Below are 103471 nucleotides of genomic sequence, written 5' to 3' on the forward strand. Positions count from 1 at the left end.
GCCCTGAGGTTGTACTGCAAAGGTCAAAACCTTTATGATCTAGTTGACTTCAGGCTCAGGCTTGCTTGCTTGATTGAAGCAGTTCAATTCAGGCTCAAACCAGGTTTCACATTAGAAGCAGTACTCAAGCTAGGATTTCCAGGCATCAGCTTGACTACATTTCACCATGCTTCTCAGAGTAATTTCCAGTGGACTGCTCTTACAATTTTATTTTTCAGCACTATGTTCTACATAGCTATGGTTGCCGCGTTATGTGTTTTTCTTCTTGCATTGAAAGCTTTTTCTTTACATTTAGTTCTAATAGTGAATGTATATTAACCACAAATTGTTGTGAAAATCTCATGCTCTGTTACCAAAATGAAGTGGACATGTGGTTTAGAAGAACAGAGAGGAAGAAGGAAATGTGAAAATCACCTTCAAAGCTTGAAGTTTTTATTAAACCAAATATTTACTTATCTCTATGAATTAAAGTTTGCGGGGCATACCATACTAGTACTAAACTGGTACGTGATACTGTACTATATCGACACTTGATAATGCCAAATTTTACTACATCATACTGCGTACCGATATTGTAGTAGGATGGTACTGGTATCGAGACGGTTAACCGTAATATGAAGTAAAATTTCAAGAGAACCTCAAATTAATCTTGGCTCATCGAGGACTTTGAAGAGGTTCTAAAACCTCCTTCTGACCATCACCAACATAGCAATGTTATTAACCAATTTAGAACTGGTTGACAAACTGCGGGATCTAAAAATAGAAAGAAAATCATGTATGTTGCCCACTATAAACTGCTTTAATGAGAGCCTAATCATCATGAGAGCTCATCTAAATTTAGATTCTTGATGCATTGTTGTTCAGTGGCATCGATCTTGGCTATTCGTTTATCATGCATATTATTCGGTCAAGATTATGGTTGCTGCTGTTAGGAGAGGTTGCATAATTTAAAACTTCTTATCTTAAATTAATATTCTTGCCCTAGAACATACTTTGGATTTATGATTTGGCATCCTGCATCTCTCTATGTTTTTTAATTTACCGTTTAACACACCTTGGAATCACCAAAAAACTGGCCACAGGCTTAAAATAAAGACAATACTTGCAGAAGAAAGTCCAAAATAAGGAAAACCATTAACTACTTAAATTATGAGAAACTTCTACTAAAAGGGATGAGTCGGGCAACTCCATCGATCATACCAAACACATTTCTTATAGTTCATTTGATTCTGACATGAATAATATGAAGAATATCCCACTATACTTCTGTTGCGTCTTTATCACTGCTTTGACTCGCTTGCCATTTGTTAGTGAAACATGAGGGGGTTGAGATATTTTCCTGCTCCTAATAAAAAATAAGAGGAGTATCTTGGCAAGTTGGAATTCATGTATCTTGAGATTTTGGCAACGTAAAAATTCCTAATTAATTGCAATTAAAGGAATCTCATCAATGAATAGGAAATTTGGAAGAATTTCTTCATTTGCAAAATGATACAGGTGTAGTTCCTTGATAAACTCACAAGGTCTTTAAACTCTTCGACGACTTAGAAAAGCACATCATTTGTGCACGAATCAGTAGATTTTCTTTCATACTGAAGCTGTCCATGACTTTGGTCTTGCCTTCTGAAACACAACGTTTCCTCCCTGACAAAACAATCTTTTGGTTCCTAATGCCGTTCACTGTTATATTATTGTTTTCAACCATGATTATTGCTCTTGATCACATCTGCATGTACCATTCAGTAATAAGAATAATAATAAAAAGCATAAGTAAATTTGTACTAGTACTAGTTGGAAATAATTTCCTGACACATGGAAGGTGCCAGCTTAGCAAGCTGGAAAAGTCTCTTGGTGGGTTGCATTAGAGACCCGAATTCAGGCCTCTCCTCCATCAGGGTTGGCAGGGAGTCTTATCTCCCATGCGCTTATTTTGGATTGACTAGTTGCTTGCAATGTGATTCACTTGGGTGTCAGTGGTGCTTGCTGCACATAACCTTCTCTATTGTTCATAGTTCCTAGCAAGTTGGCAGATCGGGGATTGATCTTTATGAATACAGGTATGATCTTGAACTTAAGTTCTTGTGTGTCACTCGGTCTGGATTCGCTACTCTTAATATATCGCTTGGCCAATGCTGCTTCGTGCTCGATATGTTTCTTCATTTAAGTAATTGTTAGCTTTTGTTTGTTGGCTTTTTGATATTTCTGTCATGTTTTACATATTATCTAATTATAAGCTAACAACTGATCATGTCTATTTTATTTCCTCAAAAAAAAAAAAAAACACTTATGTCTATTTTATTACCATTTTGCTGCCTCCATTAGGTCCAATCTAGAGGTGAACGAGACCGGGTTGGACAAAAAAACTACTGCCTCCTCGTTGGGGTGTCCTTGTCTTTGTTGAGGGGTGCTCTACGGTCACTTTTCCTCCCCTACCTTGTTTGAAGGCAAAGGAACCACCACAAATTTTTATTTCAAAACACAGATAGCAGCTTCCCATCTATTCTCATTTTATGAACATATATATACCTCTCTCCTATACTTCAAAGTTAAGGCAAAAGACTGAGAAGAACTAATACATTGCTCATCAGAGTTTTCTAATAAGAAAATTCTCACCAGACTACTCTCCAGAGTACCTGAAGCTTGAGTCCCTTTCTCAAACAACCCCCCACCCCACCCCCCTGAATACTCTTTACCTTTGTTCCCTACAGCAACACAAGCGTTAGCTCAAGTGCTAAGGGAAGTTAGGTGGTGGATAGCAATCTCAGCACCTGAACCGGGCCCCTATTACAATCTCGGGAGCCATCACCTCTTGTTCTACCTTATGGGTCTCCAGGTCCTTGGAGGTTCCAAAGAAGAATCTGAGTCAGGGTGACTGGTTTTGGCCTTCTTGTGCTCACTTCTTCGGACTTGCAATGCAGCTTCAGATATCGCCAAGTATGAGACATGTCACGGTGCTCCCAGGGAAGGGGGTGAGGGATTTCATCAAGGTTAAGGGCACGTCGAGGAAGCTTTCTTATAAGATGGTGTTCTACTCACTGCTCTTTGTCACATTCTTGCTCCGGTTTGTGTTCGTGTTGATGGCAATGGATACAATCGAGGGAGAGACCGAGTGCTCTTCTTTAGGTATGGGATCCTCGTGAACTCCTTTTTCTTTGAATTATATGTGCATGCATGAAGTTTTCAAAGGGAGTTCGAAGTTTCTCCATGACGAGTTTGCCAACTTGCATTCCCCAATTTAATCTTTGTGGGTGAAATTCTAACTGTGATACTGTAGTTTATGCTCGTAGCAAAAAACTATTGTATTACATGGAACAAATCCATGCAATTGAATCTGTACTAGGTTTCTCGCATTCCAACTCTTGACAAAATTTGGATGCATTTTTTATTTTTTGAGAAATATGAACTTTGAATACGTTGAAACCCTCTATGTCATTTAACCAAAAGACATTTTTGTGTATAAACTTTGACCTAGTTCAAGATTACATACATAATTCCACTTAACAAATACTAAAAGAAATATATAATTCTCAAGTTTCAGAATGAGTTTTGATCTCTTTACATGAACTATATGGGAATTATAGCCAGTTTCTAGAGACTGATATTATCAAGTAGACCAGCATTTAAGCAGGTGCACTCTAGTGTTTGTATCAAAAAATATGTGATGAATCCTGACATGTCCATGGTTTATGGAAGATTTATTGGATTTAAGGGAGGCTAACTTCCATTATGTACCCCTTTGCGCTTACATCATGCCTCTTTTTTTATCTTCTTTTTTTTTGTGGAGAAGAAGGGGGGGTGGTTTACGTCATGCCCCTTTCTACCAACAGTAACAATGATGGTAATACGCAAACTTTCCTTCCATAGCCTTGACCTGATCAATGAACATGCAGTACATGTTCCCAAAATCAGTCAACTAGAAATCTTAAAAAGATGAAATGGAGATTTTATCTAGATTCAGACTCTTTGATGAAATCCCTTTAATAGGTTACTGACTGACTTGCTAGCTACATGGTTGGTCTAATCTAAACAAGAAAAGAAGTGAACAAAACTGATGCGAAATAAGATAGACAGTCATGACCTTGTATCCCTGATACCTTGTACTTTTAACTGGTGCAAGGTCTTGCCTAAGACAGCGATAGTGGACTCGCCATGTCCAAATTTTAAGCAAGCATTAAACTTTTGGTATAAATAATATGGTGGTCACCAAAAAATTGACGGATTACTATTGAAGTCTGCTGGCCTGTCACAAGATGAATAGCATTAGATCTTAAAAAGACTTTTTGAGTCAACACGGTTCTAACAGTGATCAGAAAAGCTGATGCTTCAATATGCATAAAGTTATATCAGGTTTAAGGTCTTTATCTTAGTTGGTGAGGACCTGAAAAAAATTGGTGTTCAAAATAATTCCACAAGCGGGGTAGCTCATCAGCATTTCCCTTTCTCTGTTTTCTTTCTGTCTTTGACCAGAAGAGACCTCATGCTCTACACTGCTAGTTAGGATATCTCATAATGTAAGTTTGGGTAATATGCAAGTTCTTTTCCCCATGCAACCGATTAAATTGATACTTTCTAAAAGCCCGAGGCGTTATTTTTCTTGCTAAAAAAAAAATCTTCCATTCTTTACCAAGAATAAGATTTAATCTCTTTACTTTCTCTTTCAGAGAAAATCTCATTCCTACCTTTGTCTAATGTCAAGTGGCTACCTAAAGTATTTTATTTATTTGTTTTGCATGGCAGGATGTGTAGGGAAAAAGCTAGGGCCAAGAATATGGGGAAGGAGGCTAGAATCGACGGTAACTAATCATCAAAACTTGAGCATCAAAATTTACTCTCTTCAGATAAGCTTCTAATTTTAACGTCAAAACTTAAAAAAAAAAAAAAATTGTCGCAGAAGGTTCCTGAAGAAATATATCGAGTACTTGAAGAAGGAAAGATTGAGGAACCTGAGCGAGGATCTGATATTCCACAAACACTCGAAGACTTCATTGCAGAGATGAAGAGCAACAGATCGGATGCCAAAACCTTTGCCTTAAGGCTCAAAGCCATGGTGCCAATCCAAACCAAACCTAATGGCTAATGCTTAATTCGAAATTATAGAAAAATAAATGTTGATCGTTGACCGGTGCAGGTATCGCTACTAGAGCAGAGGACGAGGACGGCAAAGATCCAGGAGTATCTCTACCGCCATGTGGCATCCACCAGCATTCCCAAGCAGCTATACTGCTTGGCCCTGAAGCTGGCCCAGGAGCACTCCACCAATTCCGGCGCCCGCCTCCGGCTCCCCGCCCCGGAGCGGGTCCCGGCACTCGTCGACCCATCCCTCCACCACTTCGTCCTCGCCACCGACAATGTCCTCGCCGCTGCCGTCGTCGCCGCCTCCCTTGTCGCCAATTCCGTCCAACCGAGCTCGGTCGTGCTCCATGTCATCACCGATCGCAAGACGCATGCGCCCATGCAGGCTTGGTTTTCGCTGCACCCGTTGGAACCGGCGGTCGTCGAGGTCAAGGGGCTCCACCATTTTGATTGGTTCACGAGGGGGAGGGTCCCCGTAATGGAGGCCATGGAGAAGGACCGGGCGGCACGGTCGCAGTTCCGAGGAGGCTCATCGGCGATCATCGCCGATGGTAGCGAGAAACCTGTTGTGGTGGCGGCCAAGCTGCAGGCTTTGAGTCCAAAGTATCAGTCAGTCATGAACCATATTCGCATCCATTTGCCCGAGGTCGGTAAGAAGCAGCAACTATCTCCTTTCCTTGTTTCGAGTATTTGGTTGCAAGCCCAAATACCTCATGAGTTACATAGATACATAGTCTGAGAAGGTGAATGATGTCCGTGCTAGATGGAAGAGTACTAGTTTAGCCCATGGGACCGGACCTAAGTATGAAGTTAAATCTACAGAAATCATGGCCTTCAGGGCCCAAAGAATATCGAATCTCAGAGAATATTCTTTCAACATCAAAGGATGCCTAGAAAGTAGTTTAGGCTTGGAATGGCAGTATCCAGATCATGAGATCTGGCCTACTGATTAGGTATATACAAGCGTTCAGAGACAGAAAATCTTCAACTGTTACATTTGGTGCTGTTCACATTGTTGGCAAGAGAGTTGTAGTAGGTCATCTCTCTTATATTCCTTTTGTTGGTAATACTTCACCCTTTGGTGAAAGGGCTGGAAGTTTCACCATCATTTTACTTAAAAATTAAATTAAAGTTGGTGAGGGAAGTTGAGCAAAGTAAATCAATTTCCTGATTGGTATATAAATCTTTGGATGTGACAACTATCGCGCATTCAACCATCTTTTACTTAAACCAAAAATCACATAATAAATCTGTTGGAAAAAAATGTTCTATGTTACACATGGAACCTGCTCCCTTTTGCAAAAGGGATCCCAAGCATCTGTTGAAGAACATGGGTTATTAGATCATAGTTTGATGGTTAAGAGTTGATTAATGTACAGAGCCTATCCTCTTCCAGACTAGTTTTGAATAAAATTTATACCAAAAGTCAGTTATCACTTCGTTATAATTAAAACGAGGATGAGTAATCACATAGGACTTTTTATAAAAATATGATTTGCACTTTGATGGTTCCACTTCTTTGACTTATGATGTGTAAATATTAGATGTTTTCTTAAACATTGCAGTTGTTTCCACGCCTTAATAAGGTTGTGTTTCTCGATGATGATGTTGTCATCCAATCCAATCTTTCGCCCCTTTGGGACATTGATCTGCAAGGCAAAGTAAATGGTGCAGTCGAAACATGCAGAGGATCCGATAAATTTGTGATGTCAAAGAGATTCAAGAACTACTTAAACTTCTCCCACCCTTTAATTTCAGAAAGTTTTGACCCTAATGAGTGTGCTTGGGCATATGGCATGAATATCTTCGACCTTGATGCATGGAGGAAGACAAACATTAGTCTAACTTACCACCACTGGCTTCGAAAGGTAATTACAGCCTATAAGCAACTTCTTCTTCATATTTTTCTTTTCCTACTTGCATCTTTATCTCTAATTAATTTCTATTTTGCTCTTTTAGAACTTAAAATCAGACTTAAGTCTATGGCAGCTAGGAACTCTACCACCTGGTTTAATAGCATTTCATGGCCATGTTCATATCATTGATCCCTATTGGCACATGTTGGGGCTTGGATACCAAGAAAACACCACCATAGCAGATGCAGAAAAGGCAGCGGTCATCCACTTCAATGGCAGAGCTAAACCTTGGTTGGATATAGCATTTCCTCAAGTCCGGCCTCTCTGGACAAAGTATTTGAATTTTTCAGACAAGTTCATTAGAGGTTGTAATATCAGAGCATAATAAGATGGATATGTGAGAGAAAGGGGGCGTCAAGCAATACAATGACACGAAGGAAATGACCACGATGAAAAGCTGAAATGTGGATACAAGCAAGAGAATAGATATCAAGACAGCTTGAGGTCATGGAGTGAGATGATGTAAGATTTATAGAGAGGAGTAGGAGGTCCTAGCTTTCTGATGTTTCAGCAATGAAGCAACTTCTTACATCCTTCTGTTTTTGCTCAAGGAAAGATTAGATTTCTTCGGATGACCTGCTTCCAGTTCTGTACATCAATGGATGCAATCATATTTTCCAAACAAGAATGATCAAAAAATTAATAAAATGATGTTATTATCATTTCATTGATGCACCCAAAGTATTACAAAACAAGATCTGAATTTCTACTTAGAATGTAAATCTTTTCAACAAAAAACAATGTTATGTGGCAGGGACGTTTCTTATTTCCTAAATCTTATCTATTAAATATCAAAAGAAAAATATTTACTTAAATTTGGGATAAGCTCCAATAGGTTGTGCTTATTTATTTTCAGTTGCTCAAGTATGGGGTGGGATGCAGTTTACCTAGCATTTGCTGATTAGTATTCTGAAGTCTAAAAATTTTCCTTAACAGCCCCAAAAGTAAATTGCCGACTTTACTAAAGCCTACTCGCTGTCAATTACTAAAGCTTTGTCCTTTTTCCAGGAAGACCAATTATGTCACCAGGCAGTAATTCTTGTAAAACGTGTTGAACTAATACAGTTTCAGAGATATAAGAAAAGTTTCTTATCAACCGCATCAAGTGAGAGGCCACAAATATCTAACATTACTTTCACAACTGACTGGTAAACTTAAATTCCAAGGACCAAGCCATAAAAGCTATCTCCTTTATATGCACTGATACAATCCCATGAAACATCAAACCACAAGAATGATTGGTATTCTTAGAACATTGCTTTGTATCTCATTGTTTCATTCATTTATGAAATCAGACAAATATAGAACACAAGAAAATAGATGCCCAAGCATAGAGAACTTATTAGATAGCCACTAAATAGAAAATTGAAATATATGACATGATTCTCCAAATAATTTGCTAAACCTCAAAATAATATTCTGTATGTGTTAGACTAAAAATCTTATCTGTCGTCCAGATACTCACACGACTATGTTGGCTCGAAGAGATGTCTTTGTTATTGATGACAGTTGACCATGAAGAGTTGTGAAATCTGAAACTAAATACTCTGTTCCTCATTGATGGTTTCCTTCTGACCAAGTTTTGAAGGTGTGACTAATATCATGGACTCTATGACACCAGCCTTTACTAGAAGAAATCTAACCAATATCATCTCCATTTTGCATCCTTTAAAATGGCTCATCTTGACCACCTTGAGTTGGTTAAAAGCCAAATCTAACGGCCCTTGCACATCCTTCATCGCATAGCTTATCTGATTGGGATCTCGGTGCTGATGGATGCTGCAAATCAAATGATATGGTGGAAGAAAGTCTTTGAAAGAAAACAGGAATGAGATGGCAGTGACCAATGATACAAGATCACATAGTGAAAGGAGACTGACTTGAATAAAGAGCTTCTCAAGAAATGGGGAAGGAAAGAGCTGAGAGAAGCCATAGATGCATGCAAGATCAACTGCTCAGAGTTCATAAGGAGCTGCAATTCCTTAAGGTTTTGCATTGAAATTTGTAGATATTCGGCACCGGCCTCTTCATATAGAGTTACCCTCTGATGGAAAACAGAGTAGTAGTTATATCAAATTTGAGAACTGAATTCATCAGAGATTATAGGCAAAATTTTAGATTTGCAAGACAACCCATAATTGCCTTTCACAAGATAAGAATCTTATGAGAGACCAGATAGCAGCTTCATGTATTTGTGTTCAGGTTCCAGGCACTCCAGATGAATCGGAGAGATAAATGCATCCTCTAATGATGATATGTCAATGAAAGAGTTTTGACAAATGCATTCACCATAGTAAATGAAAGAGTGGAGCTTTGGAGCAACTATAATAATTCCATGGGTAGGCCGGCAATCTATGTGATAGCCAATCTCTGAAGTTGGATGTTGTGAGTTAAGACCTTGATTGAGATAAGAAATGGGCAGGTCTTGAGGCTCAAGCTTTCAAAGAGTGAGCAATTTGCTAGTGTAAATGGAGCATTTCTACATCAAAATCTACATATGTAAGAGAGAGAGAGAGAGAGAGAGAGAGAGAGAGAGAGAGAGAGGTTAATGGAAACCAGTCAAGTTCAAAGGGAGGGACAAGTCACAATGACTCAAAACTTAGATGGTCAGTGATTCACAAAAATATATGTAGTTGGGCAATTCAAGCAAGCATACTCCATTGGTAAATTCACAAGTCCAATGGTCAAATCCATAGATAGGTCCAAATTTAGCTCTTTGACTCCCTTTTCTGCTGCAAGGGCAATCCGAATCTCTATGTCAAGTAGGAACATCCTGATTGAACAGAAGAACAGGCAAGGTCGGCGAAACTGTCCTGAACCGGGTGATTCCGATCGTACCAAGTCGTCTCGACGGCGGACTGAGATGGTTCCAACAATGAAAACGAAATCCGTTGCCAGAGGAGGAAAAGGAGAAGGAAAAAGAAAAAAAAAAGAGAGCGAGCGAGGGAGGGAGAGAGAAAGGAAGGAAGAGAAAGGGAGGTCGAGGCCAGCAAGCCGCACGGAGGATGCTCCTCCGGGCTCCGTGGCTGGAAAATAGGTCGGGTCTCCTATTTCGTTCAAAACAGGAGTCCGACCCCTTTTTTATTTCGTGATTTTTAAGTAAAGTTGGCAAATCACTTGCCATACCCCTGTTTCGAACGAAATAGGAGACCCGGTTGTGGAGCCTTCTTCTGCCTTCTATCTGGGTCGCCGACCTCCAATGGCCCTCTGCGGGCCCTCCCTTAGTCTCCAACGGCCCTCCTTCTCTCTCCCTCCCTCTCTCCCCCTTCTCTCTCTCTCTTTTCCTCTCTCTCGTTCGTCTTCTCCCCCGCCTCATCTACTGTGTTGGTACAGGCCTAGCACGGTGTGGGCCCATACTGAATTGTGCCGCCGGGCAACCGGTCTGAGGCCTAGTACCTGCACAACAGACTATGAAAATAGGTGAAATCTCTTAACCTTGTTGTCGTTGTAGAATTGTAGGTAGCGGTCGACAATTGCCACAATTTTTTTTGGTGTTTAGCTCTTGGTGAATTCAACGCTGAAGTTGATGGTGATGGCTGAAATTGAAAGGGATTGGAAGGTTTGAAGAATGGTATCAGGTAAGAGACTGATCCTTCCATGACCTCTCTCTCCATGGTTTCTCTCCTATCAAATAACCGAGGGGTGCACTCCTTTTGCAGAAATGGCCTCTCTATTTATTAGTTTTGCTTTCCACGTAATGATGACTTTGTCAAGGGATGACCTCTAGGATGAAACTGATTTTCTTTCTATGAGAGGGAGATTAAGATTTTAAATGACAGTAGTAAGTATGAAGTATGCTCCAAGTCTTCATCCTATTGTACTCCATTGACCTGGGGTTCAGTATGTTTTTTTCTATGCTTATGGGTTTGACATATCAACATCATTAGAAAAGATAAAAGGTGATCTAGAATCTGGGGCAGATCTTTGCTGATGGTCGACACATAATCTTCCAGGAAAAGCTTTTGCAGTGTGGGAAATGTCTGAAGAATTCAAAATTATCAACCCACAAGTCCTCAACTAATACAGAATTGTTTGTAAAAACATTGAAGCATGTCAGAAAATCAAATGCTCTCAGATGGATACTTGTGATCTCCAAACTGCATTTTGGAAATAAGCATCATTCTTGGAAAAGGCCTTGGGCATAAGCTATATTGGCGCGGATAGCACAACCTACCAGTTTAGAATTTGGTGCAAATAATTGTCTATTAGAGGTAAGATCAGAAAGCCTGTAAGTGGCCAAATGGTTGTATCTCTGAAGAACTCAATAGAAAGGGTTTTAATGTCTTCCATTTTTGTAGCATTACATGGGAACATCATTCTCCACAGTCTTTAAAGGCCTTATCTGAGTTTGCATAACCATTTCTTCAGAAAAGAAATAATTACACCCTTATCTCTTCTCTTGCAAAACTATCTATAATTAATCAACTCAATTTTCTTGTTCCTTCAATTATACCCTCTCTCAGGATAATGTGCAAAGTGTAAAATTTGAAGGATGTCTCCAAGATCCAGATTGTAGTAAGGGCTTCTCCTGTCTCAACTAGATCACAATGATTCTTAAGCAGAAGATCATGACTTCAGATAAACTTAATGGTAACAGCAATGAACTAAAATTAAAATTAGCCGTTCCCTCAAAAGCTATGATTAGCTGGGAAGAGGGGAAGAAGGAACCAAAACTTACAACATAAACCACTGTTGATCTACGAACTAATATGATCTGCAACAACATCTAAAAGGAAGCAGAGGTCAGAAGACCGCACCCAGCGCGAACCCTAAGCCCTAGCACTTATCTCTGATATCAAGACTATCTTCTGAAAGAGGGAATTTTTATACCCATTTCAAACCCCAACATATTACTCCCACAAATTCACCACCATTTTGGCCATAAAAAAGAGGATAATATATGGGGGAGAAGACAAACATTGGAGGTCCCGGCGTTCGATGAGACGGAGGGGATGCCGCACGGCGGCACGGAGGCATCCGGCGTCGGGTTCGAGCTCTCTGCGTTTGGGGAGATCGGGGAAAACGACAATGTCGCCGCTGTCGCCGTCGCGGGAGGACGAGGACGAGGACCAGGAGGGGTGAAGGGTGAGGGACCTAACTATAAAGAGGATTTATGATTAATTTCTCCTTTGAGTTCTATTTGAGGTTTGAACTAGTCCCGGCACCCCGCTTGCTGAGATCAGTTCAAATATTTGTCCAAGATGACCCGCAGTGAAAGGAAAAGCCAGTGAGATGGGGTAAAATACCATTGAAAAAAGGACCTATAAGTAATTATTTATTGAGAAATACTTGAATTGGTCTCGTCACGCCGCGTGCTGGGACTAGTTCAAATGTAACTTAAAGGAAAATTGACACCGGAGTCCTTTCCTTTCAGACATTTATGATTTGAATACACAAATCCAGAATAATGCTGGAAGGCCGTCTATGGTGCACATCCTAACATAGAATTTCTATCACATTGTGCTGAGATTTGGATACTTGAGGATTAGGAACTTTTTGAAGTAACCATGATTAATGTGAACAGGGTTACGAACTGGGTTGCCTTCTATGCTGCCCACCACTCCCGAGAAATTCTCTGGACCCGACATTCTACCGTTCCTTCTCCACCGAATTGTCTTCTTTCTTTTGACTCTGTTGCTTATACGAAATTAGCGCGAGCGGCCGGTTTACCAAAAAAAAAAAAAGTACCCTTGATTTTTTTTTAGACTCAAGCTATTGAAATTATGATCTTAGATTCCAGTTACACGACGTCTTATTATTTATTTAGTCACCGGCTAGTTCATAAAATTTTACTCTTCATTTGAATAAGATCATTTTATTTGCTATCATAATGAAAATATTTAGCAGGCAGCTTTTATACAAAGTTATGCACTGACATATAATGAGTAGAACATACTTGAGATATGCTATATGATAGCTTATGATGCACACGCATTAACAACTAACAGATATTAGAACTCCTCTCAACTGCTAGAAGTCTGTGAAGTATTCTGTATGCTTTGGAGTTAAAGCCTTATCATCCTCCAAATATCCACATAGCACTACATTGGCTCTTGATGTCTTTGGCAGCAATGACAGCTGCCCACGTAGAAAAATCGAGTCTACGTTGTTTTGAGATGTGGTTTCTGATGCTGAATGATTTTGCTCATGATTGATGCTTCCCTTTAGATCAACCTTCGGAGGGGTGACCAATACCATAGTCTCTAAAGCAACCGCCCTCTCCAGTAGAAACCTCACCAATCTCATTTCGCTCATGCCCCCTTTAAAGTTGCTTAGTTTGATAGCCTTGAGATGGTTAAAAGTAACATCTGATGGCTCCTGCACAGATCTTGTATCTTTGGGATCTTCAGGTCTTTTGGGGAGCTGCGAAGATGAACAAGATAGTTGTTGAGGACTATAAGATGGTAACCGTACAATACTAAGAGAGAACTTACTTGAATGAAGAGTTTCTCAATGAACGGAGTTTGGCAGAGCTGGAAAAATCCATAGATGTAAGCAAGCTCTTCGCTCCTGAATAAATCTATTAGCAGCTGCAATTCTCGCAGGTTTGGTAAGAGGACTGGTAGGTCTTCGGGTATATATTCATACATTATGGTGAAACACTGTTGGAAGACACAACCAATGTAGAATCAACATCAATTCAGAGAATGGAAGCTACTAATTGTTCCTTGTATGTGGTGAAATGCTGTTGGAAGACAGAACTAATGAAGAATTCAACACCAAATGACACGAGCGCCTTATCAAAAAATTAGGTTCATAAGAAAATTACCATTAGTGTTGCTGTGCAGACAGTAAGGATCTTAACGTGTGAGAGATCAGATAACAACTTTATGTAGTCATGTTCAGGTTCTGAGCTTTCCATATCGATTGAACTGATGAAGGCGTCCTCCAGAGATGGGACGTTAGGGGATGAATCTCCAAAGATATGTTCCCCATAGTAAACGAAAGATCGAAGCCTTGGAGCACAGATCTCCATTTCCCATGCATTCCAGCATCCTGTAACAGTTAACCTCTGAATTTGGATGTCTTGACCGGAGACCTTGATCGATTTGAGATTCAGGCAGCTTTTGAGACTCAAGCTGTCAAGTAGAGGGCAATTGGCTACCATGAAATGGAGCATATCATCTGTGATGCTTACATACGAAAGGGACAGAGACTGGAGGCCATTAAGACCACGGAAGTCCGGAGGTGGACAGAAGTCACAGTGGCTCAACCTCAGATTGGTAAGCGATTTGCATTTAAATAGAAACTCTGGCAATTTAAGGGGGTGACCTCCATTGGTAAATTCACCAGTCGAAGGGTCATATCCCATGGATAAGTCCAGCTCTAGTTCTTCGACTCCCTTTGATACAGCAAATGCAATCCAGTTCTCAATATCAGGTAGAAACATATCGAATGGGCAGAAGAAGAGACGGAACCTATTGAGCTTTTTGCCTCTATGGTTTTGAAGAACATGGTTGATGGTCGCCACAAATTCTTCGGGAGTTCTACTGCTTGCCAATTCGGGGCCAAAGTCTATGTTGGTGGCAGAGATCCAAAGAGACTGGAAGGATTGGAGAATAGGATCAGGCAAGTTGCTCGTCATGTTGTCACTTCCTCTTGATGGTCTCTCTGTATCCAGTAAGTAGTGGTTGCTCTTCTTGGGACATGATAGCTTCTATATATATAGAGACTCAGATGCTGACTTTGGCAAAGAGTAACCTTCTAAGAAGATACTGTTCTTCTTTCTTTCATGGGAAGATTGGGCTCAAAAGAAGAATACTGAAGGACTTGAAGAAGTCTTTATTCTTTATAACCCTCTGTTCAATTCCAGGGTCTTGGTCTCCGCTATAATTGTCTCTGTATGCTTAAGGTCCATATATATTAGTTAATTCATTGGAAAAAGTGAGGATGGTGGGTATGGGCACAGGTCTTGTTCCAGAAGATATAGTTGGACTCCTAACAACCTTGCAAGGGAAGCTATAGCAAGATGAACTCAGCGGAGTTATCCCGGACCCAATATGCTGCACTTAGACGATAGCTTAATATCATGGTTGTTGTTGCTCTGATTCCGTGAACCTGAAATGTGAAAATAATTTATAATATCAGAAGGAGAAATTAGAAAAGGGTCAAGTTTACTCACAAAAATTTTAATCCTGCAGATTCACATAAGCTCACCTTTTTTCTGTTTTTAATTAAACTGGTTAACCCCGATTCTTCGTATAATATCCACTAAGATCATGGTACCAATATTCAATTAAAGTATTAGCCAACTGGAGTTAGCTTAGTTGGTTGGTGTCTGATTTTTTTTAAAAAAAAAATCCTTGAACTAGTTGAATTTCTTTATTTTTTTCCTTCTCTGAAAGAATGGTTGGGAAACTCCCCCCTAAAAATACAGAAAATTTCTTTAAAAAATCAGAATTTTCCTTGGTTGAATAACTCTCCAAATTATTCCATTGTAATTGAATTATTGAGGAATTATATGATTACTCATGAATTCTATGACTTATTTATATCCATTACTTTTTCAAAGAAGAGTCATGCATTAAACATCAGTGACTATATACTTTTCACCAAGAAAAATCATGACCACTCAAATTAACCCCCATTGCAATTTCAATAACGAAGCTCGATAAAAAGAGAGTTTCTTTGGATAAAGTTATCTGATGGGTAGGCCTTGATGGAGGAAGAATCAGGTAACCCCATTTTTTGTAGTGTCCAACCTGAGATTCATTTTATCATGTCAGAGTTTCGCCATACTAGAAGATCTACCTATGATCGAAAATGCATGTGACCGGAGATTTGTGCATGTCCTCCACATACAATTAGTTTTTTTTTTTTTTTTGGCCAGTTTGTTGATATTTTCTTATCTTTTGCACTGAAATTTCAGTCTTCCCCCACTTTGTTGGAGTTATAAATATTACATGTTTATGTTAAAAATCTTATTTTACGTGTACGAAGATGGTAATAATATGGCCATATGCATGAGCTCCAACTATTTGCACTTTGAGATGTTGCCTGCTGAAGCACATGGTTCAATGCAGTATTTCTGCCTGATCTCTGCTGATTAAACACTGCAGCTATGCTGTATCAATATATCCAGAGAAATTTTTTTATTTGAATGAAAAGAAGGGGCGTGGAACCCCTCCGTTTCCAAAACGTATCCAGAGAACTTATTCTACATTCATGCATCAATTTTTTGGTTGTACTTCACCAAGTGATCAAGCGCTACTCTAAATGCCAACCATTTCGTTGGTTCAGAGTGTAAATGCATTAACTACTTCAATATTTTTTTTCTTTTTTTGATGAAAATGGGAGGTGGACCCACCATAATTTATTTCTATAGGTTATTTACAATAATGATCCAAGTAAGCTGACAATGGCCCACAAAGGTAGCAGGCCAGAGCTCTGCTTCATGCGACGGAGTTTATCAGTAGTGCACTATCCTATTCCCATGAGGCTAGGAATATCTGGGTCTCCTGTCCAACTGTATCAACAGCCAAGTTTGCATTTGTTGCCTGGGAGCCCCCACCCTTTTACTTTTTTAAGGTGAATTTTGATGGCAGTGTTGTGACCAGGGCGAGAGGGTGGGAGTGGGCTTTATCATCATTAATCGTCACTCCAGGTTTGTGGCGGCTGGCGGTCAACGGGTCTACGACACCTCTATCATTGGTGCAGAGTTGCGAGCGGTATGGGAGGGTCTATCCTATGCGAGGCATGCTCTGGGTGCGGAGTATGTCTACCTAGAAGGTGACTCAGCCTCGGTGATCGAGGACATCCATGGGTGACTCGCCGAGTCAGATGAGCAGTCCTTGCTCCGCGACATACGACGGGTGGCAGGGGATTGCGGCTCGTTTAGGGCCACTCATATATACCGGAAGGCCAACATAGCTGTAGATTGAGTGGCCTCCTACACAGTGCATCACTCGGGGGCTTTCCTCTGGGTGACCCAGGCGGATGTTCTCCACCCGCTGGGCCAGCTTCTTTCTTCTGATTTCTTTGGTTGTACACATATGCGTGGGGTGTCATGAGAGGCTGGTGTACAAAAAAAAAAAAAAAAAAACAATAGGCCAGAATTTATTTGCATTGCTTGTACGGCCTATTGGTACTCCTGTTAGAAGGATATTGCAGAGATCTTTTAGAACTAGGCAATTAAAGCCATTATTTTGGACGCTAGATTTGCAATGCATGATTATAACTAATAAAGGCAGAACAGACGCAAGTGGAAGTCATTTTGGAGTGGTAGGGGCACCAAAGTATAAATGGAGTACTTGATTCCACCTAATATTTGGTTTATGGTATCACAACTAAAGCTGATCTAAGGTATACACTAAACTATCTATCAAGATATGAGGTGTTTTAGTCTCTCCCCTGGTCTAAAATTTTTAATTTAGAAGGATCATCGGACTCGATGTAGACCACTATGACCATCACAGAAGAACTAGATAGAGTCTAGGAGCGAGATTTGCCATATCAAGAAACCGAATCAAGTGTTAAACCTTTGGGTACCATAACTTACTCATACAACATTAGATCTACATGTTTTAATTTTAAAATCAGGTAATTTTTTGGGTTCTATGATGTGGTGCCACTCCTTAAGAGTGTGGCGCACTAAGCGATCAAGGCTCAATTCCATCCTTGTGAGCCCCAAAATGAGTTAGTTAAAGCATTTTTTTTTCTTCGAAAAAGATTATGACCAAGTATATCTCCTAATCCGAGAAGAGTTAGGGAGAACAGCTGAAAACAAAGTCAATATAAAAAGTTAGAATTTATCTCTTATAGCATTTTAGATTTTAATGATTATTTCCACTTGTCATTTCTATTTCGGCAAAGCTGTATCCTCTTTTAACTAGAAGGGAAATTTGATCAGAATTGTGTAAAAACAAACCTTACTAGTATAAATAGAGATTATATAACTCAGTTTATTATTTATGAATCAGAGAAAAAGAAACTTGGACCCTTCACCAATTGTTCTACTTTTTTTCTAAATATTTCTTAAAAGATTCAAGTTGAACAGGTTGAAAAAATATTTCCTTCTTCCTAATCGGATTTACTTCCTTATATATTGATGGACATGCTTTTATCAATTACAAAGTAGAGCATCCACAATTTGAACATTTGAACTGCACTTTGCCCTAAAAATTTATCATGCCTTAAAAAGTACCCCAAGCCAACAATTTTAGTACTTGAGTTGCTTGACATGCTTTTATCAATTGCAAATTAGAGTTTCCACAAGTTAAAACTTTTTAATTATACTTTGTTCCAACAATTTTATGTCTGAGAAGTACTATACATGGTATTCTGAAAGTAGAACCTCTTGCTACCCAAGAATGACTGGGGACAACTGCTTCACAATCATACAATATTTTAGTGCTGAAAACTTCGCTGGCTGTGACATCATAACAAGTATCTATTGTAAAATAATCTTGAAGTAGCGGTATCGGATTTAAACTACTGTCATCTTGCCAAAATTCAGATAGCACAACACGAGCTTCAGAAGATGCCTCTGTAGCAGTTATAGCATAGGCAGGTGCCTGCAAAGGATTTTCATGTCCGTCCTCTAGGCTCTGCTTGTGATGTTATTCGTTAGCATACCATTAATTCTGATCAGATATTGGGGCAACTAAAGTGAGAGATTCTACAGCAACAGCCACCCTCCCTGGTAGAAACTTCACCAATATGATTGGAAAAAGCATTCAATGATCTGGAGTAAAACATGTTCTAGTCCATTTCTCAGAAAAAAGAAATATGTTCCAGTATGGGGGCTTACAGTTGGTTTTCCATGAGGTTCTAACGACTCCAAAACAGTGTCCAGGGGACTAGTTCAAATATAATTTAAGAAAAAAAATATTTAACATCTGTATTATATGATTTATTGTAGGAGATCTTTGGAAAGATCAAACATCCTCTTCCTTCCCCAGGACGGTATTTTGGGAGAAGCCCCCCTTGGAATGTCATTCTCTCTTCCTCGCCTTCCCATTCCCCAAGCAAAAATCATATGGGGCGGGCTTCCTTATTTGCCACATTTTTTCTAGTGCTCATTTGAAATAAGAAACCTGAAAGTCAAAGGCTTGAAGTCATCAGTCTCATGATTACAAAAAAAATGCAGCATCCTCTTTCTTCCTCATTTTCAAAATATGCTTTTTATCGGTGCATATTAAATGGTCAGATTAATACACACCAAGCAAATTAATTATCTATCGAGTTTATACACATGTCTAGATAAATTGATAAATATTTCTCAAAATATGGTGTTCACTAGTACACAATATACAATCAGATAATACACTCTTAGCAAATTAGTTATCTAGTAACTCAATACGCATCTCCAAACAAATTAATACATAGTTTTTAAAACATTATATTCATCAGTACACACTACATAGCCAAGTGATATATATTAATTGACCTTTTGATATATATTGCAAGTCTCTTTGATATACACCTAGTAGTGATCCAATGCACACCTAGCAGTGATCTAGCACACACATCGAGGTAAATCAATATATAGTTTTCAAAATATGTTTTTTATCAGTATACACTACATAGCTAGATGATACATATCAAGTATATTAGTCATCTAGAAAGCCATTATATACTTCTAAGTAAATCAATACAGATTTTTCAGAATGTAATTTTTGTTAATACCAGTATACAATATACAATGTTCTAGTTTTATTTATATACTATGAGCCGGTAAACATCATATTCTGAAAACTATATATCGACTTATTTAAAAATATATATCGACTTGCTAGATGATTAACTTGCTTAGTGTATCACTTGGCCATATATCGTATATTGATAAAAAATATGTTCTGAAAACGATGAAGAAAGATAAATGCAGCTCCTTAAGCCTACCGAATTCTTCTTGTGCTTCATGACAGGTTTGTCTTACCTTTAGAACATGATTCGCCTACTTTTGCCTGTGACTCTGCTTGCTTCGCCAATTATGGGGATTGGGTTTAGTTTCAATTCCCAATCCAACATATGAAAAATCAAAAGCTTAAGCTGAATCTGCAGCAATCAGAGAATCAGTTGATGAAGCATATGAATCAGCTAGCACAACTTATCCGCCACCAACCGGTCAACCAACATTAATGTCCACCCTTTTAAACCTATGTCCGCTGCCTCCTCCCCCCTTGAAACCTCACCCATTTTCTTCAAACCTGGTGCATGCTTCCAGTGCGGTGAAGTCGGGCACCTCAAGAAGGAATGCCACAATGGATTGATTTGTTTCCTATGTAAAGGAATTGGACGCTCCTCAAAGCGGCGCAACTGAAGACAGACAAGTATTCAAAGTTTGTTCTTCCGTAGCAAACCGAGGAGTCTTTGTGTTTTCATTCCAGTGGAGGGGACTAATATCCAAAGATATGAAGAGTTGGAGCTGGAGTCATTCAATTTAATCGCATTAGAATCGGCGAGCCGCCTTTGACTATGTACATGGTGAAAGAAGGCTTTGAATCGCTTTGTCTCCTATGCTGATTGAGACCCTTTGGAGCTTGAATTTAATTCCTTTATGGTGTTCTTCTCTTCACGAGCAAGCTTGCTTCTCATTCACTGACAAGGAATCAAAAACACAAAGAACTTCAGTTTCATCATTCAACCCTAATCGGTGAGGGGTGGCGGTGCTCCTCATCACCTCCAAATACAGAGTTTTGCTAGAATTGTTTGGTGTCCCTCTCCAAGCAAGAGATCCCGACATGGTGAGGCGTATGCTCGACATGGTGAGCCCATCCCAAACTCTGTGCCGGTCACTCTCAGTCATGCAACGTATAGTGTCCTAGAGGAAGCAGAGCAAGCACATGAAGTTGACCATCGCATTCCTGATCATTTTGCTGCTCTGTTGGATTCTCAGATGATCTCTTCTGCGATCAAAGCCAGAGGTAGTTCCCATTCTCCTCAGATGTTCTCTGCGCCTAGTGGCTTTCCGGCGTGCAATTCCTTGGCCAACTGCCCTCATGGTGGCAGTGTGGCACAGAGTTCCGGTCCAAGTGCTGAACTGATCCAAAAAAAGTAGCCCTTGAGGCACTTCTCGAACCGGTGCTGAACCGAGAGGTGAACTAAAGGGTTCGAATTTGGATCTCCCTCCATTATTTTAACTAGAGAGCACAGAAGATGCTGGGCTTAGGATGCTTGAGAAGTCTAACCTCATTTCCTTTTGAATGCCTCATAATCCTGTCACCGAAAAGGAACCCTTGACTCCCTCTCTATCCTCTCTCTTCCACCCCTGCTTAAGGAGCCGTACGTTGACAGAAGGCCTACCGCTCCTAGCTTAGAGAGTACCTGTTGCATCCACCATTTGAGCGGCCGGAGGGAGAGTGAGAGAGAGAGAGAGAGAGGGAAAGGAGGGATCGGTGGATGCGTGCAGTCGTCGGCACCCACCTGCGAGTCGACCTAGAGGGAGAAGGAAACAGGGGAGGGCTTATGTTTCCATATCTGAGGGAAGAGAGGGAGGGAGAGAGGAGGGCCAGTTTTTACTTTATTTTTAAAAACCAAAATCATCCATGATCACCATCATCTCTACCGCGTCGACCACCATCCGTTAATAATTGGCACCATTCTGACCACCGTCAGTCATTGATACTATCACCACCTACGATACCACTAACCGTTGGCACTATTGTCATTGCCAAAGCCACCATTGCCAGCACCAATACCATTGCTAGATATCACCATGGTTGCGGTTATTACCGCTACCACCGTAGCCAAATGTAACTTGTAAATACCAACCAAGTTTTGGATTTTTTTTTTTTTTATATATATAGAACGGACGGATCATACATACCTAAAATAAATACATTCTATAAAGTCAAAAAATAAAATATTGTTTAACACGGTCGGAATAGCTAAAGTGTTGGTTAAAAGAACTCCTTCAGTGTAACAACTCAGGACCGCACCCAAAATAGCTAGTCAGAAGGTATTATTTGAGTTTCTTGATTTTGTATAAGTACTCAAGATCTACATAGCAAATAATTGATGTAAGACTAAACATACTCCTCCATTCAAGCCCTGACATTCTCATCAGGCTAAGGATTCAAATCCATTCAAATCTATTTACAAACATCAAGATCGGCTCGTGATCAGCCCCAATGAATTTGTGCTGCAGTATCCCCTAGTCCACATAGGTTATGGGTCGAGGTCTGCTTTGATACGATTTTTAATAACCTAGGATCTTATCCAAAATGGCTAGCTAGAAGGTATTATGTGGATTTCTTGATCTTGTATAAGTACCCAAGATCTACCCAGCAAATAATTGATGTGGGACTAAACACACGCATGCACGGGTTCTTACATTCAAAGTACTTTGGCACAAATGAGGCAACCTAGTTTGGCGTACTATTTGCTTCGCGATGAGTAACATCGAGCACTGTCTGATTGCAAATCTAGCTGATCATCGTTGCTGAATCCTTGTCGATCATCAAGTGGTCAGTCCTTAAGACCTGCCTCACATAGCTGATCCCCATTGAGACCGCTCTCAGCTTAGCTTCCGAAACTAAGGTATTGAAGATTGGCAACTTGCTCGCTGCAATCAGCTTGGAGTTCGGACCGTGGATCACAAAATCTGTGCCGCCACTATTATCGTCACCCGTTACATTGCTATTGAAGTTGATCTTAAAGAAGCTCGATGGTGGGGACTCCAAGTAATATAAACCAACCAATTCGTTGCATGAGCTGAAAGGGAGTTCTAAATGTCCCAAGCTATTAAGGTCTTTCCAGTTGTGGAGAGAGAAAAGATCTCAGTAGCCTGCAACATCGTCCTTTCCAAAACAAACCTCGCTGCATGTGTCTTGCTATCGAAGAGGTGATGTTTCTAGTGACCCCGGTACCCTTCGCTGCATGTCATAGGCAATATAAGCAGCCTCGGTACCCTTCGACATGGACAACTCACTGTTAGAGCTCCCCTAAAGGGACTCCAGGAAGATTCGGGTGGGAGTCATCGACTAGAAAAAAGACGAGGAGAGACTGACAAGGCTGCACACACGCGCCACCCGCCGGCACTAAATAAAGCATGATCTACTAACTCCTCTAAATCACAAAAGGGGCAGGTTGAGAGGATGCTCAAATATTAGTCACTCAGAACGCTCTTAGTAGGCAAACCTCTAATCGTTGCAGGCCACCGGCTGAGGGGGGAGATTTGCTAACCACACATCATCTATCACATCCATAAAATGGTCGTCCCCAATCAGCCATCCGACATTGGCCATCACTTTTGGGGCATGGGAGCAGATCCCCCTCCACAAGTAGAAGTATCTCTGGCTGGCTCCCATCTGAGCACTAAAGAAAAAAAACTAATTTTAATTTTCATGAAAAGTGAAAACGGAACGACGGAAGTGATGCTAAGGCCACTAATGGTCCAGGCTTGGGCGAGCCTATCAAAAGCCCAACGAACAACAAATAAAAAAATAAAAGAAGGGCCCGGCAACTCCAGACTGCGTTTCACATTTCAATTTCAAAACTAAGTTTGGTCCGACCCAAAACAACAAGAACCAGGCTCAGCCCCTCTTTGGCCTCAACCCACTAGGGTCAAATCTTGATTCTTCACATTAAAGAAAATAAAAAACAACAATTGATAGGCTCTAAACGACATCCGGTCCTCTCTCACCGATCTCGTCTGCCGCCACCGATCTTCTCGTCTCCTCTCCCACTCATCGCCCACCGCTCCTACCCTCATTCACTTGCCACCTTTCATGTCTCCAATGGGAATGAAAGCAGCGACAGTGCCGAATGGCAATGCCAGAGGTTGCTGGTGATTGGCAGTGACAGATCCGAGGGGATGACTGATGAGTGCTCGGGGGAGGGGAAGCTTAGAACCCATATAAGGCTCGAAAGTTATGATGACCTCATATTCGAGGCCCAGCCTCAGGCCCATCTCCCATTAGGTGGCCCGCCAGCCTCAAGTCGGGTCAGGACCATCAGCCTCAAGGGGTAAGACTGTTGGTCGTTTCTCGTCTGAATACAAACATGACATGGCATTTCACTGGACTCCTTGATGCTAGAAAGCGAGGTTGATGGCTTTCACGAAAGGATACGACGAAGGAACACTGACATGTTGAGCACCACCGCTAGTGCGGGCCACTCCATTATCCTGAGACTCTTGGCTTTCTTGTCTCCAATATCTTGATGCGTTTAGCAATTACTGGCATAAATGAGGTCGCTCCATGAGCCATTCAAGCTTTTGTTATCCTCGGTGCTCCGTTACCAAGCGATATACGATTGGCTCTGTCATGGCCCTCCTTTCTTTCTCAACAGCTAGCACGAGGTTGGACAAATTGTACCTATCATTTTCGAACGCCCACGAACATTGACCGACAGTCTTTACAGTACATCTCAAAGGGTAAGGATCTACTCACTAGGAAATTGTTGGTTTGTCCACCCGCCAACATTGACATCTAAAAGATCCGGTGGATCTGGCCCAACTAATGACGTGTAGGCAATAATTTCTCTATAAAAAATGGTATTATAGGCCAATATGGACGGTCTATATTTGGGATTCTATGGTCATAGAGTTTTTTGAATTTTCAAGGTTGCCTTTCCATCCTTGGGTTCAGGCATGGCTGGTACCTAACTCTTGGAAGAGCAGTGCGATATCCTAGGGGAACTTAATTCTGCCTTGCTCTTGCGAGAGCCAAACCCCAGAAATTGCGATACTCTCTAATCTCCCGATTGAATTAGAGAGGACTGGTTCACAATCACAAGTCATTTGTGTATCGAATGATGGCCTGTGATTGAACAAAGTGGCAGGTTGCTTTGTGTATTATCTTTATGTAACATATAGACCTCACCCAATCAAGGGTTATCTTGTGATACACAAATAGCCTGTGATTGCAACTTAGATTTATCTACTTCAATGATGGATTGGAGAGAATCCAAACTCATGGCTCATACATGGGTAGCCATCCACTTTGAGATCCATCATGGAGGCTGACGTACTCTCGACCAAGATATATTAACAAACAAAAATGTACACATCTAGAGCGAAAACATCATCTCCACGAAAATCTCATATGCAATAAAATACTTCTCTCATATAAGACACCTCCTAAGGGTAGGATTGCAACCGCTTGTCTGGTACTGTTGAATAATGGGTGTCACATCGAAGCATCCAAATGCCTTGCAAACAATTACAAGTTCTTCCCCCCATGTATTGTCCTGTATAGCGAATCTAGGCACCTATGGAGGTGGCACACTAAAAAATTATATCTTACTGCATGGAGGGTATAATTTCTGTAGCTCTTCGTCATCCAACAGAGGCTTCCTTTGGGGATCGAATGGATTTTTTTTTTCCTTTCTTTAGTTATTTATTTGCAGCTCCATATGGGTGGCTGCTAGGGTGTATCACCGAGCTCGTACATCGGGTGTAGAGTCTAATTTCTCGTGGGCCCATGAAATGGACAACATAACAGCCGTCTATCTTCCTAGGCCGCTACCCCATCCTCCAGCTTTCCATTTTAACGCGCGACTTCAGGGTGCCTTCCGTGGAATGCCATCTACTTTCCGTAGTTCGAACGCAATAACCATCTCTGCTACCTTACACAACTGGTCCCCAAACTCACACCACAGCCATCGTATCAAATACCGCCATGTTTTCACCTCTCCTCTCTTCCTCCGCTCTCTTCCTCCTGTCCCTTCTCCTCTTCCTTGCCCCTCCTACCGCCGCCGAACTCCTCGAACAAGACTGCAGCACCACAGGCAACTATACCGCCAACAGCACCTACGATTCCAACCTCCACCGCCTCCTCTCCAACCTCACCACCAGAACCTTCCTTGCAGGTGGCTTCTCGACTGCCACCATCGGTCAGAGCCCTGACCAAATCTTTGGTCTGGCCCAGTGCCGTGGCGATATCAACACCTCCTCATGCCGCTCCTGCCTGAACACCGCCTCCGTCGACATCCTCCGGTTATGTCCCAACTACAAAGCCGCCGTCATCTGGTACGATCTGTGCCACCTTCGCTACGCCAACCAGGACTTCCTCTCGATGACCGACAACAACCCGCAGGACTTCCTGAAGGGCGTCGAGGGCATACCGGACGGCCAACTGTTCGACGAGCTGGTGAACAAGCTTGTGAATGCTGTAACCGACTGGGCGGCATTCAACTCGACAGGGATGTTTGCCACTGGGGAGGTGAACTTCACGACGGCCTTTCCGAAGATATACGGGCTGGCGCAGTGCACTTTGGACTTGACAGGGTCGCAGTGCCAGCAGTGCCTGCAGTGGCTCATCAACCAGATCCAGTACTGGTTCCCGGGGGAGCGGGGGGGCACGATGCTCGGGGTGAGGTGCAATTTGAGGTATAATGTATCCAAGTTCTACCAGGGAGCGTCGACTCTAAGGCTTGCATCGCAGTTGGTGAACGGAACAGCACCAGCTGCACCGCATGTAGTGCCTTCGTACTTGTCAGGTATGATCCATCCATCATAGCAAAAAAAATAAAAATAAAAATAAAAAATAAAAAAAAACATCGGTGTCCGTTCTGCACCTCTCACAATACCCAGTAATCATAACGCTGGGCTCGAGTTTCTCTGGATGCCCCATCTACCCTTTGATCATATATCCGCTCCCTGCGTCCATGCCTCTCGTACTGGCGTTTCGTCGAGCATCTGGCATGCGCTATGAGGAGCTGCCTAAGTTAATGACCAAAGAAAAACTGAACTCGAGGAGATCGAGGATGGGGCCTTTCACCTGACATTTTAGTGACCGGCCTGTGTTTTGTTTTAAAATCTTTTATAAATTAAAAGAATATATATATATATATATATATATATATATATATATATATATATATATATATATCAAACATATATTATAAAACTAAAAAAGCAAAAATCCTGCAACCAAATTTTTGCTTTTAAAGAAACATAAGAAACAGTTTTTAGGAAAATGAAAACAAAACATTTCTTTTTCTTTTTCCCTGAGGAAAGAAAAAGAAAGCAAAATATAGTATCTTCAAGCATGCCTTACAGAATTTGTTATTCTTTTATTCTCCAATATAAGTTTTTTGATGCCCGTTAAAGTGTTCCTACGGTGATGAGTGGAGATAGGTAACAGCGGCTAACTAGAACCATATATGTATTTAAGTAAAACATTGATAAATCCTTTGAGAGGGCCATGCAGTTATTGTCATTATGCAACATATGAATGGTTCCGACCATAGAATTGGATGACCACAATCGACAGTTATGATTGTAGGACTGGACTTTTCCAGTTCTGCCTGGAGTACGAGAGGTCTTCAATTTGAAGCCTTTTCCACTAATGTCAATTTCCAAGTGGTGCTAATGGACTCATAACGCAATAAAAATGCTTTGATGTAATATATTTGTCTCAAATGAATGAGTTCATGTTTTTTGATATAATAGATGCATCATGTTGAGATGAAAATCAAATGAAAATGGTAATTTATGGATGCAGGAAACAAGAAGAATATGACAGGGTTAGTTCTTGCAATCATCATACCTCTAGTGATTGCATTCATGCTCATCTGCATCATCTGTAGTTGCTTCTGGAGAAGGAGGAGGAAGTCAACAATAAAATTACCACGTAAGTAACCCATGTACTAAATGCTTCAACTGTTACTTCGAATATCCAGCTCTTTCATTTATAGTATGGCTAGAGCTTTAAAGAGGTCTAGGTCTATCGGGCTTTTTAAGAAAAAGTCATGAAATTCTTGGTTTTCTTAAGAAAGAAGATCATCTTGCTAACATTATTGACTATGGAGTATGACTATAAATTTACTGAGAGTAATTATTAAGTTACCACTAGAATCCAAAAGCTTAAACTGTAAATGCTAACTTATCCATTAGACCTGAAAAGCTTAAGCTAATAGGAGCATGCACATGAAGATACAATCAAGTCACAAACAACTCGAGATAGCAAGTCAAGAAATTCAAGTAATAACTAGCTAGGAATGAGTCAAAAAATAAAAAGGACAAATAACAGAGGTGCTCCTAACGAATTTTTTTTGGCTTAAGCTATAAAAAGGTCTATGCCTAGTAGATTTTTTAAGAAAAAGGTCATAGAATGAAATCTTAGGTTTTTCTAAAGAGAAAAAATAAAATAAAATCCTAGGCGACGTTACTAGCAATGAAGGCATAAATTTATTGAGAACAAATGTAGATTTATCACTACTACATTCCAAAAGCTTAAACTGCAATTGTTAATTTATCGCCTAGACCCCAAGAGTTTAAGTTACGCAGATCATACATGTGAGGACATAAATGAGTCACAAATGACTGAACATAACAAGTCAAGAAAGACTCAAAAGAAAAATGACTAAAATAAGAACCCATGAACTCAAGCTGCGATAACATGTTAAGTAACCACCAGATACCCAAAAGCTTTAGTTATTAGCGAGGGAGTCAGCATTATATATCAGGCATTTTACAGGGTAGAACGTTATATGTTAGATCTTAGCCGCATCATGCATTATTTGATTACTGATTTTATTGGCTAACAATTTGCCTGTTAAGCTACATCAATTGGTCCACTGGTCACCTCCTGGAAGAGCAATAATCTACGTTCCCATGTTAATGTACAGGCCGAGTCAGTGAGATAACAAATGCTAATAAAGGAGTCGTTCTTGCATTCTTTCATCTTGTCATACTTTGCTAATGTTCAGCAGGAAAGCCATTCATTAAACTTTGTGCTCTTTCAATAGATGAGTATAACTCTATCCCAGAGGGGATCACATGTGTGAAGTCGCTGGTGCTTGACCTATCAATACTAAGAGTTGCAACAGCCAACTTCTCTGAAGCAAATAAACTTGGACGAGGTGGCTTCGGTACAGTTTACCAGGTATCATGGTAGTCTACTGAGTGAAGAGAATGCGCTCTTTTTCTAATTTATTCTTAATAGAGTTATTCTTCAAAACAAACATTTGTTCTACCTGATCTTCATTTTTCTTATGATCCAAATCGATTTTATTTGTGTTTATTTTCTTTTGATAAGGGAATATTACCTGATGGACAACAAATAGCAGTGAAGAGATTGGCAGCTAGTTCAAGGCAAGGACTAGAAGAAATGAAAAATGAGCTAGCTTTGCTTGCTAAGCTTCAGCACAGAAATCTTGTGAGACTTTTGGGAGTTTGCCTAGAAGAACAAGAGAAGCTGCTTGTCTATGAATATGTGCCCAACAGAAGCTTGGACACATTTTTATTTGGTACTTCTTCCACACAAACCATTTTAATCTTATAGGAATTTGCACCGTGAACACAGTATGGTCACTTACAATTGCTCTTTCCCTGTCCTCTTTCTAGTAAATCTGGAACCAAATCTTTATTGTGTAGCATAGAAGTAACGAGTTTCTGGTCATCTCTACATTCAATCTCTCTTAGGCTTATTGCAATTTATACTACATTAGTAACCGTCAAGATTGTATGCAAATAGATCCTACAAGGTGCAAACGTCTACACTGGGGGGCAAGGTACAAGATCATTGGAGGAATTGCTCGAGGCCTACAATACCTACATGAAGAGTCTCAGCTAAAAATCATACATCGGGATTTAAAAGCCAGTAACATCTTATTAGATGCAACCATGAATCCAAAAATTTCGGACTTTGGTTTGGCTAGGCTCTTTGGTGGTGACCAGACGGAGGGAACCACTAGCAAAGTTGTTGGAACAGTGTAAGTAGAAATCTTGAATAATCTACTCATTCCAATGCTAGATTATAAGAACTTTTCAAACTCCATTCATTTCATTGCAGTGGATATATGTCACCAGAGTATGCCATGCTTGGGCATTTTTCGACCAGGTCAGATGTTTACAGCTTTGGTGTTCTAGTTTTAGAGATTGTGACAGGAAGAAATAACAGTGATCTCTCTGAAGATCTTCTGAGCACTGTGAGTTTTTTTTTCCTTTTAACTACATGTAGATACACCGCAATTTCCCTTTTTTGCCGTCCCCCACCAAAAGAACCATTAATAGATGCATAATGTTGTTCCATTCTGGATTATTTACTCAATGCAGACCTGGGAGAAGTGGACCAAAGGAAAAATTATGGAGATACTGGACCCGGCTTTAGGCGGCCATTGCCATGGAAGTGAGGTCTCAAAATGCATTCAGATTGGACTCTTGTGTGTTCAGGAGAATCCATCTGACAGGCCAAACATATCTACAGTTGTTCTGATGCTCGACAGCTACTCTGTGTCCCATAAAGCTCCTTCCAAACCTGCATTATTCACTACAAAGAGTAGGGGCGCACATAACCAAAATTTGAGCAGGTCGATACCAATGTCACCAAATGAGATGTCAATCACAGAACTTGAACCAAGATAGATTTAAGAAGGTAAAGGAGACAACTCTTCCGTTTTTCCTCTTTTCAAGGAGAGAAGAAGAATGTAAGGAGGAGGCAGTTGATTAATACCTTGAAAACCTAGTATTTCTTTGAAATCCTGAAGACTTTGCACGGTAGATGTAACACTTGTATTATTGCTCAGATATTTTGAAACATTAGGAAACCAATTTGTATGTTCATGTCTTTCCATTCTCCTGTAAGGTAACTTATTGCTTTATTTCTGTCTTAAGAATGTTAACTTCTGTTCAGGATATACGTAGAAAGAACTACTCCTTTTGAGATTACATACTGGGTAATCCAGGCAACAAGAAAAATGCATTAAAAAAAATATGTTTTTGTGTTTCTTAAATCGAGCAGCTGTATATTAGTATGTATTCCATCAGCTTAGTTGTCTGGCAAAGGGACGGGACTAGACCACCCAGTGATCTTGCAAGCAACTAGAAGTGTAGAAGATTACAGAGTAGGCATAGATAGCAAGTAAAGGGCCGTGGTAGGTCCACAACTCATCAGACCATTTAATGGTTTGATGTAGCCCTGGCCGTTGGATAGTTCTAATATGATCTCTAAGACATATGTAGATGATCAAGATATGAATTGATGACAATATGAGAAGGATTTACATCCACTCTCCATGCTGCACCTCCCTCCCGGTGTCTCCAATCTTACTAATACCAACTTCACCATCCTGACCAATGCCACACTACGGACGCATGCTCCGCATCTTTCTTGCCCCCTTCACTTTCATGTATAATAGCTATAACATTGCTAGCACTTGCCATGAGGATAAACCACAAGCTGATCATAGCATTTGCAGAGAGTGGATGGTGGAGAGTACGTGAGGACCAGTATGAACATATATATTTAGTCTCATATCAGTTATGCATTAGATATGTATTAGGTACTTATATATGATCAAGAAATTCAAATAACATTTTCTAATTTGTTTAGATTAGAACATAGGTTGTTATATATGGTGTTATGCAGATAGGTGCAATACATAAAGAATGTGCATCAACACGACCTTCAGCATCACCATCCACTGCAATACATAAAGAATATGCATCAACGCGGGCTTCAGCTTCAGCATCACCATCCACTTATGATAGCGGTTGCTATCTATGGTGAGCTAAACGACTTCCCTCAGGTTTCCAACATTTAGAGATAGACTCAGATTCTAGATATCAGAATTCATGGGTTATGTGCAAAATCTTTCGTCCCTTCAAGTTTTGGGAAACTCTATGCACAGAAAAATTGATGGATAGCCACAAAATACTCGTTATCCATCCTCTCATCCAGTGATGCTCACCCCTCCTTGAGTCATATTGCACTCCTCACGGTGTCTCCTTTTCTGCAGCATTTTCATCTGTAAATAATATTTATTTTATTAATAAATTTGGGGTAAGTGCCTGGCTTCCTCCGTCACCGGTTGAGAAAACAAAAGGGAAAACATCCATGGATTATTCTACGCGGGACCACTGGGTTCCATAAACACTGGATGCCGTGCTGTTGGTTTTCTTGCTCCGTCTTTTTCAGCAGTCCAAGTCCTACGCCCAGAGTTTGGACGCAGTGCGTCGTTTATCAGAAAATATCGGAGGTGCGCCTACGTTGACCGGAAGCCGCTCCTCCGAAGACGTGAGACTCCTTTCTGCCTTAAGCTCGCAGCAAGCGCTTGGATTTGCTACACAAGATAGAACACGAGGACAACAGCATAAGAAAAGGTAACATGATTTAGTGCGACAAAAAATGACAACCCAATGATTGAGACGCAACTGATCCAATTTTGTTAGATATCAACTTCGAATAGCTTCCTATTATATTAAATGTTATTAATAATTAGAATTTAACTTATGGCCATTCACCTAATTGTTGGTTCACAATCATATCTATTATAATGAGAATAGTATTGGTCATCAAACATTTTCATATGGTGCTGGAGGCCATTTGGACCCGGAGTGATTTGTTTGATTTTGAAAGTTACCCTATCAGATTTGTGACATTCAATTATATAAATTTTTTCCTAGGCATTGACAAGGAAGAATAAATATCATTGGCTAATGGGGAGGAATTTATGTAGCGTAGTGAATAATATTTTTCTGAGAGGAGATAGAGAGAGTCATGCAACCTCACTATAATTATCTACAACCTGACGGTTAGGGATGTATTGTTCAGGAATTGAACTTAGAATTTCTCATTGCCAAGCAGTGTGGTGTGACCTAAATATTATTTACCCCTTCTGGATGTAGTGGAAAACACTTTCTCTTAAATCATTAAGGTTTGTGATATATATATATATATATATATATATATATATATATATATATATATATATATATATATATATATATATATATATATATATATATATATATATGAGGATGATAGTGGTATTTTGATGATTAACACAACCATTGAAGGAATATCTAATTAAATATTACAAGGTAATATGATACATCATTGATAAATGACACACCCTCGATATATTTACGATATATTAAGAATATATGGTCAAAATCACTCTCAAGAATTGATAACGAGATATAATTTGTAATAGAGAATGGTAGAAAGCTCAAGAATCCATTTTGGCACAGTTTCACGTTAAAAATACCTAAAAGGGCAATTCGGCAATTTCTACTATTAAGGATATGAAACTCTATTGTGCCATGCATCGTAATTTGCTTGGAATATCATATTGTTGTTTCAATGTGCATAACTAACTTTCAAAGTGCAGAAAAATATGGTTAGAGTCGACCTCAATTAGTTTGGAGTCGACCCCGATACATTTGGCACGCTTTGGAACGAAGTGGCACGCCTTTGGAACACTTGGCACAGAGTAGGAGTCGACTCTAGAAGAGATGGGGTCGACCCTGGCACGTTTTAGAAACATTCTGGCACATTCTAGCACTTATGGGATGGATGAACAGTACTTGGGTCGACCCAAGTGAAAGTTGAGTTGACCCCATCTTCAAACCTCAAGAAAACAGTTCTCTGAAATCCCTGAGAGGGTCGACCCAAATGGAACTTGAGTTGACCCAACCTTGAGTCGATCCCAACTGAACATGAGTCGACCCAAAGGCTATGTCATTCAAAAATCGGATCTCTGGAATCCCTGAGAGGGTTGACCCCAGTGGAATTTGAGTCGACCCAACTAAACCTTGAGTCGACCCAAAAAGAGTTAAATTGACCCAAGTGAAGGAAGGCTGAAATATAAGATTCTGTATTTTCTGAGAGGGTCAACCCCAATGTTGCATGAGTCGACCCAAGTGAAAGTTGGGTCGACCCAAGTGAAAGTTGGGTCGACCCCAGTGAAAGTTGAGTCGACCCCAAGTCTGATGAACAGTGGTTTGAGTCGACCCCAGGAAAGATTGGGTCGACCCAAGTACGGGCAGAAGCATAACGACTAGTTCTGCAGAAGTACTTTTTGTCCTCCCAATAGCAAGTAACGGCTAGTTTTTGAAATCTGACCAATGTGGGGTGTCCAATGGATGAGGAAAACTATTTAAAGGGATACTATTCATCAGAGAAAATATCCTTTTGCAAAATATCAAAGCTTACACAAGAAAGACAAGTGCCCTAATCTTCTTCATCCAAGTGCTTCACTCAAGAGTCAAAAAGAGGTGGTAAAGCAGATTCTAAGCAACATTAAGAGCTCCATCAACCCTTGAAGAGTGAAGCATTCTTGACAAAGAAGAGAGAAGTCTCATCAAGTGATAACTATATTCTAAACTCTTCTTTGTAGCTTATAATTGTTATAGTTGCTCATCTAGGAGTTTCAACTTTTTTCTCCTTTTAATCACATTATAAAGGTTTGTTGGTGAGCCCATAAAACCAACGGTGTAGGTTTGTTGGTGAGCCCGTAAAACCAATTGTAAAGGTTTGTTGGTGAGCCCGTAAAACCAATTGTAAAGGTTCGTTGGTGAGCCCGTAAAACCAACATAGGTTTTTGGTGATCCCGAAAAATCAAAGTGTAAAGGTTTTTGGATTGTGAGCCCGGAAAACAATCCAACTGTAATCCGTGGGATTATACTGAATTCCCAAGGGGTCGCTTGGGGAGTGGACGTAGGTGCTTAGGAGAGCACCGAACCACTATACTTCTTGTGTGTTTGTATTGTGTATTAGTTTAATTTCACTCAATCATCAATTGACTAAAGTAAGATAGCAAAAATTTAGAAAAACCAATTCACCCCCCCTCTTGGCTTGTCACCTTGGGCAACAAGTGGTATCAGAGCAAAGTGCTCACATAGTATTTTGTTGATCTCACAATCAAGAGACAAAGATCATGACAACCCAAGTAGGATGTTTTATGAGTGAGGGTCAATTCACAAATAGACCTCATCTATTTAATGGCACTAATTACACATACTGGAAAGCTAGGATGAGGATATTCATTCAAGCTCTGGACTATGAATTGTGGTATATTATAACTAGAGGACCTCACACACCCACAATTAGTATAGATGGCACAATCATTCCCAAACCAAAAATGGATTGGAATGAGAGTGATAGAAGACTAGCACAACTAAATGCTAAAGCAATTAATGTGCTTTACTGTTCACTAGATGTAAGTGAATTCAATAGAATATCTACATGCATCTCCGCAAAAAAAATTTGGGATAAACTGGAAGTCACACATGAGGAACTAATCAAGTTAAGGAGTCAAAAATAAAAATATTAGTACATAAGTATGAATTGTTTAAAATGGAGTCCACTGAGTCCATAACTGAAATGTTTACTCATTTCACGGAAATCATAAATAGGCTAAAGAGTTTAGGAAAGTCTTATACTAACTCTGAATTGGTGCGAAAAATTTTCAGGTCTCTACCAAGAGTTTGGGAGGCCAAGGTTACAGCAATTCAGGAAGCAAAGGACCTCAATACACTGCAATTGGAGAAACTTCTAGGATCACTCATGACCCATGAGTTGACCATGAGGCAAAATTCAGAAGATGAGGTCAAGAGAAGAAAGACCATTGCATTAAAGACTACCACTCCAAAACACGAAACTGAATCGGAAGAATCTGATGATGAGGAGGTATTTGATAAAGAAGGAATGGCTATGCTTGGAAGAAAATTCAGAAAATTTATGAGAGGAAAGAAGAAATTTCATAAAAAGAAGCCCTTCTTCAAAGGTAGCTCAAGCAAAGAAAAGGGTAAGAACAAAGAAAAGGAAAAGGAAACACCAATTTGTTATGAGTGTAACAAGCCCGGGCATTTCAAGATAGATTGTCCGGAATTGAAGTAGATGGCAAGAAAACTTAAGAAGAAGAACTTCATGGCTGAATGGAGTGAAAGTGAGGCGTCAAGTTCGAAAGAGGAAGATCAACAAGAGACGGCCCAAATCTGCCATATGGTTAATGACGATGAGGTAGATTTTGAACTTAAATGTGATTTTACTGTTGAAGAATTACATGATGCATTTTTAGAACTTATGAAGGAACACAAAAAACTAATCAATAAAAATAAAGTTCTAAAAGATGAAAATCAGTCTCTTATCAAAGATAAGCTGAAACTATCTAATAACTATGAAACATTAAGTAGGAGATTCACAAATGAAATCGAGAATCTAATTGCTGAAAATGTCAAATTAAAAGAAGATGCTGCAAAATACAAATCCTTAGTAGACAAGTTTACACTTAGCTCAACCAAATTAAATATAATTCTTGATAGTCAAAAAGCCGTATATGATAAAGCTGGATTAGGATATAAAACAAATAGAAAACAAAAATACTTAAAGAACATATTTGTGAAAGCCAAAAATGAAAATATAACTTGTCATTGCTGCAATAAATTAGGACATAAAGCATATGAATGTAACTATAGAAAGTCTAGCAACAACAAATTGAGTAATAATCATAAGCTTAAATTCAAGAAAGTTTAGGTTCCAAAAGGAACATCAAGTACTAACCCTAAAGGACCCAACATAGTTTGGGTACCTAAAGCTTATTCTTGATCTTGATTGCAGGGGTGTCTTGCAGCTAATAAGGTGGATAAACGATGGTATCTAGATAGCGGCTGTTCAAGATACATGACAGGTGACGTAGAACAATTTGTCATCTTGGAATCTAAGAAGGGTGGAGTAGTAACTTATGGAGACAATGGAAAAGGGTATATCATTAAAAAGGGTAAAATTTTTATTACTCCATCTACCTTTATAGAAAATGTCTTATTAGTTAATGGTTTGAAACATAACCTACTTAGCATAAGTCAATTTTGTGATAAAGGTTTTAAAGTCACATTTGAAGCCTCAGTATGCATAATCACAAATTCTAAAGATAATAGCATTGTACTTATAGGACAAAGGCAAAGAAATATTTACATGGTAGATCTTCATGAATTAGGCAAGAAAAATGGATTATGTTTAATTACTAATGAAGAAAAAAAAAATGAAACAAGTTGGCTTTGGCATCGTAGACTAGGACATGCGAATATGGACTTAATATCAAAACTAGTCAAAAAAAAATTAATAAAAAATGTGCCAAAATTGACCTTTAAAAAGGACAAAATCTGTGGACCATGCTCATTAGGAAAGCAAACAAAATCATCCTTCAATCAAAGAATATAATATCGACTACTAGGCCCTTTGAACTCATACATATGGATCTATTTGGACCCACTAGAACCGCGAGTCTAGGAGGAAAGAAGTATGGACTAGTTATAGTAGATGATTTTTCAAGGTATACATGGATTTCATTTCTTGCACATAAGAATGAAGCATTTTCAGCATTTTTTAAATATTATAAAAATATCATAAATGAAAAGAAGCTCACCTTAATAGCAATTCGAAGTGATCATGGAACTGAATTTGAAAATCAACACTTTGAAGAATTTTGTAATGAAAATGGTATCTCACATCAATTTTTAGCACCTAGAACGCCACAACAAAATGGGGTTGTTGAAAGGAAAAATAGGACCTTGGCAGAAATGGCACGCACAATGTTGTGCGAGTCAAATCTTCCAAAGTACTTTTGGGCTGAAGCTATAAGTACTGCTTGCCATATTCTAAAACGGATTTTAATACGAGCAATAACCAAGAAAACTTCTTATGAACTTTGGAAGAATAAGAAACCAACTGCTAAATATCTTAGAGTATTTAGATGTAGATGTTTCATTTTAAACAATGGCAAGGAGGATCTAAGTAAATTTGACGCCAAGTCAGATGAAGGTATCTTCTTACGATACTCTACATCTAGCAGGGCATACAGAGTGCTCAATAAAAGAACTCTTGTAGTTGAAGAGTCAGTTAATATCATTTTTGATGAGTCTGATAGTGATTCTCCTAGGAGAGAAAATATTCTTGATGATGATGCAAGAATTATTGACTTTGAAAAATTGAATCTTGATGACGTGCCAAATCAAGATAAAGAAAATGATTGCGTGCCACCACAATATCAAGACTTGCCAAAGGAATGGAGGTATGCACATGGACACCCCAAAGACTTAATTATTGGTGATCCATCTCAAGGGGTAAGAACTCGATCTTCTCTTAGAAATTTAAATGATTATCTTGCTTTTGTTTCACAATTAGAACCTAAGACTTATGAAGAAGCTGAAAAAGACACCAATTGGATAAATGCCATGCAAGAATAATTAAATCAATTCAAAAGAAGTAATGTATGGACGTTAACTGAGAGACCAAAGCATAACTCTGTAATTGGAACAAAATGGATCTTTAGAAATAAATTAGATGAAAATGGGGTAGTTATAAGAAATAAAGCTAGACTTGTGGCTAAAGGATACAATCAAGAAGAAAGGATAGATTTTGAGAAAATATTTGCTCCCGTGGCCAGATTAGAAGCTATTAGATTACTTCTAGCTTTTGCATGTTTCATGGATTTCAAATTGTATCAAATGGATGTGAAAAGTGCCTTCTTAAACGGTTTTATAGAGGAAGAAGGATATGTAGAACAACCTCCTGGTTTTGAGAATCATGAATTGCCAAATCATGTGTTTAAATTACATAAGGCATTATATGGATTAAAACAAGCACCTAGGGCTTGGTATGATCGACTAAGCAAATTTCTACTGAATAATGATTTCAGTAGAGGAAATGTAAATAAAACACTTTTTCTCAAAAGGAAAGACAAAAATCTGCTAGTGGTACAAATATATGTAGATGACATAATCTTTGGTGTCACAAATGATAATCTTTGCAAAGAGTTTGCTAATTTAATGCAAGGAGAATTCGAGATGAGTATGATGGGAGAACTAAACTTCTTTCTCGGATTACAAATCAAGCAAACTAAGAAAGGTATCTTCATTCATCAAACTAAATACACAAAGGAAATATTAAAAAAGTTTGGGAATGAAAATCACAAGGAAATAGGCACCCCAATGAATCCCACTAATAAACTAGACAAAGATGAAAAAGGAAAAAGTATAGATATGAAGCTTTATAGAGGCTTAATTGGATCCTTGCTTTACCTTACTGCTAGTAGGCCAGACATAGTGTTTAGTGTGGGAATTTGTGCCAGATACCAATCAGATCCTAAGGAGTCACATCTAAGTGCTGTTAAAAGAATCCTTAGATTTTGAGAGGAACTACAAACATAGGATTATGGTACTCAAGAGACTTCTGTCTAGATTTGCTTGCATACTCTGATGCAGATTTTGCTGGTTGCAAATTAGATAGAAAAAGCACTAGTGGAACATGTCAATTTTTAGAAAATAACTTAGTATCTTGGTTTAGCAAAAAGCAGAATTCAGTAGCATTGTCAACAGCTGAAGCCGAATGTATAGCTGCTGGCAGTTGCTGTACTCAAGTACTTTGGCTCAAGCAACAACTAGAGGACTATGGAATTAAACTAGATAACATTCCTATTAAGTGTGATAACACTAGTGCCATTAACCTTACCAAGAATGCAGTTCAGCACTCTAAAGCCAAACATATTGAAATAAGATATCATTTCATTAGAGATCATGTGCAAAATGGGAACATATGTATTGAGCATGTTTGTACTGAAAAACAATTAGCTGACATATTCATAAAACCTTTGAGTGAAGATAGATTCTGTATGCTTAGGGGGGAATTAGGCATATGTGATCCTTTTGATTAAGGAGATATAAAAAGGAGCAAGTTGTCTCATGATACTCTCCTCCCATTTCAAAAAACCCATGAAACATTAGTCAAACTAGTCATCTATAGATTCCTTACTAATGTATCATTGTCCCAGTAAGAATTTGTTAGGTTTGGAGGAAAGGAAGAATTTTTTTTTAAAAAAAAAGGGAAAAGGAAGAGAAAGAAAAATTTTTGAACTAGGGTCGACCCAACGTTGAGTCGACCCAAGAAAAATATGGGGTCGACCCAACGACGGGACCCCACTTTTAAAAGGGGACCTGTGAGCATTCTAGGGCACTATTTCATCTTCCAAAAACCCTATTTCTCACTCTAAAAACTCTTCCAATCATCTCCAAACAGTAGAAGGTAGCTTCCCCAAGCCGTTAGATCAAGATCTTGAAGGAATGGGACCCAAGCGAGCCGTGGCTAAGCGATCCGGAAGAGTTTCACGGACAACCCGTGTTGATAGAAATGCTACAGAGTCTTCTACAGTGCCTCCACAAGGTGAGACACGTGTAGAGCCTCCTCCTCCTCCCTCCCCTTCAGTCCAACTTGCAAAATATGCTGGGAGACCGGTTACCACGAGAAGAAGGATCCACTCCGAGTTTTTGGATCAAGAAGGGTTCCAGTTGGGTGATTGGATCCGAAGGCAAGGATGGGAGTATCTTTGCTCCCTAAATGTGGTGATCTACCCTGGGTTGGTTCGTGAGTTCTATGCCTTCCTGAAAGTTGGAATGGGAGGGCTTATATCTGAAGTCCGAGGAGTAAGAGTTAGAATTTCAGAAGAAAGCTTGAGTGAGTTGCTTCATCTCCCCTGCAAAGGAGCTACACCGGAAAAACCAGAGAGCAAGTTGAGAGCTCTACAGCTGATTTTTGAGAGAGAGGATTTTGATTACTTAGAAAATCTAGTAGCTAGCTCTTTATCAGCTGAGATGAGGTTATTACATAACTTCATAGGTCGGATACTGTTTCCGAAGAGTGGAAGATTTGATCTCATATCTGAGCGAGATCTGGTTGTTATGGAGCATGTTATTTGTTCGTCCGATTCCTGTCTAACTAAAAATATGCTAGACAGATCATTGTTAGAACCGACGGACAAAAGTTAAATTTAATTTTACTCTTACCTGTTCTACTCGAAGAATAGTGATTGTAAGAGGTCGATCCACAGGGAAGTGATTGGAGTTGCATAAAAATTAGAACGTTCACTCGGATTCAAAATCGATTTTTGAATAATAGAAGAAAAACATTATATCGGGGATGTGGAATGATTTTCTAGTCTATTAGAGAATGTTTTCTACTTGAAATTAACGAAAAGACAGTTACTTAAATTCGAAAAGCATTTATATATTTAATGGAAAAGAAAAGCTTTGGCATAAATTAAAATGGATGAAACTAAGAGGATTGAAGCAAACATAAATTTCATAAAAGAAGATTTAATGTATTGCATAAAAAAAAATTAAAATTTCAGCAGAAATAAAATCTTAAAAGTAAAACACTCCACCAAAAGAAAATTCTCTAAAGTTAAAACTTAAAACATTGTTCTCAATTAAAACTCAAACTCAAAACACATTGCTCTTAATTAAAATAAAACTAAACATGAAACATTGCTCTTAAAAAATAAAAGTGAACATGAAAAGAAAAAGAAAAAGAATAATAAAAAAAAACAAAACAAAGCACTGGCTCTGTTTTGAAAACAGAGCATCAACACTCCTCCTCTCTGTTTCTTCTTCCCCGGACCAGCCGACCACCCTCTTCTCTCTTGGTTTCCACCCAAAACCGAGCACACCCCCTTCTCCTCTTCCCCTCCTTTTTATAGGTCCCCACTAGAGATCAGCCGCATGGAATGGGCGCTTGGGATCTCGGCGTACGTTGATCACGGACTGCTGGGAGGATGCCGTCTTCCTTGATGAACGCAGACGGGTGGAAGAAATGGCATGAGGGGCTGCTGGGAGGAGCCGATCACGGGATTGCACGCGGAAGAGGAAGAAAAAACGGAAGGAAGGAGACGCGTTGGATCGCTGATCTTCCCTTCTTTGGGTGCCGGATTAGAGCGGGATCGACGGGATCACGGAAGAGCTGGGAGCTGAAGCGGAAGGTGGGGACTTGGCTTCCTTCTTCGGGTGCTGCTGATGCTGGGATCTTCCTTGCTGGGAGGTGAATCGCCCGGGATTGCACGCGGAAGAGGAAGGATGATGCGGAAGGAAGGAGGCGCTGGGATCTTCCTTCACGGACGCGGGATCTTTGGAGGGTGCCGTGGGATGCTTGAAGATGGCGGCCTGATGCGGAAGGAAGGATCACGGGCTCGCTGGGAATCCGGAATGGGCGCACGTCTTGATGCATCGCGGGATCTTGGACACGGAAGGAGGGAGACGAGCGAGCTGGGATTTGGGCGCTGCTGGCACGGTGGCTGGCACGCGGTGGGAACGCGGAGATGATGGCGTTGAAGATGCGGACGCGGGCGGCTTGGATCACGGGAGAGGCATTCATGGCTTGGATGCGCCGTGGAAGATGGATACGGACGGGAGATGGGATGCTGAAAATGGACGCCAGTGGACTCTTGGGCTGCTGGGATTTGGATCACGGGTCACCTGTTCTGACTGGAGGTCAATTGCAAGTTTCAAGTCATGGGTCACCCGACCTCATAGTTATGATATGACCAAATTAGATTTGCCCAAAAATTCTTTTCCAAAAGCACAAATAAAATGGACCCGATTCGGACCTGAACCTGACTCGGACCCGACTCGATCTTCAACCGGGTCGGATCTGGGAAGGGATCCTTCTTTAGTCAAATTTGAACTCAATGTGCATTTTATTTCTAATTTATGAAGATATGTGCCAAACCCAAATATTATATTAATCTAGTGAATTTATCATTATCGGTTAGCAATAATACTAATTTAGGTGACATGTGGGTCGCACTTTTGTGCTCTCATCACACCCCCCAACTAGCTTATTGCTAGTCTCTAGCAATTTAGTGCGAAAATGATAAAATAAGAGTGCAAAAGTGTAATTTATTATATAAATATCCTAAGATAAATACTCACTTTCGTAGAGCATTACGATTGCACTTAGCACGTGCAACAAGCCTTTAAACCCCTAGGTTACCCTAGTGGACGAGTGTTGTCTCGTGAGGGTTTGCAGTGAAGTACCCACAAACTTCAATCCCAAAATAAAATTTGATTTGTGAAATGAAAGTCTTATTTCAAGTACATAACTGATAAGAATTTCAAAAGCACACAAGGTTTTAATTACTAAGTAGCCCGATTTCTAGGTTAGTATGCAATTTAAGTTGAAGTTATTAAGTTTTCCGTTAGGAAGTTGTAAGACTTATTTATACTTGAGTGCTCAGTGAAGTTTGGACCATTCACAAGCTAAGGTTTTGGATCTCCAAAATATCGCTAATTAGTAGTTTCAAAGAATTGGTCGGACAAGACCTATTTGCTGATTCAAAATCATCTTTTCTGCAGGATTTCGAGAGCTGTGGATGTTTACTTTAATACCTCATGGGCTTTATCTGTAATATTCCAGTTTACTCGAATTTTTACAACGACGGCTTTCACACTATTGTCTTTCTTAAGGTCAGTATACATTTTTTTTTCATCTTTTTTTTTGTTTTGTTTTTTTTTTTTTTGCATTAAAGAGAAATGATAATGTATATATTGTGCATTTTTACTCCTGTGATGATTCCTCCATGTAGCGAGCAATTAGTCGACAATTCTCACACCAGTTGGCATGAGGTGTCGGGCATCAAGACTCCCCTACGGACCTATGCTCGGGTTCCTCATCACAAGCCCGCTGACCTTTGATAATAGGTAGCCCTTTTCGATGTACCTGACTAAATCCACCATTTTTTTTTTTTTGATCAGAAAAAGATGGTTCATCAGGATTCGAGGTTGTTACCATATTCTCAACACAATGTCGAACCTATACCTTAGAAAATACAGGCCAGATGTGTTGTGAAATTCAAAGCACTAATTAGCTTACAACTCACTAAAAGGAACTTAATAAAAAGAACTCACTTTGCACTACTTCCAACTAGTCATTGGGCTCTTAGATTTTATATACCTTGTGTGTTGTATATTTTTTTTTTTTCAAAAATTTTAACTAAAAACTTTTTTTTTTTATAAAATTTCAAATGCGTAAAAATACCCCCAAACCTAAATCTAACATTGTCCTCAATGTTAAAAAAAATTTAAAGCAGTAAGAGGACAGAGGAGAGGTTACCTGATATGGGTGGGTAAATTGAAAATTGGGGCAAAATCCTCCAAACCTGCATGTTAGTAATATATTGATGATGATTTTTTTTTTTATATATATAAAAGAAACTTACATGTTGGGTTGCCTCCCAAATAGCGCTAAGTTTTATGTCTTCAGCCAGACAATTCCGATTTACTCATAATAGATAGGGTCGGTCAGAAGTGTCTCCTCGACTTCTGGACTCAGATACTCAAGGTATGGTTTTAAACGATGTCCATTGACTTGAAAGGACCTACCATCCTTGGTATTGCATATTACTACTGCACCATGTGGGTGCACTTTCTCTACTGTGTATGGGCCAGTCCAGCGAGATTTAAGTTTTCCAGGGAATAGATGTAATCGAGAATCATATAGAAGGACTTTTTGTCCTTGGTGAAATTCCTTACGAATGATAATTTTATCATGCATGATCTTCATGAGATCTTTGTACTTTTTGGCACACTCGTAAGCATCGTTTCTAATTTCTTCAAGCTCATCGAGTTGAAGCTTCCTATGTTCTCCTGCTTTGTCAAGATCGAAATTTAAATGTTTAATTGCCCAATAGGCCTTGTGTTCTAACTCGACAGGTAAATGGCAAGCCTTGCCATAGACAGTTCTATATGGAGATATTCCAATTGGTGTTTTGTAAGCCGTCCGATATGCCCACAGTGCATCTGTTAGCCTAAGAGACCAATCCTTCCGAGATGTATGAACAGTTTTTTCAAGGATGGTCTTGATCTCCCGATTGGAAATTTCGACTTGTCCACTTGTTTGTGGATGATATGGTGTACTGACCTTGTGATTAATGTTGTACTTTCTCATAAGGGCTTTAAAGATTTTATTACAAAAATGTTTCCCCCCGTCACTAATGATAGCACGAGGGGTGCCAAAACGAGCAAAGATAGATTCTTTAAGGAACTTGATCACCACTTTGTGATCATTGGTCTTACACGCGATAGCCTCAATCCATTTTGATACATAGTCAACTGCCACAAGAATGTACTGATGCCCAAACGACATAGGAAAAGGACCCATAAAATCAATACCCCAAACATCAAAAATTTCTATAATTAAGATAGGGTTCAGGGGCATCTCATTCTTTCTCGAAAGTTTTTCTAATCGTTGACATCGATCGCAAGATTTACAATAGTCATGCGCATCTCGAAAAAGTGTGGGCCAATAAAATCCGCACTGCAAAACTTTTGCAGCAGTTTTCTTTCCACTAAAATGACCACCACAAGCATGGTCATGACAAAAGAAAAGGACATTTCTTTGATCGTGTTCAGGGATGCATCGTCTGATGATTTGATCAGGACAGTATTTGAACAAGTATGGTTCATCCCAAAAATACCATTTTACACGAGCTAGGTAGCGGAATTTCTCTTGTTTGGTCCATGAACAGGGCATTCGTTCAGTAACTAGATAGTTGACTACATCAGCATACCATGAAACATTGGTATGGGAAATCATCATTAGTTGTTTATCAGGGAAGGTCTCGGACACAGGCATGGATTCTCCGGATGATTCAACAATTAATCTGGACAAGTGGTCAGCTACAACATTTTCAGATCCCTTTTTATCTCGTATTTCAAGATCAAATTCTTGAAGCAATAGGATCCAACGAATGAGTCTTGCCTTGGCATCCTTTTTTGTGAGAAGGTACTTAAGGGCGGCATGATCAGAATAAATAAGGACCTTGGATCCTATCAGATAGGGATGAAATTTGTCAAGAGCAAAGACAACAGCCAACAACTCTTTTTCAGTTGTAGAATAGTTAAGTTGGGCGTCATTCAGAGTTTTGCTCGCATAATGAATCACGTGGGGAAGCATCCCCACTCGCTGACCTAGGACAGCACCTATTGCATAATCAGATGCATCACACATGATTTCAAATGGCAGATTCCAATCAGGGGACCTTACGATGGGTGCTGAGGTTAGTTCAGACTTTAATCTTTCGAAAGCAGTTATACAAATTGGCGAAAAATTAAAAATAGCATCTTTCGCCAACAGATCGCATAAGGGTTTCGACAATTTACTGAAATCCTTAATAAAGCGGCGGTAAAAACCCGCATGCCCTAGAAAGGATCTGACTTCCCTAACAGTTTTGGGAGGTGGTAACTTGGCAATTAATTCTACTTTGGCTTTATCCACCTCGATTCCCCTTTGTGACACAATGTGTCCCAAAACAATACCTGATTGGACCATAAAATGACATTTTTCCCAGTTAAGAACTAAATTTTTCTCTTTACATTGTTCTACAACAAGAGTCAAGTGATGGAGACATTCATTAAAATTAGATCCGAATACAGAAAAGTCATCCATAAAAACTTCTAAAAATTTCTCCACCATGTCGGAGAAAATGCTCATCATACACCGTTGGAATGTAGCCGGTGCATTGCATAACCCAAAAGGCATGCGACGATAGGCAAAAGTGCCATAAGGACAGGTGAATGTGGTTTTCTCTTGATCCTCACGTGCAATTGGAACTTGGTTATATTCAGAATAACCATCAAGAAAACAGTAATGAGAGTGGCCAGCTAGACGTTCTAACATTTGGTCAATGAAGGATAGTGGGAAGTGGTCTTTCCTAGTCATGGCGTTCAGCTTTCTGTAGTCGATGCACACTCGCCATCCAGTTTGGATTCGAGTTGGGACTAACTCATTTTGGTCATTCTTGATCACAGTAATTCCAGATTTCTTGGGTACAACTTGAACTGGGCTCACCCACTGGCTATCAGAAATAGGGTATATAATCCCTGCATCTAAGAGTTTAATGATTTCAGCTAGAACTACATCTTTCATGACTGGGTTAAGTCGCCTTTGTGGTTCTCTAGAGGTTTTTGCATCCTCTTCTAGATGAATTTTATGTTGGACCACAGAAGGGCTAATCCCCTTAATATCAGCTATGGACCAGCCGATCGCTTCTTGATTTTTCTGAAGGATATTTAACAACTTCTCTTCCTGTTCTTCAGTTAAATTTGATGCAATAATAACAGGTAAGGTGTTGTTGTCCCCTAGAAATGCATATTTTAGGTTTTCAGGCAGATCTTTAAGTTCAAGCTGGGGAGGTTTGACACTTGAAGGTACTAGCTGGGATTCAGGTATAGGTAATGATTCAAATTTAGTCACCCATCTGCTAGTAACCATTACAGGAATCTAGTAATGCATTACAGGAATGGAATCTAGTAATGCATTAACCTCCTGATTCGACTCTCCTTCCTCACAATCTTGACTGAATTGGGCCAAACATCTTTCTAGTGGATCAGAATAACTTGACTCCTCGAAGGACTTGCTTATTATGTTTTCAATCATGTGAATTTCTTCTAAATCGTCCATCTCAGATGGTTGATTACTACTGTGAAAGACATTGAGTTGGACGGTCAAGTTTCCAAATGCTAAGGTCATTATCCCATTTCGGCAACTGATCACAGCATTTGAAGTGGCCAAAAATGGTCTACCAAGGATTACCGGGATATGACTTCCTGGGTTTTTTACTGGTTCAGTTTCGAGGACTACAAAATCCACAGGGTAGTAAAATTCATTTACCTTTACAATTACATCCTCTACAATTCCCTTAGGATACTTCACAGTCCTATCTGCTAATGACAAAGTGATGTTTGTGGGTTTTAATTCCCCCAAACCTAGTTCGGTGTAGACAGAATAGGATAACAGGTTCACACTTGCTCCTAAGTCTAATAGGGCTCTCCGAATGATGGTTTCTCCTATTTTAATTTCAACAGTGGGGCAACCAGGGTCCTTGTATTTTGGGGCAATCTGTTGTTGAATAAGAGATGAGGCTTGTGCCGCCATCACAGCTTGCCTAGGAATACTGGTTTTCCTTTTCACCGTGGTTAGGTCTTTTAAGAATTTTGTATAGGAGGGGATCTGTCTGATGGCATCTAGGAAGGGTAAATTTATTTGAACATTTTTAAAGACTTCCATGATTTCATCGTACTGAGATTTTTTCTTTGAGTCTTGTAGTCTACTAGGAAAGGGAGCCTTAGGTGTGTAAGTTTCTATTGGTTTCTCCTCTATTCCTTGTGTTCCCTGTTCTTGTGCCTTTTTCTGGGTGGGGTTTGGGTCATGTTTTTCTTCTTTTTCTTGCACAGGAAGTTGGACTTTGTTGTCCACTTGCTTGCCAGATCGTAAAGTGGTAATTGCCTGGACTTCATGGGTAGGGTTTCCATTAGAATCAATCTGAAACTGGCCTCTCGGCCCTTGATTCTGTTGCCTACCAGGGTTAGGTACTGGCTGACTTGGCAATTCACCTCTCTTCCTATCCCCTAGAGAGTTAGCTATTTGGCTCAGACTAACCTCAAGTTTTGCAATCGCTTGCGCATGGAATTGATTAGTCTGGGTTTGAGCTATGTTGGTCTGTTGTTGCTGTTGGATGAAGTCTTGTTGCTGCTTCATCATGTTAGCCATCATGGCTTCTAATGATGTAGTTTGCTGAGGGATAGGGGCACTATAAGTAGGAATAGGTGGAGCCAATGATTGGTTTATTTGTGATGGACCTATCCTGGGAAAATTCTTCTGAAAATCTGGTGGACCACCTTGATGCTGAATAGGTTCATTTTGCTTGTATGAAAAATTTGGGTGGAACCTATTATCAGGGTGGTAGACTGGGCTGAATGAATTGGGAGTGGGCTTCTTGAAGGCACTATATGAGTTTAGAGCATTTGCCTGCTCAGCCTTAATGTTGGGTAAACTAGGACAGCACTCCACTAGATGCTCAGAACTATTACACAAGATACATAAACTATGTGACTCGTGATCCACTTTCATGATGGGATTTAACTCTTTATATGAACTCGAGCTAGTGGAAACAGTGAAAGCATCAAACTTTTTGCTTAAGTTGTTCATTCCAGTCACCAGATTGGACATGACATTTTTGAGTTCTGGGTCAGCTTTCATTTCATAATTACCTGGTTTTCTAGACCCGAACTCATCTCTATTTACTTCCTCACCATAGCTACTCCAATTTTGGGCGTTCTCGGCTAAGTCAACAAGAAATTCATAGGCTTGATCCGGGGTTTGGTTCATGAACCTACCCTTGTGCATGGACTCAATCATGTTTCTATGTGCTGGAGGTAGTCCTTTATAAAAGAAGTGGACCAGATCAGCCTTATCAAGCCCATGGTGTGGGCATTTGACCAACAAGTCATGGAATCTTTCCCAAAGTTGGAAAAATTCCTTCTCAGATTTTCCTCTAAAAGTTCTTATGGCATCCTTAATTTTTTCAGTCTTTACCATAGGATAGAACTTAGCCATAAACTTCTTAGATAGTTGTTCCCATGATGTGATGGAATTTGAAGCAAGGGAATACAGCCATGCAGCAGCACGATTCTCTAAAGTCATTGGAAACAACCTTAATTTAATACCCTCTTCATCTAAGTTTTGATTTCTAAACGTTTGATAGATGGTCAAAAATTTGTTTAGATGAATGTAGGGTTGTTCACTCTCGAACCCATGAAACTTGGGTAACATGTTTATTGTTGCAGCCCGAATCTCGAATTGGGCTGCATTATTAATTGGTAATACTATGCAAGTAGGGGGACTAGCGGATGCGGGTGCAAACAATTCATTTAGGGTTCTAATATGTTCACCCATTGTAGAGATCGACGGTTGGTTTACAGTTCGCAGGTTGTGATGAAAAGTTCTTTCAATCTCAGGATCAAATGGGGTTAACTTATCCCTTAATGACCTTCTACCATGCATACATTTCCACAACTTAATTAGATTCGACTCCTACAATGAACGAAATCCTAAAAGAAGAGAAGGGCTAGACACAGATGACCACAACCAACACCACACAACAATTTGACCCTATTAGTCTTAGAACTAAGTGAGGTTTAGTAGCTTCTTAAATCTAGTTGCACAGAGATGTATCAGGTTAAAAAGTTCCTGAAATTCTCTCCTAGATTAGACAGCTCCTAATCTCCCTTTCAGATTAAGCTTGAGCTTACCAGTTAAGCAATCCAGTAATCAGTGACCAGGAAAGTCCCGGGGTGTGTGGTGGTGCCAGAAGGGATACACCGATACCACAATACCCGCAACAGTTCTCACTGTTGTAAAACTTTCCTAGACATCACCAATTACTAAATTCTCACTGGAGTGGCTTTCAGCCGCTTCTTTCCAAGAGCCTAATTGAGCTCGAAAACCCTAAGGCCAACGTCTAATTTGATTTTAATTTAATTTAGCTTAGGATAAGTATGCAAGGTGGTGATTTTTGGGCTAAGGACAGGTAATGACTTCCCGACCTTATCTTTTTAATGGGTTTTGCCCTTAATTACTTTATGCAAATGCTTAATACTAAATGCAGCAAATAATCAATATTTTTTTTAAAGTTTATGCAATGTCATTAGGTTGTATTGATTAAATGAGCAAGCAATTTTTTTTTTTTACTTTTACTTTTTTTTTTTAGCAATAACTTGAATGTAAACTAAACACAATCCTTATGTGTCAGTCAATCTCTGAATGCCCGTTGAATAAGCTCTGCAGATTACTCCGTGAGGAGCCCCAATAAAGATATGATAACCTCGGGGGATTGCATCTTATCAATTACTAGCAAAAATAATATTTTTTTGAATTTTTTAATTTAATTAATAATTTTTTTAAACTTTTTTTTTGAATTTCAAATTTTGAATCACAGAATTCAAATTTTGAATTTAAATTTTTGAATTTTTGAATTTTTTTTAAAAAAAAATTTTCAAATTTTTTTACTTTTTTACTTTTTTTTAGAAAACTTTAATTTCGAATTTCAAATTTCAGAATTTAATAACTACGAAATTACTAACTAAAAATAATCGAAATAAGAAAAATTAATAAAAATAAAAACTTACTACTGGAGTGCGTTCACTCCGGGCATCCAAAATTCGATTTGATCTTCGTGATCGTTCTTGCTTCTCGATTTGCCCCCCGGCAACGGCGCCAAAATTTTGTTCGTCCGATTCCTGTCTAACTAAAAATATGCTAGACAGATCGTTGTTAGAACCGACGGACAAAAGTTATATTTAATTTTATTCTTACCTGTTCTACTCGAAGAATAGTGGTTGTAAGAGGTCGATCCACAGGGAGGTGATTGGAGTTGCATAAAAATTAGAACGTTCACTCGGATTCAAAATCGATTTTTGAATAATAGAAGAAAAACATTATATCGGGGATGTGGAATGATTTTCTAGTCTATTAGAGAATGTTTTCTACTTGAAATTAACGGAAAGACAGTTACTTAAATTCGAAAAGCATTTATATATTTAATGGAAAAGAAAAGCTTTGGCATAAATTAAAATGGATGAAACTAAGAGGATTGAAGCAAACATAAATTTCATAAAAGAAGATTTAATGTATTGCATAAAAGAAATTAAAATTTCAGCAGAAATAAAATCTTAAAAGTAAAACACTCCACCAAAAGAAAATTCTCTAAAGTTAAAACTTAAAACATTGTTCTCAATTAAAACTCAAACTCAAAACACATTGCTCTTAATTAAAATAAAACTAAACATGAAACATTGCTCTTAAAAAATAAAACTGAACATGAAAAGAAAAAGAAAAAGAATAATAAAAAAAAAACAAAACAAAACACTGGCTCTGTTTTGAAAACAGAGCATCAACACTCCTCCTCTCTGTTTCTTCTTCCCCGGACCAGCCGACCACCCTCTTCTCTCTTGGTTTCCACCCAAAACCGAGCACACCCCCTTCTCCTCTTCCCCTCCTTTTTATAGGTCCCCACTAGAGATCAGCCGCATGGAATGGGCGCTTGGGATCTCGGCGTACGTTGATCACGAACTGCTGGGAGGATGCCGTCTTCCTTGATGAACGCAGACGGGTGGAAGAAATGGCATGAGGGGCTGCTGGGAGGAGCCGATCACGGGATTGCACGCGGAAGAGGAAGAAAAAACGGAAGGAAGGAGACGCGTTGGATCGCTGATCTTCCCTTCTTTGGGTGCCGGATTGGAGCGGGATCGACGGGATCACGGAAGAGCTGGGAGCTGAAGCGGAAGGTGGGGACTTGGCTTCCTTCTTCGGGTGCTGCTGATGCTGGGATCTTCCTTGCTGGGAGGTGAATCGCCCGGGATTGCACGCGGAAGAGGAAGGATGATGCGGAAGGAAGGAGGCGCTGGGATCTTCCTTCACGGACGCGGGATCTTTGCAGGGTGCCGTGGGATGCTTGAAGATGGCGGCCTGATGCGGAAGGAAGGATCACGGGCTCGCTGGGAATCCGGAATGGGCGCACGTCTTGATGCATCGCGGATCTTGGACACGGAAGGAGGGAGACGAGCGAGCTGGGATTTGGGCGCTGCTGGCACGGTGGGTGGCACGCGGTGGGAACGCGGAGATGATGGAGTTGAAGATGCGGACGCGGGCGGCTTGGATCACGGGAGAGGCATTCATGGCTTGGATGCGCCGTGGAAGATGGATACGGACGGGAGATGGGATGCTGAAAATGGACGCCAGTGGACTCTTGGGCTGCTGGGATTTGGATCACGGGTCACCTGTTCTGACTGGAGGTCAATTGCAAGTTTCAAGTCATGGGTCACCCGACCTCATAGTTATGATATGACCAAATTAGATTTGCCCAAAAATTCTTTTCCAAAAGCACAAATAAAATGGACCCGATTCGGACCTGAACCTGACTCGGACCCGACTCGATCTTCAACCGGGTCGGATCTGGGAAGGGATCCTTCTTTAGTCAAATTTGAACTCAATGTGCATTTTATTTCTAATTTATGAAGATATGTGCCAAACCCAAATATAATATTAATCCAGTGAATTTATCATTATCGGTTAGCAAATACTAATTTAGGTGACATGTGGGTCGCACTTTTGTGCTCTCATCATTATTCAGGGCATTCCCCTGAACCTCCCAGCTATGATGATTAGACAAATGAGAAAGGCAATATGCAATTCGAGAGTCTCCTTGCCCTATGGTATGATACTCACCCTGGTCTTCCGACAGCATGACATATCAGTAGAGGGAGAGATCTCCAGGCATCTACTATTTACTGACACGTACACTGCATGATCCCTTATTCGCATGGGTTATGAGAAGGTGAACGGGCAGTGGGTGCGTGCAGGAGCTGGGATACATGCACCAGAGGGTGATGCACCAGAGATTGGAGACCCCATCCCTGAGGATGAGGAGCCTGCGGATCATCCTACAGCACCTTCAGAGGCTGGACCTTCGTCATCCACACCTACGGGATGTACAGAGGAGTTTTGGAGTAGGATGACTGAGCTTGTATCAGCTCAGGTGAGGACTCTCTCTGATGGGATATGGAGTAGGATGGATAGCATGACTGCTGAGATTAGCGATCTCAGAGAATAGGTAGGAGCATTACGGAGAGAGAGAGAGGCTCATGGTCCATCTGTGCCCCGAGCAGCTGAGTCAGAGGTATCGGCACAGAGTCATCCAGCTCAGCGAGGTCCACGCCAGACTCAGTCCTATCAGGCTTGACCTCCCCTCGCTACTTATGCTAGGAGGATGAGGACTAGATCACAGCCATTAGATACCCCCTAGGCTGATGTTAGTACCTTGATTAGTGCCTAGGATTTATCTAGTTCTCATATGTATTTTGTGTTGATCATGTACTTTGCACTTTGATTGAAGAACATTGTATTTTTGTGTTAATGTACTACAATGTTTCATGTTTGATCAGTAAAATCTGAATGTTTATTATTTACTGTGTCTACTTATCTATTGCCATGCACCTATTTGATGATAACAAAAAGGGGGAGAAGTAAGGAAAGAAATAAGTTGATAAACAAGATTGAAAATGATAATAGGAAAGATTATACGCTTAAGGGGGAGTAATATGTAACAATGAAAAGGTTAAAGTCTCAAATTGAAATCAAATCTGAGAATTTGGCACGCACTTCTCATACCTCGATACATAATCTGAAACTCTTGTTTTATCTCAAATTTTTGAAGTTTCATCTTTAACCAAATATAAAAGAAAGGGGGAGTAAATCAAAAAGTTCAAATTGGCAATATTTGGATGAAAAAGGGGGAGACTTCACTCTCAAACTTGAAAAGCTGAAATTCAGCAACTTGAGCTCTTCTAAAAACGGATTTTAACTTAAGTAACAATCTGCTCATACTCAATATTTTGTAATCATCAAAAAGGGGGAGATTGAGGATGATAGTGGTATTTTGATGATTAACACAACCATTGAAGGAATATCTAATTGAATATTACAAGGTAATATGATACATCATTGATAAATGACACACCCTCGATATATTTACGATACATTAAGAATATATGGTCAAAACCACTCTCAAGAATTGATAACGAGATATAATTTGTAATAGAGAATGGTAGAAAGCTCAAGAATCCATTTTGGCAAAGTTTCACGTTAAAAATACCTAAAAGGGCAATTCAGCAATTTCTACTATTAAGGGTATGAAACCCTATTGTGCCATGCATCGTAATTTGCTTGGAATATCATATTGTTGTTTCAATGTGCATAACTAACTTTCAAAGTGCAGAAAAATATGGTTAGAGTCGACCCCAATTAGCCTGGAATCGACCCCGATACATTTGGCACACCTTGGAACGAAGTGGCACGCCTTTGGAACACTTGGCACAGAGTAGGAGTCGACCCTAGAAGAGATGGAGTCGACCCTGACACGTTTTAGAAACATTCTGGCACATTCTAGCACTTATGGGATGGATGAACAGTACTTGGGTCGACCCAAGTGAAAGTTGAGTTGACCCCATCTTCAAACCTCAAGAAAACAGTTCTCTGAAATCCCTGAGAGGGTCGACCCAAATGGAACTTGAGTCGACCCAACCTTGAGTCGGCCCCAACTGAACATGAGTCGACCCAAAGGCTATGTCATTCAAAAATCGTTTCTCTGGAATCCCTGAGAGGGTCGACCCAAGTGGAATTTGAATCGATCCAACTGAACCTTGAGTCGACCCAAAAAGAGTTGAATCGACTCAAGTGAAGGAAGGCTGAAATACAAGGTTCTGTGTTTCCTGAGAGGGTCGACCCCAATGTTGCATGAGTCGACCCAAGTGAAAGTTGGGTCGACCCCAGTGAAAGTTGAGTCGACCCCAAGTTTGATGAACAGTGGTTTGAGTCGACCCCAGGAAAGATTGGGTCAACCCAAGCACGGGCAGAAGCATAACGGCTAGTTCTGCAGAACTACTTTTTGTTCTCCCAACAGCAAGTAACGGCTAGTTTTTAAAATTTGACCAATGGGGGGTGTCCAATGGATGAGGAAAACTATTTAAAGGGACACTATTCATCAGAGAAAATATCCTTTTGCAAAATATCAAAGCTTACACAAAAAAGACAAGTGCCCTAATCTTCTTCATCCAAGTGCTTCACTCAAGAGTCAAAAGAAGGTGGTAAAGCAGATTCTAAGCAACATTAAGAGCTCCATCAACCCTTGAAGAGTGAAGCATTCTTGACAAAGAAGAGAGAAGTCTCATCAAGCGATAACTATATTCTAAACTCTTCTTTGTAGCTTATAATTGTTATAGTTGCTCATCTAGGAGTTTCAACTTTCTTCTCCTTTTAATCACATTATAAAGGTTTGTTGGTGAGCCCGTAAAACCAACGGTGTAGGTTTGTTGATGAGCCCGTAAAACCAATTGTAAAGGTTTGTTGGTGAGCCCGTAAAACCAATTGTAAAGGTTCGTTGGTGAGCCCGTAAAACCAACATAGGTTTTTGGTAATCCCGGAAAACCAAAGTGTAAAGATTTTTGGATTGTGAGCCCGGAAAACAATCCAACTGTAATCCGTGGGATTATAGTGAATTTTCAAGAGGTCGCTTGGGGAGTGGACGTAGGTGCTTAGGAGAGCACCGAACCACTATACTTCTTGTGTGTTTGTATTGTGTATTAGTTTAATTTCACTCACTCATCAATTGACTAAAGTAAGATAGCAAAAATTTAGAAAAACCAATTCACCCCCCTTCTTGGCTTGTCACCTTGGGCAACAATATATATATATATATATATATATATATATATATAAAATAAGATACTGTTTTTGTTTAAACTTTGCTCTCTCAGCTAAAAAAGCCAAGATGCATGGCATCCATGGTCAAGCAGAAACCATCCAGATATATTTTACCCGCAGGGTACGTGTTTACATTTGCATATGTTTCTTTCACATTCCAAAATCTAGCATATATAGCCAGGTATTGGCTATCCTCACTTTATTTTTCTCTATTTTAGAAATAAATAAATAAATAATTTATTTTTAATTTTAATTTTTTCTTTTGTTTTTCTACCTCTGTTTTCAAAAATCTTAAATGCACCAAATGCTTCTGCTTTATCAAATAAGAGATAGAAATATATATATCTGAAATGGTCATCAATAAATGAAATAAAATATTTTTGACCATTTAGACATAGGGTAGGAAATGGTCCACAGATATTTTTTGCACCTTTAGTGATCTTGTTGGTCAGAAATCATATTTTTAGGAAGAAAAATGCTTCTGTGAACCGTATTATTTGAAGCTCCATATGGGTGGCTGCTAGGGTGTGTAGAGTCTATTTTCTCGTCGTCCCATGAAATGGACAACATATAACAGCCGTCCATCTTCCTACGGCTGCTACCCCATCCTCCCAGCTTTCCATTTTAACGCGCGACTTCAGGGTGCCTTCCGTGGAATGCCATTTACCTTCCGTAGTTCGAACGCAATAACCATCTCCGCTACCTTACACAACTGGTCCCCAAACTCACACCACAGCCATAGTATCAAATACCGCCATGTTTTCACCTCTCCTCTCTTCCTCCGCTCTCTTCCTCCTGTCCCTTCTCCTCTTCCTTGCCCCTCCTACCGCCGCCGAACTCCTCGAACAAGACTGCAGCACCATTGGCAACTATACCACCAACAGCACCTACGATTCCAACCTCCACCGCCTCCTCTCCAACCTCACCACCAGAACCTTCCTTGCAGGTGGCTTCTCGACTGCCACCATCGGTCAGAGCCCTGACAAAATCTTTGGTCTGGCCCAGTGCCGTGGCGATATCAACACCTCCTCATGCCGCTCCTGCCTGAACACCGCCTCCGTCGACATCCTCCGGTTATGTCCCAACTACAAAGGCGCCGTCATCTGGTACGATCTCTGCCACCTTCGCTACGCCAACAAGGACTTCCTCTCGATGCCATCAGACAACAACCCGCAGCTCTTCCTGAAGGGCGTCGAGGGCATACCGGACGGCCAACTGTTCGACGAGCTGGTGAACAAGCTTGTGAATGCTGTAACCGACTGGGCGGCATTCAACTCGACAAGGAAGTTTGCCACTGGGGAGGTGAACTTCACGACGGCCTTTCCGAAGATATACGGGCTGGCGCAGTGCACTTGGGACTTGACAGGGTCGCAGTGCCAGCAGTGCCTGCAGTGGCTCATCAACCAGATTCAGTACTGGTTCCCGGGGGAGCGGGGGGGCACGATGCTCGGGGTGAGGTGCAATTTGAGGTATAATGTATCCAAGTTCTACCAGGGAGCGTCGATTCTAAAGCTTGCATCGCAGTTGGTGAACCGAACAGCACCAACTGCGCCGCATGTCGTGCCTCCATACTCGTCAGGTATGATCCATCCGTCTTAGCAAAAAAAATAAATAAAAAAAAAACATCGGTGTCCGTTCGGAACCTCTCACAATACCCAGTAATCATAACGCTGGGCTCGAGTTTCTCTGGATGCCCCATCTACCCTTTCATCATATATCTGCTCCCTGCGTCCATGCCTCTCGTACTGGCGTTTCGTCGAGCATCTGGCATGCGCTATGAGGAGCTGCCTAAGTTAAAGACCAAAGAAAACTGGACTCGAGGAGATCGAGGATGGGGCCTTTCACTTGGCATTTTAGCGACCGCCCTGTGTTTTGTTTTAAAATCTTTTATAAATAAAAAAGAAAAAATATATTTTTTATAAAACCAAAAAAGCAAAAATCCTACGACCAAAGTTTCGCTTTTAAAGAAACATAAGAAACAGTTTTTAGGAAAATGAAAACAAAACATTTCTTCTTTTTTTTCCCCCTGAGGAAAGAAAAAGAATACAAAATTTAGTATCTTCAAGCATGCCTTACAGAATTTTTTTTTTTTTTTTTTTTTGCTGTAAAAAAAGGGGAAGGGGGGAGGAAGGGACAAGCCCACCCCCGCGTAGCAGCCCCGACCACTGGCCCCCCCCCCAGGAGAATGTTTGATGCGGTAGACTGAGTCGTGTGTTGGGCACCCCGACCTATTTTACTCATACCCTCCCCACACGTGGGCCGGCTCGGTTATCCGACCCGACCCTCCATGTGAGTACGTCACATCTGACACCACCCAGGCTACCAGCCGACCAGTAGCACTTCCAGACTCCGTGTCTAGACGTGGGGCATCCGGTCCCCGAATTTAATCAACGCTCGCGCGTTTCGAACCTGGAACCACTTGGTTGGAAGCAAACGCCCCGTTCCAACTGGGCTACCACCTTGGTGGCTATTCTTTTATTCTCCAATATAAGTTTTTTGATGCCCGTTAAAGTGTTTCTACGGTAATGAGTGGAGATAGGCAACAGCGGCTAACTAGAACCATATATGTATTTAAGCAAAACATTGATAAATCCTTTGAAAGGGCCATGCAGTTATTGTCATTATGCAACATATGAATGGTTCCGACCATAGAATTGGATGTCCCCAATCGACAGTTATGATTGTAAGGACTGGACTTCTCCAGTTCTGCCAGGTGTACGAGAGGTCTTCAATTTGAAGCCTTTTCCACTGATGTCAGTTACCAAGTGGTGCTAATGGACTCATAACGCAATAAAAATGCTTTGATGTAATATATTTGTCTCAAATGAATGAGTTCATGTTTTTTGATATAATAGATGCATCATGTTGAGATGAAAATCAAATGAAAATGGTAATTTATGGATGCAGGAAACAAGAAGAATATGACAGGGTTAGTTCTTGCAATCATCATACCTCTAGTGATTGCATTCAGCTCATCTGCATCATCTGTAGTTGCTTCTGGGGAAGGAGGAGGAAGTCAACAATAAAATTACCACGTAAGTAACCCATGTACTAAATGCTTCAACTGTTACTTCGAAAATCCAGCTCTTTCATTTATAGTATGGCTAGAGCTTTAAAGAGGTCTAGGTCTATCGGGCTTTTTAAGAAAAAGTCATGAAATTTTTGGTTTTCTTAAGAAAGAAGATCAACTTGCTAACATTACCCCTTTGGAACATTTAGTGCTCTTGTTAGTCAGCTTTTCCTTTATGCAATCTATACAAATACTAAAGTCCATGAAGTCAAGAGCCTTTAGGACTCCATCTTCTGCTAACCTTTTAATTCTCTTTATAGAGATATATCCCAATCTCCTATGCCAAAGTTTAAAGGAGTATTTATTAATAATACTACATTTAATGCCAACTTTATTGTCATGCAGGGTTTGAAGACTAAACTCATAAGTGGGATTTAATTCAAATTTAAATAAATTATCAACTAAAATTTTAGAACTAACAATTTTCTTGTCTGTCAAAAAATCCACTACTGAACTATAAAAATTAAATTCAAAACCAATATAGGTCAGTCTTGAAACAGAAACTAAATTTCTAGAAAATGATGGAATATAAAAAGTCCCCATTGCTTCCACATGTGAACACATTCAGTTTTCTGAATAGATGCCTGGTTCACTTTCCCCTAGTTTTTTCGGGTTTAGAAAATTCTGCACATTATTAATAATGTGAATTGTAGTAGCTGAATCAATCCACCAGGCAATATTATCAGGAGCTTTAATAAAACAAGATTCATAACACATAAATGTGAAATTATCTTTTCTTTCGAGCCATTTCTTATACTTGGCACAATCCTTTTTAAATGTCCATTTTTCTTCCAGAAGTGGCATTTATCCTATTGCCATCCCACTTCATTTGCATATCTAATTTCTTTTTCCAAGAAACACTTTTATCTTTCTCAGCATTTCCTTTAGCACAGTTTACATAATGTTGTGCGAAACACGGGATCCAAATTAACGGCGAACAGAATAATGCACAGAATTGAGAGAGGAAGAGAAAGAAGAAATCAAACATAGGAATTTACCTGGTTCGGCAATGTGCCTACGTTCACGAGAGCGAAACAGCTATAATTTCACTATCTCACAAAATAACAAAAGTTACAAGATATTTATAGTTAAACCCTAGCCCCAGAGTCCCGATCCCTATCAGCATTCCTGTTAGAATAAAACACTACATAATTATCCCAAAGATAAACATATTCCATCGCTTCGCTTCGCTCCATTAGAATACCAGTGTACCACTCAAATAAGAATACCACTTAATATGAGCCACTTACTCTAACAATCTCCACCTTGGCGAATATTCACCTTTTAGGAAAAAAGATAACCTGGGACACTACCTGACGCTGACGGGTTGGAACACCTCCTCTCTAGCACCTAGAGATGTTAACCTAGTCCAAGCAATGTTTGAACTTATCTGCAGTAATGGATTTTGTCAACATGTCTGCTACATTTTCAGAAGTATGAACTTTCTCAAGCAATATATCACCGGAAGAAACCAACTCTCTGATCTTGTGATACCTCACATCTATGTGCTTGGTTCTTGCATGATACACCTGGTTCTTCACCAAATAGATCGCACTTTGACTGTCACAATGCAACTGAACTCCACCTTGCTGAGCACCCAGCTCCTTGACTAATCCTGTCAACCACAATGCTTCCTTGGTAGCCTCAGCTACTGCCATATATTCTGACTCAGTCGTAGATAGCGCAACGAGAGACTGAACCATGGACCTCCAACTGATAGGCCCTCCTACAAGAGTGAATACATAGCTTGTAGTCGACCTCCTATCATCCAAGTCCTCTGCATAATCTGTATTAACATACCCCACGATTGAAGGATCATCATGCTGTCTGACAAATATGATACCATAGTCTATAGTACCCCTTAAGTATCTAAAAATCTACTTGACTGCATCCCAATGCTGTCTCCCTGGATTTACGATAAACTTGCTCACTACGCTAACTGCATGCGCCAAATCCGGCCTAGTACAAACCATAGCATACATCAGACATCCCACTGCACTAGCATGTAGAACCTTTGACATGTCTTCAATTTCTTTCTTTGTCTTTGGGCACTGTGAGGTAGACAATCTGAAGTAATTCGCTAAAAGTGTGCTCACTAGCTTCACATTACTCATGCTGAACCTCTCTAATACTTTCTGTATATAACTACCCTGAGATAACCACAATTTTCTGAAATCTCTGTCCCTGCGAATCTCTATCCTAAGAATCTTCTTAGCGGTGCCTAAATCCTTCATGTCAAATTCTCTACTCAACAAAGTCTTCAACTTGTTAACTTTATTTATACTCTTCGCAGCAATCAGCATATCATCCATATAAAGTAACAGAAAAATAAAAGAACCATCATCAAGGCTCCTCACATAAACATTCTCACATCTCATGTAGCCAATCCGAATCATGTAGGAGTCAAAACGCTTGTACCACTGCCTCAGAGACTGCTTCAGCCCATAAAGTGACTTTCTTAATTTACAGACTAAGTGCTCCTGTCCAGGTTTAGAAAACCCTTATGGCTGCTGCATGTAAATCTGCTTTTCCAACTCACATGAAGAAAAATTGTCTTCACATCCATCTGCTCTAACTCCATATCGTAATGTGCTACCAATGCCAACACTACCATGACGGAATTGTGTCTGACCACTGCGGAGAAAATCTCATCATAATCAATCACAGCTCTCTGTGAATATCCCTTTGCTACCAGACGTGCCTTGAACTTTTTCTCTTCTTTTTCTGATACTGCTTCCTTTTTCTTGAACACCCACTTGCATTCTATCGTTCTCTTCCCCTCCGGAAGCTTTACCAACTCCCATATCTGATTTTTATTCAAAGATTCATCTCCTCTATCATAGCACTCATCCATCTACTCTTCTCCTGACTGTGAACTGCCTCCTGAAAAGTAGTAGGATCTCCACTGCTAATGATTAATGCATAGGAAACTAAATCTTCAAAATAATACCTGGTTGGTGGCTTAATAGTACGCTTGGGTCTGTCTGTGGCTATATTGTGATGCTCTTGATCTGCTGAGGTAGAAGTCTCTGTACCCTGAATATTGTTCTCTCTGACAAACTCTCTAACTCTACCTGCACCACTTGCTTATTGCTGCTGCAACTTTTTGGCACCTGCTTCTCTTTTTTCTGAGTACTTTTCAATATGGCTTTTTCATCAAAAACCACATCTCTGCCAATCACCACCTTGTTTATCTTTGGATTCCAAAGCTTGAACTCTTTCACCCCTTTCTGATACCCCAGAAAGATACACTGTCTAGATTTCGGATCTAGCTTTGACCTCTCCTCACTGGGAATATACACGTAGGCTGGACTTCCAAACACTCTTAAACCTGAGTAGTCTACCTCATTACCTATCCATACCTCTACTGCAATCTTACCATCTAGTGCTGCCCTAGGTGACCTATTAATTAAGAAGCATGCCATATTCACTGCCTCTGCCTAGAAGTTTTTTGCAAGCCCTGCATTTAACCTGAGACACCGTGCTCTTTCAACAATAGTCCTGTTCATCCTTTCCGCCACACCATTTTTTTGAGGTGTCTTACGTACTGTGAAATACGCAATCTTTGAAAACATAGATAAAGCAGACACATGAGACAAAGATAGAGGAGACAAGATAGAGTCATACGACCGATATTGCGGAGTTGAAGCAGACCCATGAGTTAAAGATAAAATCTTTGCAGGATCAGCTTGACCAGATTCCATCTTTATTGCAGAGATTTACCCCTCCAGTAAATAACTAAATCTATTTGAATATTTTACGTAATTATAATATATTTTGATACGAGCGTAATGACTTTCGTATTCTTACATTCTAAAGTGTCTTTTTTTTTCTTATAGGTTGCTGATACTTCATCTACTCATAGAGATGATGATGCCATAGACCCCTGATACATTATAGACTATTTATTTAGGAATTTCATATGTATGTTTTTAATATTTTTGAAGTACAATGTATTCAAATATGATAATATGAAAAGTTCTTGTTTGTGACGTGATTTTTGTTATCTAGGTGATTTAGGTTGTATATTTGTTGTGTTGGAAAGTAATGTATACAGATTTAAAAATTGCTTTTATAAATTTTTTTTTAGAAAATAATCACTATTGTCGATGCTTTAAGTGCCGGCAGTAAGCAACCTGGCATGGTTTAGCCAACGCTTTAAAGCATCGGCGATAAGGAAATTGGCACGGCACGGCTGGGCAAAAGCTCTAGCTTGAGCCGATGCGACTAATTAGCGTCGGCGGAGCCCAAAGCAAGCCGACCTAAGGAAGGGTCTGCATATATTGGCCGCCACTACCTAGCTCTCTGCTTCCCCTCCCTCTGCCGGGACATCGCTGCCAAGTTCGTCCTCCTCACCCTCGTCTTCCTCTTTTGGTTCCTATCTTCTGGAGCCTCCAAATTCGCACAACCAGTAATATCATATCACCATGTTTCGTTCTCTCCCCTCCCCCTCCCCCTCTTCAGTTTTCCTCGGATCCCTTGTCTTCCTCCTCCTCCGTTGTGCTCCCACCGCTGCTGACCCTCCATACCAATTCTGTGGTGGCACCGGCAACTACACTGCCGAGAGCGCTTATGCATCCAACCTCAACCTCCTCTTCCCCAATCTCACCTCCAACGCCTCCTCTTCCGACGGCTTCGCCACTGCCACCATCGGCGTGACGCCCAACCAAATCTATGGCCTCGCCCTCTGCCGTGGCGACGTCAAGACCTCCGAGTGCCAGTCATGCCTCAACACCGCCTCCAAAGACGTCCACCAGCTCTGCCCCTACAACAAAAGCGCAATTGTCTGGTACGACCCCTGCATGCTCCGCTACTCCGACCAGGATTTCCTCTCGTCCTACAACAACTCCGGGCAGGTCTTCATGTGGAACACCCAGAACGTGACGGACCGCGACAAGTTCGACGAGTTGGTGATCGAGCTGATCGATGCCGTAGCCGATTATGCTGCGTACAACTCGACAAGGCGGTTCGCCACCGGCGAGGTGAACTTCACGAAACCTTTTCCGACGATATACGGGCTAGCGCAGTGCACGCCGGACATGCCGGGCAGCCAGTGCCGGCGATGCCTGCAGGGCCTCATCGACGACATACCCAAGCGGTTCGCTGGGAAGCAAGGGGGTCGGGTGCTCGGACCCAGATGCACCTTCGATTATGAGGTCTACCCCTTCTATAACGGAGCCCCAACGGTAAGGCTTGCTTCGCCGCCGGAGAACGCGCCGGCGCCGGCTTCTTTCGTGTCTCCACTTGTTCCGCCAGCCAGAGAAGCTAGTGGAGGAGGTAAGGGAGGTAATATTGTTACGGCTAGCATTAGCATATCAATTGTGATATTATTAGTTCATAGGCGTTCTGAAATAAATATATACAATGTCGGATGTCCCAGAACACAACAAAGAATACCATTTTTTATTAGTCTGTGCAGCTGGGGATTAATACTAAGGGCTGAGAAATACGCAAGTGCCATTCTCCACAAAATAACCTGTTGCTGGAAATTGAACCCGGGGGCGATCTTCGGTCGAAGAGAGGGAGCAGCAGGTCCTCACAGGGGAGCGGCGATCCGTCGGCGGGCGGCGTCCTCCGTCCGGGTGCCTGCAGACAAACCGGTGGCCGGGTTTTCCGGCGCCGGCCCTCCGACGCTCAAGTCAAAAGGGGGGCGAAATGTATAAGAAGAAGGAGAACAGTGTTTTTTGAGTGCGGAATCCCCCAACCCCCCTCTGAGGAGCAAAGGCCCCCTTTTATAGGAGGGTCAGTTTACCTGTGATGTGATGGGGCGAGGCCATTGTACGGCTCGGCATGTTGCTCAGATCGGCGCACGACCAGGTGAATCATTGCATTGATGTCGGAGGCGAGGTCGTCGTACGACCCGAGGTAGCACGCGGTCGGGCGAATCATCGCATTGATGTCGGAGGTATGGCCGAGATCAGAGACTTATCATCGTTGATTGGACTCTGCTGGGCTGTCTTGCGTGGAGAGTTGCGGGTCCGTAGATAACAGGAGCCACGCGCATTAATGGTGGAGTAAGCCGGAGATCCGCATTAATTGTGGAGTAAGCCGGAGATCCGCATTAATGGTGGAGTAAGCCGGAGATCCGCATTAATTGTGGAGTAAACTGGGGGTTTGCAGGGGTCATGCGCAATAAATGCCGGGGCAGTGGCAGAGTATGGCTCTCGGTCGGACCTCGGAGGGGTACGGCCGTAGTAGGTGGTTGACAAGAATAGACCTCGGGTGTCAGGAATTTTCCGGGTCGGAGGTTCTGAGGTCGGATGTCTTGAAGTCGGACGCCTTAAGGTCGGACGCCGACTTCGGCTGTCCAAGGTCGGCGGTTGTGCGACTTCTTAGGGGTACTTGTGTCACTGGGGGAAAATCACTGGGGGAAAAAACCTTATTCCCCTAACACTACCCCCCGACTTCCGAGTTCGAGCGGCTTGCAGGCTCGGACGTGGGAAGTAGAGACTATCATTAAAGTTGGAGGGAATATCGTCCGCACCCTTACGCTTCTCGGAGCCTTTATGACGGAACCTGCGCCCTTTGGCGCTTCGAGGTCGCTTTATTCAGCGAACTTATGATGGGGCTGGTATCCTTACGTTTTTCGGAGCAGCTGTAGCGGGAGTGGCGCCCCTTGGGTTTCTGAGGTCGCTCCGTGCGGCGAACCCATGATGAGGGTCCCCGGGCCCGGCGAGGCGGCGCCTCGATCTCGTGGTCAAGGCTCCCCGCTCATCAATGAGTATGCCGTTTCGTGCTTCAAAACGGACACGCGGCATGATCTGAGGTCGGACGTTTCCGATCTTGTATTAGCGGATCATTGATCTGGGGAGGTGGAGGCTACATCGGTGCTCCACGTGTCCCAGAGCCTTATTAAATGAGGGGAGCGGGGGTGACGTCCGCTCGTTCTTCAAGGTGATTTGATCCTGCGGATCCATGATGAGGCCCCGAGATCCGATGGGACAGCGTTTCGATTTCGTACCCGATTTATTGATCCGGAGTGAATGTGGTGCCTCGGATTCCGAGGTCGACACGTGGCGCGATCCAGTCGGGGGATGGGAACCGATCCTGTCGATCTGGGCCGTCAGGGGGGTCTATATAAACCCCATGAGTCTGCCCTAAGAGTTCTATTTGGCTGCATTTCACTTTTGTCGTCTTCTTCTTCGCTCCACTTCTCAACCGAACCTTGCCGACGGTGCCCGGAGCGATTTCCGGCAACCCCCCATAGGTTCCCACCCTGTTTTAGCTAGGGCTTCCTCCCCTCCTTCCTCCTCTACCTTTAGTTTCATTTCATTTTTCTGTAAAAATGGGTCTCGGTCCTGAGGAAGTAGGGTCGAGTCTATCGGGGGAGGAGTTGGAGTTAATCCGCTCCCGGTTCTTCTTCCAGCCCGGGTTTCGTCTTGAAACTGCGGGGCCGGAAGACAGGGCGACACGGCCGCCCCCAGGTCGGATCGCGGTTCACCGCGAGACGCTCTGGGCCGGCCTACGGTTCCCTGTTCACGAGTTCGTGAACAACTTGCTAGTCGAGTACCAGCTCGTCCCGGCACAGTTGGCTCCGAACTCGTGGAGGACCATTATCGGGTTCCTGTCCCTGTGTCTTGGGCATGGGATCCCGACCTCCGTGAGCGTCTTCCGCCGGTGTTTTCTATTAAAGAAAAATCCGGCGGACGCGGGGTGGCTATACTTCGCCTTTCGGGGCGGTATGTCACTCTTCCAGGGTGCCCCTTCCTCTATTCATGAATGGAAGGGGAAGTTTTTCTTCCTTGTGTCCGAGGCGCCATGGGGGTTCAACCCGAGGTGGGGGCACCCTCGGTTGAAGACCCTCAACAAGCTCTCCGAGCCCTCGGGGAGGGAGCTGAGGGTCCTGGACTCTTTACGGGCCCTCGGAAAGGGGTATGACCTGACCGAGCTCCTACGGGAGGACGCCCTGGCGAGCATGGGTCTGAGCTCGGCGCGCCCTGAGGGTAAGAATAGTTGCATTATCTTCTTTTCTTGTTTGTTCTTTCTTTTTACTAACATTGGTCTGACACTTAGGCGAATTTTTTGATTTCAGATATTCCCCACATGCCGACTAGCAACACGTCCCTTTTCTCGCGAACAAAGAGGCGAGAGGCCGAGGCCGGGGGGGCTATTCCCCAGCCTCGGAAGAAGTCGAGATCGGCCGGTGCTTCTTCATCGGCCGGGGCGAGAGGCCCAGAGGTGGGGGCCTCTGCTGCCGACCAGGGGCGGATGTCGGCCGTCGGTGATGCGGGCTCGGCGGCCCCGCCTTATCCTGCCCCTATTGCCCCGCGGGAGGGCCCAGCTTCGGGTCTCTCACAGCGCCCGGGGCCTGAGCCGACCAGGGGCCCCGAAGTAAGCGGCCCCGAGATCCCGAGGTCGGATGAGCCGAGCTCTTCAAGGTACTTCCGAGAGGAGTCGGCTGAGTTGGACTCCCCAATCCTTGAGGGGAGCTCCGCTATCCATGACGCAGAAGTAGCACGCGCCGTATTTCGGCGCGCAATGCTTCCAGCGGATCGGGCCGAGTTCCGAACCTGCCGCTGGAAAAAATTGTCGACGGTACTTATCGCAATACCGCTCGGGTAAGCTTCCTTTCTGACATTCCCTAGACTACTGGTAAGTTTGCTATGTTTTTCAGCTCGTAATTGCTTTACCTTTCCCTTCTTGCAGCATATCCACGAAGTCGACACCCTAGTGTTCATTGCCCAGGGGTGCCAGGAAGAGACCCGACGAGTCAGCCAGCAACTGGAGCTGGCTAAAAAGGAAATCGCCGAGTTGGGGGCAGCGCTGGCCGAGGCCGAGGCTCGGAGGGAGGCCACTGAGGCCGAGCGCCTCGCGATGGTCGAAGTGCTCGAGGAGGAGAGAGCCGCCCACTCGCTGGCCAAGTCGGCTCTGCGCGCCTCGGAGGCGCGGTTGGGGGAGGCCCAATCTGAGATCTCGGGCCTCAAGTACGAGTGCGGGGTCTTCCGCCTCAAGATTGAGCAGCTTGAGGCTCGGGAGAAGAAGGCATTCGAGCGGGCCGAGAATGCCGTGGATCTCTTCAAGGGGTCGGAGGAGTTCCGCGACATGTTGGAGGAGGAGACTGTGGACGGGTTTCTCCGGGGTTTCGATAACTTCCGGAAGCAGATGGCTCAGATCTGCCCCCAGTTCGATCTTTCCACGATTCGTCCGAGGATGAACCTAGGCTACGGGTCTGATACGGACGACATCCCCGCCATCCTGACATCCGAGGCGGGGTTGTATGAGTCGGACGCCGCCGAGCCTGCAACGGCGGAGGCCGAATTGGAAGCACCTGCCGAGGCCCCCGCTACAGACCCCGAGCCCGCGCCTGCCGAAGGCCCCCAGGTCATCACCGTGGATGACCCCGAGGGTGACGCGGACGCTGCCGCCGCCCCTTAGGACTTGTTGTATATATATTTTTTTTCTTTTTCTTTTTCATTGTAATCGAGGACGGCACTTCCCAACTTTTGGAGGGCCGACCTCCAATTTTGTACCTAGCCTTTTGGCCTTTTACTAATGAAAAATCCCTTTTGTCACTGTGTTTATCTTTCCTTCTCTTGTCGTAAATGAGGCCGGAGTCTTAATTTAATCGCTTCACCGACTTTTAACTTTATATCTCGGCTCTCAAGCTATTTAATAGAGTTGCACTTTTTCCTTGGCTATACCTTAGCTTTCTCAAGTTCTGGTCATACCAACCAGTGGGAGCTCCGAGCTTAGGTTTTTAGAAGATTTCTCTAAGTCCTACAGCTCGGGTCCTAGAATCGCAGAAGTTGCCATGTTTGGCTTTTAGGCTCTTAAGGCATCGAGGCCGGGCCTTAGTCTTTCGCGTAGGGTCGTGCGAGATTTGTATACGCCGCTATCCGAGAGGTCTAGTCGGGCTTCCGGACTTGACTCCCGGATCGTAGGATCATAGGGAGGGTCGGTGCCATCCCTTTAGGGGGAGCGTGAGCTAATAATTGAGCTGTCGCCAGGTTCCCATAATTTTCATCCTCGGACTTTGCCGAGGTCTCGGTGAGCGGGGTCGGTACCCTTAAAAGATACCTCGGCCCTTCCGGACCCAATTGGCATGTCCGTGGTCGAGGTTGTCTTCGTAGCTTGACATTGGAGACTACGTATGGGGGCCGAGTTGGGCCCTAGTTTGCAAAGACTTACATAAGTCGTTATGGAGGTTCAACAGGCGGAGTATGGTGGGGAGTTGGTCTTAGACCGACTCGTAGGAGTAATCCATTTTTGGCCAGAAGAAAGTCTCGACCTTGGCCGAGATTTTGCTAACAGTGCGTAAAATATGACGAGGCAAGTGTCGAGTAAGATGTACCTTTTGCATTCCCAGAGTTGTGTTCCACATGGCGGAGCGGGTTGTTCCCTTTCCTCGTCGACTTTCGGAGTCACTTTGACTTGTTAGGGGGGCTCGAGCCTCTTACGGACCCGGTGACGCCCGCCGAAGTTGAGAGGATCTGGGAAGGCTTTGTTGATCCGTAACTCTTCCCGAGGTCAAGGGAGTTTGAGACTCTACGGCCGGGCCTCGGGGCATCCCAACCTTGGTCGAGGGGTCTTGCGTCAGGTCGGCGGGTCTGAGGACACTGTGCTGACCTGCGGTACATCCCGAGGTCGAGGGAGTTTGGGACTCTACGGTCGACCCTCGGGGCATCCCGACCTTAGTCGAGGAATCGTTCGTCAGGTCGATGGGTCTGGGCACGCTCTATCGACCTGCGACGCTTCCCGAGGTCGAGGGAGTTTGGGACTCTACGGTCGACCCTCGGGGCATCCCGACCTTAGTCGAGGAATCGTTCGTCAGGTCGATGGGTCTGGGCACGCTCTATCGACCTGCGACGCTTTCCGAGGTCGAGGGAGTTTGGGACTCTACGGTCGACCCTCGGGGCATCCCGACCTTAGTCGATGAATCGTTCGTCAGGTCGATGGGTCTGGGCACGCTCTATCGACCTGCGACGCTTTCCGAGGTCGAGGAAGTTTGGGACTCTACGGTCGACCCTCGGGGCATCCCGACCTTAGTCGAGGAATCATTTGTCAGGTCGATGGGTCTGGGCACGCTCTATCGACCTGCGACGCTTCCCGAGGTCGAGGAAGTTTGGGACTCTACGGTCGACCCTCGGGGCATCCCGACCTTAGTCGAGGAATCGTTCGTCAGGTCGATGGGTCTGGGCACGCTCTATCGACCTGCGACGCTTTCCGAGGTCGAGGGAGTTTGGGACTCTACGGTCGACCCTCGGGGCATCCAGACCTTAGTCGAGGAATCGTTCGTCAGGTCGATCGGTCTGGGCACGCTCTATCGACCTGCGACGCTTCCCGAGGTCGAGGGAGTTTGGGACTCTACGGTCGACCCTCGGGGCATCCCGACCTTAGTCGAGGAATCTTGCGTCAAGTCGATGTTTCATCGTCCTGCGATACTTTCCGAGGTCGAGGGAGTTTGAGACTCTACGGTCGAGCCTCGAGGCATCCCGATTTTAGTCGAGGAATCTGAGGATCACAGACGACCCAACATTAGAAGAAAATTATAATCATTGAAATAGGCGAATCACTTGCAGAAAAGAGACTTGAGTCCATAGTCCTGATTGTCTTGAACCCCTAGGGGTTTCATTGGTAGTACATTCGTAGATTCTCGGAGTTCCAGCTTCGCGGAATTGGAGTCCCCTCTAGGGACTTCAATTTGTATGCTCCGGGTCGTTGTACTCGGGCGATTTGATACGGCCCTTTCCAATTTGGGGCGAGCTTTCCTTGCTCGGTCGGTTGAGAAGCCTCGGCTCTCCTGAGGACGAGGTCCCCTACTTTGAAGAGCTTGGGCTTGACTTTGGAGTTGTAGTATTGGGCCGTCCTCTGTTGATACCTCGCCATACGGACCCTAGCGACCTCTCGGGTCTCCTCAACAAGGTCCAAGTTGCTCCTGAGCCAGGAAGAATTGGTGTCGGGGTCGTAATGCTCCACCCTTGAAGAAGGGAGGCCAATCTCCAGCGGGATGACAGCCTCAGTGCCGTACGCTAGGTTGAAGGGGGTCTCTCCCGTGGGCAGTCGGAACGTAGTCCGGTACGCCCAGAGGACGTTGTACAAGTCCTCGACCCACTGTCCTTTGGACCGATCAAGCCTAGCCTTGAGCCCCTGCAAAATAGTACGGTTAGTTACCTCAGTTTTCCTGTTTGTCTGGGGATGGGCAACCGAGGTGAAGCGGTGGTCAATGCCGAGCTCAGAGCAAAATTCCCTGAAGTGGACATTGTCGAACTACCGACCATTGTCGGATATAAGGATACGGGGTAGTCCGAATCTGCAAATTATGGACTTCCACACGAAGTCCCGCATCTTTTGCTCGGTGATCCGGGCTACAGGTTCGGCTTCGACCCATTTGGTGAAGTAATCGATGGAGACGACCAGGAACTTTCTTTGTCCGGTGGCCAGGAAAAAGGGCCCCAGAATGTCGATCCCCCATTGGGCAAACGGCCAGGGAGCGATGATGGAAGTCAGCAGGGCTGAAGGTCGGCGCTGGATATTAGCGTTCCGTTGACACCGGTCGCACTTCCGGACGAAATCCATCGCATCTTTCTGGAGCGTGGGCCAGTAATATCCTTGCCGCAGGATCTTATGGGCTAATGCCCGACCCCCCAAGTGATTTCCGCAGATTCCTTCATGGACCTCTTGGAGGGCGTAGTCCGCCTCAGAGGGGCGGAGGCATCTGAGAAGAGGAGAAGTAAATGATCGACGATAAAGTCTGTTTTCGTACAAGACATACCGGGGAGCTTGGCGCTTGATTCGACGAGCTTCTGTCTCGTCATGGGGTAGGGTTCCGTCCTGAAGGTAGCAGGCGAACCCGTCGATCCAGCTCGGCTCAAAGTCGATACACATGGTAGGTTCCGGTTCCTCCGTGCTGGGAGCCTGTAGGTACTCGAGCGTTGTCCCCTTGGGAAGCTCGCTCATGCGGGAGGTTGCCAGCTTGGACAACTGGTCTGCCCTGAGATTCTCCGCTCTGGGAATGTGCTGAATATCAAAAGAGTTCAGAGCAGACGTAAATTTCCGCACCTTTTGGAGGTATTTCTGCATAGACGGCTCTTTTGCTTCAAAGTCTCCCTGGATCTGGCTTACCACCAGCTGGGAATCGCTGAAGGCTCTCAGGTCTTCCACTTTCAGTTCTTTCGCCAGCTTGAGCCCGACGATGAGAGCCTCATACTCAGCCTCATTGTTCAAGGTCGGGAACTCGAGGCGCAAGGCTTGCTCGGCCACCACCCCGTCTGGACTGGTGAGGATGAGTCCGGCCCCGCTACCCCCCGAAGTTGAAGACCCGTCCGAGTGTAAGACCCATGGTGGCCTTGGGGCTTCCTCCATGGATACGGATGGCAGCTCGGGGTCGTCTGGCAGGGTACACTCTATGATGAAATCAGCGAGTATTTGAGCTTTGATAGCCGGCCTGGGCCGATATTCGAGGTCAAATTCTCCGAGCTCGACCACCCATTTGGCGATCCTCCCCACGCGATCCGACCTTTGCAATATTTGCTTCATAGGCTGGTCGGTCAGTATAGCTATTGTGTGGGCTTGGAAGTAAGGCCTGAGTCTCCGAGCCGAAATGATAAGAGCGAAGATGGTCTTCTCGAGCTTGGAGTATCGGGTCTCAGCATCCATGAGGACCCGGCTGATGTAGTAGACCGGCTTTTGGAGCTTGTCCTCTTCCCGGACGAGGACTGAGCTCACTGCAACTGGGGAGACGGCCAGGTATAAATAAAGGACCTCGCCTCTCTGAGGCTTGGTGAGTAGCGGGGGAGAGGCCAGAAGGCTCCTGAGCTCTTCAAAGGCCCGCTGGCATTCTTCTGACCACCGGAAGTCCTTTGGCCGTTTGAGGATCTTGAAGAATGGGAGGCAGCGCTCAGCCGATCGGGAGACGAACCTCCCCAAGGTGGCAACCCGCCCTGTGAGCCGCTGCACCTCCTTGACTGTCTTCGGAGGCGCCATCTCTTGCAGTGCTCGGATTTTCTCAGGGTTGGCTTCAATTCCACGCTGGGTTACTATGAAACCCAGGAACTTGCCCGAGGTGACTCCGAACGCGCACTTAGCTGAGAACACCACATAGCTGACCTCAACCCAGCGTGTCGTCCACGTAAACTTCCATGTTTCGGCCGATTTGGTCTTTAAAAATTTGGCTGACCAGTCTCTGATAGGTGGCTCCAGCGTTCTTCAGGCCGAAGGGCATCACCTTGTAGCAGTAGGTACCCTTGTCGGTGATGAAGGCCGTCTTCTCCTCATCTTCTGGCGCCATTCGGATTTGATTGTACCCTGAAAAGGCATCCATAAAAGTCAGCAGTTGGTGTCCTGAGGTGGAATCGACGAGTTGGTCGATGCTTGGGAGGGGGAAGCTGTCTTTTGGGCAGGCCTTGTTCAGGTCGGTGTAGTCCACGCACATACGCCATTTTCCGTTGGCCTTCTTTACGAGGACTACGTTGGCGAGCCAGTCCGGGTAGGAGACCTCCCGGATGAAGCCGGCTTCAGGGAGCTTGTCCACCTCCTCGGCCGCAGCTCGTTGCCGTTCCGGGGCAGAGCCTCTTTTCTTCTGCTTTACTGGTCTGCTGGTCGGCTTCACCTGAAGTCGATGGACCATGACCTCGGGGTCGATTCCCGGTACGTCCGCGGGCGACCAGGCGAAGATATCGGCATTGTCCCGCAGGAAGCTGATGAGGTGATTCCTTTCGTGGGCGCCAAGGCCGGAGCCGACCTGCACAGTCAGCTCAGAAAAATTTTCTCGTAGTGGAACTTGAACAAGAAGCTCACCAGGCTCTACTTGCTTCTTCCAAAGGATGTCCCTTGCATCCAGGGTTTCTATGGGTAATGAGGGGCCTGTTGGCTGAATCGGAGCCTCGGTTGGTTGCCTTACTCTGTGGGCCGCCATGTAGCATTGTTTGGCAACCAGCTGGTCTCCGCGGACCTCGCCTACTCCTTGGCCGGTGGGGAACCGCATGAGCAAATGGCGGGTTGAAACCACGGCTCGAAGGGCGTTTAGCCCTGGCTGCCCAAGGATGGCGTTGTAGACCGAGGGCAGACGGACCACAAGGAAGTCCGTCCTCACAGTGCTTTCCCGGGGAGCGAGGCCAACTGTGACAAGGAAGCTGGCCTCACCTTCGACTGGGACCGAGTCTCCGGTGAACCCGACCAGTGGGGCATTAATTTTCCGGAGATGTCCTTCTGGCAACCCCATTTTTTGGTAGGCATGATAATACAAAACGTTGGCTGAACTTCCATTGTCAACTAGGACACGTTTTACATCAAACCTATTTACAATCATAGAGATGACCACAGCGTCATTGTGAGGGGTCTCGACCCCTTCCAAGTCCTCGTCCGAGAACGAGATGACTTCATCAGTACGCGGGCGCTTTGGAGGTGCTCCCTGGGCGGCTGCTCCTGCCGAGGCCCTTCCAATCATATTGATGGTGCCGGCGATAGGCCTGTTGTCGTCCGGGTTTTCGGGCGGTACGGCGTTATCCGTCGGCCTCCTTTCCTCACGTCGGTTCCTCACGAACCGGTTGAGTACTCCCCGACGGATGAGCGCTTCTATCTCGTCTCGGAGCTGGAAGCAATCCTCCGTGTCGTGCCCACGGTCTCGATGGAAGCGACAGTACTTCCTGGGATTACGGGGAACCCCCGTGTCTCGCATAGGAGGCGGGGGTCGGAAGAAGTCCCGACCCTCGATTTCCATCAGGATCTCGGCCCGGGGAGCATTGACAGGTGTGTAGTTCTCGTACCTCCCTGGGTACGTCCGAGGCCGTGGTGGAGACCTTGGTCGAGGAGGGGTCCTCCGCTGAGGTCGTCCCTGCTGCCGGGGCGGGCTCCTCAGTCGGGGGAGATTCTTCTCTTGACGGGGGGATCGGCTCCTTTGTCGGCCGCGTTCCTCGCGGCGTTTCTTCTGCTTCTTTGAGGCGGGCTCAATTGCTCCCCGCCTGGAGGCGACCGCCTCCTCGGCCTTGGCATACTTCCGGGCTCGGGCCAGCATTTCGGTGAAGTCGGCTGGGAAGCTCTTCTCGATGGAGAAGAGGAATTGGTAGGAGCGAACCCCAGTCTTCAGAGCCGACATGGCTATTGACTGGTCTAGCTCGCGAACTTCCCACGTGGCGGCAGTAAAGCGGTCCAGGTACTCCTTGAGGGATTCTCCCTCCTTCTGTTTGATGTCCAAGAGGGAGTCTGACGTCTGTCGCTGGCGCCAGCTGGCAGCGAAATTGGTGGCGAACTGCCTGCCGAGTTGCTCAAAGGAGGATACCGTGTTCGGCTTTAGTCCAGAAAACCAAAGCCGAGCAGTCCCTCGAAGAGTCGCTGGGAAGGCCTTGCAGAGTACGGCCTCCGAGGACCCTTGTAGAGTCATAAGGGCTCGGTAGCTCTCCAAATGGTCGAGGGGGTCGGTCATTCCGCTGTAGGGCTCTACTTGAGGCATTTTGAACCTCGCGGGGACCGGCTCATCCTCGATCTGGCAGGAAAAGGGGGACTTGGTAGTAAACTCGAAGTCTCCCTCCTGCCTCGCCTTCTTACTGTGGAGCGCTGCAATTTGGCGCTCCAAATGCTCGACTTTCCTGTCGAGCTCCCCCACCCATGGGATTGTCGCCGTGGTCTGCGCCGGCTCACGGTGGTCTGGGGCTGACTCAGCCTCAGAAGGTTGGGGTCTTCTGTTGAAATCTTCCCCCAGTAACTCTCTTTGGGGAGAAGTCCGCCCTTCATTGTTGGCTCTGGAGGAGCCATGCAAATTCTGGCCTGGAAAAACCGGGCCGTTGGGAGGACATTCCGGCGGGACCTGGGCCTGCGGGGGAAGCGTTGGTAAAGCCTCCTCGCGTCGCAGGCCCTGAACGGCGGCGGCCAGGGCCTGGACTTGCTGTACCAGGGCATTAAACTGTTCCGGCTGGACCTGAGAAATTGGGTCAGCTGGAGTAGGCGAACTCTGGACGGAATGTCCAGGGCTCTGTGGGGGACGCCGGGAGATGTTGGAGGCTCCCTTGCTTCTCAACTTCATGATCGCTACTCGGGCCCTTCCTCTAGCGCCAACTGTTGCTGGAAATTGGACCCGGGGGCGATCTTCGGTCGAAGAGAGGGAGCAGCAGGTCCTCACAGGGGAGCGGCGATCCGTCGGCGGGCGGCGTCCTCCGTCTGGGTGCCTGCAGACAAACCGGTGGCCGGCTTTTCCGGCGCCGGCCCTCCGACGCTCAAGTCAAAAGGGGGGCGAAATGTATAAGAAGGAGAACAGTGTTTTTTGAGTGCGGAATCCCCCAACCCCCCTCTGAGGAGCAAAGGCCCCCTTTTATAGGAGGGTCGGTTTACCTGTGATGTGATGGGGCGAGGCCATTGTACGGCTCGGCATGTTGCTCAGATCGGCGCACGACCAGGTGAATCATTGCATTGATGTCGGAGGCGAGGTCGTCGTACGACCCGAGGTAGCACGCGGTCGGGCGAATCATCGCATTGATATCGGAGGTATGGCCGAGATCAGAGACTTATCATCGTTGATTGGACTCTGCTGGGCTGTCTTGCCGTGGAGAGTTGCGGGTTCGTAGATAATAGGAGCCACGCGCATTAATGGTGGAGTAAGCCGGAGATCCGCATTAATTGTGGAGTAAGCCGGAGATCCGCATTAATGGTGGAGTAAGCCGGAGATCCGCATTAATTGTGGAGTAAACTGGGGGTTTGCAGGGGTCATGCGCAATAAATGCCGGGGCAGTGGCAGGGTATGGCTCTCGGTCGGACCTCGGAGGGGTACGGCCGTAGTAGGTGGTTGACAAGAATAGACCTCGGGTGTCAGGAATTTTCCGGGTCGGAGGTTCTGGGGTCGGATGTCTTGAAGTCGGACGCCTTGAGGTCGGACGCCGACTTCGGCTGTCCAAGGTCGACGGTTGTGCGACTTCTTAGGGGTACTTGTGTCACTGGGGGAAAATCACTGGGGGAAAAAACCTTATTCCCCCAACAGAACCATTATTAAAATTTAGGCCAACTCCCACCAGTTTATTCTGTCAATTTTCTACAAATCTCTTTTCTGAGAGAAACTTCCGCCAGTTTATCAGATCAAAGATAGTTCACAATGCTCACCAACAATCGTAGTTGCCTCACATTAGCAAACTTCCATAGAACATGTTCTGACAGCAGGGATCAGAGCATAAAATAATTGCAGATTCTTCTTATATGACAATCTTTCAAGAATTCATGGCCCTGTCTCAAACCCAATATATTCGCTCAAAACACTTCGATTCCTGCCCAATTTAAATAACAAAGATGTGGTTTACAGTGAACATTGAAAAAAGTTATTCCGTTTCTCTCAATTTCCACATGTTATCCCACCTCTCTCAGTTTTCATATTATGACATAAAGATCCACTACTCACAATATAAATTCCCTGATGTAATGTGACTCATTTATCCATGCAGGAAACAAGAAGAACGTGACAGGTATGGTTCTTGCAATTGCCATACCTGTAGTGAGTGCTCTGGTGCTAATCTCCATTATATGCATTTGGTTCTGGAGGAGGAAGTCAGCAATAAAATTACCCTGTAAGTAATCCATAAATCAAATGCTTGCTGTTGCTTTCACAAAAATGCAGCTGCCTTCTTGAGTTTCTGTTAGAGAGCTTTAGCAGGGCCTATGATTAGGGGGATAAAAAAGCAGTAAGATGGAGAATGTGACCCTTAAAATATGATCATAAATTTACTTTAAAGGAATAAAATATGCACTTCTTTATTATTAATTTCACCGGGCGTTATTACCTGTCAATCTAGATTTCATGATGTGTCAGTAATTGGCATGTTTCTTGCAATTGCCAGATTGAGTGAAATTTATCCTTATATATTTATAAAAATTTCTGATAACAGTTTTTCAAAATGTTCTCTTTCAGTAGATGGGAGTAACGCAGAAGAGATCAAAAGTGTTTTACTTGATATATCCAAGCTAAGAGTTGCAACAGCAAACTTTTCTGAAGAGAATAAACTTGGAGAAGGTGGCTTCGGTGCAGTTTACAAGGTAACATGATTGCAACGATCGTGCATTTTTTCACCTGAAAATAACAGTCATACATCAAAATAAAGATTTATCATCTCTTATTTTTCTTCATTTTAATCGGTTCTGTATAAATATGTTTGTAGTCTTTTGGTTCTATACTTCAAGCCTTATAATTCTGTATAGGGATTATTACCCGATGGACGAGAAATAGCAGTCAAGAAGTTATCAACAAGTTCAACACAAGGACTAGGAGAGCTGAAAAATGAGTTAGTTTTAGTTGCCAGGCTCCAGCACAGGAATCTTGTAAGGCTTCTGGGCATTTGCTTGGAGGAAGAAGAGAAGTTGCTTGTCTATGAATATGTGCCTAACAGAAGCCTGGACACCATTCTTTTTGGTACTGCCTTCCACAAAAATCTCACCCTTTTAGAATTTGTGTTATCATAGTTTATGCGGCCTATTATTATCTCTTCTGGACCTTTTGTATTTGTTTAGGTTTGCAGCTCCTTATATTCTATTGAATCTAGAACTTTCATTTCTAACTTCATCCTTTTTGTTAGCACAGGGGAAAAAAAGGCCTAGTCATCTCTATATTCAACCCTCTCAACTTATTCTAATATGTGTTACCTTAATTAACTATTTTTGTTTGGAATAGATCCTGTAAAAAGAGAACAGCTGAACTGGGCAAACAGGCACAAGATCATTAGTGGAATTGCTCGAGGCTTGCTATACCTACATGAAGAGTCTCGCTAAAAATTATACATCAGGATTTAAAAGCCAGCAACATTTTATTAGATCGAGACATGAACCCAAAGATTTCATATTTTGGCATGGCTAGACTTTTTGGTGGAGACCAAAGTCAAGGCATCACAAACCGAATTGGAACATTGTAAGTGGAAATCTCGATAGATTTACCCATTGTTATGGTAGATCACAATAGGCTATCCAATTTGTTGCAGTGGATATATGGCACCAGAATATGCCATGCGTGGACAAATTTCAATCAAGTCAGACGTATACAGCTTTGGAGTTCTAGTTTTAGAGATCCTAGTTTTAGAGATCGTGACAGGCAGGAAGAACATCGGTTCCTCTGATTCTGAATCTTCCAAAAGCCTTCTGAACTATGTGAGTTTCAAACTACACCAACACCTGCAACAGCATCAACCCACCCCTACACACACACCGTATCTCTATAATAAATTATTTATTTAAGTAAGTTCGCCTTATGCAGACATGGGAGCAGTGGACAAAAGGAGTAATTTTGGAGATCTTGGACCCATCTCTGGATAACCATTGCCCAAGAAACGAGGTGTTGAGATGCATTCAGATTAGACTATTGTGTGTTCAGGAAGATCCATCTGACAGGCCTACCATGTCTACAGTCGTTACGATGCTCAGCAGCGACTCTATGTCTCTTCAAGATCCCTCCCAACCTGCATTTTACATTGGAAAGAGTGGCACGAACTCAGATGTTTATTCAATTGATTTTCATGGAGATACACATGACCTTTTTGCAAACAGATCGACACTGATGTCGCCAAATGAGGTATCAATAACAGAGCTTGAACCAAGATAGATATAGGTAAGAAGAAGGTTGTGGATAAGTATTTTGAACAACCTGAAGTCAACTCCCTGAAGTCTGAATATTGTGGATGTAATACATGTAGTATCCCTCGGGTCCTTTGAAACATTAGCGCATCAACATGTCTTATGTCTTTCCATTTTCTAATAAGATAACCTAATATCATACTTCCTTTGAGATAATGTCTACTAATTTATTCGGAACCTTATACTTCAAGGCAATTATACAGAAAAGGAGGGCGTATAAACCTACCCTGTAGCAACATCTTCAAAACAGGTAGAGGAGTAAATAATCAACCAATGGAGCTGATGCACAAATGATAAAGGCTTCTCACTCTGCCTAGGTTAGAGCAGCTAAAAGTATGTCCGACCTCTAGTACTTCAGCCTAACTCTTTATGGGTTTAGACGGTATGTGCCAAGTACCACTTTTCTGGATCTCGGAGTGCTTATATGGAGAAAGATCTGCTCGAATTTTGCTTCTATTCAACATCAATTTAATTGGATGGCAGGCTCCTCCGATACGTGGGTAAATGTAAGTCATGACCCTTGGATTTCAAATTTAAATGCTTAGCTACCTTCATCAATATGGAAGTGGATATAGAAAACCGAAAGTGGCTAATCTTATCACTGCTGAAATATCTTGGAACAAATTCAAATTATCTTCTATCTTTCCTGCTGAAATGATGGACAATATATGTAAGATTCCTTCATCAAAAGCTGTTTGGTCTGGTCAGCTGTATTGGGGGAAGAACAGGCATGCTAAAGCTCTTGTAGAGGAGATAGATAAGCTACTGTTGCCTTTGCCTGCAAAATGGAAGCTACATACAACAGCGAGGGTAAAAAAAAAAATTGGTGGAAATTGGCATGGTTTAGAATTCCTTGTAAATCTATTCTTAGCAGAAGAGGGATTCTGAAAGCCGGTATGCAATCATATGACCTATGTGCGGACTGCGAGTCCGACTGTAACCATGTTTTGGGTACTTTGTAGTTTTGCCAGGCAATGTTAGAAAGGTTAGAAAATATATCGTGCTCTAGTTTTTTGCCGCCTCCTTCGTTGGTCTTGTTTAATCTTCTATCTCAGCCCCAGGTAAAGAAAGAAACAAAGTCCATGATTGTTAATGTTGGATAGCTCATTTGGAAAGCAAGTATTGAGAGGCGGTTTCAAAGGGAAGTCTCTTCTCCTGGTGATGTAGCAACTAGCAACACAATATATATATATATATATATATATATATATATATATATATATATATATATATATATATATATATATATATATATATATAACCACTGCCCTCAACCCGCACTAAAGAATGCTCGGATATAGGAACCACCCATGTTAGTCTTTGGCTATATAGACTAGAGACGGGCATCGGGCCGGGACGGGACCCACCGGGCCACAGACCAAACGGGCCGTGCCTGGCACGGCCTGCTTAACCTAAAGGCTAAGCCCGGCACGGTCCTAGGCCCGTGGGGTGCCGGGCCCGGCACGGGCCGTGCCCGGCACGAGACGGGCCATGCTAGTCTGTCCAAAAAAAAATAGCCGTTATGGGCCACCCATAACGGCTATTTTTTTGGCCCATAACGGCTATTTGTAGCTTTTTACCCATTTTGCCCCTCCTAGCAGCCATAAAACGGCTAATTTGAGGAGTATTTTGGGAAAAAAATTGGAGTCCTATAAATTCGTGCTTGGCCCACGAATCGTGCCAGCCCAGGCCCTTATGGACCGTGCCGGGCTCGGCCCGCAGGCCAGAAATCCTTAATGCAGCCCGGCCCCCTTTTATGAGCCGTGCCTAGCACGGCCCGTTACTGTAGCAAGCGGGCCGTGCCGGGCCATGAGCGGCCCAGCCCAATGCCCACCTCTAATACAGACAATTTCCCCCCAATCGCTACATTACATTGATTTACAATTATTCATTTGAACCGGATAAGATATATGATGAACCAGATAAAATACAAAAAATGGGGTTCATATCAACTTGTTTTTACTATTTTTTTCTCACACATGCCTTAGAAGTTTTAAGACCAGTAATGAAATTAGTATCAAAAACTCCCTACACTAGGGTTGCCTATTCTCCGGTGCTATCTTCTGTTTTCTGCGTCTGAAAAAACAACTTCTTTGAATGCCTCTGCCCTACCTTCATTCCCAGGTGGTTAATTTTAAAAAAGCCTTCTTTCTCTGATCAAGGGCTTTCTCTTTTGCTTCTTCTCTTTTGCCTGCAGAAGCTTTGACACACAATCAAGGCACTGGAGTAACCTTGGCCCTAGATATCCCTTTACTATGGGTGGTATTGATGTTACTCTATGTGCTGAAGGTTAACTTTGTTTGATATCTGAATGACACTGCGGCACATATTGGGTATGTTGAAAGATCATTTGGATCGTCTGCTATCAGCCGGAATAAAAAATTGGTAGGACTAAACCATTGTGCATTCTGACACATGATTGCTATCGGATTGACATGGTTCCCAAGGATGAGCTTCTTGCAATGGTTTCTGATGGCTAAGCAAATCTTACGAGCCATACCACAAATATATACCATCTATGACTTAAATTGGGAGAGGCACAATGGTTTAGTCCAGCCAATTTATCAGCAATCATGTAAAATAATCCATAACAATCATGTAAAATTGGGAGAAGCTCCAATATAGAAGTGAGGAATTATCTTACCAAGTACTTTCCTAAGCTCTGTTGAGCTTTTGCCTAATGTTTACCCTAGTAAAGAAATGTAAACAATAATAAGGGTCTGTTTCTTCGTAAGAATACAACTTAAAATTTTTTTGAAAAAAAAAATATGTTTTCATTTTGTAATAATCTAGAATTTTATCCAAAAAAGCTACCTGAGAGATGTTATTTAAGTTTCTTGACCTTATATAACTACCCAAAATCTATCCAGTGCAGCCCATATGGAACTAAATACATATATGCATAAATCCTTACATGCTCTCTCCGTTTAAAATCTAGTATCCTCGCCAGGCTAAGAATCCAAATCCATTCAAATCTGTTTATGAGTATCATAAATCCAATCACAAACATCGCGATCAGATCATGGTCAGCTTAGCGAACCTGTGCTGTAGTATTTTCATATCCACATGGGTCATGTGCTAAGTCAGCTATGATACCATTTGTAGCAACACAAAATCTCACCAAAAAAAACTAGCTATAAGATGCCATTTCAGTTCTTAGGTCCTCTATAAGTACTTAAGATCTATCTAGTCCATAGTAGATATAAGAATAAACAAATACTCGCACAGATCCTTACATACACCTCCTGTTTAAGCCTTGGAATCCTCAGCAGGCTAAGGGTCCAAATTAATTCAAATCCAATCATATATACTATGATCGATTCAGGGTCAATCAAATAGGCCCATATTGTAGTGTCCTCCCCTCCATATAAGTCATGGGTTGAATTTGTTCTAGTACTATTTGTAACAACCTAAAACTTTACCCAAATAGGTTAGTCGGAAAACATTATTTAAGTTTCTTGATTCTGGATAAGTATGCAAGATATGTCCAGTGCATAGTTGATATAGGACTAAATACATCCGTGCACAGATCCTCACATGCTCCCTCCAATTAAGCCTTAGTATTATGGCCAGGCTAAAAGTTTAAATCCATTCACAAGTACCATAAGTTCAATTACAAACAACACAATCAGCCCATAATTAACTCATTAGGTTCATGCTGTAGTGTTTTCTAGTCCACATAGGCTTGATCCAGATCCGATATTATATCATCCGTAATAATTCAAGACCTTATAAAAAAAAAAAAGCTGAAATATGTTATTTGAGTTTCTTAACTCTATATAAGTATCTTAAATCGACCCAGTGCATAGTCGACGTGAGACTAAACATGCACTTGCACGGGTCCTATACATTTATTTGCCTCAAAATAGAAAATTAGAAAATTTGAAGAAGCTTAAACAGATTCTAATGTGTACACATAAGCCCTATCGCTTAAATATGCTGAACTCACTTATGATATTCTCTTTTTTTTTTATGTAAAATGGAAAAAATATTTACAAAGAGAGTAAGAAGATGGTTAAAAATGAGAGAAGGAACAAAAGAAAGAATAATTATATATACAAAGGGCCAAGGAGATTGAGGATGATCCTATGGCTATCTAAGGCCTTGCCCAAGCAAAGGTTGCGTCATATGGAGAACGAGCAGGTGTCTTTTGCAGGACTGCAGTTGAAGAGTTTTTCTTCCTTCAAAAAATTCTAAACTTCCTCTCGTGCCAAATGTGCCATGAAAGTGCCTTAAGCAACTGATCCCACCCCTTCCTCAAAGGGGTTAGAAGCTTCTTGCGCCTCCACCAAGACTAAAGTGAGAGGTAGTTAACAAGTCGACTTTTGATATTAGGGTGAGAGAAAACTGCAACCCAAATGGACCAGGTAAATGGACATCTGATGAATAAATAGGAGACGGTCTCAGAGATGGTACCACATAGAGGGCATCCAGAACTCAACCTCCAACCTTTCTTTGCAAGAAGATCACCTATGTGAAGTCTATCTTTTCGGGCTAGCCGCATGAAAACTTTCACCTGTTCAGGTACCTGAGCGTTCCAGAGGGCATTAAATCTACACCGAATGGTCCATTCTTACTAAGCTTCCAAACTGGCACATCAGCGTTCTTGGAAGGATGAACAGAAGACATGAGGAGGTTCTGAAGTTGATCAAACTGTGCTAATTCACTAGAAGATAGAGGGTCAAGTAGATTGATTTTCCACTTCCTAGATCTCATGTTCCAATAAGAAGCAACTGAAGGGTTCCTTTTAACAATTCCGAGCAGATCTTGAAAAAGATAAGCAAGGCTCGTAGTGGAGAGTGCCCGGACGCAGGCGGCAGAGATTAGTCATGCTTCCTTCTTAGACGGGTCTTTGACAGCTCGGGATATCTGGAGTTCCTATTCTGCCGTGGCAGCATCCCGTACGGTGTTTTTCACCTAGGAGCCCCTAGCTTCCTTAAGGTCAATTTCGATGGGTCAGTACTTAATGGAGACACAAAGGGTGGAGCGGGTTTCATTATTAGACATCCGAACTCCATAATTGGGGCAGCGGGAGGCTGTCAGTTATTCGATTGCACGGTTTTCGGTGTGGAGCTGAGGGCTGTCTGAGCGGATCTTCGACATGATCAGCGTGTGCTATCAGCTAGTTCAGTCATCTTGGAGGGTGACTCGACCATGGTCATCAGCTGGATCCAGAGGGATTCGAGGGTCGCTGTCGGTGACCCTCCATTGCTTCGTGATATTTAGATGATGATGAGGGATGGAGGGGTTGTACAGGTTAAGCATGTGTTTAGAAAAGCCAATGAGGCTGGAGATTGGGTGGCCACGTAGGTGGCCAACCACGCCGGCAGTACCGTGTGGACGGAAGATGGAGAGCTGCCTCGAGAGCTCCATGATATTCTATTTTCTGACTTTATTGGATACATTCGTACACGTGTTGTATGAATTACCCGTCATAGCAAAAAAAAAAAAAAAGAAAAAGAAAAAGAAAAAGAAAAAAGCAAGAGGGGTTGAACCAATCCATGTTCCGATTAGACTGCAAACTGCAGATGTAATATATAATTAAATGTGAAGTTGCAAGTCTTTGCGAGGCTGTGCACCGGGTTCCGATTAGTCTGTGAAAGACTCTGTACAACTACGGCTAAGGTTCTTGTTGCCAGGTTGCGTGGCATTCTATCTCGACTCATCGGTCCGGAGCAGGGGTCCTTCGTGGGTGGGCGAAGCATTACAGATAACATCCTTATTGCCCAGGAGTTCATGTTTGATCTTCAGAGAGCCTCGGGTCGGAAGAGCTTGATGGGTATCAAGCTGGACATGGAGAGAGCCTATGATAGGATGAGTTGGGACTTCTTGCAGTGGTCTTTGGAGTGCTATAGTTTCCATAAGCAGTGGATTAACTGGGTTATGGGGTGTGTGACCTCTCCATCATTCGCCATCTTGGTGAACAGCACACCCACACAGTTCTTCGAGTCGGCGACTAGCCTCCAGCAGGGATGTCCACTATCCCCATTGCTCTTCATTTTTTGTTCAGATGCATTCATCAGGGCACTTCGGCATGCGGTAGAGCATCAGGTATTGGAGATGTATAGACCGGCGGAGGAGTCGTGTCAGATCTTGCACTTATTTTTTGCCGATGACTGCTTGTTGCTGGTTCGAGCGACACGGAGGGTCGTGAGGGTGGTCCGAGATATCTTGGATAGATATTGTTCTGCCTCGGGTCAGCTGGTCAACAGGACCAAGTCAGCTATTTGCTTTAGCCCAAGAACCCGGTCACAAATCAAAGCCTCCATTAAAGAGATCCTAGGTGTGGATGAGCAGGAAGGCACGATGAGGTATCTTAGGGTCCCTATCACCGGCCGCCAGCTCAGGCGAAGTGTCTGCTCCGATGTCGAGATGTGTATCAAACGTAGACTGGAGGGATGGCAAATGGACTCTCTCTCCATGATGGGGCGTATCATCCTGGTACGATCAGTGTTAAGCTCAATACCTGTGTATCTGTTGGTGAGTACACCAGTGCTGACTTCCCTATTGAGGTCTCTAGAGCAGATGTTTAGGAGTTTTATGTGGGGCAGACAGGCAGACAGGAGAGGCATTCACCTGGTGGCATGGGAGGTAGTGTGTCAGCCTCTTAGATAGGGAGGTTTGGGGGTGCAGTCTCTGCTGGCGAGGTGGGGGTTTCTAGCGGCGCGGCGGGCCGCTAGGTTCATTCTAGAGCCAGACAGTTTGTGGAGTGCCTTGTTGAGGGCAAAGTATGGTGCATACGTGACCGGGGTGGAGCTTAGTGCCGGTCGCCATTGTTCATTCATCTGAAGAGAGATTTGTTCCTCTGCCCCGTCCGTGTTACCGGAGATTAGGTGGATGATTGGAGATGGGCGGTCAGTCGATGTTCTGCAGGACATGTGGTTGATGGAGTTACCGCTTTATAGGATACCGGCGTTGCTTGACTCGATGAGGTTGGCCAGGCTCAGAGTCAGTGATTTGACAGTCGTTGGAGGGGCTCGGTGGGATGAAGCCTTGATCAGGGAGACCTTTGGGGCGCAGTTAGCTGAGAGAGTGCTTGCCATCCCGCTACCTCAGGGCATACCTGATAGGAAGGTGTGGGCGGCGACGGGATCGGTGATGAAGACATGAAGAAAGCCATGAGGAATGCAGCAAGGAGAGCAAGAAGAGCCGAAGCAAAGAAAGCCAAGCAAATGGATTGCTTGGATGGCGGCTTGCAAAGACCCAATGCAATTGGGGTTGAGCCCACTTTGAAAGGAGGCGTACAAGGCACAAAGGACCAGCAAGGAGGCATAGCACATAGGGAGAAGCATGGCGTGGAGCATGGCATGTGGCTTTCTAAATTTTAGGGGGAGCAGTCAGCTATTTGAATTTAAATTAAAAGGCATGCGGATGAGCCATTTGAATTTAAAGACATGTGTATACTTTTGGAGGTTGACTTGATCATCCCTTGAAAGAAGAAGGATCTTTAGGCTTTAGAGTTGCTGTTTTGAATTTGAAATTTGAGTTTGAATTGTCTTTCGTTTGAAGCGATGGCTGAGATCCTTAGGGGGTCCTATAAATAAGCCTCTCATGTAATTTGAAAGAATCTTTTTTGAATGAATAAAAAATTCTGGGCATTAGCTTTAAACCGACCTCTGAAAATAGGTGCTAGCTTGAGCTAGTCCTATCTCCAAATCCCACCGCCATCCTTTGATTTTTAGTGCTGCCTCGAGGTGGTCCATTAATCATATCCATCCATCACGCCATCAAGCCCCAACCAGCCATCCTACCGTGGGCATTCATCCAACACTTTGATGAATCCTAGCCACCCAATACACCATCAACACATCACCCACCATCCATCGTTTGAGGGCTTCCATCATTGGTGCTTTCGTTGAGAGTGCATCCAACCCAAAGAAGAGGAAGCCATTAACGCCAAGAAGAAGAAGAAGATCATAGCCGAAAGATAACCAACTCATAGGGAGCAGATTGAAGCCTTGGAAGTAACCTTAGATGCTCAAAACACTACTGTCGATAAGAGACTAGGTTGTGTCGAAGAGGTACTCCATCAGCTCATGGTGTCCATGAATAAACAAGGAGAAAGAAGAGCCAAGGAGGACCAAAGTCCTAGAGGATCCGAGGGATCTAAGGGCAAGAGGCACTATGAAAAGTTAGAAAGTTCAAGTTCATCTAGTGAAGCATCTTCAAGCCAAGCAGAGAAGTCATTCGAAGGGAGTGAAGAAGATGAAGAGGACCAAAGGGAGAGAAGAGGAGGATATGAGAGAAGACCGAGGGGAGGGGCAGCTATGCCTAAGATGGATTTTTCCAAGTTCAATGGGGATGATCCTAGCACATGGGTGAGCCGAGCCGAGCAATACTTCGAGCATCATCTCATGAAAGCTCAAGCAAAGGTGTCCTATGCTGCCTACTTCCTAGAAGGTAAAGCTAACCAATGGTGGCAATGGATGAGGAAGACCTACAAAGTCCAAAGGAAGGAGCTGAGATGGAAGAGATTCGTTAAGAAGCTCTTGAGAAGGTTTGGATCCACTGATTATGTGGACTACCATGAAACTCTCTCAAAAAGAACAAGCAATCGGGTTCTTTAAAGGACTACCAAAAGAAGTTCGAACACCTATCTACAAGGTTAATGGCTGGACTAAAAAGCCCTCATTGGGTCCTTTGTGGGCGGATTGAAGGGAGAGTTGGGAGTGCCCCTCTCCGTCGCCACCGCCCTTCATCAGATCCGAAGAGAGAAACGCCACAGCCCCTCCCCAAGCGCCCCATCGTTCTCATGCCGCCGCCGCGCGCTGGTTTCGGAGAAGAAGAAACACCGCGGGGCCTCTGCACTGAACCCCCGTCACCTGCGGTGCCGAACTCGGCCACCACCGCAGGTAATTTCTGCGGTGCCGAACTTGCATGTGCTTTCTTTAAAAAAAAAAGGTACCTGTTCATCTTCTTCCTCTGTCCGTGATCTCCCCTCCACGCCGCCGCCGCTTCACCGTCTCCGCGTCGCGCCGCCGCCGCGCCGCCCCGTTTCACCGCCTCCACCCTCGCCTCCGCCTCCTCGTCCTTACCGCCGTCCACCATTTCCCCCTTCCGCCGCGCTCCGCCCACCCGTCGCCGCCTCCGCCCCACCGGCCGCCACTTTCTCTTCTCCCCCGTCCACTCCGTACCCATCTTTTTCCGTCGGCATCACACCCACACCGCCGGCGAGCCCTCCTCCCCTAGTTTTCTCCATCTACCACCAAACCCCGGCACCATCCCCTTCACTGCCGCCCGCCACTCCCCCTTCCGCCGCCGCCGCCATTCCTTCCCCCCGCACCACCCCCCCCCCCCTCTCCTTGCCCTTGTTTCGGCCGCATGTCACCTGACCCCAGCCCGCCATCTCTCCAGCACTTCACCCGACCCCCTTTCCCCCTTTCTCCCTCTCTCTGCGAAATCGAGGGTCTCGGCACCAAACCCTCCATTCCTTTCCCTGAGCCAGTCGAGCCGGTGCCATCAGGCCGCACCGATCCCAGCCATTTCCCCAAGTTCCCTCCTCCCGAGCGCAAGCACCCGAGCCCAACGGGGCCGACAATGCACCAGAACCCCTCTGCCCGATCCATTGGCCAACAGGGCCCTACCCTCCACCCCCCTCCCACTCTTCTCGAGCCTTGGGCCAACAGGCCCAAACCCCACAACCAGTTCACAGGCCACGCAGACCCGCCAATTGCTGTGAACAGGTCTGAGTTGGAGTCAATTATAGAGTCCATCAGCTGCAGCCACGCCCTTGATTGTTGCTCAACCCACGAGCGATGGACTCTTTATAACAGATGATAGGTTTTTACTTTTTTGGGGCTTGTTCATTTAATTATGTTCTAATTCTGTTGCATGATAGTCATATTTTTGAAAACTTATTTTGCTATCAAAAATTCAGAACCTAGAACATCTACTACCAAACCCATCCTATTCACATTTTTCAAATCTTAATATTAAATTAGCACACCCTAACAACGGGACGTTTCTCAACATCCTTCGATCAGATTACTTTAGGATCATAACAACCGTAATACTTGCTTGCAACTTAATTTTTTAACTTGATTAATCTCATACTTTAACTTTGAAATAACTGAAGTAAATCAGCAACATTTAAATTTTAAGTTACTTTCATGAAAGCTTGCTGATCTCTGCATTCATATTAGGTTGCATAGGTAGGTTGTCCTGCAAATCTAGGGTTTTATTATTGACACTGCATATCTAGGGTTTTACTATTGACATTGCATATCTAGGGTTTCATTGCATGCCAACCCGTAGCGGTAAGGAGTATCTGGTCTCTCAACCTCAAGCCCCCTAGCAACCATGGACTCCGACGTTCTGAAAGTTCTCATGGAACAGTTCACTGCCATGCGAGCTGACATTGAAGAATTCAAACGAGAGGATTATGCACTAGTGCAAAACATTAGAACCCCTAAACCGCCGTCCTCAATTGTAGCCCAACTTGAGTTCGGTTTGGCCGCACCACCTATAGGCCCTCCCTATCCCCCTAGGAACCAACAGCCACCCGATTACCAGCGCGATCTCGACGAGAGAATCCTGCGCACCGTTAGAATAGAGGCTTCTACTTTTGCTGATCAACTAGAACCAAGTGTGTATCTCGATTGGAGAGCGAGCATGGACAATTGCTTTGAGTGGTACAAGATGATCGAAGATAGAAAAGTGCGATTTGCCAAGATGAAGTTTATTGAGCAAGCTTATTGGTACTGGCATAATATTGAACATATGCATGAGACCCAAAGGCTTCCTTGTATCACCACATGGGAAGATATGAAGGAAAAGTTGAATGAGAAGTATCTGTCATTCTCTTACCGACAACGCTTTATGGATAGATGGCAGAAACTAACTCAAAGAACATTAAGTGTAGCTGATTACATTGCACGATTTGAGGAGTTTCACATAAGATACGGTGTAGTCGAAGAGGAGACCGTGACACTCTCTAAGTTTTGGGTAGGACTCTGCGAAAAAATTCAGAAGGAACTTATTCTATGAGAGATTACCACTCTTAGCCAGGCCTACCAGCTGACTCAGGATGTGGACAGTTTCTTGAGGACCCCTATGGTGAAGCGCTTCAACCCTCAACCAACATTGTCAGGAGCCCGACCTACACAAAATTACCTTCCCCAACCTAGGCCACTTCCTAGTTCTCTTGATCATCCTAGTCCTAACCAAACAACCCCCAGAGCACCCCTTAGAGCGTCCCTGTTGTCTTTCCCAAATCCTTCAAACGACAAGGAAAAAGGAATATTAGGTTCCAACCCCCAGCCTCGAAACCAAACCTAATGTTTCAGGTACCAAAAGTTCGGCCATATAGCGCCCCAATGTACTGCCAAGACCTACTTAATGACTGAACTAGAAGTTGGGATCCAAGAGACTGAATATGTCGAAGAAATCTACGAACCAAATATCGAAGACTATGTAGACGACTTTAAAGAGGAACCCACCAGGTTAGAACTTGTCCAGAATGATTCCTAAAGGAAAACTATGGACCTATGCACAAACAAACCACTCCACATCACTACGTCGAAAGAGGTAGTGAAAAATGTCGAGAGCCGATTTCCATGTTTACCCGTGTGGCTCGAATTAACAGTGTGGAGTCCAGCTTTGAGCACCCCGCCACCATAGATCCGATCCCCATGATTCATCAGCATAGAGTGTCTAAGTCTGCACAGTCATTTGCATCGCATCTACAAATCAGCAAACGCATTCACTCTAATAACTTAAAATATAAATCTCTTGCTGATTCGCACCAACGTTATCAAGAGCTAAGTGTAAGAGATTATGTCATAGTAAAAATTAGGTCCGAACAACTTCCTTTTGGAACGTTCAAGAAACTGCAAACTCGTAGTGCAGATCCGTTCAAAGTCCTAAAGAAAATTAATTCGAATGCATATGTTGTGGATTTTTCTGATGACTATGGGATTAGTGTGACATTTAATATTAAAGATTTAATCCCCTATAAAAAGACAACAATCATTCATTCTGACCCCTTTGTTGACACACCTGCCCTTATTGATCACCCTGACCCGTTATCTGTTGTTGAGCCACCGCCTCTAAAATTTCATGCACGCAGAGAACAAAAAGAATATATATTAGATGAGCAAGTTATATCAACCATGAACGATAGATACAAACATTACTTTATTCGGTGGAAAGGCCGACCAAAGTCTGACTTGATATGGATTTCTAGAGCCGAGTTGTTGCACCTTGACCCTGATCTCTTGGAGCAGTACGACAGCCTGCCAGACCAACACTCGACGGGGTCGAGTTTTTTCCACCTGAAAGAAGTTGATGGGGACTTCAGAGCTGATCATCCGCCCATCTAGTCCACCATTTTTATTTTGATTCTATTTTTGTGTTATTTTTGGGTTTGTTTACATTTTTATTGTTGTAGGACTTTATTTATATTATTTTGGGCTTTATTGGGAATTATTTTTGTATAAGGGGTTGTGCGTTAATTTTCTTGTTTGGGCTCTATATATAGGGGACCCTCATTGTGATTAGGGTTTAAAATGAAAGTGAATTAAAATTTCTTCCCCCGCGTTCCTTCTCTCCTCTCTCTTCCCTCTCCTTCTCTTCTCCTCTCCTCCTCTCTTCTTCCTGCGTCTCTATAATCTTTTCTTCCTTCCCCTTCCTTTCTTCTTCCTCCTTATCCTCTTCCCCTGCAGTGTCCGTCATCAGCTTGGTATCAGAGCCTCGGCTTTGCCCCTGCTGCCAAAGCGCCAATCCAGTTTATCATAGCACGGCAACAGTATTTTCTGGACTCATGTGGACACTGATCTTCACGAGGGGCCCAGGTTGAAAAGGTTTGGGACGTTTCATCCCCGGCTGAGGGGTGGTTCTACGTTCCTTCTTCCAAACCAAAACCCAAACCCATGTGTCTTCCTCCCCTCCGGTGGCGCATGAAAAGGAAGATCTTGCCTCGCCCTCCCTTCAACCACGAAGGAGCCGGACCACACGAAGCCCACTTTCTCCAGGCGCCGCCCAAAGAACAGAAAGAAAAGACCCTTTCCATCGCTGCCGCCCTTCATCGGATACGAAGAGAGAAACGCCACAGCCCCTCCCCAAGTGCCCCATCATTCTCATGCCACTGTCGCGCGCTGGTTTCGGAGAAGAAGAAACACCGCGGGGAGGAGCATGGTGTGGAGCATGGCATATGGCTTTCTAAATTTTAGAAGGAGCAATCAGCCATTTGCATTTAAATTAAAAGGCATGCGGATGAGCCATTTGAATTTAAAGATATATGCATGGGCTTGGAGGTTGACTTGTCTTTAGAGTTGCTGTTTTGAATTTGAAATTTGAGTTTGAATTATCTTTCGTCTGAGATCCTTAGGGGGTCTTATAAATAAGCCTCTCATGTAATTTAAAAGGATTTTTTTTTGAATGAATGAAAAATTCTAGGCATTAGCTCTAAACTGACCCATGGAAATAGGTACTAGCTTGAGTTAGTCCTATCTCCAAATCCCACCACCATCTTTTGATTTTTGGTGCTGCCCCGAGGTGGTCCATTAATCCCATCCATCCATCACGCTATCAAGTCCCAACTAGCCATCCTATCGTGGGCATTCATCCAACACTTTGGTGAATCCTAGCCACCCAACATACCATCAACATATCACCCACCATCCATTGTTTGAGTGCTGTTAAAGCCACCTACTTAGCATCATTTTGGTCCTTAGACAAGCCACCTTATTTCCAACTCAAACCAGCAGTCCTCTCTCTCTCTCTCTCTCTCTCTCTCTCTCTCTCTCTCTCTCTCTCTTCTGGGGCCAAGAGATTCTAAAGCAGAGCACAGCTGTGTGGAGCTCCTGTCTTCTTCTTCTTCTTCTTCTTCTTCTTCTTCTTCTTCTTCTTCTGGCACAAGAACATATCTGAGATAGCTCCCATTCATTAAAGAAACCATCTTGGGTCTGCTTCTCTGGCTTTCTTGCTGCTATACCTGTCTCGAGTTAAACCAAAAGCTTGAGAGTTTGGCATTTGGGTTTCCTTCTGTTTTGCTTATTCTCTTCGGATCGTTCGGATAGGGTCGGGTCCGGATTCAGTAAACCAGACCCAACCCAGAAATGGTTCGGGTCCAATTTTAGAACCCGACTCGGACCCGCGAGTTCTAAAATTCGGATCGAGTCGGATCTATGCGGGTCGGATTGGGTCGGATCATGAGTCGACCCAACTCATTTATAGCTTTAGCGATGTAGCAGCCCGCCCGCCACATGGTGGGTATAATTTCTGTAGCCCTCCGTCATCCAACAGGGGCTTCCTTTGGGGATCGAATGAATTTTTTTCTTTCTTTACTTATTTAGGGCTCGTTTGGTTCGCGGGAAAAGAACGGGAGAAAGTATGGTCAACGGGAAAGTAATGAGATGCATCTTGTTTGGTTGGAGTTTTCAAAGAGATGGAAAAGTTGTATTCCAACGGGAATATGATTCCCACATTTCATGAAAAAGTCTTTTCCATGAGAAACATGAGAAAGTTACTTTCCCATAAGGCAGGAATAACTCCATCTTTATTTTTTTCTAAAAAAGTCCTTCAGCATTAAAGAAACGTTAAAGACCTAATTTTTATTAAGGGTATAATAGGAATTACACATAATTTTCTCAGAAAAGTGGATGATCAACCAAACATAACTACTCTAGAAATCTATCACTTTTCCATGTTTAACCAAATATGCCAAAAGTATATTCTCAGATATTCTCTTTTTAGTAATTTTTTTTTTAAAATTATATTCTTAGAAAGAAAAATGCTTTCCACGTACCGTATTATTTGCAGCTCCATATGGGTGGCTGCTAGGGTGCGTAGAGTCTAATTTCTCGTGGTCCCATGAAATGGACAAAATAACAGCCGTTCATCTTCCTACGGCTGCTACCCCATCCCCCCAGCTTTCCATTTTGACGCGTGACTTCAGGGTGCCTTCCGTGGAATGCCATTTACTTTCCGTAGTTCGAACGCAATAACCCTCTCTTCTACCTCACACAACTGGTCTCCAAACTCACACCACAACCATAGTATCAAATACCGCCATGTTTTCACCTCTCCTCTCCTCCTCCGCTCTCTTCCTCCTGTCCCTTCTCCTCTTCCTTGCCCCTCCTACCGCCGCCGAACTCCTCGAACAAGACTGCAGCGCCACTGGCAACTATACCACCAACAGCACCTACGATTCCAACCTCCACCGCCTCCTCTCCAACCTCACCACCAGAACCTTCCTTGCAGATGGCTTCTCGACTGCCACCATCGGTCAGAGCCCTGACCAAATCTTTGGTCTGGCCCAGTGCCGTGGCGATATCAACACCTCCTCATGCCGCTCCTGCCTGAACACCGCCTCCGTCGACATCCTCCGGTTATGTCCCAACTACAAAGGCGCCGTCATCTGGTACGATCTCTGCCACCTTCGCTACGCCAACCAGGACTTCCTCTCGATGCCATCAGACAACAACCCGCAGCTCTTCCTGAAGGGCGTCGAGGGCATACCGGACGGCCAACTGTTCGACGAGCTGGTGAACAAACTTGTAAACGCTGTAACCGACTGGGCGGCATTCAACTCGACAGGGAAGTTTGCCACTGGGGAGGTGAACTTCACGACGGCCTTTCCGAAGATATACGGGCTGGCGCAGTGCACTTTGGACTTGACAGGGCCGCAGTGCCAGCAGTGCCTGCAGTGGCTCATCAACCAGATCCAGTACTGGTTCCCGGGGGAGCGGGGGGGCACGATGCTCGGGGTGAGGTGCAATTTGAGGTATAATGTATCCAGGTTCTACCAGGAACCGTCGATTCTAAGGCTTGCATCGCACTTGGTGAACGGAACAGCACCAGCTGCGCCGCATGTCGTGCCTCCATACTCGTCAGGTATGATCGATCCACCCGCCTTAGCCAAAATAAAATAAAATAAAATAAAAATAAAAATAAAAAACAACATCGGTGTCCGTTCGACACCTCTCACAATACCCAGTAATCATAACGCTGGGCTCGAGTTTCTCTGGATGCCCCATCTACCCTTTGATCATATATCCGCTCCCTGCGTCCATGCCTCTCGTACTGGCGTTTCGTCGAGCATCTGGCATGCGCTATGCGGAGCTGCCTAAGTTAAAGACTAAAGAAAAACTGGACTCGAGGAGATCGAGGATGGGCCTTTCACTTGACATTTTAGTGACCGCCAGGTGTTTTTGTTTGAAAATCTTTTATAAATAAAAAAGAAAAAATATATTTTTTATAAAACCAAAAAAGCAAAAATCCTGCAACCAAAGTTTTGCTTTTAAAGAAACATAAGAAACAGTTTTTAGGAAAATGAAAACAAAACATTTCTTCTTTTTTCCCCCTGAGGAAAGAAAAAGAAAACAAAATATAGTATCTTCAAGCATGCCTTACAGAATTTGCTATTCTTTTATTCTCCAATATAAGTTTTGTGATGCCCGTTAAAGTGTTCCTACGGTGATGAGTGGAGATAGGCAACAGTGGCTAACTAGAACCATATATGTATTTAAGCAAAACATTGATAAATCCTTTGAAAGGGCCATGCAGTTATTGTCATTATGCAACGTATGAATGGTTCCGACCATAGAATTGGATTTCCACAATGGACAGTTATGATTGTAGGACTGGACTTCTCCAGTTCTGCCAGGAGTACGAGAGGTCTTCAATTTGAAGCCTTTTCCACTAATGTCAATTTCCAAGTGGTGCTAATGGACTCATAACGCAATAAAATGCTTTGATGTAATATATTTGTCTCAAATGAATGAGTTCATGTTTTTTTGATATAATAGATGCATCATGTTGAGATGAAAATCAAATGAAAATGGTAATTTATGGATGCAGGAAACAAGAAGAATATGGCAGGGTTAGTTCTTGCAATCATCATACCTCTAGTGATTGCATTCATGCTCATCTGCATCATCTGTAGTTGCTTCTGGAGAAGGAGGAGGAGGAAATCAACAATAAAATTACCACGTAAGTAACCCATGTACTAAATGCTTCAACTGTTACTTCGAAAATCCAGCTCTTTCATTTATAATATGGCTAGAGCTTTAAAGAGGTCTAGGTCTATCGGGCTTTTTAAGAAAAAAGTCATAACATGAAATTCTTGGTTTTCTTAAGAAAGAAGATCATCTTAGCTAAAATTATTGACTATGGAGTATGACTATAAATTTACTGAGAGTAATTATTAAGTTACCACTAGAATCCAAAAGCTTAAACTGTAAATGCTAACTTATCCATTAGACCTGAAAAGCTTAAGCTAATAGGAGCATGCACATGAAGATACAATCAAGTCACAAACAACTCGAGATAGCAAGTCAAGAAATTCAAGTAATAACTAGGAATGAGTCAAAAAATAAAAAGGACAAATAACAGAGGTGCTCCTAATGAAATTTTTTTGGCTCAAGCTATAAAAAGGTCTATGCCTAGTAGATTTTTTAAGAAAAAGGTCATAGAATGAAATCTTAGGTTTTTCTAAAGAGAAAAAATAAAATAAAATCCTAGGCGACGTTACTAGCAATGGAGGCATAAATTTATTGAGAACAAATGTAGATTTATCACTACTACATTCCAAAACCTTAAACTGCAATTGTTAATTTATCTCCTAGACCCCAAGAGTTTAAGTTACGCAGATCATACATGTGAGGACATAAATGAGTCACAAATGACTGAACATAACAAGTCAAGGAAGACTCAAAAGAAAAATGACTAAAATAAGAACCCATGAACTCAAGCTGCGATAACATGTTAAGTAACCACCAGATACCCAAAAGCTTTAGTTATTAGCGAGGGAGTTAACATTATATATCAGGCCTTTTTCAGGGTAGAACATTATATGTTAGATCTTAACCGCATCATGCATTATTTGATTACTGATTTTATTGGCTAACAATTTGCCTGTTAAGCTACATCAATTGGTCCACTGGTCACCTCCCGGAAGAGCAATTACGTTCCCATATTAATGTACAGGCCGAGTCAGTTAGATAAAAAAATGCTAATAAAGGAGTCGTTCTTGCAATCTTTCATCTTGTCATACTTTGCTAATGTTCAGCAGAAAAGCCATTCATTAAACTTTTGTGCTCTTTCAATAGATGAGTATAACTCTATCCCAGAGGGGATCACAAATGTGAAGTCGCTGGTGCTTGACCTATCAATACTAAGAGTTGCAACAGCCAACTTCTCTGAAGCAAATAAACTTGGACGAGGTGGCTTCGGTACAGTTTACCAGGTATCATGGTAGTCTACTGAGTGAAGAGAATGCGCTCTTTTTCTAATTTATTCTTAATAGAGTTATTCTTCAAAACAAACATTTGTTCTACCTGATCTTCATTTTTCTCATGATCCAAATCGATTTTATTTGTATTTATTTTCTTTTGATAAGGGAATATTACCTGATGGACAACAAATAGCAGTGAAGAGATTGGCAACTAGTTCAAGGCAAGGACTAGGAGAAATGAAAAATGAGCTAGCTTTGCTTGCTAAGCTTCAGCACAGAAATCTTGTGAGACTTTTGGGTGTTTGCCTAGAAGAACAAGAGAAGCTGCTTGTCTATGAATATGTGCCCAACAGAAGCTTGGACACATTTTTATTTGGTACTTCTTCCACACAAACCATTTTAATCTTATAGGAATTTGCACCGTGAACACAGTATGGTCACTTACAATTGCAGTCTTTCCCTGTACTTCTTCCACACAAACCATTTTAATCTTATAGGAATTTGCACCGTGAACACAGTATGGTCACTTACAATTGCAGTCTTTCCCTGTCCTCTTTCTAGTAAATCTGGAACCGAATCTTTATTGTGTAGCATAGAAGTAACGAGTTTCTGGTCATCTCTACATTCATCTCTCTTAGGCTTATTGCAATTTATACTACGTTAGTAACTGTCAAGATTGTATGCAAATAGATCCTACAAGGTGCAAACATCTACACTGGGGGGCAAGGTACAAGATCATTGGAGGAATTGCTCGAGGCCTACAATACCTACATGAAGAGTCTCAGCTAAAAATCATACATCGGGATTTAAAAGCCAGTAACATCTTATTAGATGCAACCATGAATCCAAAAATTTCGGACTTTGGTTTGGCTAGGCTCTTTGGTGGTGACCAGACGGAAGGAACCACTAGCAAAGTTGTTGGAACAGTGTAAGTAGAAATCTTGAATAATCTACTCATTCCAATGCTAGATTATAGGAACTTTTCAAACTCCATTCATTTCATTGCAGTGGATATATGTCACCGGAGTATGCCATGCTTGGGCATTTTTCGACCAGGTCAGATGTTTACAGCTTTGGTGTTCTAGTTTTAGAGATTGTGACAGGAAGAAATAACAGTGATCTCTCTGAAGATCTTCTGAGCACTGTGAGTTTTTTTTTTCCTTTTAACTCCATGTAGATACACCGCAATTTCCTTTTTTTGCCGCCCCCCACCAAAAGAACCATTAATAGATGCATAATGATGTTCCATTCTGGATTATTTACTCAATGCAGACCTGGGAGAAGTGGACCAAAGGAAAGATTATGGAGATACTGGACCCGGCTTTAGGCGGCCATTGCCATGGAAGTGAGGTCTCAAAATGCATTCAGATTGGACTCTTGTGTGTTCAGGAGAATCCATCTGACAGGCCAAACATATCTACAGTTGTTCTGATGCTCGACAGCTACTCTGTGTCCCATAAAGCTCCTTCCAAACCTGCATTATTCACTACAAAGAGTAGAGGCGCGCATAACCAAAATTTGAGCAGGTCGATACCATTGTCACCAAATGAGATGTCAATCACAGAACTTGAACCAAGATAGATTTAAGAAGGTAAGGGAGACAACTTTTCCGTTTTTCCTCTTTTCAAGGAGAGAAGAATGTATGGAGGTGGCAGTTGATTAATACCTTGAAAACCTAGTATTTCTTCGAAATCTTGAAGACTTTGCACGGTAGATGTAACACTTGTATTATTGCTCAGATATTTTGAATGTCTTTCCATTCTCCTGTAAGGTAACTCATTGCTTTATTTCTGTCTTTAGAATGTCAACTTCTGTTCAGGATATACGTACAAAGAACTTCTTTTGAGAATACATACTGGGTAATCCAGCAACAAGAAAAATGCATTAAAAAAATATGTTTTTGTGTTACTTAAATCGAGCAGCTGTATATTAGTGTGTATTCCATCAGCTTAGTTGTCTGGAAAAGGGACGGGACTAGACCACCCGGTGATCTTGCAAGCAACTACAAGTGTAGAAGATTACAGAGTAGGCATAGCTAGCAAGTAAAGGGCCGTGGTAGGTCCGTCCACAACTCATCATACCATTTGATGGTTTGCTGTAGCCCTGGCCGTTGGATAGTTCTAATATGATCTCTAAGACATATGTAGATGATCAAGATATGAATTGATGGCAATATGAGAAGGATTTACATCCACTCTTTGTGCTGCACCTCCCTCCCTGTGTCTCCAATCCTGATCAACACCGACACTACTGACGCATGCTCCGCATCTTTCTTGCCCCTTCACTTTCATGTATAATAGCTATAACATTGCTAGCACTTGCCATGAGGATAAACCACAAGCTGATCATAGCATTTGCAGAGAGTGGATGATGGGGAATACATGAGGACCAGCATGAACATATATATTTAGTCTCATATCAGTTATGCATTAGATAGGTATTAGATACTTATATATGATCAAGAAATTCAAATAATATTTTCTAATTCTTTTAGATTAGAACATAGGTTGTCATATATGGTGTCATGCAGATAGGTGCAATACATAAAGAGTGTGCATCAACACGAGCTTCAGCATCACCATCCACTGCAACACATAAAGAATATGCATCAATGCGAGCTTCAGCTTCAGCATCACCATCCACTTATGATAGCGGTTGCTATCTATGGTGAGCTAAACGACTTCCCTCAGGTTTCCAACATTAAGAGATGGACTCAGATTCTAGATATCAGAATTCATGGGTTATGTGCAAAATCTTTCGTACCTTCAAGTTTTGGGAAACTCTATGCACAGAAAAATTGATGGATAGCCACAAAATACTCGTTATCCATCCTCTCATCCACTGATGCTCACCCCTCCTTGAGTCATACTGCACTCCTCACGGTGTCTATTTTCTGCAGCATTTTCATCTGTAAATAATATTTATTTTATTAATAATAAATCTGGGGTAAGTGCCTGACTTCGTCCGTCACCGGTTGAGAAAACAAAAAGGAAAACATCCATGGATTATTCTACGCGGGACCACTGGGTTCCATGAGCACTGGATGCCGTGCTGTTGGTTTTCTTGCTCCGTCTTTTTCAGCGGTCCAAGTCCTACGCCCAGAGTTTGGACGCAGTGCGTCGTTTACCAGAAAATATCGGAGGTGCGCCTACGTTGACCGGAAGCTGTCAGCAAGCGCTTGGATTTGCTAAACAAGATAGAACACGAGGACAACAGCATAAGAAAAGGTAACATGATTTAGTGCGACAAAAAATGACAACCCAATGATTGAGACGCAACTGATCCAATTTGGTTAGATATCAACTTCGAATAGCTTCCTATTATATTACATGTTATTAATAATTAGAATTTAACTTATGGCCATTCACCTAATTGTTGGTTCACAATCATATCTATTATAATGAGGAGTATTGGTAATCAAACATTTTCATATGGTGCTGGAGGCCATTTGGATCCGGAGTGATTTGTTTGATTTTGAAAGTTACCCAATCAGATTTGTGCCATTCAATTATATAAAATTTTTCCTAGGCATTGACAAGGAAGAATAAATATCATTCGCTAATGGGGAGGAATTAATGTAGCGTAGTGAGTAATATTTTTCTGAGGAGGAGAAAGAGAGAGTCATGCAACCTCACTATAATTATCTACAACCTGACTGTTAGGGATGTATTGTTCAGGAATTGAACTTAGAATTTCTCATTGCCAAGCATTGTGGTGTGACCTACATATTATTTACCCCTTCTGGCTGTAGTGGAAAACACTTTCTCTTAAATTATTTTGGTTTTTGATATATATATATATATATATATATATATATATATATATATATATATATATATATATATATATATATATATATATATAAGATACTGTTTTTGTTTAAACTTTGCTCTCCCAGCTAAAAAAGGCAAGATGGCATCCATGGTAAAACAGAAACCATCCAGTTTATATTTGCATATGTTTCTTTCACATTCTAAAATCTAGCATATATAACCAGGTATTGGCTATCATCACTTTATATTTCTCTATTTCAGAAATAAATAAATAAATAAATAATTTTTAGTTTTATTTTTTTTCTTTTGTTTTTCTACCTCTGCTTTAAAAATCTTAAATGCATCAAATGCTTCTGCTTTATAAAATAAGAGATAGAGATACATATATCTGGAATGGTTATCAATAAATGAAATAAATTTTTTTTGACCATTTAGACATGGGGTAGGAAATGGTCCACAAATATCTATGTGTATAATCTCTAGAAGCTCAATACTCCATTTGGCACCTTTAGTGCTTTTGTTGGTCAGGTTTCTCTTTATGCAATCTATATACAAGTACCAAAATCCGTGAAGTCAAGAGCTTTTAGGACTCCATCGTCTGCTAACCTTTTAATTCTCTTTATAGAGATATATCCCAATCTCCTATGCCAAAGTTTAGAGGAGTATTTATTAATAATACTACATTTAACGCCAACTTTATTGTCATGCAGGGTTTGAAAACTAAACTCGTAAGTGGGGTTTAATTCAAATTTAAATAAATTATCAACTAAAATTTCAGAACCAACAATTTTCTTGTCTTTCAAAAAATCCACAACTGAACTATAAAAATTAAATTCAAAACCAATACAAGTTAGTCTGGAAATAGAAACTAAATTTCTAGAAAATGATAGAACACAAAAGGTGCTTACAAGGTCTAATTGAAAACCAGATTTTAAATTAATCTATAAATCCCCATTGCTTCCACATGTGAACACATCCACTTTTCTGAATATGCCTTGTTCACTTTCCACTAGTTTCCTCAGGTTTAGAAAACTCTGCACATTATTAGCAATGTGAATTGTAATCAATCCACCAGGCAATATTATCGGGAGCTTCAATAAAACAAGATTCATAACACACAAATGTGACATTACCTTTTCTTTCGAGCCATTTCTTATACTTGGCACAATTCTTTTTAAAATGTCCATTTTTCTTGCAGAAGTGACATTTATCCTTATTGCCATCCCACTTCATTTGCATATCTGATTTCTTTTTCTAAGGAACACTTTTACCTTTCTTAGCATTTCCTTTAGCATAATTTACATATGAATACTCTCAGGTGTCTCATGCTTCAACCTCTCCTCTTTTTGCACACACATGGTCCATATCTATGTTATAAGATATTTTAAACGGTCCATATTCTGCAGGGAGAGAGTTGAGAATGAAATGCAATAAAAATGACCCAGAAATTTCAACCTCTAAGGACCTTAATTGAGCAACAATGTCCCACATTTCCATGATGTGCTCTTGCACACTTCTGCTTTTGTTATGTGTCTCGCCCGAATGTTTCTTCATTAGGGTGCTAGCTAATGCCTGGTCGGAGCTTAAAAATTATTCCACAATTGCTTTCATGTAGTCTTTGACCTATTGCATTTTGGGATTGAACCCCTAATACTCTTGTGTACATGGGATTTAACAAGCATATATAAGACTTAAGCGATTAGATCACTCCCATTGCTCATAAGTAGCCCTCTCATTTGGCGTACTTGATTTCATGGGAACAGGTGGTTCATCCACATAGAAAGCCAAGTCCAAATTCATACACCCCAGAGCTAAGAGTATTTTATTCTACCAATCAGAATAATTATCAACCAATAACATTGGAATACGAGAAGAATCATTAAGAAAAGCAATAGTAAAACTAGATAGAATTTACTTAATTCTTTATTAATAAGATTAGCAAGTACAAATACTAAAATGAAATATTCCATATGGGTGGTCCTAGAAAAATTCCTATTTTGATATCTAGTTTATTATCTTATTCCAATTAATGCACCAAAATGGCCACCTCCCTGTAAGGCTAAGTAACCATGCCATTAAATAATCACCTATCTATATGTGACTAAAATTCATTATACATCATAATGACTTAAGATGCTGTAGCTACTCCTAAGCCCATGATGTCTCAAAATATTATATTAAATAAATTATCAACTTATACAAATGTTGATAAAATAAAATAAACAATTTAGTCATATAATGTGCAAAACACACATGTTGTTGCATTTAGGTCTATGCTGTCCTTAATTGTAAACCCAAGTGAAATTGGGTTCACATGAACCGCACTCAGTTTAATCAGATAGAATTAATAAAGTATTATGCAAAAAAAACAAATTAAACCATAATATAATCCTAAATAG

The 103471-nt window shown here is 42.6% G+C and overlaps 7 protein-coding genes and 1 pseudogene across 10 annotated transcripts; 7 read left to right on the forward strand and 1 right to left on the reverse strand.

Annotated features, from left to right (window-relative positions):
- The first annotated feature begins 2548 nt into the window (after positions 1-2548).
- Positions 2549-7651, forward strand: LOC103696162 (putative galacturonosyltransferase 12). 2 transcript variants are annotated; one of them, XM_008777700.6, is made up of 6 exons: positions 2549-3123; positions 4738-4793; positions 4892-5047; positions 5129-5719; positions 6639-6941; positions 7033-7651. In XM_008777700.6, the coding sequence occupies exons 1-6, from the start codon at positions 2913-2915 to the stop codon at positions 7312-7314; spliced, it is 1599 nt and encodes a 532-aa protein (XP_008775922.3). In that variant the 5' UTR covers positions 2549-2912; the 3' UTR covers positions 7315-7651. The 2 variants fall into 2 exon arrangements, with proteins under 2 accessions (XP_008775922.3, XP_008775923.3); XM_008777701.6 differs by having other exon boundaries at positions 4895-5047.
- A 5190-nt stretch (positions 7652-12841) lies between these two features.
- Positions 12842-14707, reverse strand: LOC103696164 (F-box/FBD/LRR-repeat protein At1g13570-like). The gene is made up of 3 exons (XM_089930850.1): positions 13759-14707; positions 13424-13591; positions 12842-13352 (listed from the first exon to the last, which is right to left on the reverse strand). Exons 1-3 carry the CDS (start codon positions 14572-14574, stop codon positions 12960-12962), a joined length of 1377 nt encoding a protein of 458 aa, XP_089786976.1. The 5' UTR covers positions 14575-14707; the 3' UTR covers positions 12842-12959.
- A 10700-nt stretch (positions 14708-25407) lies between these two features.
- LOC148715231 (cysteine-rich receptor-like protein kinase 6) lies at positions 25408-30479 on the forward strand. The gene is made up of 7 exons (XM_089930851.1): positions 25408-26372; positions 27380-27508; positions 28626-28762; positions 28916-29126; positions 29354-29591; positions 29672-29807; positions 29935-30479. Exons 1-7 carry the CDS (start codon positions 25553-25555, stop codon positions 30241-30243), a joined length of 1980 nt encoding a protein of 659 aa, XP_089786977.1. The 5' UTR covers positions 25408-25552; the 3' UTR covers positions 30244-30479.
- Positions 30480-56106: 25627 nt separating this feature from the next.
- Positions 56107-58557, forward strand: LOC149768620 (antimicrobial ginkbilobin-2-like protein). Its single transcript, XM_089930891.1, has 2 exons — positions 56107-57101; positions 58430-58557. The coding sequence occupies exons 1-2, from the start codon at positions 56279-56281 to the stop codon at positions 58546-58548; spliced, it is 942 nt and encodes a 313-aa protein (XP_089787017.1). The 5' UTR covers positions 56107-56278; the 3' UTR covers positions 58549-58557.
- Positions 58558-62999: 4442 nt separating this feature from the next.
- On the forward strand, positions 63000-67967 carry LOC149768621 (uncharacterized). The gene is made up of 2 exons (XM_089923554.1): positions 63000-64124; positions 67207-67967. Exons 1-2 carry the CDS (start codon positions 63020-63022, stop codon positions 67965-67967), a joined length of 1866 nt encoding a protein of 621 aa, XP_089779680.1. The 5' UTR covers positions 63000-63019.
- An 8545-nt stretch (positions 67968-76512) lies between these two features.
- LOC148715232 (cysteine-rich receptor-like protein kinase 6) lies at positions 76513-78409 on the forward strand (annotated as a pseudogene). The gene is made up of 4 exons (XR_016413308.1): positions 76513-77074; positions 77416-77540; positions 77703-77913; positions 78172-78409. The product of XR_016413308.1 is annotated as a cysteine-rich receptor-like protein kinase 6 (transcript).
- Positions 78410-78485: 76 nt separating this feature from the next.
- On the forward strand, positions 78486-79270 carry LOC149768622 (cysteine-rich receptor-like protein kinase 6). The gene is made up of 2 exons (XM_089930869.1): positions 78486-78641; positions 78748-79270. Exons 1-2 carry the CDS (start codon positions 78501-78503, stop codon positions 79090-79092), a joined length of 486 nt encoding a protein of 161 aa, XP_089786995.1. The 5' UTR covers positions 78486-78500; the 3' UTR covers positions 79093-79270.
- Positions 79271-94030: 14760 nt separating this feature from the next.
- On the forward strand, positions 94031-99071 carry LOC148715233 (cysteine-rich receptor-like protein kinase 6). Of its 2 annotated transcripts, XM_088724267.2 has the most exons (7): positions 94035-94958; positions 95925-96056; positions 97175-97311; positions 97465-97675; positions 97990-98227; positions 98308-98443; positions 98572-99071. In XM_088724267.2, the coding sequence occupies exons 1-7, from the start codon at positions 94136-94138 to the stop codon at positions 98878-98880; spliced, it is 1986 nt and encodes a 661-aa protein (XP_088580393.2). In that variant the 5' UTR covers positions 94035-94135; the 3' UTR covers positions 98881-99071. The 2 variants fall into 2 exon arrangements, with proteins under 2 accessions (XP_089787005.1, XP_088580393.2); XM_089930879.1 differs by lacking the exon at positions 95925-96056 and having other exon boundaries at positions 94031-94958.
- The last annotated feature ends 4400 nt before the right edge of the window (positions 99072-103471 follow it).

This window comes from Phoenix dactylifera, chromosome 1, assembly GCF_051530095.1.
Source record: "Phoenix dactylifera cultivar Ajwa chromosome 1, Ajwa_hap1_PhDact_Kaust_v1.1, whole genome shotgun sequence".
NCBI lineage: Eukaryota > Viridiplantae > Streptophyta > Magnoliopsida > Arecales > Arecaceae > Phoenix > Phoenix dactylifera.

What these genes read in the sequence shown, in the direction of transcription:
- LOC148715233 (XM_088724267.2), top strand. Translation starts at nt 94,136, where the DNA reads ATGTTTTCACCTCTCCTCTCCTCCTCCGCTCTCTTCCTCCTGTCCCTT. An exon ending in CGTGCCTCCATACTCGTCAG is followed by an intron (nt 94,959 to 95,924) that starts GTATGATCGATC and finishes TTATGGATGCAG; the next exon opens with GAAACAAGAAGAATATGGCA. An exon ending in GCTTCGGTACAGTTTACCAG is followed by an intron (nt 97,312 to 97,464) that starts GTATCATGGTAG and finishes TCTTTTGATAAG; the next exon opens with GGAATATTACCTGATGGACA.
- LOC148715231 (XM_089930851.1), top strand. Translation starts at nt 25,553, where the DNA reads ATGTTTTCACCTCTCCTCTCTTCCTCCGCTCTCTTCCTCCTGTCCCTT. An exon ending in AGTGCCTTCGTACTTGTCAG is followed by an intron (nt 26,373 to 27,379) that starts GTATGATCCATC and finishes TTATGGATGCAG; the next exon opens with GAAACAAGAAGAATATGACA. An exon ending in GCTTCGGTACAGTTTACCAG is followed by an intron (nt 28,763 to 28,915) that starts GTATCATGGTAG and finishes TCTTTTGATAAG; the next exon opens with GGAATATTACCTGATGGACA.
- LOC103696164 (XM_089930850.1), bottom strand. Translation starts at nt 14,574, where the DNA reads ATGACGAGCAACTTGCCTGATCCTATTCTCCAATCCTTCCAGTCTCTT. An exon ending in TCTGCACAGCAACACTAATG is followed by an intron (nt 13,592 to 13,758) that starts GTAATTTTCTTA and finishes GTCTTCCAACAG; the next exon opens with TGTTTCACCATAATGTATGA. An exon ending in TTGAGAAACTCTTCATTCAA is followed by an intron (nt 13,353 to 13,423) that starts GTAAGTTCTCTC and finishes TCATCTTCGCAG; the next exon opens with CTCCCCAAAAGACCTGAAGA.
- LOC103696162 (XM_008777700.6), top strand. Translation starts at nt 2,913, where the DNA reads ATGCAGCTTCAGATATCGCCAAGTATGAGACATGTCACGGTGCTCCCA. An exon ending in CCTTAAGGCTCAAAGCCATG is followed by an intron (nt 5,048 to 5,128) that starts GTGCCAATCCAA and finishes TGACCGGTGCAG; the next exon opens with GTATCGCTACTAGAGCAGAG. An exon ending in TTCGCATCCATTTGCCCGAG is followed by an intron (nt 5,720 to 6,638) that starts GTCGGTAAGAAG and finishes TAAACATTGCAG; the next exon opens with TTGTTTCCACGCCTTAATAA.
- LOC149768620 (XM_089930891.1), top strand. Translation starts at nt 56,279, where the DNA reads ATGTTTTCACCTCTCCTCTCTTCCTCCGCTCTCTTCCTCCTGTCCCTT. An exon ending in CGTGCCTCCATACTCGTCAG is followed by an intron (nt 57,102 to 58,429) that starts GTATGATCCATC and finishes TTATGGATGCAG; the next exon opens with GAAACAAGAAGAATATGACA.
- LOC149768622 (XM_089930869.1), top strand. Translation starts at nt 78,501, where the DNA reads ATGCGTGGACAAATTTCAATCAAGTCAGACGTATACAGCTTTGGAGTT. An exon ending in CCAAAAGCCTTCTGAACTAT is followed by an intron (nt 78,642 to 78,747) that starts GTGAGTTTCAAA and finishes CGCCTTATGCAG; the next exon opens with ACATGGGAGCAGTGGACAAA.
- LOC149768621 (XM_089923554.1), top strand. Translation starts at nt 63,020, where the DNA reads ATGTTTCGTTCTCTCCCCTCCCCCTCCCCCTCTTCAGTTTTCCTCGGA. An exon ending in TCGAAGAGAGGGAGCAGCAG is followed by an intron (nt 64,125 to 67,206) that starts GTCCTCACAGGG and finishes TATGTTTTTCAG; the next exon opens with CTCGTAATTGCTTTACCTTT.